The sequence below is a fragment of the Eucalyptus grandis genome, chromosome 7, assembly GCF_016545825.1.
Source record: "Eucalyptus grandis isolate ANBG69807.140 chromosome 7, ASM1654582v1, whole genome shotgun sequence".
Taxonomy (NCBI): Eukaryota; Viridiplantae; Streptophyta; class Magnoliopsida; order Myrtales; family Myrtaceae; genus Eucalyptus; species Eucalyptus grandis.
The window spans coordinates 59,903,061-60,042,683 of record NC_052618.1 but is presented as its reverse complement, the minus strand read 5'-3'; the positions used below and the strand labels follow the sequence as shown (position 1 = coordinate 60,042,683).

The window sequence follows — 139,623 nt, the reverse complement described above, 5'->3', positions numbered from 1 at the left end:
TCGGATTCGAAAGTTTTGGAATCTTATCTTTAGAAGTTTGAAAGTTAGTGTGTGCATTATAAAAGTGTTCATGATCATCAACACAATCCTATGCATTTTCTCCGTCTATCAATATTTCAACTCTAATAACTTGCATTTTACCCAAAAAAAAAAACACTCCAATAATTTGCATGTCCTTTTCTTTAGATTTAGTTGTTCTCGATCCTCAATTGTCGTCCGAATCATATCGAACATAAAAAAAGCCAAAGATCAACCTTGAGTGAAAGGTATTTCACTAATTGGGTTCGATCCTAATTTCTAGCGACACACAAAGTATTGACAACATTGAGACAGCTATGTATTTAACTAAAAAAAAATGACAATTGAAATGGGTATTCCTTGAAGCTGAGCAATAAAAGAAAATCAGGACTAAGAACCAAAATTCTTTAAAGGGTTGCTCGCGCTCCCACATGCAATGAGATAAAATTATTATGCGGGGCGGGGATACAAAAAAGGGTATAGTCGTCACGGCCAACAGCGACACCAGGGACGCACGAGTTTGGTGCTTCCGCGTCAATGCCTTTCAGGTTCTTTGACATTGACCCACGCCTCCTCACAATTCCCCTCAATTTCACCCCTCCCCTTAAAAAAAGGCTTTTCTAGCCACATTTTAATTTTAATTTTTTCAATTTCCTTGCAAGATTCCCATTCGGCCTTTATCCACCTCACCCGATTCCAGTGTACCCCTTTTGACCTTCTCATGTTAGAACGTGTAGCATTTAAAAAAGAAAAACCGTCAGTTTGATTATCATTTAACGTGGAGTATCTCCTATGCTTTAGAATATATATTGGCACTTCAAACTTTTTATCTCTATATAGCTTTTACAAATCTAACACATTTTCTTTTTGCATTCGAATACTTTATAATTCGAACTTTTATGGCAGAGTAAATACTTCTGTAGATATTCGATGGCAGATCGAAAATTTAGTTGGAAGATAGAGCCATAATTTTCTAGTAAATGAAGGAGGTATTTCGTGATACCTTTTAAAATAATTTGTAATTGGCGTAACAAATCAATGACAAAAGTGATTTCAAAATTAAGTGACTTTTGAATTGAGATATAGCAGTAAGTGAAGTGATTGATCGGTTATATCACATCAATCATGTGGATGCTAAACGGCTCATAAAATAACTCTTTCCTACCAATGCTAGTAACTACGTATGTATGTATGACAGTCCATCATATGTTTGAAATTGAAAATTATGCATAATCTCGGACACTAAAGGGATAATGAATCCACAACATCAACTAAAAAAACCAATGCGTAAGTTAAATTGCTAAACCCCATTGAGAAGGTGGTTATTTTGTAAACTCCGTTTGTTTCGTGAAAAATAAAAAATTTGAAAAACATTTTCGTAAAAATAATAATAGATTTTTTTTTTTTTATCGATCCTACTTTATTCCTACCCAGATTTTTGACCTGCAAATCTACTTCTGAAACTAAATCCTCATCATTCCAATCTCTTGAGAAGATGGGGATTTGAATCTCCCATTTTTTTCTTTTAAGATAACAATGAGCGATTATTTAAAAAAGAGAGGAAGAGATATCGTTTACAAAATCCCAGAAGAAGAAAACTATATAAACCCCATCCCCGCTATTTCAGCACTCTCTTCCTCCAACACAGTCCATCTCCCCGAACGCCACAATTGTGCCCCCCGTGATCATCTCTCTCTAGCTCTCTCATAGATCCCCCGTCTCGCTCCTCCGTGATCATCGTCGGCGCTGGCATCTGGAAAAAACGGTACGTACGAGATAATCCTTTTGCGCCAGTACTGTTGCGAGACTGGTACGCGGTTCACGACAACATAGAGACGTTGGTTGCCCCCCTCGCTCTTTTTTGAAGGCCCTTTCCATTCTCTTTCGTCTATGGTTCCTCCATAAGAACACTGAACGCCCAGCTTCGCAGAGCAGCTCTCTCCCCAGCCCACAGACAGCATAGTGTGGAATCTGGATCCTTTCATCGAGCACCATTTCTTTTGGATAGAAAGGTGTTCTGACTCTATTGGATTAAGGCGGCGGCGGCGTGCCGGTGCGCCTCGGTCCTTTGTTTTGCGTCTGTCGCGGACTCGACGCCTTCTCACGGCCTGGCGGAGAATCGGGTGGAGGACATCCTCATACTAGAGGCGACGTAGCGAATCGGAGGCAGGATCCGCAATGAGGCCTTCGGAGGCGTGTCGGTGGAGCTCGGCGCCGGCTGGATCGTCGGCGTCGGCGGCAAGGTGCCGAATCCCGTCTGGGAGCTCGCCGCCAAGTCGTCGCTCCGGACGTGCTTCTCCGATTACGGTAATGCTCGCTATAACATCAACGATCGCAGGTCCGATTCTCTCTCTCTCTCTCACTCTCTTCCTCCATTCTTTTCTTTTCTTCTTTCTTGAGTTTTTCGGTGGTCGCGACAAATTCACATTGGAGCCGGTGAGCGAATTACGAATTAACTAGAAGGACTCGTTGGAGATTTTGACCATTTTTGGCTTCGCGGTGTATTTTAGCGGCTCGCCGCTTGGCGCGTTGCTTGTCGTTTCGATTTTAAGCTTCGTCTTTGTGCGGCATTTGTGGCGTTCGGGCGTGAATCTGACGAGAGAGATGTAACGAGACACGGCGGATGACGAGTTCCGCAATTCTTTTATTCACCGTCCGCCAAGTAGTAGAGTTGAGTCTCGATGCTGACGGAGTTCGTTTGTTTGTTTCCAGTGGTAAGATATTCCCGAGTGGACTCGCCGCTGACTCGTACAAAAAGGCAGTGGACTCGGCCATTGAGAATCTCCGAAACCAGCAGGAAACGGATCGTGATGGCGACTTCTCCAGAGACACAGAACCTCCCTCGTAATGCCCCTCTCTTGCGCAATTTTCGTGCCTCCAGATTTTGTTCTTCGCCGCCGCGCGTGATTTGTTTTCTCTCTCTCTTTTTTTTTTTTTTTTTTTTTTTTTGGGTGCACGTTTAGGACGCCGAAGACGCCAATTGAACCTGCCATCGACTTCATTCTTCACGACTTCGAGATGCCGGGTTAGTCGCCTTAATGAGTCGAAAGTAGAAGAACGTGCTCTGTCATCTTTTTCTTCTCCTGTTCTTCTTCTGCTCTTCTTCTGCTTTTTTCTTTCATGTTATTTGGTTTCTTCCCCAGAGAAGCTAAAACCTCTATCTCACCGAGTCACTCGTCAGTCGGGATGAGGTCGTCGTTGGTGAAATTTTTGTCCCGTCTGCCCTTCTTTTGTTCCGGTCAATGTCTCACCTGCTTCCTGACACACCCAATCCTTTAGTTAATATGCCTTTCACACTATTCATTTTAACCAGAGGATTTATACACGCCGATGAGCTTTTCCCTCTCGTTTTCTTCCGGCGGAGGTCCAGCCTATATCGATTTTCCTTGATTAGTGGCGGATGAGAGGGGATATGAGGATTTGCCGTACAAAATGGCGCAAGATTTTCTCTTCACGTCAGGGGGCAAGATTTTGGACAGTCGTCTTCAACTCAATAAGGTAAATGAAATCTCTTTTATTCTTTTGTTTTATCTTGGTCGTTTATTTATATGAAGATGTGTACTTTTCTCGTTTTTCCTATCATCCAAGCATCAGACGGAAACAAAATGACGCAGGATAGTTTATGTGGTTTTAATAAAAAGGAGCAGAAAGTTGGCGGAACAATCCCGAGTTCTGTTTTGTATGGATGCACGGCTTTTCTCACTAGGCTGTTAGGGATTGATTGGCCCATACTCGGAGTTTGTCGATAACGACGTTTTCCTGAAATCCGTTTTACCCTCTTTTTTTCTTAATTGTTGCCACATTATATACATTTGGGATACTGTAGTCCCATTTCTACCTCATTTGGTGTGGGCCTTTTTTTTTCTTGCCTTTATAAAGCCATTTTGCTTTAGAATCACTGCAGCGAGATATTATTACTTGCACTAGAAAGAGCAAACCGAGTGCATGAATCTCACGTGAAATCTATATGATTCAACATATCATGTGCAATCATGTGCACTAGATCTTAATGTATTAAATGCAAATAATATTTTTTCCATTACTGTTACATCCAAGTAATTCTAGTATGAGAAGCAAAGCAACCTTTTTACATCCATACCATGTTATATCATTTTGAAAAAGAAGATTGTATGCCACTCATTAAGCAGCAGTTTTGGGCCAATTGGCCAATGTCTATTAGCATATACAGTGAACTTGATGACCTCATGTAGAATTAAATACACGGAGAGGTCAAATCTGCTCAAATAGAAGAACATGAACACATGATAGTGTTGTCATTTTCCCCATTTAATGCGGTGTTTCCTTGCCTATTCAAATTCAAATGCAAGAAGGATGAGAAAACGGAAATAGATCACTGCACATTCACTCGATCTCTTTGGTGCCAGGAGGCAGTTTGGCACCTAGTGACCTACCCATTACTAATTGATATCATGTCCTCGAACTTTTTCATTGTTTAGTTCTCAGGAGGGTTTGACCTTAAGAATGGAAATACCACTATTTTTTTATGTCACTTAGACATGATCTGCATATTTAGGTTGGAGTTTAGTTTTCATGGCTGGTGTGGTAATGTCTTTTCTTGGTTTCTACTGCCAAGTCCGCATTCTTAATCTAAGTTGCTGCTAGATCCCTCTCTTCTTTTTTTCATGATCATCCTTATCTATGTAAAATGTTTGTTGTAGGGTCATGGACATTGGGTTAACTTCCTTGCTCTGAGCACCGAATATGTCCTTCGGACTGGAGCTTTTGATCACACTGGAAGACAGTATTCATCTGCTGAAGAAATGAAGCAAGTGCATAACTGTTATTATGTCAAATCATCTTCATCATGAATCAATGAATTACGCATTTATCTCTCTCTGCTCATTTATTTGCTTATACAACCTAGTATGCATAGGTTATTTCTCTCTGCACATTATTTGCGTACAATTTGGTATGCATTAGTCAGTCCCTGTGTGTTTTTGGTCTCTGCATGTTCTCCCCCCTTGTGGTGATTTTCTCCCTTTGGGTCTATGCACATTTGTAGTTCTACTTTCTGTTAACTGTTAAGTGAACTTCTGTATTTTGTTGATAAACATAAAATGAAAGGCAATGCTCCTGAAAGATTGGTCTCTGGATCTGATGATTTTACCATATTTTTTAGGAACCTTCTGTCAACAAGCACCCAAAAATGCGAATGACTGTTGGCAATGCTCCTGAAAGATTGGTCTCTGGATCTGATGATTTTACCATATTTTTTAGGAACCTTCTGTCAACAAGCACCCAAAAATGCGAATGACTGGTCATCAACAGGTATGTGTGTTTCTCAGTGTGTGTGATAGAGAGAGAGAGAGAGAGAGAGAGAGAGAGAGAGGACTAGGGCATCCTACTTTCTGTTTTTCATTTATGTTTCTGCACAACATTGAGATGTAGTTCTTTCTCCATCTAAGGGCGAGATTTTCCCCTTCAGGTAAAATAGATGTCCTCTCCTCTGTGTATAATCTCCTGAAGTTGGGATTCAGCTGCATGTGCAGTTTGTGAGATCATCAACATACGATGTTCACTTCATCTAACGTTTAATTGGTTTTGAGTGCTATGGGTTTTGCCGCCACCATTTGAGCTAACTTCAAAGTTTTCCAAAAGGCTTAGACGATTGTCTAAGGCAATTGATGATGTCCCGTCCTGTACGCATAGCTATTTACTAGAATCACCGTGACTCGAGTTGAATCAGCTACTTGTGAGTGATCAAGGTTCTATTATGTCCAGAGGTCAGATGGTGGCTTCTCAGAGGAAGCATTGCAAAGGTTTTCCCTTTTCCGTGAGTGAAGTTATACAGATTTTCTTTGATGTGCAAACACAAAATTGACTTACAAGTGCCAAATTTTGAGGGTACATAAGATGTCAATACTTGTGAGTCTCCATGACTCAAACTGCCGTAGTACAGAATTTTCCTGAATTTTCTCTCCAGAATAAATATATTCAAGATTGGTTTCAGACATCTAAAGATGAGAGTCTATTGGTCCTTTGGGGCCACAACACTACTAGGTTGTTCCACAGAAGGCACCAACGCAACCCCTATTCACAACACATTTTTCTACGGTTCATTTCCTATCTATTAGGAAACAACGGAAATGGCTGAGGCTGCGGTTGGAGGAACATTTCTCTCTGCTTTCCTTCAGGTGTTGTTTGACGGAATGGCTTCCCAAGAGATTCTGCATTTTGTCCGGGGAGGAACAGTTGTTGATGGTTTGCCAATGAAGCTGAAGATAATCTGCTTTCTGTGAACGCAGTTCTTAAAAGACACAGAAGAAAAACAATTTGCTGTCGCGTTAGTGGAGTGGCTTCTTGAGCATGTTGTGTATGACGCAGAATACTTTTTTTTTTTTTTTTGTCAGAGTATGGAGAATAAATATTCTGTTTTTTGACATATAGTGAAAAGTTACTAGATATAATTACTTGATATAAATCTTCCACAAATAGATTGCATATGCAAATAATAAATATGGTGTGCATCACTTACAAAAAATATTTTTGTTTTGTTTTTGGTTCTCTAAACTTTTTTCTGATACAAATAGATTGCATATGCAAATAATAGATAATGGCAGCTATACATGCATAATTCACAAAACCATTCCATATCACTACCCTTTTGAATGCAATAAGAATAAAAAACAAAATACTTTATCTAAAAAGCCATACCCAAATATTTGAATATTTAGCTCATAGGGAGATAATATCCAGTGGGAGCATGTTTGAGAGAGAGAGAGAAACCGTAGGGTGCGTCTTTCTTGAGTTACTTTGTCCATAAGCAAACATTGACACATTAAATCCATCCAAAGTTGTTTGAACCAACGGTTGAACATCATTAAATATATCAGCTGCACATGCACCAGTCCTACTGTAAGATAACAAACCTCCACGCAAACCAACCATGTAACTAGTATATACCCAAAAAAAAAAATTCAAATGTTGCCTGTTATGTAACAAAATTAATCATTTTCTAGCTCACCCTGTCCAACATGAGGTCCATACACCCTGTCGAATTCATAATCTTTCTTAGGATTGGTACCGGTCTCATCACCAGTGTCGATGCGGATAGTAAGATCATCAGGGAATTCTACAACAGAGGGACCTTCATCTTCAAATAATGGTCTCGAATGACAGAATACATTTATGTTCCCTGTAATTAAAAGCATCTTCAAATCATTATAGGAAAGGAAAATACCCATAAATTTCTGACCAAAAAACTTCTACAGCCTCAAAAAGGGAGGACTGGAAATTGAAGAGAAGAGCTGTTGAAACAAATTATTATAGTAAGAAAAGAGAGCACACAAAGAACAGAGGAATTCACTATCTTGATCGATTTTTGTGCTTCCATTAGAGAGTAACCAATTGAACTATAGTCCCTCAGCAACTAACTCACAAATAGCCCAATTAACGTGTGTGCACCTCCTGCGCTCATAGCCAACCAAATGGCTTGAAGATGATCTGTCCTTCTCACTTAAACACTATTAGTATAACTTAGGTCGACCAATCCAGTGATTGGGCAATCAATGGTGAATTGATGATGTGAAAGGAGTTTAAATGGAAATTACATCACAAGTTACTGGACTCTTTTCTGAAAATCATATTTCTGGGAGTTCTTCCATTAGTTTAATCCAAGAGATTTAATTTCTATGTAACCATCAACCAAAGTATCATACTGATCCTAACAGAGGAGGAAGAAGATACACAGAGTAAAAAATCATTACCGTTCTTGATATCTAGTCTCCATTTACAAATTAATGAATCTCTGAGGCATAATCAGTCATGAACTAACAAACAGCTCAATTTTTCAGACTAATAATGATCATTAAAACGCATCACAAACTACCACCGTGAATGGCGCTGCTTGCTTCGGGCTTTCTCTTCCTCACAAAGGGGAGAAATTCGAATCCTCAGCATGCCGTAGGTGGACTTACCCGCTTCACGGGGTGGTGAGTTCCTCCATGGGTCCCAGGGTTTACCCGCCGGCTGTCGGTTTACGGGTTTCTGAGTCATCAAAAAAAAAAAAAATGCATCACAACTGGCAACTAGCAGTGCGATCTCAAGTTAATCTGCACTCCATCACTAAAACTCTATCATTCATATTCCAACTCAATCTTACTCGTTAAACTCAAGTTTTGTCCACCTACTACCTAGGTTGCACCGACACAGACACGCGACACGTGACATGACATACCACGCCAACACATTATTTTTCAAAAATAGAAAATTTCGACACGTTCCAACATGTTATATATAAAATAAATATTTTAATATACAAATGCATAAATAACTAAATAATAATAATAATAAGAGCCTAGAATTAATCTACATTTGTTAATATCATTCATTGTTTTAATTTGGCAAATTCAACTACATTTCATTGTAATAATTCATAAAATTTGGAGGAAAAAACAAGTAATCCACGTTCCACTATTAAATTTAAAATGTAACAATAAAAAAAAAAACAATCAACATTACATCATCAAATATAACAAAAAGTCATTCATCCACATTATCCACTTTTTATGAAAAAAAAAAAAAAGACTTCATATCCGCTTATCAAGTGAAAAATTTGCAACTTCAAGCACATCAACATCTTCAAACGAGTATTGGAAATTTGTTTTAGCTTTTATTATTATTTTTTATTATTTATCATATATTTATATTTAGAACCCAAAAGTCATGCGTCGAAGGCAGTTGATCACGTGTTGGAATGTATCGGACACGTGGCGGAGTGTCGGACACGACATGAAGGGTCTGGGAGAGTGCCTGTGCAACCTAGCCTACTGCACACACTGCAAAATTGCCATACAAGCAAGCTGTCTCTACCCATCCATCCGACAGGAACATCATCCCGAAAATGAATTGCAATTCAAACTAGAAATTTTCTGAATTATCAGCTCATGTATCCAAGTACTTCCGCTCCACGTGCTTCCTGTGGAAAGTGGGAGAACTCAATTAAGAAACCAAAGACTGACCTTTGGATGTCAACAACTCATTGAACAACTTCCTCTTCTCACGGACGAGCACAAAGCACAGAACCTGTCAAAAACCGAAATGAGAAAGTAAACGCGCGTCGAGGCACAACATACGCCGCACTGCCTCACCTAGTTTTCGCGTCTTGTTGGCGAGAACGTCGAGGTAGCGCGTGACTCGGTCGAGCTTCGCGTTGGAATACTCCTGCAGTTCTCTCGCCTCTTGTCTTAGCTCCAAGTAATCCTGCTTCGCAAGCTGCATCCGGAAATCTCTCTTCTCAGAGCTTGGCAACAGAGAAGGAATCGACCGAAGCAAGAAGCAAAAATTCGAAACAGGCAAATCCCCCAACTCAATCGGGAGCCAAAACAGAGCGCGAGACGACTGGAGCGTTTCAGAAAACCCGGACATTCTCCGCGAGCCGCTGGACAGCAGGAGCTGCGACGGCGACGCCGCCGAAGATCGAGTACCGCCGGACAAGGGGGCGCTCGGCCGGTGCTGGTCGTCAACGTCGAAGGAGGCGGAGGTCGACGACGACTTCCGCGGCTCGAAGCCGCTCACCTCCTACTTCCACCGTTTGCTCCTCTTTTTTCAAAATGGCGCTCTTTTTCTTTCCGGATTATGGGTCCCACGAAGATTTGCCACGCGGGAGCATGAACTGTACCCAATGTTTTCTCCAGTCACTTCTCTTCTCCTCTGCACTTTGTAGAGGAAAGAAGAAGTCAACAAAAGTCTCGTTGCTGCCGGAGCTCCGAACGCCCGCGAGCACCACCGCGACCCGCAAGCGTCACTCCGCCCCGCCTCTGTAGCTGCTGTCGCCGCGCCTCCGCAGCCGTGAGCACTGCTGCACCTGGACCCGCCACCACTGCTTCTACAGCCCGCGTCTGCCCGATCGTGCCTGCACCTCCTCCCGACGCCACGAGCACCTGCCACCGCGCCTCAACCTGTCGGCGCCCGGCGCCCGTCCCCTCCGCCCGGCGCCTGATGCTCCCGCCTCTGCTCACCCATCGCCGGCTTATGTCCCTTTCGCCCGAGCGCCAACGCCGCAAGCACCTGCCACCGTCTCTGCCCGCCATCACCGCTCCCCCTCGAGTGACGTCCGCACCACCGCTGCTGCCTTCCGCCCCTCGAGCACCGCAACAACCGCCGAAACAGCCCGCCCACCAGTCACCGTGCCTCCTTCGCTTCGACCTGCAACCTTGCTCGCTCAACTCATTTTCTGCTCACCATCCAGCGAGGACGTTGGATTTGCAAGCATCCAGATCCGCTGCACTCCGTCGTTTCACCCTCTCAAGCTCGAGGACGTTGCTGAGTTCCTTGCCCTAGTCGACCGTGTCGCTACTTCCTGGTCTTTCAACACCGGCACTGACAAGAGTCCGAATTGTTGCTTGCTGCACCACCGTGATCGAGAAGCCCAAAGCTGTTGCCATCCCGTTGCTGGTCCACCCGCCATGGCCTGGCCCGGCGCAAATCATCGTTCACGAATCCCACACACCGGTCCCGTTTAGAGAATAAAAATTCAAGGTATTTTTTTTAATCAAGTTCATTAGTATTGCTTAAATTGGAACATTGGATGTCGATGTTAATTATATGAATATTTTAGGCATTATCTGTGTTGACACCTAAATTTTCTTATTTTCATTCAGGATTTAATTGTGTACAGAATTAGGAATTAGTCATTTAAAAAAAAAAAAACAAAAACAAAAACAAAAAACAACAAAACAAACAAAAAAATAGAAAAAAAAAAGAGAAGAGAAAAAAAGAAACAACAACAACACAAAAAAAAACGCCTTGGGGTCGGGTCGAGCCAGATCTGGCTTTGGCCCGGCCCGTCGCCCGCCTCTCTTTCCCCGGAGTGGCCCACGCCATCTCCCTTTGGCCCAGCCCACATCTCCACTTGTCTTCTTCCTGGTGTCTTCGCGTGCGGAGCCTGCACCAAAAGAAAATGAAAAGCAGCAATGTCAGAAAAAAGAAGAAAGCGACAACAGAACAAAAGCCGAGAGAAGACCAGAGAAACACGGGGGAGAGAGGTGAGAGCTGGAGAGAGAGCTCGGGGAGAAAAAAAAAAGGAGGAAGAAAGAGAGGATCGGGAGGGAAGGAGAGAGAGGACCGAGAGAGGCCGAGCCGTCGCCTCGCCAGCAACCAGCGTCAACCTGCATCTGCTCCGCCTCATCTGCAGCCTGCAAATCCCGCGTCCACCGAGCCCCCCTTCGCCGAGCCTGCGCCTTCGACCCGGCGTCCTCTACTACCCGAGCCGCCGGCCGCCGCTGCTCGGCCCCTCGCAACACCAGCAACCCGCGAAGCCGACGCCGTTGCTGCCCGAACAAGCCAGATCTGGAGGGAGGAGGGCAGCGGCGGCGCTGCCGTCTGCCGTCGAAGCCGCTGCCCTCCGTCCGCGTTGCCGCTCCGCCACCGCTCATTTCCCCCGTGACAGCACCGCTGTCCCGACCTCACGCTCGAGAGCCCCGACGACGACAGATCTGAGCCGATTGTCGCTCCACCGTCGAGCAAGCCCCGCACCGGCCCGTGCCTCCGCGCTGCTGCTCCTGGCTGCGTCTTCACCAGTCACCGCCGTGCCTTGTCTCGTCTACTCACCCACGAACACCGCCCTGCCATCGTCGCCCTGCATGTCGCGGCCAAGCCTGAGTGCCTCCGAGCTTTGAAGCCGCGACGTCCCTGCTCCTTCGCCGCTGTAGCCCCTGCGACGCCGGCCTTCCTCGCTCGCTGCTCGCGGCCTCCGACGACAGCAGGTCCTGCTCCGGCGCCCAGCAAATTTGCTCCGAGGCTCCTGCAACTCGAAGCCCGCGACGCCCCTTCAGTTTCGCCTTCTGCTGCTGCCCGACGCCACAGGAGCCCGCACCGCCGGTCTGCTGCCCCGCCGGACGCCGCCGCCAACGCCAGCAGCCCGACCCCTTTCGCTGCGCGACCTGCTGCACCTGTCGCCGCCGCCCGCCGCGTCGCCGCCGTCGCCGTCAACACAGAGCCCTAAAGAGGAGGTACAAACCGGGTCAAAGAAATGGGTACGGTTTTAGGTGAATCGGGCCGGGTTTGGGTTGTTTTTGCTTGTGGGCTTATAGGCTTGGGCTGGTGTAATGTGGGCTTGTGGGTCCGGTCTGTTTTAAAAAGGGAGGAGGGAGACTTCTTGGGCTGGGCCCAAGCTTCGGGCCCACTTGGGCCTGTTGGACCGAACCCGGACCGGACCCGATCCGCGCCGACCGGGCCGAACCCGGGCCGGGTTGGACCGGCCCGGTCCCAAAAATTATTTTATTATTTAAAAAAAAACAATTTCGAAAATCTAAAAAAATATTTAAAAATATTAAAAATTTAAAAATTAAATTTTTAAAAATTAATTAAAAATTAATTAAAAATTAAAAATTTCGAAAATCCAAAAATGATGGGATTTTGTTAGGAATTGCTATATCTTGCTTTCTTAGTGTAATTAGACATTTATTTGCTAGCATATTGATTATGTCGTATGTTTAATTTGCATATCTAATTATGTTTAATTGCACGTGTTTAATTTTATTGCAATTAGGATCTTGGTAGCTATAATTGTTGCTTTAATGATTACGTATTCTCATGATCACCTCGCATGTTAGAGCATAGGTATAAAATTAATTCAAACCGCCCGATAAAAATCATTTATTTTAAAATGAACAAGATTAGGTACCGAAATGGCACTAATTAGTTAATTAGTGTAATCAAGTCCCCGACCCTAGATTATTTGGTTGCGTAGGAAGTGAGGTACACTCTCATGCCTCACTTGGTTTCTAGCCGACCCTAATAGGCTAGTGGCGACTCCTATTGTGCAAAATTTCTTAAAAATATCCCAACGTCACGCGAGGTATGGGCTTGGGAGAGTTCGCGCCTAATCATGGGCTTTAGGCCCGTCCTTTGGGCAATATCCATAAACCACGTTCCCTCCCCCGAGGGTAGGTCGTGACAATCTGTAGGGTATTGTTGCCCAGAAGTCATTATAATTATTAATCCGATTCGTAAGATGTCGGATTAATTTTTTAATTATATTGATTTTTTTGGCACTTTGATAGTATTTTAATTCTTAAATCATTATAATTATAAATTTGATCCGTAAGATTTTGGATCAAATTTGTAATTATTTTGAACTTTCTTATATGATGTTTAGGATTAGAATAATTGTTAATTTAATCCGTGAAACAACAAATTATCTTTCCAATTATTTTAACCATTTATCTTATGAATATCCTAAGTGGTTTAGATATAATTTTTATTTGGAATTTGCTTATCTTGGAAAATACCCAAAAAAAAAAAAAATCAAATTGTGTATCAAGTAGGGGTTTCATAAATTAAGATTGATTTCTTTTATTAGATTATATGTTAGGGTATATATAGGATTTCATGATAGCATTTTCTAGTTTTTTTTTTTTTTTGAGCAAGTGATAGCATTGTCTAGTTTGAATAGGATATATTTGGACAATTTTAGAATGGATTAGAATAGGATCTAAATAACATTTTCTTTCATAGATAGGATCCTAGATGATGTTTGCATATTTTAATAATCTTTTTTAAAAAAATATATATAGTTTTCTAAGATAGAATAGGGTTTAAGTTAAATTAATCCCTAAAATAGATTAGGAAATTATTCAATTTAGATAGTTTAATTAGGTTTTCTTATTACAAATTTTAATTTTAAAAAAATACAAAAATATTAAGTGCATGTCAAATAGTTTGCATGTTAGGTTCATTTAATTAGAAATTGCTTGTTAATAAAGTTAGGTCATGTAGTTTTTTTTTCTTTGAATAGGTCATGTAGTTAAAATGCACATTATATAGTAAAATTCCGATTTCAAGATCAAAGGAAAACCAATTAATAATTGCTTGCTTTGTGTGTTTAATTCTTTTGATGCAATTTTTGATTTTGATTTAGTGAGTGTTTAATAATGGTTGAGCATTCGTGTGATCACTCTATTGCATAATAGTAATTTAGGCTAAAACCAAATCAAATTGCTTGAAAAGATATTTTTGGAAATAAAAAGAATGATATCGAAAAAGCATTAGAGAAGTCTAGTGTAATCGAGTCTCCGTACCCAAAATCTCTAGTTCGTAAGAGTAAAATAATTCTTCAATTATTTTATTTAGGTGTGTAATCAGTTTATGGTAGATAAACTGATTAGTGACAACTCTTAATTAATAATTTTTTGCATGCTAAAATTTAAACCTAAGTCACGAATTAATATGGGCTTGGGAGAGTCAGAGCTAAGTTTAAAACTTAATAGTTCATTAGCCAAACCCTAAGTAGTGCACTCGAGATTAGGTCGCGACCCTTTGGAAACAAGATTTTTTTTCTTATTTCTTCATTTGAAACGGGCTCTTATTCTATTTCTGTATTCTTTCTAAATTCAAGGACTAACTACTAAATCACAAATAAAAAATAGGAAATAGATTCATAGGTTTGATGCCTTATAATAGAACTTAGGGTTAATAGATCACATAGATTCAACAAATGAGGTGGGTTCATTAACAATTCAAAGATGAAAAAATTGTAAAAAAGAAAGCATTTCTTCATCTTCAATATCTTGCATATTTTCGCCCTGGTAGATCTCTCTCATTTGATAAAAGTCTTGAACTTTGGATTACTAAAAGTTGAGTTTAATTAGTTTCCAGCATTGTCTATACCATCTCCAGCAATTATATTGCCGTTAACTAAACCATTTTTGGTTATTTTCAAATATGAGCTAAAGAAAATGTCTACAACTTGTAATCTATTATCTTATTTCTCTTAACCATTTCATTGATACATACTAATGTTATTGTAAATTTAGACAGTCTGCTACATCTTCGCCAAATGACAACAATTTATCTAATCCACAAGACACGGTGTAGAAGAGGAAAGTGACCTGCATCCGTCAAGAAGCAAGTGGAGCCTCCCAATGTTTGTCTTCTTCAAAGATGCAAGGTAAGATTTTTCAGTGACGGTGTATCTTCAACATTTCTTTATGCTTCTTGCTCCAGAAAAATGAATCTATACCCCTTGTAGAGTGAGGTCTGAAGCCAAGTGAAGGAAATAGTGAGGTTTGAAGCCAAGTGAAGGAAATTACCTCCAATTCCATATCATGATTTATTAGTGGCTCCAATTTGGAATCTTCCACTATTGCTATCTCCTTTATGATAGGAGGAGCTTGCTCAATAGCTAACTTTACTGCTTCCTTCCCAAGGATGCCTGTCACCGCACGACGACCACCGTCCATCGCGATCGCTTACCGTAGGATCGCGCCACACTCACGGCCAATGCCCCTATTGACACGAAGACCTGCAAAAAAGAAGAGGAGCAGAGCACGGGGACGAGGAAGGGGCGGGAGGATCGGGGAGCAGACCCATCGACGGGTTGGTTTGCCGCACGCACGCCGTTGGCTTTGAAAGGCTTGGAGTACAACGCAGAGAAAGGGGGGGGCGTCGGGGCGAAGGCGGCATCACGGAGGGAAAATAGGGAGAAACACGGAGAGGAACACCGAGAAGGACCGAGAGGGAGCGGGAGGCGAGAAGGAGGTTGGCCGTCGCGGAGGTCCGTTCTTCAGCCACCGCCCATCCCCGCTGCGCAGCCCTCGAATCCAGGTAGGCTTTTTCCGACCGTGTGTCCCTTGTTTTCGGAAGACGACGGGCCGGAGCATGCACCAACTAGTTCGCGCAAGTTTCGGCCCAAGCCGGTCCTCCTCAAAAGCCGATAGTTGTTCTAGATGCGTCGTTAGGGGTTTAGATTTGTGCTCGTGTCCGTATCAAGTCAAAAATCCCCTGTGTCAATAGTGTACACCAAGTGCTTGTGAAAATGTCCCGCAAAGGAGCAGAAGCCAGCTCACGTTTTAAATGGGGATCAATCCGTGTTTGCGTTCATAGCCATTGAATCATGTTTTCTCTTTGTATGCTTATTGCGTTTTGGCGTGGCTTTCGCAAAATAATTGTGTATCGTCGAGAGAGCGAGAGTTTCGTCGTTTCAATGTTTGGATTAATGGTCGTCGGAGTTCGTGGCCGACGGTGGTTTGTGCCGGTTGGAATGGACGACCGGTAGATGGTGGTGGTTCGGCGGTGGAACGCCGGTTGCTTCGGTCGGTGTTGCCGTTTGGACAAGCTGCAGTGAGGGACAAGATCTCGGTGAAAGAAGGGGCTTCGAGCATGTAGAGAACCCACGAAGAAGGAGGCCAGAAGAAGAAAAGAAAAGAATAAAAAGAAAAAAAACTATAGAAAGGTAAAAAATGACTTTGGGAAGGAGTCGTAGGAGGAAAAAGTGCAGTAGAAGAAGATGAAATAGGAAGAAGACAAAAAGTTTTTTTTAAAATATATTAAATTTTTGAAAAAAAAAATTAAAAACATGTCTTTTTATCCGATTGGGTCGGATCCGCGTTTGGGCCGGGTCAACGTTTGGACGAGCTGCAGTGAGGGACAAGATCTCGGTGAAAGAAGCGTGCAGAGAACCCGGTCGGAGTCGGATCGGGTTCATCTGTCCGAACCGCTCCCATTAATATTATAATATTAAAAATTTCAAAAAAATTCGAAAAATAATAAAAATTCAAAACCCTCCGAAAATTCAAAAATTCAGACAACATTAAGAAAATTCAAAAGAAAATTCAGAATATATTGAAAATTGACTTTTTTTAATAAAAATTTAAAAAATTAAAAAAATTAGAAAAATTAAAAAAATCGAAAATCCAAAAATGATGGGGTTTGGTTAGGAATTGCCATATTTTGTCTTCTTAGCGTAATTAGGTCTTTATTTGCTCGTATTTTGATTATATCGTATGTTTAATTTGCATATATAATTATGTTCAATTGCACATGTTTAATTTTACTACAATTAAGATCTTAGTAACCATGATTGTTACTTTAATGATCGCGCACCCGCATGATCACCTCACATATTAATTGATAGGTATAAAATCAATCCAAACCTGCCAAAAAAGTCATTTTATTAAAATGAACAAGATTAAGTACCAAAATGGCACTAATTAGTCAATTAATATAATCAAATCATTGACTCTAAATTTCTCTGGTTGCGTTTGACTCTAGATTCTCTAGTTGCGTAGGAAGTGAGCTACACTTTCATGCCTCACTTAGTTTCTGGCCGACCCTAATAAGTTAGTAGCGACTCTTTTTATGTAAAATTTCTAAAAAATATCCCAATGTCATGCGAGATTTTTTGGTACTTTTCTGCCTGTTTTGCTTCTACAAATTACAAATGAGAAACCTCTTACTCTTGACTCCACATGATAGACGGATAGAAAGTAATCGCTTTCATTGAAAAAGTTGTATGGTGCATTGAAATTTAGGAGTCATTCCATTTAAGCCGTGTTGACACCTAAATTTCGCATAAATTAATTAATTAAAAATAGCATTACAGGTTAGGAATTAGTCACAAAAAACAAAATAAATAAAAATTAATTAAAAAAACGCAAAAACGAAAACGGTCAGGTCGGGCTGGATCCGACATTGGCCTAACCCGCCCCTTTTCTTTTCTCTTCCGTCCCCTCCTCGCGCTGGGCCTGGCCCAGCCCTTTTTCCCTTTCAGCCCAACTCGCGAATGAGCATCTTCTCTCTCCGGTTGGTCTTCGCACAGGACCTGCAAAAGTCAAAAGACAGAGTAGCAGAAGGAGCAGCGATGGAGGAGCCAGGGAAGCGATGACACACGGCTGCAGCGTGGCAACGCCTGCGGTTGTCAAAACCCAAGAGAACCTGCTGCTATCTTAGCCGAAAATGCCGCTAACTTGCCCCAAGAACCGAAATAGCTGTAGGCGCATACACGGGCAAGGAAAAGAGGCTGATTAACGGCAATTTTGAGGCGAGAGGGGCATGGGGCATGGAAAAGCGGAAGGAGGAGAACGAAGCACGGTGAGAGGGAACCTAGAGGGAAAAACACAGAGGGAACCTAGAGAGAAAAACAGGAGAGAACCGAGAGGGAGAGCTCGAGAGAGGGGGAGTAACTGGGGGAAAAAAAGAGGAAAAACAGGAGGGCCACGGTTCTTCTTCTTGGTCAACTCCTCGCCTCCGAACGTCGGTGTCTCCTTTTGCCGGCCACCGCCGCTTCGCCCGCAACCCAACACCGCCAAAGAACCCGCGAACAACTGCGAGCCCTCTCACCGAGCCCCTGCCACGTCTCCGCCATTGACCGTCCCCCTACGCCGACCACCGCAGCTCATGCGACCAGCCCCAATTGTGACTCCAGACGCCACTCCTATTGCGACTTGCCTCGCCCGGCCTCACGCCAGAACGCTGCCCACCTTCCGCCGTGAGATCTGCAACGTCTGTCGTTGCTACTCTGGCCACCGCCGCTCCATGCCCGCTTTGCCGCCTCGCTCTCACCACCGTTCTTGCATCGTCGACCTTGCAACCCAACGCCTCCGCCCGCGACGCCGCCTCTGCTTTGGCCCTGTCGGTGACCTAGCGCCAACGCCACCGCCGCGCCTCGCTCCGTCTCTGCGCCTGTTCTACCGCCCAGTTCCCTCCGCCCGTCGGTGACCTTCCCGAAGCGCCAACGAACTCCACAAAAACAACACAAGGAGTCGAGGGCGTCGCCGAGCAAGAGACCAGAGAGTTGGAGAGAGCTCGAGGGAGTAGAGGGCGAGCCAAAGGGAGAGAGTCGAAGGACGCCCGTGCGTGTTCCCCTTCGTCCACCGCAGTGCTCCCCTTCAAACCATCATTCCTAGGTACGTCTGCCCTTTTTTTGTGGGGCGTCGGGTTGGAGCTCGTCTTGATCCTCCCAAAATTCCGAGTCAGCGTACCTTGTTAGCCCGGTTGAGGCACGAGCTTCAGTCTTGATCCTCCTAAAATTCCGTGTTGTTTGTGTTTGGCGTTATAGCCGAGACTTATTATTTTTGTTTAAACTCAAGTTAAATGCTGATAAACTTGTCCCTAAGCCGATTCAAAATAGTGTTTGTGTATCGTGTGATGATCTTGGCTTGAATCTAAGCCCCAATCGAGTCTATGCTTACCTCTCTAGTTAGTGCATCTTATATGTTCGATAATATGCCTTAATAAAAAACCGAAGAGCAGTGTATGTTTTAACGCAAGATTAACTTGTTTTTCCTCCCATGCCCAGTCCTGCTTGCTTTGCTCGTATTTGTGGTGTTTTGTAGTGTTCGAGAGAAATATTCATGTGTATTCATTAATGACGTTTTTCTTCGTGCTGAAAAATGGGTTTGTGGTTACCGGAATGGTGTCCAATAGTGGTTATCGTCGATCGAAACAAATGACCTTTGCCAAACGGTAGCTTGGCGACCTTCCAAAACACTGGTGAGGGTTCGTCGCGGTGTTGTTTTTAGTTCGGTGAGGATGGCACAAATTGAGGAAGAAGCGTCGGAAAGGATGAAGTTTAAAAAAAAAAAGAGAATAAAAGGGATAAAAAGCAAAACAAAAACAAAATATAAAAAGAAAAATTGCGGAAAAAGTGAAACACAAAAGCTGGCTTCGTGAAAGAGAAGCAGAAGCCGCATAGAAGAGATGTAGTAAAAAGACGAAATAGGGAAAAGACAAAAAAAATTGATTAAAATATTAATATTAATATAAAAACGAAAAAAAAAATTTATAAGAAATCGGTTTTTTGTTTTTTTTTTTTTTTAGTTTTAATCGAGTTTGTGTCAAGCCAACGAATCGATTGGGTTTACTAGTCCGGACCGTTTTTTGAATATAATATTATTAACTATTAAAAAATGCATTAAAAAGAACATTAAAAAATTCAAAAAATACCAAAAATTCGATTTTTTTAATAAAAAATTGAAAAATGTCAAGAAATTCAAATTTTCTTTCGAAAAGTTTTACAAAAGATTTTATGAGTTTTTTTCTCAAAAAAATGAAAATTTCTTAACTCTAGAATTGTGCTAAAAAATTGACTGAGCCTTTAAGCTTTACTTTAGGGTTTTAACCATCCTTAGGGACAATTGTCTTTGAGTGTACGATGTTGACACATAGAGTTTGGCTTCTCTTTAGTCTAGTTAGGATTAACATTTGATTTCCTATGCAATTATTTAACACTTTCCTTGGTTGTTGATTGTTATTTTAATGATTGCGCACCTAATCACCTCACATGTTAGTGAATAAGTGTAAAATCAATTCAAACTGTTTGACAAAAATATTTTCTTTTAAAATAAACAAGATTAGATACCAAAAGACACTAATTGTTCAATTAGTGTAATCAAGTCCCCAACTCTAGATTCTCTAATTGTATAAAAAGTGAGGTATATTATCATGCTTCACTTGGTTTCTAGCCGACCCAATAGGCTAGTGGCAACTCTTTTTTACGAAATTCCTAAAAATATCCTAATATTACACGGGGTATGAGTTTGAGAGAGCTCGTGCCTAATCATAGATCTTAAGCCCGTCCTAAACCTATTTCCTCTCCCGAGGTAGGTCACGACAAACCATCAGAAGGAATTAGTACTAGCAGTCTATCACTTCAGCTCTTAATTTACAGCAATAAGATGACCTGTCACATATATCATTTGGCATCGTATAAGCCATGCAAATTGGCTTTTGTATACAATGAAGTATTCAATTTTCTATTATATCTGGCATAATTGAATTTAAGAGGTGTAGATCAAGCAAGAGACCCCAAAATTTTACTACACATCGTGGAGGAAGTCACTCCCTAAGAAAGCGCCAAGGTCCTTTCCATTATATAAAACCACATCAAGCAAAGCAATTACTATTTCATAATATAGAAATGAAATAGTTCACCTAGAAAATTTCAAAAAAGCAAGAAACTATACCTTCAAATACCAGCTAAGGTCCGAAAACCCATATGTATAATCAAACGCCCCATATTTCAATAAAACCATCACTTTTATAGAGAATGAATATGGAACCAATGGTGACAATGAAGACTAAAATCTGCATACAGAAATTTGTTAGAGAAAATCAACATATTTGGAAGATGCAGAAATTTGTTAGAGAAAATCAACATATTTGGAAGTCATGAGAACAAGATAAAGGTTGGTAAGCAAAGAGTAAGGGGTTTGCCATGGAATATGCAGGCAAAATCCAATAATCCAAAAATGACACCTTCAGAGACAAAAGCCAATGAACTAATGGCTTGTGTAACTGCAACAAACTATTATGCATATAAAGATTATTTACTCAACTTTACAAGAAAACTCCCGTAAAAAAAAAAAAAAAAACTTTACAAGAAAACTCTTATTGAAAATATTTGTTGACAACTAAATTTCGCTATTTTATTTAGGATTTAATCGTGTACAAGATTAGGAATTAGTCGCAAAAAAAAAAAAAAAAAAAAAAAAAAAACGATCGAAAATGGTCGGGTCGGGCCGGATTCGGCTTTGGCCCGACCCACCCCCTTTCTTTTCTCCTCCTCCCCCGCGTTGGGCCGACCCAAGCATCCTTTCTCCTTCGGCCCAGCCCACGCTCGTTTTTCCTCCCTTCAGCCGGTCTTCGCTGCAAGACCTGCAAGGAAGAACAGAAAACAGATCACCAGCAGAGAGCAGGAGGAGCAGGGAGATCGGGATGGCAGCATGATTCGCGGGTCGGGAATGCCTGGCCGGCAATTGGCACAGCCATGGTCTTCGTGCGAGGTCGGGCAGAAGAAAAGGGGAGCAAAAAGGATAGAGAGAAACGGAGGGAGCAGCACAGCAAGACAGAGGGGGAGGGGAACCGAGAAAGGGAAGCTTGGTGGAGAGAGGGGAGTCGGAGAGGACTTGCCGCCTCTACTCTCCACCGCCGCTGCCGCCCGACCAACCGCGACCACCGCTGTCTCACCGGAGCCCAGATCTGGAGTAAAGGCGCCGCGTCAAGAAGCAATGCAGTAAAGGGCAAGTGGGAGAGTTCCAGAGAGAGAGGGGCAGGATTCGAGCAACCCACGAGCCGCCGCCCTCCTTCACGACGTCGTCCGAGCCACCGCCACTCGACCCCTCGACACACCAGCAACCAGCTGAGCCCCCTGCCTGCTGTCCTCCGTCCGAGTCGCCACCATATTCCCAGAAACCAGATCTGAAGCAGACGAGAAGAAGGAGGGGGAGAGCTCGAGCAGTGAGAGAAAGTGGGAGCAAGAAGAGGGAAAGAACAGAGCGAGAGAAGACTAGAAAGAGGGAGAAGGGAGAACTGAAGGAGAGGGAGAAGAAAAGAGCCTCCTCCTGTCGCCCTCTGGCCGCCTCTGCTCGCCCGATACCGCCGCCACCAACGACGCCTCCTCCAAGCCGTGGAGCCGCTGATCGCCTCCTCAGCCGAGCCAACGCCATTGTCGTCGTGCCCGAGCCACCGGTCGCCGCTCCCAGTCCCCTCGCCGGGGCAGTGACCAGCAGCAGCTCGAAGCCGTGACGCCACTGCAGCACCTGCAGCCGCAACGACCACCGCGCCAGCAACCGGAGCCCTCCTCCGCCGGACACCGCTGCTACAAGCCCGCCTTTCGCTGCGCCGGTAGCTGCCCCTTTCGTGCCTTGCTGCAGCCCCTGCGACGCCGTCCGAGCTGCTCCTCTTCCCGAAGCCGCGACGCCGCCGCTACCCTCTGCCGCTGACGCCGCTCCTTCGATCCCGTCGCGGCACCAGCACTACGCCGTTGCTGCCCGTGCCGCCACCACCCGCTGCGCCGCCGTCGTCGCCGCCACCGTTGCCCGGTGTCACCGTGTCAGTGCCGCCAAGAAGCCTTGGAGAAGGAGGCTCAAATCGGGTCAGAACCGGGTCAAACGAGACCTCCAAACCGGGTAGGGTTTGGGTCTTCGAAGTGGGTCAGGCTTGGGTCTGTCTTCGGGCCGGGCTTCAGATTCAGGTAAATTGGGCTGGGCTCGCGGGCTTAGGAAATAGGTGGGTCTTTTAATTTTCTTTGGACCTTGACTAAAGAATTTAAAAAAAAAAAGAATTTTGGGCCCACTCGGGTCCTTTGCCGCTGACTAGGCCGAAATCGGGTCCGGTCTACGACCGGACCCGACCCGCATCGAACGGGCTGAACCCGGGTCGAGTCAGACCGGACCCGACCCGGTCCGGCCCCGAATTTTATTTTTAGTTTATTTTATTATTTAAAAAGAAATTAAAAATATTAAAAAACAATTTCGAAAATCCAAAAAAAACATTAAATATTGAAAATAGTCTTAAAAAATTTAAAAATTTTAAAAATTTTAAAAATTTTAAAAATTCAAAAAAATTTAAAAAATTTAAAAAAATTTAAAAAATTAATTTTGTTAAAAATTAATTAAAAAATTAAAAAAATTAAAAAAATTTAAAAAAATTCTAAAATTAAAAAAATGTAGGATTTGGTTAGAAATTGTTATGTATTGCCTTTTTAGTGTAATTAGGCATTTATTTGCTCATTTATTAATTATATAGCATGTTTAATTTGCATATTTAATTATGTTTGTGAATGTTCAATTGCACGTGTTCAATTTTACTGCAATTAAGATTTTGATGGCTATGATCGTTACTTTGATGATTGCGCATCCGTATGATCACTTTACATGTTAGTGGATAAGTATAAAATCAATCCAAACTGTCTGCCAAAAATCATTTTGTTAAAATGAACAAGATTATGTAGAAAGGGCACTAATTGGTTAATTAGTGTAATCAAGTCTCGAATCTAAATTCTCTCGGTTGCGTAGGAAGTGAGGCACGCTCCCATGCCTCACTTGGTTTCTAACCGACTCCAATAGGCTAGTGGCGACTCCTTTTGTGCAAAATTCCTAAAAAATATCCCAATGTCACGCGGGGTATGGGCTTGGGAGAAGCCACGCCTAATCATGGGCCTTAAACCCGTTTTTTAGGCAATACCCCTAAACTTGTTCTCTCCCCCCAAGGGTAGGTCGCGACAATATTGAACTCCTAAGAGAACATATTGGAATGCCCACAAAAATAAGATGTTCAACATGGACATCTTTGGAGAGTAGTCAGTTCCAAATCTAGGAAAACACCAACAATCACAGCAAGTCCTAGGGCAAGCACAACTCCCATCTACATGATTTAATAGTAGTAAAATTAGAATACCTAACTAGCAACTAGAAAGCCTTAGCTACAACATTAAATGGGTGAAAAGCACAATGCCCCGCTAGTGATCTTGGACATATTTGATGTTGGCCAAATATCTAGAACCATATTGACATGGATGGCCGCACTACTATAGTTCAAACTCCTACATTTTCAAATCCAAGTGTGTGCGTATGCATGGCTATATGCAAAAGCAGGCATGCACCTGTGATCATGCGTCCTACACATGATAATCATGAGGAATGTCTTTTGCGTGAGTCTCACCAAATGAATAACTTTGGGAAATATTGGTTATTTCCCACTAAATATGATGCCGGTTTTATTTTATAAAGAATCTTGGAGTATTGCACTATTTGTCTAGTGGTGTATTTGGAGACAATGCAATAAAAATTAAATTAAATTAAATTAAACGGATGTTTCGTTCTACTATATTGAATATTTGTGCATTTATTTTGTTTTCATGTTTGAATACTGTTTATCATTTAGTTTATCAATCTAAGTAATTTTAATTGTTTCATTTTTTCTTTTATTGGCTCTCGAGAATCTCTAATTCACAATATTAGGGGTTTAAAAAGCCATTATTATTCATCAAAATAGGTACCTGTAATAATCTAAACGCAGCTGCAGTAGTCTTGTCATAATTTTCTTCGCAAATCCACTTATGAGGATTGCCTATTTGTAGAGAATGGAGATTTTAGTCAATGATCACTACCAACATTATAAAATTTTAAAAAACTTTTATCATGATCGATATAGGGCCAACGGTAGATGTTATAAGATAAATGATGATGATATGATCCAAAGCACATATGAGGAGGCTTTAGCACTATTTTTATATCAAACAAAAAACTTTCAATTGAACATTTATAAAAATCATGGCCAAGAGATACCATTTGAGTGTTATAATATTTATGATTACAATGGTTTCTTTATATTAAATTATTAAATGACTACTATCTGATAATTCAATGGATCATACTTCTCTTTTGCATTTAGCTAATGTCTAGGTGGTTTAGAGAAGTTTGTGGGAAATACTTTAAATACGCTATACTAGCACTGAAAAATAATTTAAACTAAGATTGGCACTTCTTAAATATTGTTCATTTTCTTTTGGTCTTAGATACCAAGCTGCACTATATACTTTATTTGAGATATTTCTAATATGCTCAGGTGGATGGTGACCATTTTAAAACAAGATTAGAAGTGGATATCAAACTAAAAAGTATAGAAGGGAGAAAACAAAAAAGAATTATAAACATGGAACTACATTTTTCCAATAAAGTGACCACACTTGGGGGAATTTCTATTCTTGTTTTTCTAGAAGATAATTTCCATGTACATTGCATTGCTTCACCTAAAGATCTAATGAATGTGTCACACATTGAAAATGCATTTGTTTTAAAAAGTATACAATGAAATAGTTTTACCTATCCAGCAACAGACAAACCATTAGCAGTGAATGATAATATTATCTAAATCATTAAGCATGCTTCATTTGCAGCCGTAAATGTTGAACCCAAGTGTGCAACCAGAATGGTAGCAAATGATGAATAAGTTGTGAGAGTTATCACCCTTGCTAACACGAGAAATTCTGTGAATAAACACAAGTATACATTTAGAATTGGCTATATTCTCAAATTTCATAAAATAGTATTTTGCAATATAAATACGAAAAACCATCAAATTTGTCATTGTGGCAGCTTTTTTGTATTATAATACTGGGGGAGCACATAACTATAATACCATGAGCAAATAAATTATCAATATTCATATTAGACAACGGTAGAAGCTAAAGGACAGCTCTAGTCCCTTTGTCTAAGGAAGAAGGAAGACAAAGTGTTAAAATATTCACTAACATTTCTTTAGAAATTGATGAACATCTATATCTTCAATGCTTTGAGGTAAAATATGAATTTTTTTTGTCAGCCTCCACAAGAGATTAAGAATTATTAACTAGCTAGTGAAATCAAGACAAATGATATTGTTCAATTGTCAATATTTTAAGACATTATGACATGTGTATGAATAAATGATTTTATTTAACTTCTTGAAACAAAATTACAAAATCAAAGAAATTTATGGATGTCACTATTTACTAAGAAGAGACATGCATAATTGTAGCACCTCTAATCTCCAATTTGTAAACAAAAATTAATATTGGATCCAATGCAATATTTGCAAGATTTCCTGCAACTGTTATTAACCGATCAGATAAACAATCAAACAACTACCAAGAAATAAGCATAGTGCTTAATTTAATTAACCACAAAGACCATTAATTTCACTGTGGTAATGAAGCATGAGTATAGCCTAAAAATGTAAAATGCAAGATAAGAAATTTCTAGACTCTCATAGTGTATTTTATTTCCTAGCTTAAAACATTTAATATCTTTTTATACTCTTGGCTTAATTAATTAGAAAATGAACTTGTAACAACTTTATCTAGGATAGGAACTACGCATTTTACCTAGACATATCATCCCACCATCCAATCAGTAAAATAGTCAATTAATTGACAAATAAATGCACAAATATGACATAACTTACTATAAGTGGAATGATAAACTTTTTTAACAAAAAATTTGAGCCATTCTAAGATTTGTAATAGTGCATTATGTAAAATATAATGATTGTTAGACTTTTTGTTGGCATGATTATCTTTAAAAACACTCTTCCTTCAACCTATACTTTTAATAATTGGAAACTCTAATGCTCCAAAAAACAACTCTAATTAATTACACTCAATTATTTTTTGTCTCTCTAGTTAATAGGTGATTTCTCATTATCTTATGCACTTTCATTGTAAACACATTTTTACCCTATGTTAAACATATCAAATTTGCTTCCACATTTTATGTAGTGAATATTACAAAGACATATGTTATATATGCTAGTAGAACCTATTTTCTAACATGCTAAACTTTTGAATACAATTTTTTTTTATCAAACCCTTTATCAAAGCATATGTGTAGATTGCAGGTTGTGACATTTCATTTATTGCAATTTTGTATATTTTCACTTTTAGTATTTATGCTTTTGTCATCTAATTGATTTAAATTTCACATATCAGACTCATTTACGCACAACATGAAGTATTAAGAAATGTATATATTATAAGCTTATTTTTCCATATTTTTAAGTTCTCAACAAAAAAAAATAGTATAAAGTAAATAATAATCACTCAAATGCAAATTTACCATTTTGTCACAATAGCTGGAAAAATAACTCATGAGAAAAAGTAAGAATATTATCTCTCATACCAACGACATAAAGAGGAGTTCTAGTATCCTTGAATCCTTGAAACACACCTTGTATAGCATTAGAAATGAGAATAGCAGGAGTCCCAATGGATCTCAATCGCAAGTAGCTCATAGCTAAGGTTTGTATGAAAGCTTATCCAAACAAGCAATAGCCGTAATTAATCAATGTAGTGTCAAGACAATCCAACATTTATATCTAGAAGAAAGACACTTACAGATCTTACGCCCATTATAGCAAAGAAGCTTTTAGCAGCAAATGATAGAGATAATGGTAGTAAAATGCCAAGGATTCCAATAACTACTAATGAAGTAGATGGGGAAGAGATATATTCTATTTCCTTATTTCATGTAGTTTCTGTAAAATCTAGTCATCCAAAAATACGATCATTAAATAACTGATATCTTGCCAAGTTTTTTTTATTAAAAAGTGAAATTAATAAGATGAGATTGGAATGTACCTTTTATTATAACGATTTCATCATCAAGTCTTGACTCTTCTATTTCTATCAAGATGAGACCAATGATAAATCACTTTCATCATCTGTTGACTCTTCCATTTCTATCTCATTAGTTGAGCATTTTATCATCTCTTACTAGGTTGGTAAAAATTATAAATTGTTGCATTTATTTGTTTTTTTCTTGGCTCTTCATCGCCGATTGTCGGGCGTGATTTCGGCGGTTTGTGAGTAAGAAGAAAAAACAAATAAATACAAAAATTTATAAATTTTTACCAACCTAATAAGAGATGAAAGCATCAAAACATGCTCAACTAATGAGATTGAAATGGAAGAGTCAACACATGATGATGAAAGTGATTTATCTCTGGAGATAGATAGCCAATCTCATCTTGTTAGCGACGATGAAATCACAGAAATAGAAGAGTCAAGGTTTGATGATAAAATCGTTACAACATAAGGTAGGTTCTCATCTTATTAGTTTCACAATTTAATCAAAAGACTTGGCAAAATATCAGTTCTTTAATGACCGTATTTTTGAATAACTAGATTTTACAGCAACTAGTAGTAAGGAAAGAGAATATATCTCTTCCCCATCTACTTCACTAGTAGTTGCCAAGATCCTTAGCGTTTTGCTACCATTATCTCTAGCATTTGCTGCTAAAAGCTTCTTTGCTTTTATGGGCGTAAGATCTATAAGTGTCTTCCTTTAAATATAAATGTTGGATTGCCTTAACACTACATTGACTAATTGCAGCTGTTGCTTGTTTGGATAGGCTCCCATACAAACTCAGCTAGGAGCTACTTGCGATTGAGATCCATGGACTCCTCTATTCTCCTTTCTAATGCGTGTTTCAAGGATTTAAATACTAAAACTCCTTTTTATGCCAGTGATATTAGAGATAATAATCTTACTCTTTCTCATAAGTTATTATTCTAACTGTTGTGACAAAATGGTAAATTTGCATTTGAGTGATTATTATTTACTCTAGACTATTTTTCTTATTGAGAACTTAATTATATGAAGAAATTGGCTCACAATATATACATAACACGGTTCTTAATACTTCATCTTGTGCATAAATAAGTCTGATATGTGAAATTTAAATCAATTAGATAACTAAAAGCAGGAATACCAAAAGTGGAGAATAGGCAAAATTGCAATAAATGATATGTCATAACCTATAATCTAAACATATGCTTTTATAAAGGATTTGACAAAAAATTATTCAAAGTTTAGCTTGTTAGAAAATAAGTCCACTAACATATATAGCATTTGTCTTGGTAATATTCACTACATAAAATGTGGAAGCAAATCTAATGTGTGTAACATAGGTAAAAATGTGTTTACAATTAAAGTGCCTAAGATAATGAGAAATCACCTATTAACCAGAGAGACAGAAAAAATAATTGAGTGTAAATTAATTAGAGTTGTTTTATTGGAGCATCAAAGTTTCCAATTATTAAAAATCTAGGTTGGAGGAATAGTGATTTTAAAGATAATCATGTCAACAAAAAGACTAACAGTCATTATATCTTACATAATGCACTATTACAAATCCTAGAATCGCTCAAATTTTTTGTTGAAAAATTTACCATTCAACTTATAGTGAGTCATGTCAAATTTGTGCATTTCTTTGTCAATTAATTGACTCTATTATACTAATTGAATGGTGGGATGATATGTTTGGGTAAAATATGTAATTCCTATCCCAAATAAAATTGTTACAAGTTCATTTTATAATTAACTTAAACCAAGAGTACAAAAAGATATTTAATGTTTTAAGTTAGGAAAGAAAATACAATATGAGGGTCTAGAGATTTCCTATTTTACATTTTAAGGTTATACCCATGCTTCATTACCGCAGTGAAGTTAATGGTCTTTGTGGCTAAGCAAATTAAGAATTATACTTATTTCTTGGTAGTTATTTGATTGTTTATCTGATCGGTTAATAACAGTTGTAGGAAATCTTAAAATATTGCATTGGATCCAATATTAATTTTTGTCTACAAATTAGGGTTAGAGATGCTATAGTTGCGCATGTCTCTTCTCAATGAGTAGTGTCATCCATTCTTAACTTTCTTTAATTTTGTATTTTTATTTCAAGAAGTCAAATAGAATCATTTATTCATACACATGTCATAATGTCTTAAAGTATTGATAAATACTAATATCATTTGTCTTGTGATTTCACCAGATACTTAATATTTCTTATTCTCTTGTGGAGGTTGACAAAAAATGTTTATTTTTTACCTCAAAGCATTAAAGATATAGATCTTCGTTAATTTTTAAAAAAAGGTTAGTAAATATTTTGTTACTTTGTCTTCCTTAGACAAAGTGACTAGAGCTGCCATTTAGGTTCTACCGTTACCTAATTTGAATACTTATAATGTATTTGCTCATGGTATTATAGTCATGTACTCCTCCCAGTATTACAATACAAAAAGCTATCACAAGGATAAATTTGATGGTCTTTTGTATTTATATTGCAAAATACTCTTTTTTGAAATTTGATAATATAATTAATTCTAAATGTATACTTGTGTTCATTCACAAACTTCTCGTGTTGGTAAGGGTGATAGCTCTCGTAATCTATTCATCATTTGTTATCATTCTGGTTGCACACTTGGGCTCAATATTTACGGCTACAAATGAAGCATGCTTAATGGTTTGGATAATATTATTATTTACTGTTAATGGTTTGGCTGTTACTAGATGGGTAAAACTACTTCCTTATCTACTTTTTAGAAACAAATACACTTTACATTCATTAGATCTTTAGATGAAATAATACAATGTACATTGCAATTATCTTCTAGAAAAACAAGAATAGGAATTCCCCCAAGTGTTAAGGTCACTTTCTTGGGAAAATGTAGTTCTATGTCTAGAATTCTTTTTTGTTTTCTCCCTTCTATATTTTTTAGTTTAATATATACTTATAATCTTGCTTTAAAATGGTCACCATCCACTTGAGCACATTAGAAAAATCTCAAATAAAGTATATAGTATAGCTTGGTATCTAAGACCAAAAAGAAATAAAGAATATTTAAGAGGTGTCAATCTTAGCTTGAATTATTTTTCAGTACTAGCATAGCGTATTTAAATGATTTCCCATTAGTTAAATACAAAAGAGAAGTATGACACATTGAATTAGCAAGTAATATTTACTTAATAACTTAATATAGAGAAACACTCAAATGGATACCTCTTGGCTATAATTTTTATAAATGTTCAATTGAAAGTTTTCTTGTTTGATGTAAAAATAATGCTAAAGCATCCTTATATGTGCTTTAGATCATATCATCATCCTTTATTTTGTAACAAGTACCGTTGGCCCTATATCGATAATGATAGAAGTTTTTTTTTTTTAAAGTTTATAATGTTGGTAGTGATCATTGATTAAGATCTCCATTTTCTACAAATGGGCAATCTCGCAAGTGGATTTGCGGAGAAAGATTATGACAAGGCAACTGTAGTTGCGTCTAGGTTATTACAAGTACATATTTTGATGAATAATAATGGCTTTTTGAACTCTTAATCTTGTGAATTGGAGATTCTCGAGAGCCAAGAAAAGAAAAAATGAAACAATTAAAATTGCTTAGACTGATAGATTGAATGATAAGTAGTATTCAAGCATGAAAACAAAATACGTCCATAAATATTCAATATAGTAGAAAAAGCATACGTTTAAATTTATTTTATTTTTGTTGCATTGTCTCCAAATACACCATCAGACAAACAGTGCAGTACTTCAAGATTCTCTATAAAGTAAAACCAACATCATATTTAGTAGAAAATAACCGGATGTTTCCTCAAGTTATTCATTTGGCGAGACTCACACAAAAGATATTCCTATTGATTACGTCCATAGAGATCACGTGTAGGACACATGATCACAAGTGCTTGCTTGCTTTTGCATGTGGCCATGCATATGCACACGCTTGGATCCGAAAATGTAGGAGTCTGAACTATAGTAGTGTGGCCACCCATGTCAATATGGTTATAGATATTGGCCAATGTCAAATATGTCATTCTATTTTTTTGTTTGCTTTTCGCGTTTAGTGGGCTATGGACACAAATGTCCAAGATAACTAGCGAAGCACTATGCTTTTCACCCATATAATATCATAGCTAAGGCTTTCCAATTGCTAGTTAGGTATTTTAATTTTACAACTATTAAATCATGCAGATGGAAGTTGTGCTTGGCTTGAGACTTGATGTGATTGTTGGTGTTTCCTAAGATTTGGAAGTGGACTATTCTCAAAAGATGTCCATGTTCAACATCTTATTTTTGTGGACATTCCAGTATGTTCTCTCGAGTAGTTCAATATTTTCCAATAAGAATTTTCTTGCATAATTTGAGTAAATCATCTTTATATACATAACAGTTTGTTGTAGCTACACAAACCTTCAGTTTCTTGGCTTTTGTCTTTGAATGTGTCATTTTTGGATCATTGAATTTTGCTTACTTTGTATATTCCATGGCAAGCCCCTTATTTTGTTCTCATGATTTCCAAATATATTGATTTTCTCTAACAAATTTCTATATGCAGGTTTTAGTCTCCATTGTTACCATTGGCTCATTATTCCTTCTTTATAAAAGTGATGGTTTGTCGGAATATGGGACGCTTTGATTATACATATGGGTCTTCGAACCTTAACTAGTATTTGGAGGTATAGTTTCTTGTGTATTTTGAAATTTTCTGGATAAACTCTTTCATTTCTATATTATGAAATAGTAATTGCTTTGCTTGATGTGGTTTTGCAAAATGGGAAGTAGGATTGGACTTTGGCGCTTTCGTAGGGAGTGACTTCCTCACAATGTGTAGTAAAATTTTGGGGTCTCTTGCTTGATCTACACCTCTTAAATTCAATTCTGCCAAATATAATAGAAAATCGAGTACTTCATTGTATACAAAAACCAATTGACATGGCTTATATGATGCCGAATGATATATGTGGTCATCTTATTGCTGTAAATTAAAAGTTGAAGTGGTAGACTGCTAGTACTCATTCTTTCTGACGGTTTAAATGGAATGGCTCCTAAATTTCAATGCACCATACAACTTTTTCAATGAAAGCGATTACTTTCTATCCGTCTATCATGTGGAGTCTATCCATCTATCATGTGGAGTCGAGAGTAAGAGGTTTCCCATTTTGTAATTTGTAGAAGCAGAACGGGCAGAAAAGTACCAGAAGACCCTTCTTAGCATTATTTACTCGAACATATGCACTTTGCCTTACTTTCACTGAGCAACTGCACAAGAAAGTAAAAAGTTTGAAACGGATGGTTCGGTGGAATTCATGCTTGAGTGTTTTCAGAATGGATGGTGTCTTTTGATCATTACCTTAACCTGCTCTTGAAGGTCTTTAATGTACTCAAATGCCATATCCAGCATATCTGCTGTGCTCGTTTGCTGCCAAGAAGAAACCATGAAAATTGTTAGTTCTCTCCAAGTACCAACTATTCTGAAGCCATCCAAATATACAGAACTGGTCTCAGCTACCTTGTCAAAGTTTGGGAAAAGATCTTGCAATTTTCTCATCCTTTCACTGATGCGCCCTCTTCTAACCTGAAGATCACAAAACCCAGTTAGATCTTGGAAGAGCAGAGATGAGCATTTGGTTTGGACAAAGATATTAGCAACCGGCCATGACTACTTTGAGATCTAGGTAGTCATAGCCAATCCTACAAGAAACTCATACTTCTGGCGACATGGCTACTTCAAGATTTCAAAGGAATTAACATAGTTCTAGGAAATTACTCTCTCAGCTATGCTTCTTGGGTGGGTGGCACAACCTCGTTTCGCACGAGCTTTACAAGAAACAGTATCTTGAAAATGCAAAATATTTCCCACAGCAGCCATTTCAGTGGAAGTCTTGGGCAAGCTCAAATGGTGTGTCAACCCATGCGTCCTGTTTTGGGTCATGTTATCCTGATCAAACGGACTATCAGCAACTCAGAAGCATAAACATTGAGCAATATCTGAAAAAAGCTGCACCTGATACCTGATTTTCCATAGTGTGTATGCTGGAAGACAAGTTTGCATCCTCCTCTCTCACCCTCTTTAGGCCATTGAATGTTGTATTTTTCCAAGATTTTCTCATACGGTCTAGTTTGTTCTCATTCTCCATTTCGGCAATCTGAGGCATATGCCTTGAGGTTGAAATTGATGTGGACCTCAAATCTGTTTGACCAACTGATTTGGATTTACTACAAAAAGAACCATCTCCTTTACGCATTTCAAGATTCTGAGCATCTCTCCTGGCGTCAAAGCCTATAAGCAATAGATTCTGATCAAACAAGAATAATTTGTAGACAGATAAAACTTACCGAAATCAGACAAGAATAACTTGTAGATGGACAAATCTTTCAGAAATCATGATTGATTGCAAATGACAGTACCAATTTCGACAACAATGTTTGAAGTGAAACCAGCTGGGGAGCTACTCTGCCTGACAAGATTGGAGCGTTTTCCGCTACCCAATTCTGCAGGGGCATTACTTTGCAAAACCATGGAATTGGCTTCATCGAAGAAGCTCCCAAATCCAATAGAATTTGCTAAAATTTCATGATCCAGATGGCGGTGCACTGGGGAAGTACCATCCATGGCCGGAGATACACTAGTCCTGAAGACAACTTCTGACTCCTGCTTTACAGATCTCCGGCCATCCTCTTGCATATCATTAGATTCAAAACCATCAATCGACATGAGTTTGACAATGGCAGCATCCATTTCAGGGCTCAAAGGATGGGGATAGCTGTAATCCTCACATCCGATGTCACAACCGTTGCCATTGACCAAACAGTCGAAGAAAGAGCTTGGAGAAGACCGATATCGCATTAAGGAGGAGTTCAGTTGCTGCAAATGCGGTGGGTTATGCATAACCGACTCCATGAATCCTGGATCCTTTTTCAACTCTCCCTCTAAACATTCCACTCTTGGACTGAACAGGAGACTCATCGTATTTATGAAGATGCCTGATGGTAGTCAAATATATACATATATCAGAAAGAACTTTCCGGTACGATTCCTATATTCTTAATTAGTAAAAAGACATTCACCGGATAGTACCTTAACAGCTCTGCCTAGCTGCGAGTAGTGATCGATCTATTGGAGAACTCCGGGTTTGCTTAAGACCAAACTTCGAGTTCTTTTTTCCTGCAGCAATGGAAGAGAAGTCAACCTTTCTTCAAAGTATGAAAATGAAAGAAATCGCATAACTCATGACGAACCCAAATCAAATGCACGCGCCTATAATCTTGCGACTCACAATTCAGTGCTCAAGTTGGCCGCTTTAGACAAATCTAGTGCTAGCAGCAGAAACGAGAAGCACAGAAGACAAGTCAGGAACCGTACCAGTAATGAAATAACTCGAGTATCTTTCTGGGTTCCTGCCTTCTGGTTCTGCTTCATCCAAGTGGCTTCAAAACAGGAGGAGTCCGAAAGAGTCTCAGATCAAATCCAATCTTAATACCAGAGGCTAATTTGAGATCAACCGTACAGCGAGTCCTTTCTGGGAAAATATCCAAATGGGTTTACTCTATGGAGTAGAGTGACGCACAGTCTCAGGCACAATGGCGAGAAGAAGAGCCGAGGGACACATATATAGATGGGAAGAAGCCACGGGAGAGCAGCCAATGAAATTTTTTCTCCATTCAGTGAGTTTTTGTTTTATTTTTATTCAATTTTATTATCCATTCTTATCCATGGTAGTGTGATGTTATCCACGACACGTCATAATACAGATTTGAGTAAAACTGCCCTAAGATTAAGACGAAACCGCACTAATATGGTTCCTCGGTTTCGCAGGCGGTTTCGCAGGTTTGACAATATAATAACCGATTAAGAAAGGGAAAGAAAGCCGAAAATAAGGACCATGGAACTTGAATGTGTTCAAAAGCAGATGGTACTTTTGATTTGCTTATGGGTCAAGCGACTCTAATCTCCAATGGAGAGGCGAGAGGCAATTCAAAGATGACGTGGTGAATGGGTGGGGGTGGTGTTGGTGGTTTTTGGTTTGGAGGAAGAGCCACAAGTTGCTCTCCATCAAAGTTGGAATCTCGATTACTTTTATTAAACAATCCCAGGTTAATTGAACTTGCCCCTTAATTAAGCCGTGTGTTATAATGCTTAATGACAGTCATTTTCAAACCCCGCGACAGATCGCGTCGTCGCTTTACTTCTGTCAACATCCACAAATAAAAAGCAACTAATCTTCTCTATTGTTCACGTCTTAAGTTCTCTGTAGATGTTGTTCCACCATTTTCTTATATCCTCATTGATTTGTGTCTCGCTCATGCTATAACTGGTGTGTCGAGTCGGGCGATTTCCATTTCTCTTAGCATGTGTGATAAAGAAGGCAAAATCTAGAGATGAAAAGCATAATTGATCGGGGCCCTCCACCGCGTCAATCCATATCGATAAGAGCAGAAAATTATTGATTTTTCTCTCATGAAAGAGCAAGATTATTGAAAAGAAAGTTATTAGCATGATACCGGCGAAGGAATGTAGACGCACAATACTTAATTTTCCTTGAAAATTATGTACCGTGATGATTATATTAGGGTGATGCGGTCTCATGGTATTGCCGAATTAATTATGTTTAACAAGATTCTATATATGTGTATATGTTATCTCATTCCATGCATGTAAACAGGAGTGATGGATTTGATTGGTAAAATCGCGTGTGCAAAGATTAAAGCAATATGTACTTTTTGGGTTTGAAGCATAAAAAGTAAAAGGGGATCTCTTCCTCAAGGTGGCTGCCCAACTGCCCTATCAGCCTCGTTTGCATTCCATTACTCAGTGGGTCAACGCGATGAACCGTTGACTCCGACACGTCCTCATCCCAGGGTCCATCTATTCTTGACTTCAACTCCAGTCTTTAGCAGATTTTTCTGACTTCCATTGCACTCACTCGCAGCCTTTGCATAGGAAGTTAGGAACTCCCCTTTGAGGCATTGTCTAAAAACTGTCCGGATATTTAAGATTCGAATACACAACTAACTTTGCGGATCCATCATGGGCCGTCATCACTCCAATTGGAAAATGTCAACTTTGGCGGTCTGCAAGTCTGAAGAATGAGGGCAAAAAGAATAGAAAAAGGGAGAAAACATAATAAAGGAAGCAACCTAGGCAATTCATGACTCCACCAAAATTGACTTCCCTACTTCTATTCCTAATAATGCCACGAAAGTTCACACATGGCATTGGCGCTTCTGTGTGTAATCAGTTTGTAAAAGCCCGTTCAATTGACTTGCTTGTCCAGCAATTATGGGTGCCCCGGCTTATCCTCTCTAATTTTTTTGTCAGCTTCCTGGACTTAACCGCAACTCAAAAGTCAACTCTTACGCCTCTGCCCTTTCCAAATCATCATCCTGTTGACCATCATGGCTAACATTTTTTCGTAGAGATTACGACCGCTGGCGTTGCAGCCATTAATTTGATATCCTCATCACACGGGTTGCACACAAAAAGAGAAAGAAAGAGATTTCCCCCAAACGCATCCTAATAAACAGACATATCGCAAAACCATGTTGAAATCACGATTTATTGAAATAAAGGTCGAGCTCCCAGTTTCGTATTCAATTCTAAATGATTACCAGAGTATTAATAGGAGCGCTATTAGGTTGCCTGGAGGTAAAGCTTGGCGTAGACCCACCATGCACGTACAAACATTACTCTGGTGGGTCTACGCCAAGCTTTACCTCCAGGCAACCTAACGGCGCTCCTATTAAAACTCGATTATCTTTTCTTAATCCAAATTGCACCATCGTTTTCAGACTTACCTCACAAGTCAGACTCAGATGCTCTCACGCTCAAAACCCCTTTCTGTAAACAGGGGTGCACCATGGAAAACAATACCGTCAATCGATAAACGGTATTTCATAAAGTTAAAAGGGCCGTGAGGGTTTCAGGAATGCGGCAACATCACTGTCATTTCAGCGGGCTAGCCTAGGGCAGAAGTCGACCCCTTCATGTAGTGAATTTGGAAGTTTGCTCAAATCAGCTTTAAGGAAATTCTATTCTCCCGTGGCCTTGAATACTAATCCTCTATATCTAAACATTTCTCCACATTAGTTGCAACTATCTGTACTAGAAAAATAACCTTGAACGTCTCCGTAACTTGACTTTCTCATGTAGATAGTAATTTCTAATACTCATGCAACCCATAAGTTTATATATGAAAATGTAACTATTCATACACCTATATTTACCAATATTCATACTTAATTAGTAATTCTTTTATATAAATACAGTAACTTTCAATGGATTAGTAGTTAGTATTTATAATTCCCTCAAGTTCATCTAAAATCACCCCGCTTACCCTTGGGCACAGACCGATGCAAGAATGACAAGTGCCATTTTGCATGCACGTAAAGACTAATTGACTCCCACTTCTTATTCTAGTCATTTCCAGTTCAGTGCCAATGCGATCATGTCGTGCAACAACGGAAAGGAGTACATATATTCTAAGGAAGCAGCGAAAACCCAGGGTCGTCCCAGACTGTCCACACCTTCGTTTCCCAGTTATAAACCACATTTAACCATGTGTCATTAGTCTGTCAGAAAACGAGAATGTCGATCTGACATGTTTCAACAAAATGGAACGGCAGTAACGTCGCTCAATCTTTCAAAAATATCAGAACTATTGGCCTTTCTGACGAGAGAAACGATTGCATTCCCTATATATAACATAGAGGAGGTTCTTCAACATCAAAACAATTTGTCCAGCCACATCACAAACACAGTAACAAATTCGCCATCTTCGTACAACTACGACAAAATTACTTTTCCATCCCTTTTCTGCAGCAGAGGGACACCTTCATCCCAAAGTTCTTCAATAGTATGCTTTTCGAGGATTGTTCTGTAAAAGAGAGAACAATGAGTGAAGTCAATTTCCACACGTAACAAATACTAGGCACTTGAATGTGACACTAAACAAACAACTGAAAAGGTTAAAAAGATAATCACCAAAGGGTTTGGCCTGTATCGATATCCAAGCATCATCCGCTTCTTGTACTGCTCATATATATCATCATCTGGCGTCACCTCTCCCGGTTGATGTGCACCAACCCCCAAGTTGTTCGTCTTCACATCACCTGCCATGATTGGGTTGGAAATCCCACTTCTGGAGCTCCCCAGACCCTCCCCTGTTTTACAAGCCATAGCTTACAATCAGAAAGAATTCTCCATATAGGGTATTAGATAGAACTAAGCAACCTATTGACCCCGTGATTCAGAAAGACATTCAGTAGACTCAAAACTATAGACATTCAAAATGTGAATTCAGAGCCAGAATTTACAACTGACCAACGAACTACTGAAACCACAATAAACAAAAAGCTGACTGTTTAGAAAAACCACAAAGCACACATCAGTAAAACCAAGTCTAAAGTAAGCTGTTGTTAGCTACGATGAGCATCCAACCGGACATACTGAATGGTTACAGAAAAATTCTAATGGCATTAAAAAGAACTACAGTCATGGTAAGAGACAGAGAGAGAAAGAACCTTCTTTCCATCCCATCTTAGACAGAAGTTTGTGGCCAACATTGTCAGCCTGAATTTTAGCCTTCTCAGCAGCCTCTCTAGTTGCTTTCTGTGCAGCTACATCATTACAGTTTGATAAGAACTTTTCAAGCTCTTCTAGAGGAATGTAATCACCCATGTGATGACCCCTTTTTGCAGGACCTATAATGGAAAACATGACATGAGCTGAAAATTAATAAAAACCATCAAGAATAGACACTTAAAAGAAAATTACCCAGAGTTAGAAAACATATTTTATAAGACACAATACCAACCTTGGAGCGAAGCAGGTGGAGGCATCTCATCTTTCGACTGTTTAGGTTTCTTCCTCCTTTCCTCTTGAGCAGCCTTTTTCATGTAAAATTCCATCATTGCTACAGGATCTGCATCTGCCACACACAAGCAAGGATCCAAGGATCCAATTATTATAAATGACTGTCTAGTTAAGCAAGTAAAAGTACAAACCTGCAAAAGCAATTACCATGGGATGGATGACTATAATACTATAAAGCTTGAAAAGAGGCAGAAAAACTTTCATCAATGCCAGGCTTACACTTCCTCAATGACAACATGAGAACAAGATAAACTATATTTTGCACAATTTCCACTTTCTATTTCGGCGGTAAGGAGAAAGCATAGTAATATCACAAAATGTAACCCGCTAGTGGTAACACCTCAAAGAATAAAACAAAGTTTCGTTTTCAGTCTTAATCGTAATTCTAAGAATAAGAAAAGAACATTTCCAAAGTGACACTATATATTTATATGCTCGAAAGGACCAACATCTTCCCAGTTAGAATAAAACTAAATATAACTACCACTTTTCCCAGCTGATGTTGAATCAACAAATGCTCCTGGGCTATCCACATCTTCATACAAAGCAGAGGTCGGAATGTGATAATTCGAGGCATGCTTAAGTGACCTTTCAGGAGCAGGAGCAGACCTAGATGCTGGAATGCTAGAACTACCTGTGCCAATAAGAAATTAAAGGAGCCACATAAGAAAACAACATAGACTTTCAAGGGGACCCCAGAATGCGGATGGAGAAATAAAGACCTCAACATCAACTATGAAGTATAAAGGCTCATTTGTTTGGAATTAAGGTTTAAGAAAAAAGCACTTTTGCTTTGCCGCCTTAAATTGAAATATTTTCTAAATTTAAAAAGATTATGAAAAAACTATATGTTAATCTCAGATTATGAGTACATACTCCAATTCTAGCACAGAAATCAAACATACACATGCACAATGTGTCACATGCACAATACGCAAAGCATCCAAGTTTTGATACTATACAAGGTATGCTATTTTGTGAAAAACGACCTATGGGAAGGAAAAAATCTTTTAGCCGTACACCGTAGAAACTATAGAGCCACAAGAAATTATGATTGAATGAAAGCCGTTACTTCCACAATGAAAGTGCTAAAAGGTTACAGATAGATAATTAGCATTACATTGACCTCATAAGCATGCATATGACCAATTGACTGCAGGCTCCTAGAGAAGATGTGTAATTTGAAACTATTTAATGTGAGTGTTGTCCATATATTGTGCAAACTTCTACTCTTGCCTTCACTTGGAAAACTCACTGCTCTCCTAGTTGAATACATGATTTGTTATTGCAGTGACCTCAGTTTGTTTAATAAACTAATAGATTGATCTCCATGTATAAGCAAACTTTAAGAACATATGAAGGTATTAATTTCTTCAAAATCGGTAATCACACCAAGAGTAACTACATTAGTCTACTGACCGACCAAATAGATATAGTTCAATCACCAACCACTTTGAGATTTTTGGGAGTCCCCAGACTGTTTAAGGGCTTTCTCCTCCTCAGAAAGCCTGTATTCATAATACCGGTAGTCTGCACAGGCCTCATCAAATAAAAACCTGTGTAACAGAAAGAACAACAGAACGATCTAAGTTAGTGACAGAGTAACAGGGCACCCATGCAAGTAAGATCAAAATGCCAGCATCAATCAGGAAAAGAAATATAAATGTGAGTTGAAAAAAGAAACAATCGTAAACTGGAAACCACAGGAGAAACATGGTGTTTGCATGTAGTTGCATAAAACATACTTGAAAGGCGTATCTCCAGGGTTCTTTTGACGAGTAACATGTTCAAGTTGCCTTCCATGTTTGGCCACAAAATTTGCTAGTCTATCAGCGACATTCTTTACTGTAGGATCACTTGGAGAAGGGGGTGCTGCATATCACTTATAAAACTGATTAAAAGCGAGAGCATGCACAAGGGAATGCAAAGTACTCTTGCAGCGGCTTGACACAAGTTCCATTGAACATCATTTGCCACCCAAGCTCATAGGTACTTAAGCAAAAAGCTGCATTCACGAGACAAGAAACATTCAAGAATGTTTTTTTTTCTTGTCAACAACCAGCTTAAGAGTAGAAATAAATTTTCTCAAAGACTGTACTTGAAAGAGGAAGTAAATCCCAACCATGCAATGATATCATCAATAAAATGATGCAGATAAAGTTAAAATCATTATAATGTGAGATATCTGTCTCAAACATCAGGCCCAGATGACTCCAGTAATCAACATTTCAAGGCACTAAATGTGAGCCATCTCCAGCATCTTTAACCTGGGAATTCTAAGTTTCTGTAATTTCTGAATTTTCAGATAAGTAAAGTAGATGCAAGAAACCGATAGAAGCATCAGCATAAAGGACAGTAAACCAATACTTTACCTGTGCGCGACACATTCATCTAGACATAAAATTATTGTGCAATCCAACAATTATATCTAGAAGGACTGTGGCCATAGGCTTGGAGTGGGGGAGGCTGCACGGGTGGCAATAAATTTAACTCCCTGTCCCTTGAATCAGATTAGGCTGATTTGTACAAAGCAAAACCACCCCAAAAAAAAAACCCACAAAGATAAATAAATAATCATGAAAACAAAAGGGACCCTAAGCAGGGCCAGCTCCACAAAAAGAGGCAATAGATGCAGCAGACAACCCATATGCTGACAAGTATCATTACCAATATCATGTTGTCTTGATGAATGCTTGGAGATATCTGATTGACCTAATCTCTGACGTTTCATTGGCGAACTACCCATATCGATCCTATAATCAGTTTCTTCTTCCTCCTCATCTCCGCCTAACTTAGCTGGACGTGCCACCAGCTTCGACTTCTGTTTCAAACTGAATGCAAGTTTTCCACCTGAAGCAGCCTGAAGTGGCTTGCTTGTATCATTAGTTTTATTGTAGACGTGAGTTTTACCACCAGCAGTGCTGGGGACCTTAGCTGCTGATACAACTTTAGCTGGTTTAGAGCTTTCCAGCGAAGCACCCGCTTCCTTCTTCCCTTCGTTCTCTTTCTCTTGTTGAAGCTGCTTGAACCTCAGCAGGAACGAACCGTCATTCACAAAAAGATTGGGATTGTCCATGGGCAAAATTCCAACTTGCCTAGATAAAGTCCCTGAGTAGAACAGATGCTTCTCAATAATCTAAACAGTACACCGAAATTAGCTCTTTCTACTTGCAATCACAATAGCGATGAAATCACGAACCGATTCCAATCAAAAGATACGCTAGAATTCAGAATCAGACGGGACTCCTTTTGCAGTACAAAATTCAGAACAAATAACCTAGCGGCAAGAATGCGGAAGTTCTTTAAGAAAAGCATATGCATCGGAGGCGTTGCCCTTGTTTCTTAATTCCATTCAAACCCATAAGTTTGATCCACAGGACCAATTCGAGAGGATACATAAATGACAGGGAAACTGCTACCGATTGAATCCAAAAGAAACCAAAAAACCAGCAATCGAGAAAAGACCCAGCACCCTTAGCAGCAGATGCAAACGAGCGAGATTATCCGCCAAGAAGCGTCGGGCATCACCTCAGGCTCCCGACGGCGACGGAATTGGAAGCTCGACGGTTGGGCTGGGTTGGGTTGGGTTGGGCGCTAGCTCAAATTCATTCGGTGGTCAAATCGCCGGAAAAGGCCGCGGGTCGAAGAAATCGGTATCTGATCTCAAATGGTGAAAAACGAAGGAGGGACGATGTCCGTGCAATTTGGATTTTATACTGGTGCCGTGTCGAAATATCTTTTTTTTTTTCTTTTCAGGACCCCAAAATTCTCCCATTTTTAGACTTGTGGCACGCGTGAATTTTAGCTTTCAGCGCTATCACTGGGCATTCCTTACAACGTCTGCCTCTGTGTACCATGGAGTTTCGCAGTTTGGCAAAAACACCCTGCTTCGCTATTACGTTTGCAAATACAACCCCCCTCCAATTAGTTATCACACGAGTTACTATCGAGAAATCCGAGATGACGTATAAAAAATGGCATTTCATACTCCATTTCTAGTTTAGCCATCATGTCGGCTCTCAGATGGCAAATCGAATTTCCCTTCCATAAAAAGTCTTCTCAAAAGCAAAGAAGAGGGTTTTCTCGATTCAATTTCAGCTATTTCCTCTTCATTCAAAAGGTGGAGGGCTGTCGAATGAAAACATTGATGAAGCCTTCAGGAAATTTACCCAGTTTATCTTTCGTCAGGTTCGTCCTTGCAATTGCAAATGAGGAAGAAGTCGATATCTAATATAGTTAAGGGATGAATATGCAAAGGAGTGGGAAAAGGAAAATGAAATGGGATGGTAAGATAGGGGTGTAAATAAGTCATCTCAAATCAATGCATACATTGCAAAATCCCTCTATGATAAAATGCATTTTTATTACAAATTACAAATTTTTTGGCTAATAGATAAAAGGATTAAATGGTATAATTCTTTTGTTTTGTTGGTAGATTTGAGGATTAGAAACATGACTATTGCTTTCCAATTAACTGTTTTTGCATTAATTGCTACTTCATTAATTTTAGGCTATATTTAGTCGTTCAGATTTTTAATCAAGATAGGATTGGATAGTATATGATATGAAATCCATAGAATTTTAATATATCATATCCACTGTTTGGTGATTACAATAATAAAATTGAATATATTCACACTATATTATATATATTATATGGTATAAACGACACATTAATAAAAATGAACTAAAATTTCTTTTACAAATAGAGATAGTAAAAATCTTTCGCGACACTCTAGCTTATTTTATTTTATTTTCCTCTATTTTATTAATTAATTTCTTTTTATTTTCCCCCTCCCATCATTCTTTAATAAAATTTTATTAAATAGTAGACTATACTAGTATAACCAAAATACTCAAATACCTAAAATATATATTTATATTTATATATTGAAATTATTTTATAAAAATAATTAAATTCGAATATATAAAAATAAAAATAATATGAAATTAAAATAAATAAATTGTTACTTTTTGTTATTTTGAATTTCTTATATTATGGTTCAAACATTATTTATATTGAGATATAATTTTAATTTTGTTAATTTAAAAAATTTATCATTCGAGAAAATAGCTATCTCTTGCGTCATTCTTACTTACTTTATTTTATTTGCTTTTTTATTTTATTTTCCTCTTTTTTTTTTTTTTTCCCTTCCCACACTTTCTAATAAAATTTTATTAAATAGTAAATAGTACTAGTATACGTAAAATACTAAAATACATAAAATATATAATAAATATAAATATATTTTAAATTTATATATTGAAAATATTTTATAAAATCTAATTAAATTCGAATATATAAATTAAAATAAGATTAAATTATCTTTTTTTAATTTCTTATAATAGAATTTAAATATTTTTATATTGAGATATAATTATAATTTTATTAATTTAAAAAATTTGTCATTCGAGAAAAATAATTTTTTTATTATGAATATTAGAAATTCTATCATCTTTAACCCATGTCTCTGATGAGATAATTTTATTTAATTTAATCTCCCTTATATTCTATTTTATCCCGTTTTGATCCAACACTAAATATAAGATATAATAAAAAATTTATCTCGAATTTTAGGAAAATCGTCAAACGTAGTCTTATTAATTAGTGTACCCGCTGTATTTGCTTCTCCCGTGGGGAGGAGCTTGGTGCTTCGCCCCTCATCCGCAGCAGCAGAGAAAGCAGAGGCGGAGGAGAAGGCCTTCCATCCATGAAAACCCTAAGCGGGATTACTCCTTTCCCCTTTCACTTCCGCCCCGGACCTCCTCTTCTTCGTCCTCCCGGCTTTCCTCTCCTCAACTTCAAGCGTTGCCCTCCTTTCCGTTCCTCTCCGAGCCTCTCTGTCTCTCCCCCTTCGTCTCTCCGTAAGCCCTTCCTTCTATATTCCGGTGTGTGACTTGCTTGTGTGGATTGATGCTAAAGTTTTGAGCTTTATCGCCGCGTATATATATATGTGTGTGTGGCTCCTGTTCAGTTGACCTTCTTCTTGTGCGGGTGCAGCTGCAAAGGAACATGGGGACAATGAAGGGGATTCGCTGCCGCTTGTGAACGGGAAGTCGCTCCAGGGTCCTTCGCCAAATAAGTTCCTTCAAGTCGTTTTAGTGTCTCCTCAGGTAGGATTATAAGACCGCCTGCGTTACATTTGCTTGCTCATTAAATGAATGGTGGAGGTTGCATTTCTTATGTGGCTGTTCGATTTTTTACCTGCATTGGTTGAGCTAGTTCAATTAAGGAGGATCATATTTGGGGTATAGACCGACAGATGGCATTATTGATTAGTAATTCAGACAGTAGCTAGTTTACTTTATATCTACTATCTTTCGTGGATTCAAGAAATCTTCAACACTGCAGAATGCTGAGAATTGTGTTATTTATCAAGTTGACACATTGAAGCCTTATTTTCTTGCATAACTGAGTTCCTCAGTTTCTCACTTTTGCCTTACGTTGTTCTCGGCAGATTCCTGGAAATACTGGTTGCATTGCAAGGACATGTGCTGCATCAGCCATCGGCTTGCATCTTGTTGGGGTGCTTAGTTTGTCCCAACCGCTTGAGCTTTTCTTTAGTGAACTTTGAAGGCATTCCTCAGTGAAACATATGTTGACGAGTCACTGATTATTTGTGATTGTCACATAACATCCAATTTCTTTTGATGCCTTTAGAGCTTAAACTAGTGTACCATGTTTTAGTAATATTACTACTGGAATTCTTAATACTATATCACTACTTGAATTCTATGTCTTACCAAAATAGTGATGTAACTGTCCAAACTCTGTGCGGTGTACTGTCAGGCCAAAGGCTATCTTGGATAAGTGCTGGCATTCAGTATATCTATCACTGCTATAAGCTACTTGAATTGACTGCAGTTTTGTTGACTTGCTGTGTGCATAGAGATGTTTGGTTATCTTAAAAACTAAGATCGATGGCAAGTTTGTTAACATGGGCTCTCTTTTGTATTTTTTTTTTCCTCTGTCCCTTCAGCCACTAGGTTTTCAGGTGGATGATACAAAACTCAAGCGTGCAGGATTGGATTACTGGCCGTATCCTCCTCAATGCAGTATATCTATTTTGTGTAATGTTTTTTTTCTGAAAATAGCGCAGATTTGAGGGCCTTTAGAGTAATTTCTTTCACTTTTTTTCATGTTCAAATTACAGTGGACACTCTTCAAGGATATCCTCTTTATATGTTACAGAATTCAGCAAAAATATGGAGCTTTGTGCAATCACGTGTTTTTTTGACCCTGCTTCATCCTTTGATTATCTATTTTGATCCTGTTGTACGGTTTTAATTGACGGTATATCTAGATATGTGGTTGTCAAAGTTCATAATTCGTGGGCTGAGTTTCAAGACTACTTCAGGAAGCAGGTATTTCCATTTCTAGTAGATGAATTAGAAAAAGAACCTCTAGTGTGTCCTTTATCCCATCTTCTTTCGCTTGCTATGTGTTGTAGGATGGTGAGAAAAGATTGCTGGCATTCACCAAACGAGGGACAGATATACATTCTGTGAGTTAACCATCCTTATGTAATTCGAATCTATGATTTTTGACCCTACCTTACAAGGAGATGTAACTTGAATCTGTGCATCTTTTCTAAACGATCACTTTCCCTCAGCTAGTACACACATATAAATTGAGGATTAGCCAGCAAGTTCATTGAACCGAAAATTGGTTTGGTGGATAAATCCACGTAGAATGGCTACAATGGTAGTCTTACAAGCTATATCTTTCGGTTTCCACAGTACTGTTAAAAGTTACCTTCCAATTTCATCAAACTATCTAATTCATGCTATGTCATTTTTGTACTAGATAAGATTGAACAATGTTTAGTATCACACTTCTTCGTAGATGTACCGGTTGTAACAGTGCTTCTCCCCGGCAGAAGTTTTGTTGGAATGTAAGATTGTTCACATCAGAGTGAACGAATAACATTTTTTTTTGGCCAAAAGGACAGACACGGGACAGAATTATTTGAACAATTTTTATAGCTAATCCGGTGTTGTTGCAAAGCAAATGCAAATAATTTTCTAGTAGAGAAGCCAGAGAAGCACATATACTCAATTTTATGGCTCTCCCCAATTGACCCAAGCAGACTCTGCCGTGTGCTTTTGGAGGATCTTGTGTTGCTCTGGTCTCTTTGTAGAACAAACTAACTAGTGCGGTGAAACAGAAAAGATTTAATATTTCAATCTATTCATGTTGCAGGATTTTTCCTACAGAAAGGGTGATTGGCTTGTGTTCGGCTCTGAAACTTCTGGACTGTCAAATGAAGTCCTGCATGATTGCAAGAGTGAGACATATGGTGGTGGCACCCTTCGGATACCAATGGTTGAAACTTATGTTAGATGTCTTAACCTTTCTGTGAGCGTGGGAATTGCTTTGTATGAGGCATGCAGACAGTTGAACTATGAGCAGCTACGATCATCATCAAGCACTGCTAACGACTATGAGCAAGCATTCATTACAGAAGATATTTTTGCCTGAAACATTGGCGTAGTGGCTGTTGAAATTTTTTTTTATTTTCAAGGAGATACATCAGAAGTGAGCCATTACAGAGTGCAGCTTGACTATGGCTTGTGCCAGGAAGACGTTCGTTGAATTGGATCAAAGAACATGCTATTTAAATGCATAGTAGATCCTGCTCTGACTTCATCCCAGCACTGTCTAAATTGCCAAAGCACTGTAGAAGAGAATACAATATTTCTGTCATGAATTGTTGGCTGTAGTTCTTGAAGAATGCTGGATGTTCTGCTGGATGTTCTGCTGATGGGGCCTTTACAGCTTCACAAAGCTGATCCAAGTTGCTGGTGAAATCTCCATTTAGTTGACTGGTTTGTGGTAATCAGTCTGAAAGGTTCGTAATCTTTGTTTATTAGCTTTTCTTGGATTAAGTAATAACTATTGAGAATGAGAGTTATTGGGCCGGTTAGTCCATAACCTTTTACTTATCGTCAATGGGAATGGAAAATATTTGTGACCTGATTGTATGCACGACTCTTCTGCACTTTTTGGAGCGAATGAATTTGGGGTAAAAGGACCTTCTTCTATGCTTGCAGATCAACATTGATCTACATACTGGGGCGGGATCACTATTTCTGAGGTTTTAGAAATTTGCTCCTCAGATTTCTCCTTGGCAAACGATCGTGTGATTTTGAATTCATGGCATAGGAATTAAGGAAGGTTTGGTGGCTGGGAGACCGAGTGGGTAGTTCACGAGGTTCAGTAATTCGTGCAAGCATGACCTCATCAGATCATAACTTGACTTCAAATTCCTTCTTAGAATGGAGGTATGGTGTTCTGGGACAAGCGTTGGCCATGACTGATGAGGTCCTCTACTTTGTTGGGGAGTAATATTGCATCATGCATTAGGAGATTGATTTACTTGGAATTGATATGTTTTCAGTCTGCAATCGTTGGCCGTTGAAGAATGAGAGGTGATGGTTTACTATTTATGAATTTCCCAGGGATGTGAAATAATCGTGGCCCGGTGCCGTTGGACATTGAATGCGGAATTTAAGTTAAGTCTGAGTTGGCTCGTTGAAGGTGCTTAAACCGAATTCCCGTGGCTCTGGCTTTGGCTTTCGTGGAAGCGAGGGAGATTCATTCGCATGTGAGGACCTTGAATTATGTTCCGGATCACGACAGCGCGATCCCATGTTCTCTTCCCTGTTCTTCCTTGTGTGTGTCGGAAGATAGGGCCCCCCCTCCCCTCTTCTGCTCCACCTGAGATCCCGCCGCGTGGCTCCCTCTCTTCCCTTGATCTCATCCTCGAGTTCCGTCTCCAAAATTCAATTATGGTAATCTCACATGATACACCCACATAATCCAATTGTGTAACAATAAAGATAACCCTTGGGAGTTTGACCATGTGTGGACACATTCAGTCGACCATCCCGCATTCTGCTTCACGGTTGCTGACTCGCAATACCTATTATAGCCAAAACCCATTGAACAATAAGAGTGCTTTCTTGGTCGAATACAATGGAGTCCAGTACCTCGACACTCAATAGACTCTCCTTATGAAAATGCAATCGATAATTTCCACCGCCAAACTCGATCATTTCAATAGGAGAAAGAAAATTAGTAGCTTGACATGACAGTATGTTTCTCGGGAAACACTACATATTTTTCCGGTGAAAAGCAAACCTAATAATGATCCATTGGCGAGAGGATTTGCTTTAAGAGAAATTGCCGTCCCATGATCATGTCGGAGAAAGTGCATTTTAAGGTGAGATGATGAACCAAACGTTGGGAGGCGCACAATGACATTAACGTATAAGGATGGATATAAAGTAAAAGGGACCAATGCACTCCCCTCACTCACATGGGACTTCGTGGATTTGTTGATATCACTCTGTTGTCTTTCTCTGTTTCTCCCATTTTGATCATCACATGGGGGCACTGGGCATTGACAATTGACAATTGGCAACCAAAAAGCAGCAAGCATCCCAGTGGGGTTCCCTCTCTATCATTATCCTTTTTTGGGATTAAATCCACACTCTTTCGACGTATCTTGGAAAATTGTGACGGCACTTTTTCCCGTAGTCTCTTAACTTTCCCGTGCATTGATGTTAACGTTACGAGTGTGTGTCGACATATTTCATCTCTCTTTTGAATTAGCGTCTACAACCCGACCCCCCCAAACCCCTTCTCTAGGAGAAAAGGTGAGGCTCGTGATCCTCATCGATCATATTCGTGTGGGCCCACCTACAGTAAGTAAATTAGGAACGCCGCACACACGAATTAAATTACGATAAGACTAACTTCGATATTATATTAGGAGGTCCAATTCTAAAACTTAAGTTAATAGTGTAAAGGGTGACCACATACATATAAAAGCCATATAAATGCTATGAATATATCAATCATTTAATGTCTAATTTGAAGAGTGGACAAGCTACGTGCAAAAAGATCACTCGCTAAAACGTGAAGCTCTGTGTGGAGCAAAGAGGGAGACCATCAATTGATATGTAGATAGTGATTCCCTACCAACTAGCGGCTCCACATGTAGGGAGCTAAGCTTTGGTTATGTGTACAACGGCTTTCGACTATGCGGGCGTTGTGTTTGCATTCTATAGGTAAGGAAATTAGCATTCTTGGAGTTCGATGCCTAAGCTCTCTAGATTAACGGTTTCACCAACTACACCTACATCTTTTCGAGGTTTCTGGTTGGGTTGTGCTAAGTTTTCTTAGTTCACCTAGTATCCAGGCTTTATCACACGTTCAGATCCTCCTCTCCTAAAGGCGAATCTATTTGAAACATGAAAAGGAGAAGGACGAAGGAAGTTGCAGGAATGTGGAAAGAAAAACATTATCGGACGACGACGTGTGGAAGAAAGAGAGCACATGATCTTATCTCGCCATGTCCGAATCTTTCAGCCAAAATTCGGTGACCGTTCTTCACGTGCCCTGCCCATTTCCCCATCCAACATAGATCCTTTTCTTATATCACAACCTTAGGATTCCCATTAAACAATAATATTACACACGTTAAGCTCGTCGACCTGCTCTTGACATGTCCTGAAACTCGGACGACCACACCCATGTAAAAAAAAAAAAAAAAACAGAGTATGGGATTAACAAGTCCTCAAGGGATTCCCGCACAGACAGTCGTTGTTGGCAAACGACGACGCTTCGAGGTGCTCGAACGGCTCGCCAATGGGGATGGGCCCGCACAGGTGGTTGTGACTCAGGTCCAAGTGGCCGATGTACTTGGCCGACGACAGCGATCCCGGTATCTTGCCTTTCAGATTGTTGTGCGACAAGTCCAGCGCCATGAAATACGAGTTCGACCCGAACACGTCCGGAATCTCCCCCTCGATCCAGTTCCGGCTGAGGTTCAGTATTCCCATGCCCGCGTCGCTCAACAGGCTCGCCGGCAACTTGCCCGACAGCCAGTTACTGTCCAGGGTCAGCGTCGACAGCACCCGCATTTTGCCCAGCTCCTCCGGGACCCAACCGTTGATATGGTTCATCGACAGGTCCAGGTCCGCCAGCCTGTACATGGTGGCTATCGAGCTCGGGATCGTCCCATTCAGCTGGTTCCGGCCCAGCAGCGCCCGGCTCAGCATCGTCAGCTTCCCGAAGTCCGCAGGGATCACGCCTGAGATCCTGTTGTTCCTGAGGTCCACGTGCATGAGGCTCGACATCTGGACGATCGACGCCGGGATCTCCCCGGAGATCTGGTTGTCCGCCAGGTTGAGGACCGTGACGCGGCGGAGGTCTCCGATCGCCGGGGGGATGCGGCCGGAGATCTTGTTGCCGACCAGGTCGACGACGCGGAGGGAGGAGAGGGAGGTGATGCAGGCGGGGATCTCGCCGGAGATGCCCTTCCAGTCGGCGAGGATGAGGTTGGTGAGGCGGTCGAGGCGGCAGATGGAGGGGTTGATGGTGCCGGTCATGTAGCCGGAGCGGCCGGCCTTCTCGAAGATGGGGTCCTCGGACTCGCCGCGGAGGTTGATGTCGGCGACGCGGGCGACGGTGGGGTCGCAGCTGATGCCGTACCAGTTGCTGCAGCAGTCGGTGCCGGTCCACGAGTTGAAGATGCCCAGGTAAGGCTCGCTCAGCGACGCTTTGAAGGCCAGGAGAGCTTCCCTGTCGGACGCCGGACAACCGCTCACCGCCCGAGCCAGCACCACCAGCAGCAATGCAGCACCGAACCACAGCCTCATCTCGCTCTATGCAGCCGTAAGTAGGAGCCGAGTGGAGTGTCGAAATGAGCAGAGAGTGGAAAGATGGCGGAGGTTGAAGATGGAGTGCGTCTCAGCTCTGAATTTAATGAGGTCCTTTGGACCAAAATGCCCCTGGCATAGTGTCGTATTTGCGCAGGATGCCATAGATTGGGCAGGCTACAATCGCACATGCAGGATGCAATAGATTGTCTCGCCTGTTTCTTCTCTCTTTTTTAAATTATTGTGGATGAGGATAATGGTCTTGCATGTGTGTTAAGTTGTTAACCTGAAGAACATTGGTCCACATTTCCATATTAATATCAAATTCTTGTTTTCCAAATTACTAGTTCCTTTTTTTTTCTCATTTCATTGGTTCCATTTAATTAAGAACAATACTTACTATTGATAGATGTGTCACGAGCATATTAAAGGAATTACAATTATATTGAGACTCGTTAGCATCTTCCATACTTCTATTGTGAGCATGAAAATGGTAATTAACCCAAATGACAATTATCAAAATACTTGCCGATAAGTAGATTGATGACAACATAAGCGGGTTCCCCGTGAATTGAAGATATTGACCATACTTCATCATAGAAAAATCAGCAGCACATAACACAACATGGGCTCCAGAAATCCCAACGATAATGAGAGCTCCATTATTTTCCCGAATCCAATGATTAAAGGCACGTTCATTTTGATGATACCGCCCTTTCTTTTTACCTTTTTCACTGAAATGACAAAAATTGACGCTGTCGGCTTTCCAGTGAGAGAAAGGGAGAGAGGGAAAGCAAGATGGGAATATCTGCTTTGGGAACATGGCTGCTTCAGTGCTTCCCCCAATCATCTTTGCTAATTTTCCGTTTGCATCATCCCAAATCAACGGCAATACCCGAGATGTTCTCTGCTTTACTATCTCGAATTGCGTGAATTATATCGGATCCTCAATTTTACCACTCGCATAAGCAAGAGCGCCTTAGCAGATAACAGTCATGTAGCTTAAACCTATGAACAAAGCAAAGCATATCTACATCTTTACCCCAATTCTGAATCTCGCACATTTATTGGCACTCGAATCCCCGTATGACTTTTCATGACATAAAAGAGAAATGTGATCAGAATAAAGATTGGTTCAATCATTTCAGAAATCGATGGAGACAAATTAAAAAGGCAAAACTAATGATGACCATTATTAAACAAGTAACTTTAGGAACTAGAAAAAGACGGAAAATTTCAAATGGTAAATAAGAGATTCAGAAACAACCCAATCTCAAGACGATTGCGTTCAATTCATCCTCTTCACGGTGATGGATAGCTGCAAATTTTGCGGCAGAAAACCCGATGGGCCAGTGTACGGGAATAGACTAAAAGCTCCAAACATTAAATACCAATCGCCAGAGTTTTCCCAGTTAGGCCTGACGTCCGTATTCAATGCAGGTCACCATCTCCAGAGCTCGAGATGGAAAACTTACGAGAGCTATGGCCTGAAGCTTCGTAAAGCCATCATTGGGAAATGCTCTCCTAAGAGAGTTTTTAGTCCCCACCTAAGGTAATCAGAGATGGGCACGTTCTAAAGTTGCAAGGAGCTCGCACCAGATTTACTGGCAAAAGGGTCGCGGAGTCGGTAGAGAATAAAGAGATGTTGGAGAAGAGGGTGCCAACAACAAAGCTTACATCCATCAGAGAAAAAGGGCCTATTTTCTCAGGTCAATAGGCAATATTCAAAATGGGCTGGAGGTTTTGCAGAAGCTATGTTGTCCAAGATACTAGATCGGGTCTTCGAGCGGAGGCCCTCCCATTTTCTAATGTTGGGTTCGGTCAAAGGTCAATCGTGAGTTGGACTTCCAGACCAGCCCAAAGACGACCCGGGGCAAACCCGGGACCATCCTTATACGAGGTATAGAACTTAGCAATGCGGGAGATCCGCAAGAAATGTAAAACCCCAACAACCAAGGCTGATACTTTCGGTGCAGGATCCGACATCTCCTATACATTTTGCAATTGGGATCAAAATGAACATCTCCGTGATTTCGTACACACTGCCGCACACTCTACAACGAAGATAAAGTTTCTGCTAGTCGAGTACGCGACTTATACCGATACTCACGGGTCGTGTATCATGTCTTTTTCAAGCAAATGCCGTTCATTCTCCAACTCCAGGAGGAGCATGTGTTTGCCTCCATAATATGGGGAAGTTAAGAAGGAAGCAGCCAGGCATAATAGCATTACTTAGGGTGCGTAAGATAATGACAGCGTCCGCACCAATGTACAAAAAACAGTTAAGATGCTCCCCTCTCCCATCGCATATTATTATCCTGCTTCCCTATTCATTTATTCTGATTTCTCAAGAATCAACTGAAGAAGAAAAGAACATGCGATCCCCCTACCAAGAACCGCCCTTATTTTGTAGGCACTCCCAACATGAATACTCCCCCATTATAATCGACTCGATTGTTTTCTACGTTGGATTATTGCTAATTTGTTCGGTAAGATAGAAGTTTTTTTCTCCTTTGCTAAAGTTCGAAAATAATGACCAATTGAATGGGGGGAGAGACGACAGTTTCCATTGATATGATCAAAAATTATTTGACTAACTCTCCAGTATCATTGCCTCCTAAGTGAGGTAGTCATTTGTAGTTATACCTATCAGCAACCGATACAACTATCGGGGGTGTGATGGCATAGGATAACAATGAAGGCAAAGAGCAAATGGTGTGCTATCTTAGTCAAATCTTGAATGATGCTAAAAGGTCGTACACCGCGGTGGAAAGATTAAGGTGTTGTTTGGTTCAGCATGTAGAAGGGGCTTTGGGACCTCTAGAGAGGTTTGGGCAAAAGCGAAGGTGCTTGGTTCAATTTTTTGAACACTTTGGGGAGATGCAATTGCATCTCCAAGGGGATTGAAAGGCCTTTGGGGAAATAAAGGGGTAGAAGTCTATTGGGAAGTTGCATTTTCGGAATACAACTTCCGATATTATTCATCATTGTTCATCTCTCCAGGTGGAAAAGCCGATCGGAGGCTGATGACCGTCGACCAAGGGTTACCCAATCCCAGCAACCATCGCTAGACCTCAAGCGAAGGTCGTCAGGGTCGCGCAACCCCACGCGACGATCGCCGGGGTCGCACGACTCCAAGCGACGGTCGCTTGAGGTCACACGACCCAGGTGGTTAGATCTGACCATCCCGTGTCGATTTGACGGTCCAATGGCCGGACTTCAAAAAAATAGATAATTTTTTTTTATTTTTTTATTTAATAAAAATCATTTACAAATATGTAAATTATTTTTGACGAAGTTGTATCTCAATGCAAATTTTATCAAACGATATTTGCATTTCGAAAAACCCCATTCACCCAAAGATATTTACATTTTGGCAAATGCATTCCTCAAAAGCCGAATCAAATGGCCGTAAGTTTATCTTTGTATTTTGCATGTACTAAGTGACGACATTAATTATTGCCAACTAACTCTGATGTATCGTGTAAAACAAATGTGATAAAACATACGAATTCCAGGCCAATCATTAGAGATCGAATAGTAAACAGGCTTTTGCTTGGTTTGAGATTTATTCAATCCACGTCCCCTTGAGGGCAGTCAAGAGACGAGCCATTGTCTATTTATTGACCTAGTCTTCATTTGTGCACACGAAAGAGCATTTGGATGAAAACTTCGCAGAGATAATGCCATGTGCTTCATATTTGATTTATTTTGATGTCAGAATATTATCAATTTCTCCTAAAGGATATAGAACGAAATTCATGTTCAAATTAGATTTCGGCAGTATATAACTTTTGGACTGTAAAGCAGAAATAAGTTCAACATGTGAGTTTTAACAAGGTATGGAACTTGGGGAGTTCTGGTAGAAATATAAAGGCCCACACCCAAGGCTCATATTTTCGGTGCAGGATCCGACATCCCATGATGTATTTTGCAATCGGGATCATACCGAACATCTAATGTGACATCGAATGTGTCGGCTCACGCCCTCAAATAAAGACAACAGTCTCTTCTAGTCTGGTATCGATTCGCATTAGTCGCGCGTTATGTTCTTTTGCGAAGCAAATGCCGTTCGTTCTCCAGCTGCAGGAGCACCATGCGTGGCCTTCATTATTCGGGGGGAATCAAGAAGAAAGCAGGCGGCATTAATTGGGGCGTTTAAGATAATGACAATTGACAGGGTCCTCATGATTTGGTTTCTGCGCCAATGCAGAAAACAATTAAAAGATGTTCCCTCTGTCATCGCATTTTATTATCATGCCTTCCCCATAAATAATTTTCTTTTCTTTTCTTAATTAGATTTCTCGGGAATCAACTGACAAAAACAAAAAGAATATGTAATTCCCTCCCACCAAACGCCACCATGAATATTCTCCTGTTTTAACCTAACCCAATTATTATTAATTTTTTTAATAGAGGTTCGCCGATGTGCTTAATGGGGGGACATGCCGCACCCAATCAAGCCCCGTGTGTTTCCCCCTTTGTTAAATATGTGTAGGTTATCCTTAAAGAGGGAGACAAAAGCTTCCCCATTACTATTTGGATTTCTAGTTAAATTTTTTGGGAAAATTCCCAGAGGCAATTCATCCCGTGTAAAAATTTATTCCCGATAAGAATACTATCACACGAATGAGCCTAATTAATTCGAACGGTCACTTATAGAACGCCCCATCAGTTAGCAAATTATGTCAAAATTTGATATCTCTGGCATTACTTGTTCCGGTAGTAAAAATCCCACGAGGAAAACGCCCACGATCCATCCAGCGTTCAAATAAAAAACTCACCGTTCCAACCCAGCTTTTTTCACGGGTGCCTGAAAGCTACGCATATCCAACTCCAAATGCCCAAAAAGGGTAAAAAAGAAGAAAATCCAAAGCAGGCGTTTCCTGTGCAACTTGCGACGCATCCTTTCCCTTCCCCGTCCCTCCTGCCCGACTCAGCTCCACGTAAGCTCGTTCCACCCGTCGGCTCGGGAGTGGGCGAGCGTCCCATCACAAAGCTTTTCAACTCGCTCAAGGGTCGCACCAACTCTCCCCGTCCCATAGATGGAGGGGCTTTTTTGGCAAATTCTAGCGTCGCTCCGCTTTCATTGTCTGACAACCTGTACGCCACACGCGCCCGCAGTGCGTCGTTCGTAGCCCCTCCTCTTGGACCGATCCCAGCCGTCGGATCCACGCACGATTTGGGCCTTAGAGATCATCACGTCCCCCCATCGCTCTCCTCTCATTATTCTAAAGCCGCTCACCCAATCACCCTACGCCATTTCTCCCCGCCCCCACGACCTACTTTTTCGCAGCTTTTTCGCTCGACTTTGTGCGCATCCACGTGGCGCCTCCTTACTGGGCCTCGCCTCTCGATATTTTCCATCCTCCCTTATTCTATCTCGCGAGAAGCGCCGTGCGAGCGGGGGCCGCATTCGTGAACTCCACTTGCCTGGACCCCACCGACTTTTTTCCCCCTTTGCCCCCACCACCGCCCCCCCGACCCTCAGCCTGCCAAAACCCAGGTCGCAAAAGGACAATTCGCCATTTACCGCGCCACGCGATACGATACGATACACGATATTATCAGGTTACATTCATCGGGACGCCATTTCCGTTGGCTCTTTTATTTTCTTTTTTCAGAAAATGCGCTGCCAACGACGACTGGCGATTGCGATTGACGGGGAAGAGCACGATGATTGAAGACTCCAACGGAGAGCATCGCAAACCACAATAATTCTATTTAAATTTTGTTTTCCCCAGGAGGATGAAAAATAAAAATAAAAAGAAAAGCTAAAAATCACGAGGAGGTAAAGAAAGAAGAAGAATTAAAAAAAAAGAAAAAAAGATAAACAAAGCGGAAAAAGGAAAAAGGGATAATCAGAGATTGATTGGTAAGAAGAACGAGAACAAAAGCGATTTTTGTTGATCTTCAAATTTCTTCAGATCTTCATATAGAATTCCCTCACGTCCCTTCTTCCTCTTCTCCAATCCAACGCGTCTTCATCACACCCTTCTTTCGAGAAAGCAAAGCGAGATCCGGTCTCGATCTCCTGAGAATTCGGTATCTACCTCCGGCTCCTCGGGCTCTTCCCTTTGGATTCGCTCCCCAGATCGTCAGACTCTGACGATCTTCGCGGCCTTGACCACCGGGTTTTCCCTCGCGATCGCCTCGCGGCCGGCCGCCTTGTAGTCGTAGCTGCAGTCGTGCCGATCGGAGTAACGGTGCTCGGCGCAGAAGAGTTCGCCGCACCGGCATCGGAATCCGGTGAGGCCGACCCTCTTCCGGCATCCGGAGCACCGATTCACCTCCCTCCTGGCGCTGTTTGACTCGGTCGAGGAAGGCGGCGAAGCGCCCGTGTCTCTCCTGATCATCCCCGTCGCGAGACCAGATCGGTCGGGCGACCTGGAAAAGGGGCCCGATCTGTGGATCCTCTCGGCGGAGAACTTGAGGACCGAGGGGCCGCCGGTGAGGCCGGCGGAGGAAGAGGTGGTGGGGGCGGAGGAGGAGGCGGTGGTGGAGGCGGTGGTGGAGGAGGAGGAGGAGGAGGAGGCGTTGAAACATTTCTGGCACATGTTGTTGGTGGCGGGGTTACCGGCGAAGCCACAGTTGTTGACGCAGAGGGTCAAGGCCTCGGGTACCTTGAACTCCGTCTCCTCCTTTTCCGTCCTCTGAGCCATCTCCGACCACGAGGTCGATTTCGAGAGCTAGAGAAAGAGAGAGAGATTGAACGAGGGAGGAGATAGGGGGGTATCGAGAGAGATCGAGAGAGAGGAGGGAAGAGGGGACCGGCACAGCGGGGTTGGGGGAGAGAAAGTAGGGGGGATATGAAGACGGGGAAGAGGTCGGTAATGGCGACGGAATATGGGCCTCATAGAGACGCGTTTCAAACATTGGTTGCTCCCATCCGGGATTTATCATAATGACCGGAATGCCCCGGACCACCCTCCCATTTACCCCCCTCGTTCTTGATTATTGATAATTATTGCTTCTTCTCCTTTGTCTTCTTCTTTGCGTGACGTCCCTCTCTTTTTCCTTTTTATTTATTTATTTAAAAATATTCATATTATTCATACGTATATAAAAAGTTGTGTCCGAATTCCGAAAGTGGACCCCCCACCCCACCTCCCCAGCATTGTAAATCGCCAAATCAAACTTGTTTTCTATCTTCTTTTTCTATTTATTTTTCTTTTTTTCCTCGTGAAAGAAATCGGACGACCGAAAAGACGTTGTCCGTCGGAGAGTACGTATGCTATGTATAGAGTGCATTGAAAAGGGGGGCGTGGTCAGGCCCCGGTCTCGATTAAATGAATCCCACCACCTTTTATGACTCCTCCTTTAGCTGGCCGTCTCATCTCCCCTCCCATTTAAAATCCCCTTCCACCCCTTTTTAAAATCCTCCGTCTTTATTATTCCACCTCTTTTCTTTACTCAATATCTCTCCACTTTTAATTATTAAGCTTCCCCAGCCTATGTTACTTACTTCATATTTATATTAATTGCATTTCGCTCGTTCTGTCTTCCCCTACTTTTGCTAAGTTAATCGTTTGTATAAGAGGATCACGCCTCCACTATCGAGGAATAATGACTATTCTCCTACTCTCTCTTTTTTTTTTTTTTTTGAGATATAGAAACACTTATTATTTAATCCGCTTAGTACGAGTAAAGTATCTAGCGATATCAATAAGGACTATGAACAGAAACTTGATTGCTAATATGCAATGTAAAAAAAATAAAAATTGGGAGTGAGAATTCTTTTCCTTGAACCCAAAATGAATATTTTATAATTTATATAATTGTTAGAAGGCGAGACGATTAGATTGCTCGTTATGAAAATAACGAGTGAAATTTTCGATTCTGAGTCAAAATCAATGCCTTGATATCATCACGTAATGAATATCGGTATACGTTAGAAAAAATATCATTCCACGATCATCATGTGCAAGAATTTAGTATGCATACGTAAGCAACTATGGTTGTCTTGGTCAATTTAGGGGAGATTATTATGCATTGTCGTACCCCCGCACGCCATAAGCCGAATATAATACGTGTGTAACATGTAATAATTGCAATTAAGAAACAGGAAATAGTAATGGTGGGGGGAGGGAGGGAAGCAAAACCACCAGTCTCCCGTATCCCCCCCCAACCTTTTCTTCTCAAATGGTTTTGGATCCCGTCAAAGCGGCATCGCAACGCCACCACGCCCACCCTCTCCTCTCTCGTTTTCACTGCTTCGTCCCCCCTCCCCACTTGCATTATCTTTTATTTTATAAAATTGAAAAAGGGGGGAGAGAGAGAGGGTGCCAATTTGGATGGGTCGTCGAAATTACAGAAATGGGCTTTGACAAAGTACGGAGGGTCAGTTTCGGAATTCCACAGGGGAATGGGGGGCCGCCCTCCATCCGAAAGTGTCTCCGGGCTCTCTCTCTCGCCCGCCACGCCCTACACGTGTGCGTCCACCGCGTCCTGCTGACCTTCTTTGACCCACCTCCTCCACGTCACTCTCAAACCGCCCCGCCCCCTCTTCCCGTCCTCGTTTTCTCTCTCTTTCTTTTCCTTAGCCCGTTAGAGAGAGAAAGAGAGAGAAAGTCGTGATTGAATTTCACCCTACATTTCGTCGATGTTACGTTGCCTCTTCCATCAAGCCTCCTTTCGCCCAGCTTTCTAACCATCGTCTTGTCGAAATTTCAAGGATCTTCCCTCTCTACAAGCATCTTCAACGAGTTTTCCTTAACATAAATCCATAGTGGAAAATTGCATCCGAATTATCCATATTTACGATGTATTATATAATTACATTATATCTCCCCGTCCCATATTAATAAGTTCATAACTTCCATTTAGGAATATTCAATTGCATTTAAATAATCACCGGCATCAAAGTCCATCGATATTATAGTTACGAACGTGCGCCCGAATTTTCAACTCGCCACCGTATGCTATTGACTTTTCAAAATTCACCATTCGCATGGATACGACACAAAACTGTGGAAACTTCTAAATCTTGACAGAAATTAAAGGCGACATCCAAAGTTGCTGCTTGTTTTTATGCGGAGATTTTAGCAGGGACGATGCGATCTTGGGAAGGTCATATTGACTTTTGGGCTAATATAGCACGAGAAGATGTCAACAAGGTTAGAAGGCACATCCCCAACACGGGGGCATTTTGCTTTCTTTTTTATTATTGCATTCTATGGAAGAACATGGGGTGGGAACACACGGACACGAGGAGAGAGAGAGAGGAGACCACGAAACGTATTAATATATTAAAAAAAAGAAAAGGAAGCTCTTATCCAACAAATCAACTTGGCCTCCCTTCCCTCCCCATCGTGTTGATACGGTTGATGTGCCTCTAGTGCAAGTAGTAGGCGATGAAGGACACGAGGGAGGCGCCCACCAAGGATCCGACCACGGGCAAGCTGGCAGCCGCCCCGTTGGTTGGGGAGGGTGCGGGGGCCTCCTCTTGGGCCATCACTGCGCTCACGGAGGCAGCGGCGAAGAGGACTGCGCAGGCGATCTTCTTCATTTCCATTGCAGCACGACCGGCGAAGAACCTCTCGGGCTGTTCTCTCGAAAAAGGGGGTCTCGAGATTGATCGCCGAATCACGCTTGGAATGCAGCCTGAGAGGAAAATATTGGGAGGGGGAGGGCGGTCTCTTATAGTATTTTTGGGAGGTGGGCGGGCGAGAGGTCTTGGGGGAGAACGTGACAGTTGTTGATTTCCACAATGTGTGGGTTGATCTGTGAATTGGGATGGCGAGGAGAGGTTTGTTCGTGGCGGTTGAACGGATCTCGCGTTTCATTTTGGTTGGAAAAAGATGCAGCTATATATGTTCGTTAGTGTTGGCAAAGGGGAGGCCGCGAATGCCAGGGTAAGAGACTTCCCTTTCTTTAGGGGGGAGAAGAGTCGTACACTTCAGCGGGACTCCAAAAAGCATGTATTCTACAGACCCATTATTTGATAATGGGGCTGGGCCTCGAAGACTCTTACTTTTAACATACGATCTATGGTTATAACGGAGGACTGGGCTCTTTGCTCCGACATACCCAAGCATTGCTTAGACGAGAGAGATAGAAGAGAAGACTCGGGGAGACCCAAAAGCCCAACTTTACTCCAAAGCAGAAGCAAAAGCACTTTGAAGCTAAGTAATAACGACCTCGGATTGAAGAAAGAGCACGCAGCACGCAGCACGCATTGTACCGTCCTGTATTTCTGTCGGTTCCTTAGTGGCGTCCAACTCTTCATCTCGACATGTTCTGTTCTTCAAAGCACAGAGCATATAATGCTGCTGCTCATGGGCCCCTCGCACTTGTCTCCCGCTATAAGTAGTACCCACAGCTCTCCCAGACTCTCCACACAATTCACAGCAGACGCTCGCATCCATTCCTTTCCCCTTTAGTTATAGCCATGGCTCCAGCGGCGACCGCATTCAATTTGGTTCTCTTGGCCACTTATGTTGTTGCGGTTGCTCTTCTTTCTGCGCCCGCAGCAACCCGCGTTTCAGCTCAAGGTTTAGAACCGGCGCCATCGCCTGCGCTGGACACTGGATCAGCTCTCTCCTTGGGTGTGTCCGGAGCTGCCATCCTATGCTCTTTCTTGTTGGCCATGCTCCATCTCTTCTTCGGCAACTGATATCAGATCCGGTGCATCCTATCATCTCTGTCGGATGCCTTCAGCCCGATCGAGGATGTGATTTATGTATATAATTATTATCTTCATTTGTCCTTCCTCTGCTTTTGCATTCCTGTACAGCAAAAATTGACACATTACACACACGGAATTACAGAGATCCATTCATATTGATACATGTACACTCCACATATATAGCTTCCCAATAATGAACATTTCCCAATGATGAACAAGGGAGCATCCACCTATTGCCGATAGCTATATGCTTTTTTTTCCTGCGTTCTTCGAATTCCCTTGGCGATCATTTGCAGACTACATAGATGTCCACATATCCATCCATTCATATAACGCTCACGCACATGCACAAAATTCGACATTCCTCACATGTAATCATTTTGCACATACTCTAGCAATTAAAATCTTTATGTACTTCTCCACTCCAAAGGATAAAACCTATATCCATGAATCTAAGCACATGCGAAACAGATTTATTATAATCATCTATCATGTGAACTCCACATAATCCTTGGATTTGGTACGTGTAAGAATTTCTCGTGAGGGAGGAACAGTTGTGGATAATGTATGTTGGGAATATGGCCATTACTATTTTATATGAACAAGAGTTAGCACAACCGTTCATGCATTGCTCTACAAGGGTCACAACCTATTGAATTGGTTCATCATCTACTTTTTTTTTACTAGCGTCTACTATTCTTGAAGTGGAAGAAGCCAATAATTCAAACTTCTAAAAAAATTGATTAGTGTAAGAGCGGTTAAGTTGTCTTTTATTTAGGAAAGAGAAATATCAAATAGTGATTTACAATTTAGAGCTATTTCCAATCAGACATTCGAATTCGATACTTATTATTATGATATGAGACGACCACCATTATAACAAAAATATAGAAAAAGTTATAAGATATTGGAGCTTGCCTAATGCGTTTATTTCTGCTTCTTCTTCTTTTTTTAGCTAAAAAAATTTTTCCTCTCATTTTTTCTGCCGAATTTCAAATTACTACTTAAGCTTAAAAAAAAATTGCAAAAGAACTCATAAACGAATTCACGTCAATATTCGTATAATTTATTTTAAAAAGTTCTAGGTACCCCGCATTTGAATTAAAAGTCAAAGTTACACTTTGGGGTTGAAAAGCCAAATTTGAAAGCCCTTTTCAAATATTGCTGCGTATGCATTTTCAAGCCTTTGTTCTGTGAGAAGCAGGAGGTGTAATTTAGAAATCTATTAATGCGTGGAATGCTCCTAGCGCTCCGATGAGATGGCAAGCTGCCATTGGTCTCAGATAATTACCCACCACATCCCAAAATGACGTCATAATTGGCGAGGAGAATTGGATAAGAGAAAAATCATCATCTTCCATTCCATTGCAGAGACGCCCGCATCCACCAATCCTTCTCCACAACCAGAAGACCACCACCAATCCATGGCAACTTCACTCTCACCATCTACCATCCTCTCCTCCACCGCCGCCGCCAAATCGGCCCAAGCCCCTCTCACCGTCGCCACCAAAATCCATATCTCAGCCCACCCCAACAAACACCCCTTCCCTGGCTCGGCCGCCGGCCTTGCGGCCACAGCCATTGCCGCGGCCGCCGTACTCGCCACCGCGCCACCGTCGCTAGCCGAATCACCACCACCAGCAACCTACCACGTCTACTACGGCACAGCAGCCAGCGCCGCCAACTACGGGGGCTACGGCGGCAATGCCAGCAAGAAGGACACGGCGGAGTACGTCTACGACGTGCCCGACGGTTGGAAAGAGCGGCTAGTCTCCAAAGTGGAGAAGGGCACCAATGGGACGGACAGCGAGTTTTACAACCCCAAGAAGCGGACGGAGAAGGAGTATTTGACTTTCCTTGCCGGTTTTAGGCAGTTGGCTCCCAAAGACGTCGTCTTGAACAATTTGGCTCTGTCCGACGTGGAGTTGCAGGACTTGATCGCCAGTGCTGACAACATATCATCGGAGGAGAAGAAGAATGAGAAGGGGCAGCTGTATTACGTGTACGAGATCGATGGGGTTGGTGCTCACAGCTTAATCTCTGTAACCTGTGCCAATAATAAGCTCTATGCCCACTTTGTGAATGCTCCCGCTCCCGAGTGGAATCGGGACCAAGGGACCTTGCGGCACATTCACGAGTCCTTCGAGACTGTCGGATCCTATTAGAACTTTCCGGAGAGAAATTTGTATTCTGGGTAATGATATTTGTAAGCTCTTTTGAGTTTTGACGATGTAATGTGTAACTCCATATACTTATATCAAAGTTTTGTAAACCAGTCGCACCGCAGGGGTTCTTCAAACCGGTCACATCGGATTTTGCAATGTCTACTCGTCCGCTTTACTTGGCACTCCAGCTTTGACAAGGCATTGCTACTTGAACAACATAAAGCAAAGCTAATGACTTTTCTACTGCTGCTAGTTGTTCAACTGTGATTGCTTCTAAGCAAGATAAGTTACAGGTACAGCAGTTGCTGACAGACGCCACTCTTCAAACTTGTCACCGAGCAGACCAAAGACAGAAGAGAAGCTCACGATACAGCCAGCATACTGCATAATATTCTTATACATTAAAAGATCCAGTATGAACTACCACATGTCAGCGTACAGGCCCATAATTTCTCCATATCTTTTCTGAGTCACACCATAGCTACGAATGCAGATCCGTCACTTGGGATGTTTGGAAAGGGGAAATGAAACTCTCTGTGGCGTACTCTGTGGCACATCTGTTTTCTGCTCCTGTGATGGATTGGCATCACTTCTTTCATCTTCTTCTGCTTCTTCCATTGCCTGAGCAGATTGCCTCCTCGGGATTGCAAGTTGGTAATTTGGGCTGATCAGCGTGTCCTGTTCTGGAGGAAGTGGAATTCCAGGACCTGATATTGTCTTTGGTAATGGAATCTTGTTCCTGCTTCTAGCCAATTCCAGTAACACCTGATAGACAGTAACATCAGCATCAGTTTTTGACCGCCTGGTACAGTAACATCAAACAAGTAAAACACGAACACCAGACGTATAACTGTGAGTTCACACACATAATCCCTCAATAATTAATGAATTAGACTAAATGAACATTCAACAGCAATCACAAATGTCCAGACTTCGCAAGGACTCAAGTGTGCAGCTTAAAAATTTTGATTTCATGGTCTTCACATGCCAAATGCCATGGAGAAAATGGATAGTTAAGACATGCCAAGACAAAGTTCTGACTGGGAATCAACTCTAGCTCAAGTTGAGTGGACTATACACTATAACCTAATATGGTTTCTGCTTACTGGTCAGAGTTCCATTCACAAATTCAGTCCATCAAGAAACTGCCACAGCTGATATGAACAGGACATCATGCACTGAAACAGAGGATCATCCATGGTCATATGGACATATGTTCAATGATAACAAATCTATATAATTAACAATACTTTACACACCTCTCGTGGAGGAGGCTGTGAAAAGGTGAAATTGACTTTTGACTGGACTGCAAGCTTAACATCATCACAATCAATTGCAGCCTTGCCAGCATGCTCAGAGTAGACCTGTGCATCTGTTGATACATCAACTACATATCGGTACCACAGCTCTAAGAATTGGTGGATAACGCAAGGTTCATACTTCTCGACACCCATTGATTTCAGCAGTGACTGCACGACCCTGGCATCTCTTGGCAAGTCGTTGTCTTTCTCCGCCATTGCCCCTAATGTCTATGATGACTGCATAAAAGGACACCACACAGACATCAGAAAGATGTAAAAAGCATATATGATCACTCTGCGTTCAAAAAGGCAGGATAAGAAAAATGAGTGGCGAGAAGTCAATTCCATCAGCTTAAAATGACATCATAGGAGGAATTAAGATTATTAAGTAATCCCTTGCTCTGTATTGATTAAGTAAATGTGAAAAGCAAAATGACTCAATTTCAAACAACAAAAAAAGGGAAAAAATGTCATGCATGATGAGCCTGGCTGAGAACCACACTAATACTAACATGAGTAATTCTTTGTTAGCAATGGAATTTTGCTGGAGAGTGTGAAGGAAATGTTACAATGAGCTATAATTGACATGCTTCGTACTTCTCTTAGATCATGCCTCCAGTGAATCGCACTTAAGGGAAAATGCGAAAGAAACTCACTTATAATCACAATGGGAGACGGAAACACTGGTATAACTTAAAGGTTTCATTGTAAAAAAGGAATCAAGTCTTCTTGGCCCTGCAAGTTGATCATCAACAACAGTAGCTCACACAGCATTTACCATCTAGTTTTTTCTCGTCAAAAGGGGAGCTATAGGAAATGCAAAAAAAGCATCCCATTGTGACATCTTTACGTCCACCCTAGAAGTCTCAGTCTGCATTAGCATAACCAGCTGAACATCAAATTAAGTAAATGCCAATTAAAAAGCCAACAAGAAATGCCAACTCTCCCAACATATCTCAAAAAAGTTTGCACAAGATGAATAAGGGAAATTGCCCCTTTATTTAATACTTCATAGGGAAAAACTCCAATTGGGGATTGGCAATCTCAATAGAATGCTTCCAGCAACTTAAAACAAGGACACAAAAAAACAAATGCACATTTGTATGACCCATTTTATGAAATCGAAGAATAGGGACTTCTCATTGCTCTCGGACGATATGCCATCTGAACTTAGATTAACGGTGAAAAAGGGAATGCTCTCTCTCAAAGGGAGGGTGCGACAGTGCTCTTCTCTGTTGACTAACTCTATCTCGTGCTTCACCGAATTTCAACACTATTGAGACAAAAATTGGAGATGAGCGACAATTGAGGGATTCATGTTCTCTCTTTCTTTAGAGCTGCATTTATTTCGCGGAAAATGTGATATTTCTTGGGAGAAAAAAAAAAAAGTCGTTTTCTAGGAAAGCAATATTTTTTGGTATTCGGCCGAAACTAAAAATGAGCTAGAAAATATTTTCCATTGTATGATAAGAAGAACTTTCTTTTATTTCCTTTGCTCATTCCATTGTTTTCCCTGTACACTTAAACACTCAAAACCAAAACTCAGCAAAACTCCATGCCAAAACTTAGCAATCATGATCGCAGTACACATATCATCTTGTATTCTGATACCAACCAAATACTTGTACATATTTAATGAATTGAACAACGGAGATGACATGGGCTAGAAGCATATATGTGCCCTTCATACTGAAAGGATGTACAAATATTTTACTCCGCGTCTCCAACCACCGTACAATTTCCATCATCAATTGCCAGCCATCACATATACACAAACCAAAGCTATGAGAGTTCAGAATATAAGAGTGGAAAGGGAATCAGAATAGAGAGAAATCATAGTAATATCCAAACAACAATTTGTGGACTCGATTCTGTTCAGGAAAATCTGCAAGCTATGAGACATGATTTTCCTATCGTACATTTAGTCAACAAACAGCATGAACCATCAAATTGATTCGAGCAATGACAAACTATAATAAGGCTACAACGAGCCAAGTTCTAATTGGATTATTATATCATAACTCTCAGATCAAGCATGAAAAGAAATATGGACGTCGAAAGATATAATAATCCAACCGTGCGAGGTCAAACAACGAATGAGTGCATTCTGTTGTCATTTAGGCATTTCATCGAACAGGTAGAGCGAATTATGGCCAACGAACTCATATGCAAAAATACAATAATGATTCACTTCTGATCATTACTTTCGAACAAACTCCCAAGCAGTAGAACATTTCATAGAAGAAATTGCATACCTGAGTTGAACCTCTAAGAATTTTGACACGAACACTTTCGAGAAGTGGAAATAGATTCGAACCACGGAAAACACCCGAACCAAATCACTGAGAAAAAACGGGGCAAAGCCTATGGTCACAAATTCTTAATCTTTAAGATAATTACGATGTCTCGTTCAAATATCCCGAGCTCAACCAACCAAAAACGGAATAAATTGACGAGTCCACACCACGAATTCTTAATAAAACAAAAACCCAAGAAACTAAAGGAATTCCAAGCGAAGGAATCGACTTACCAAAAAAAGAGACGATCAAGTGCAGCTTCGGTTGATTAATCCATAGGCGTGAATCCACCTAATCGGACGAATATAGTTTAACCTCGCTCAATGGAATGCACTCGACATTACAAATGGGGAGCGAGAGAAGGAAAAACTCCGGAGGAGCACGAACTCTGGGGAGGCGGGGAGATGAAAATCAAGCGGGCGGAGAGGAGGAGGAACAGGAACACGACCCAGGAGGCGGAGAGAAACGGAAGAGCAAAGGAGGCGCGAAGAAGGAAGGCGATGGAGCGGAGGAAGTGCGGGAGACGGAGGAGGAGGTCGTGACAGAGAGAAAGGGCATTTGGTAACATTTTTTTTTTTTTTTGAGAAATATATTTTTAATCTATATTCTTAAATAATTCCTAAATAAAAGAATGAGTTTGGTAATTACATAAAAAATTTATTTTTGAAATAGAAAAATAATTGAAATGCATTGTCTACGATCCATTTTTTTTTTTTTTTTTGTAACATAGAATTTCTTTTAATTTTTTAATCTTTTTCTTCTCTTTTTCTTCTTACTTCTTCTCTAACCGGCGACGGACAATCAACGGAAGGGGATGGCAAGGGGCGGCAACAGCAGGCAATGAGGAAGAAGAAGAAAAAAAAAAAAGGAATTAAATAACTTATTTGTAGAAATTTTTTCGGGGATAATAAATTATTTTTTTAACTTCTTTTTTATGTTTAAAATCTATCTCCTATCTACTTTTCTATTTTTAAGAATAAAAAAATTAATTAACATCACCAAATAGATTTCTATTTTTTTTAGAGAACAAAAAAATAGAAATTATGAGAAATAGAAATATTACCAAACGAAGTCTATTTATATTAAAAGTGTTCTTTTGTTGATTGAAAATATTTTGTTTTTGAGTGATTTATTTTTTGTACATCAAATTCTGAAAAAATCGCAAAATACATTTCTTTCTTTCGGAAAATACAAAATAATTTAAAAGGTCATAACTTTTACCCTTTTTGTTTTTAAAAAGACAAGCATATGAATGAGTCCTGTAAGTATACTCGCGGACAATTAATTTAGGAGATGTCATTGTGAAATTTATTTTTGTTAAATAATTTTCTTAAATGTTGGTGCTATCAAAGACATTATATGAGTGAAGAGAGGCTTCATATTTCACATGAAATGAGAAGATGGGGTACTAATGACAAAAGTATAAATGAATGGATCCAACTGCATATCAAATATGTTTTCAAAATGTCCATTCTTATTTTGAAATTTTCTTTTCCATGAACTAAACATTTTTTTTCTAATAAAATATAAAATTGTAAACCAAAAAGTAATTTTATTTTCACAAAATTGAAAAAGTTTTCATGAGTTAAAAGCCCGTTCTCTTCAAATTTTTTACTAAAAACAAGGTTGTGTGGGAGGATAATATAAGAGGCAAGCTTGTTGGGGGTATTTCCTAAGTATTTCAATAATTTCAAAGTATTGTCTTCCTAGTATTATATACATTCAGCAAATTGTCGTTAAAATATATTTTTTTTCTCCAAAATATGCTTATCAAGTGTCCCGATGATATTCAGTCCAAAAATTAATCGGGCGGATTATTTATATCAAAGCGAAAAAACTAAAGAAAACCTAAAAAAGATGGAGGAAGCGTGAGTGGACTTGCAGGGTCCAATCGACACCTCACCTTCGAGGCAACGAATCACGACTCATCCACATGCCATGTGGAACGCGGGATTGTATGTGTCGATTCTTACATCGTTGTTACCGTACAACCAAAAGCTAGCTATCATCAAGCATTCTTTTACAGTTTTTAGATTGCTAAGGTAGTTCGAGTTTGTACCACGTGCTCAGTCTAATTATAAGGTCTCAATGCCATTAAACTTACAAATTATCACTGCACGAAGCTTTTCGCCACATGAATATTGTAAAACCTTTTAACAAATGTCGGCACGGTAAAATGGCCTACATTTTCACAACATCCGTCTTACAATTTAAAAAAAAAAAAAGACAAATTTCTATAAAAAAAGGCATGCTATAGCTTTAGCTTGTAATGCGTCAAAGTATTGATACAACCGTATTGAATAAAATTGCTAATTTACGAGGATATGATATAAATCAGTATGTATCTACAAAAAGCTCAACAATATAAAAAAAGTTGCATAATACAACTTTTGATCAGGAATATGATGAAGCGTTGTATTTTTGCACAGAAAAAATTCATAATTTATGATAACACGAGATAAATTAGTATATATTTTTTCTAATTTTGTCGTTTAATATTAAAAGTTAATGTTTCATGTTTTCATTTTAAGTACAAGCGTCATATGCCTTGGTAATACGTCATTTTTAACGTATTAAGGCATATGATGATTGACCTTAAGTACCACGAGACATTATACATTTGGACAAGACTCGGAAAATATTAAAAAGCAAAGTATGGGGATCTTGGCCTTAAGTATGGCTCCATTATCGAACACTCAGTAAAATGTCCTATGATATTAAAAAAATTCATATAATTACTGACATTCGGTAAGACACATTATTATATGTTAGGGTAAGACTTTGTATAATATTAAATAGTGTCATGGTGATTTTGGCCTGAAATACAGGGGACCATTGTTCAGTCATACAAATTTTTTTTTCCCCTAAAAAGATCAAATTGGGACAAGACCTACAAGGCCGGTACAATCGCCCTCCTTCGGGGGGTGAGGGCGGGTGAACCCTGCTAAGATGGCCACAGATACCGCCCCTTTTGGTGGCGAGGGCCTACTCTGGCCATGCGATGCGATGGTTGCTCAATGCAATTTTTTAAAGCAACACAGTTGTGGTCTCTAAGGGCAGGAGCTAATGCCTGGCTCATATGCATAACTCGTAAATTTTGGCGCTAGCCTGAGGGGGGTTTTTGTTAGTTCAAATTTATCAAAAAGAGAAGGTTTCGTCGTAATTATGAATAATATTTAAATTCCACGAGATTGTTAATTTTAGTATTTATATAATATAAAAATATTTCAATGTCTAAAATAGAAAAAAAAATCAAATTATATATGCCTCTTAAGACTGGACTCGTGTAAATCGAAGTGTCGGTGGACACGTAATTTCTAATTAAATAAAAAATGCTGAAGTAGAAAACCACTGGCGAAAATCGAAGGAATATATCCATTTTCTCTTTTTTAGATCACGTCTGATGAAACTCTTTCCTCACGAGAAATACTTCACTACGGTATGGTAGCTAATCTTGTGAAAAGAATTGATGTTAAAACAAACAAAAGAGAAATTACGGCAGCTCAAATTCGAAAGGAATCTTAGTTTGAATGGTAAATAAGTCGATGAATGATGATTATTAAAATTGAATTACAAAACGAAAATCAAATCTAGAAAATATTTTGAGGCTCGGGTAGTGGCGGCGGCGTTCCCTCTCTCTCCTGCCCTCTCGACAAATAATTTTTTTGAATATGTTTCTAGTGTTATTCTGTTAATCAAAATTATTTTATGATTTATGACATATTTACTATTAATTTTTATAAGTTATTACACATCAACAGTCGCCGCGATGTAGTTAAAAAAGGTCAACGAGAAAAGCGGGTAAATTGCACGCCACCATGCCAGTTGAAGAATTCGACTGTATAATCTCTTGGAAAAAAAGAATAATGAGAACTTAATTTACGAAAGGCTTAGGTAAACGAAGGTCCCATTGCTTTATGGATGGATGGTGGAGAATTTCACGGCTCGGCGGGTGGGCCCCTCGCTCAGATGCTAAAAAAAAGATATTTTTTCCAATAATTTAGGAAAAAAAAAAAGAAAAAAGAAAAAGAAGAGGGAGAGGGAGAGCTCGGGAGAGAGGGCTTTGCATCTCGCGGTTCAAACGCAGACTCTCTGACTCGGGACTATAAAATAAAAAAGAAAGGGCGACTCCTCCTCCTCCTCCTCCTCCTCCACACAAATCGCCGCTGCCTTCGCCCCAATTTTCTGCGCTCTCCTCCCCCTCTCGGTCTTCTCTCCCTCCCACCATCTCGCGGCGAGCGAGAGAGAGAGAGAGAGAGAGAGAAGGAGAGACAGCGAGCGAGGTCCGACTTCCTCTCCCAGCCTCTCAATCGCTTCTCCAAGGTATTTGATTACTTTTAAACTCTCTCTCTCTGGCATCTCCGTCGCTTTCCATCTGAGATCCGTTTGCTTTTTTCGCATTTCCTTTCTCAGGTTAGATCTTCCCGTCTGTAAATCTCTCAGATCTGATTCTGCTCCGCCCCGTTGTTGCTGCTGTTGTCTGCTCCTCGTTCGTTAGATCGATCTGCTCCTTTTCCATTTCGTCTGGTTTACGGCCTTCGATAGATTATCCTCTATTACCGTTTCCAAGTTTACAGGAGTTATACTCTTTCAGGAGCTATATATATATATCAGATCTTGGTCTAGTCTCCATCTTTTTTCTCCATCGTTAAGTTTGCTAGATCTGTATTTTTGTAGCGGCGTGCCTTTCAGTTCCGTTTAGGACTCATCTAGTGTTGTTTGGCTCCGTTTGAATTTCGTTATATTCCGTTTCTCGCTTTAGTGGATTTTCATCGGTGTAATCTCACCATAGCTAGGATTTCTACACAGGTTATTCTCTGTTTCCATTGATCTCGCGACGAGGAATATCTTTTAGGTTCTCTCTTCGTTTGGGATTACAATTCCGGTTCTAGCTGGTTCAGCAAGATATCTTTCTCAAATTCGTGCGTGTGCGTGCGTGCGTGCGTAACTTTGCATTTGATTGATTAGGTCCTGTGGTCATAGCTCTGCCTCCTCTCACTTTGGAACCAAATTCCACCTTCTTTTCTCATTTTATCTGTTTCCGAAAGATCACCTAATCATGTAACCAGCACTGTGTATATATTACATTTTCAGTTGCGATTCTCTCGAGTTTGTTCCTGATGTTTTGATTGCTCATTGACTGAATACTTTCATTGTGGGACATTTGGTTCTTTTAGATTGATTATGCAGTGTCAGATTTTGTATTGAAAAGGGATTAATATCTTAAGTTAATTCCTTCTTATTGCAATAGCGATAAAAAGAACTTGTTGACAAGGAAAGGAAGGAAAGGAAGGAAAGGAAGGCCATATCATCACAAACTTGCGTGTGCTTGTGATCAGTGTGCAAATTTTCTTTGTTGCTGTCTAAATGACCGTCTCCGAGTCTATGCTGTCTGCACATTAAACATGTGGATTATATAAGTTTGTTCAGTATGGTATTCTGTATATGAAGTGCATTTTGTTATGGCAGGTCAAGTAAAGATGGTCGATCAAGGTCAACACCCAACTGTCATGCAGAAGGTAGCTGGCCAGCTCCTTCTCCGCGCTAGTCTTTCTCAAGACATGCGGGGCTGTGATGGGGCTTTCCAGCGGCCTGCTTTGTACCAAAGGCGTGCATATGGAAATTACACCAATGCTGCATTGAATTATCCAACAATGCCAGCATGTAGAGCCTCTGCTGACATGTCCATTGTTGCATCAACAGCATCTCCTGTATTCATTCATGCCCCAAAAGAGAAAGGATTTGCTAGCTTTGCTATCGACTTCCTCATGGGTGGAGTCTCTGCTGCCGTGTCGAAAACAGCTGCCGCTCCTATCGAGCGTGTGAAACTTTTAATTCAGAACCAGGACGAGATGATTAAGAGTGGTCGGCTGTCTGAACCATACAAGGGCATTGGCGATTGTTTTGGGAGGACAATAAAGGACGAGGGATTCGGTTCCTTGTGGAGGGGGAACACTGCTAATGTTATCCGTTATTTCCCCACTCAGGTGACTCATGCTTTATGCTTTTTCCTGGTTTTTGCAGCTTATTTATGTTTGTCTTTGGCATTTATCTTACTGTTATTTGAAATTTGGGCCAGGCCTTGAACTTTGCATTCAAGGATTACTTCAAGAGGCTGTTTAACTTCAAGAAAGACAAGGATGGCTACTGGAAGTGGTTTGGTGGTAACTTGGCATCAGGAGGTGCAGCTGGTGCTTCTTCCCTTCTGTTTGTGTACTCCCTGGACTATGCCCGTACGCGTCTGGCCAATGATGCAAAGGCTGCCAAGAAGGGTGGAGGGAGGCAGTTCAATGGTCTTGTTGATGTTTACAGAAAGACACTGGCTTCTGATGGTGTTGCTGGCCTTTACCGTGGTTTCAACATCTCTTGTGTTGGAATTATTGTGTACCGTGGACTCTACTTTGGAATGTACGATTCTTTGAAGCCAGTTCTCTTGACTGGAACTTTACAGGTAAGGATTTCTTGAGAGACATGCGATTTTCTGATTTCATGCCTCTGCTGATATAGTGAACTTAGGAACTCCTATTTTGCCATAATGAATTGCAGAATAGTTTTTGAGGAATAAAGTAGGAGATGATAATAATTGCTTTTTTGAGCTTTGCTATCAGGATTTGAAACTGAGAATAATTTATCACATGAGCTTTGCTGTTATTTCCCTCTTATGACATCTGTTGTTTAATCATTTCAGGATAGTTTCTTTGCTAGCTTTGCTCTTGGCTGGCTCATCACAAATGGTGCTGGGCTTGCATCCTATCCAATTGACACTGTTCGCAGAAGAATGATGATGACCTCTGGTGAAGCTGTCAAGTACAAGAGTTCCCTGGATGCTTTCTCCCAGATTCTGAAGAATGAGGGTGCCAAGTCTCTCTTCAAGGGTGCTGGTGCAAACATCCTCCGTGCTGTTGCTGGTGCTGGTGTGCTTGCAGGCTATGATAAGTTGCAGCTGATCGTATTTGGGAAGAAGTATGGATCTGGTGGTGCCTAAGCACAAACACAATCTCCAATGTGCTGTTTAGATATTGACGTTGATGAAAATGATCGAGCTCTTACTCTTTAGCCCGGCAATTTTTTTGGTGAAATAATTCAAATTTAGAGGGAGTTTCTCCCGAACAGTTGTTATTCTTGGCTGGAAATTTGACCCTATAGACCGTGATTTATTGAAGCAGTAGTCTGTCATTCTGCTGCTAGGAACTTATATCACATGATTTGGAGAATCTTTTTCATGAGGTGTTCTGTAGGTTTTATCCGAACCGGGTTTTAATCATGTGGGAAGAGTCACAGCATACTCTGTCATTTATTTTTTGAATTTATGATTGTGTTGGTGGTTGCATATGCGGATGCTCCATAATATGGAGGTGTAGAAAGTCTCTTTTTTTTTTTTTTTTTTTTTGTTAGTCCTACTCTATACTTACTCTATACACACCCTCAGACTTTTGTCCTGCCTCTTGCAGGGTGTGGGAGTCGAAACCCACTCCTGAAACTTACTCGTCCTCACCCCATCCCCCTTAGAAAGTGGGGATTTGAACCCCTCACCTCCCCCTTCCATGTTAGAAGGGTGGCCATTGGGGCGAATCCCAATGGTTAGAAAGTCTCCTTTAAACATGCTACCAAGTAATACCTTGTGTCCCACTGCTTGAGGTAGTACCGTATTGTTGCTGGTAGAACGTAAAGTTGGGTTGAAGTCACTCCGATCTCGGGGGTGAACAGAGGGGAGGGAGATGGTAAGGACAGCTGAAGCTTCTGTGGTTTCGAGATTCAGTGGATCTCAGTGGCGGAAGGATCTCTATTACCAAGAAAGGGCAGCTTCGCGAGATCCTCATTTCAAGTTAGCAACAGAGATGGAAAACAAAAAGGCACGCCCAATTGGATGGAAGAAGACAACATCTGGCGAAAGAAAATAATCGTCAGCACAAGGGTGAACAAATATAAAGAATCTTTTCGTCCCAAATAAAAACCCTAAGGCTAAAAACATAATTTTGATGCAATGCAAGTATATGCATAATCTGGCAGTTCCATTTTTATTTTATGATTTAAGGACAATTTTTAGAAAAATTGGGAACGAAAAATCTGTTACACTTTTCCCCCTTTCGATCGAAATAGCAATTGAAGATGCATATATTAATGTCAAGCGGATCCTTGTCCGTGAATGGAAGGAAGCTCGGTCACGGGTCAAACATGGGCGCTAAAGCTCCTTTTTTCTTTTTTCTTTCATTTGCCCGTGGAAGCTTCCGCTTTTACCGAAGAACAAACATCAAATTTGAGTTTGGAAAAACATCTTGTTCTTTGTTGGATCATTTTGTTCTCCGGCCATTTTGAATGAAAGGAAAGCCGTTGACCGGACGGTATTGAGGTGACATTGTTAATAAGAATTATAAGAAAAATGTAAAAGTGTTTCGCAATTGGTTATCAGTTGATGCACTTAATAATGTGCCGGAGGATTCCAACAATCAAAATCCCAGGCATTTTATCACGTTTTAATTTGGCTGGACAGTACCCTTAGCAAACTGTGCCTGGAATTGACGAGGATGGTCGTTGAGAATGCTGAAAAGGACGTCGGGAAATACAGGTGATATGTGGACATCAATCAAAGCCAGCAAAAGCGTGAATCGTACTGGAGGGAGGATGCCGTTGACCAGCCGTTCCCTACAAATTATGTGTCCTCGCTCCTCCTCTACAGCATCTTCTTACGTGCATTTCTTGCGAGGCTGTCCCTTCCACGCCGATTGATTGGCGCTCCCATTAATCTCGTAGAGCGAAAAAGAAGAAGAAGATATACGAAGTAGCAAAAGTGCCCAATAATCAGTTTGACAAAATTCATCTGCCATTTTTGCATTCATTGAAAATCATTACTGATCAAAATATTATCTCTTTAGATGAATACGGATCAATAGATGTATGTCTATTATCAATTCGATTCGATATCATCATATTAGCATGTTGATCCGTCTTATTCTTCGCTATAAGTTATCTTTTTGTTTGACTGGACGATCGAATTGGTTACATTAACTCTCATCGTACCATGTGGTCATACGATTTTATTGAAACGGAGGGATCCAATTATCGGCAAATAGAAAATGACGGGCCGAAATGAGAATTTTCATAAAGTAGGAGGACTGAAAGCACGAGATCACGAAAAAGGTCGCTCTTTTCAAAGTGCCTCTCTGGCGTCTGAAAGCGAAATATAAAAGGACGGCACGCCTCCTCAGAAATCGCCTCTTTCCTCCAGGTTTCCCTCGGTCTTCACCTCGCTCCTCGCACGCGCAGAGAGAGAGAGAGAGAGAGAGAGAGAGGCTCCGAAGTCCTTTCGCAGCCTCCAATCGACGACTTCTCTCCCCTTCCTTCCTCAGGTATCGCTCCCCATTATATCTCTCCTCTGCTTCCGCTTGCTTCCCTCCTTCTCTCGGATCCATTTCTTGCGTCGTAGGCTCGACTCGTCCCGGTAGATCTTTCTTGTCTTTCGATTCCTTTTCATCGTGTTTTTGCATCGTCCGCATCTCAGATCCGGTGGCAGTCTCGGCGCGATCGTTCTCCCGTTTTCATTTTCCGTGTTAGATCCGTTTGATTTTCTTTCATATTCTGGTCTGATATGCTGTAGCGGTGCGGTGGTCTTGATTTGTTCCTGGCTCTTGCTTCAGATCTGAGAGTGAGATTGTCTGATCGCTTTTTAGATCTCAGCACTTGCTTACTAGGCTTCCCACTTCATCGGTCCTGAGATTCGTTCTATACAGTTTTCTTCTGATTTGATTGAACTCGTGACGGACTCGGGTTTCACTTCGATTCGTTTTAGATTTTCCGCTCCCGTGCTGCTCTTGTGATGAGACGGTGGCTGTTTCTAGACGTTTTGTTAGATTGTGTCTTGACCAATGCTTTGCTGAGTGTGCTTCTCTTTTCGGATCTCGACAAATTGTTTCCCCATCGAATCAACGATCGGTATACCTGTAGTAACCCATTTTATTGCTTTTGCTCGTGGGGTACCTATCTGATTGCTGTCTAGGTCGCTTTACTGTAAATGAATGAATTTTAAGGCGATCCTTGCTTTGACGCACTATGGTTTTCCTCTTGACTTGCTTTTGTTTTGTAGTATTACTCGGTTCATATTGTGTTTTTTGATAAGATGCTGATTGCTCGCGTTTTACTTTATCCTCATCCCCTGTCAAAGGGTCTTGATGTCTGTGGGGAGGCGAACGTTTCGTGTTCGTGTTGCTTGTAGGACTGCTTTACACCTATCATTATCAAGCTTTGACTGGGATTGCGGCAATTCAATTCTTTGGGTTTTGATTTTTCTGAGTATTACTGTAGATGGTGCCACGCGTAACTTATATGAAGTTATTTTCATCATACCTCAGTATATGTGGCCCAGGTCCGCTGCAGCAACTGAGAAAAAATTCTCAGTTTGTTGCTTCACCAGAAATCGTACAACACTAGTATCCCCAATTGCTTAATGACTGTTAAATAATTATTTCTCAATTGGCTACCGTGGAAACTGAGTGCGTCATTGTTGCAGGTGAAGCAAAGATGGTTGATCAAGTTCAACACCCAACTGTCATGCAGAAGGTAGCTGGCCAGCTCCTTCTGCGCACTAGTCTTTCTCAAGACACGCGAGGTTGTGATGGGGCTTTCCAGAGGCCTGCTCTTTCCCAACGGCGTGCATATGGAAATTACACCAATGCTGCATTGAATTATTCAACAGTGCCAGCATGCAGAGCATCCTCTGACTTGTCCATGGTTGCATCGACAGCATCTCCTGTGTTTGTTCATGCCCCAGCAGAGAAAGGACTTGCTGGCTTTGCCATCGATTTCCTGATGGGTGGAGTCTCTGCCGCTGTATCCAAGACGGCAGCTGCTCCCATTGAGCGTGTGAAGCTTCTAATTCAGAACCAGGATGAGATGATTAAGACTGGTAGGCTGTCTGAACCATACAAGGGCATTGGTGATTGTTTTGGGAGGACAATAAAGGATGAGGGATTCGGTTCCTTGTGGAGGGGGAACACTGCTAATGTTATCCGTTATTTCCCCACTCAGGTGACTCATGCTTTATGCTTTTTCCTGGTTTTTGCAGCTTGTTTATGTAAGGCATTTATCTTACTGTTATTTGAAATTTGGGCCAGGCCTTGAACTTTGCATTCAAGGATTACTTCAAGAGGCTGTTTAACTTCAAGAAAGACAAGGATGGCTACTGGAAGTGGTTTGCTGGTAACTTGGCATCAGGAGGCGCGGCTGGTGCTTCTTCCCTTCTGTTTGTGTACTCCCTGGACTATGCCCGTACGCGTCTGGCCAATGATGCAAAGGCTGCCAAGAAGGGTGGAGAGAGGCAGTTCAATGGTCTTGTTGATGTTTACAGAAAGACACTGGCTTCTGATGGTATTGCTGGCCTTTACCGTGGTTTCAACATCTCTTGTGTTGGAATTATTGTGTACCGTGGACTCTACTTTGGAATGTACGATTCTTTGAAGCCAGTTCTCTTGACTGGAACTTTACAGGTAAGGATTTCTTGAGAGACATGCGATTTTCTGATTTCACGCCTCTGCTGATATAGTGAACTTAGGAACTCCTATTTTGCCATAATGAATTGCAGAATAGTTTTTGAGGAATAAAGTAGGAGATGATAATAATTGCTTTTTTGAGCTTTGCTATCAGGATTTGAAACTGAGATTAATTTATCACATGAGCTTTGCTGTTATTTCCCCCTTATGACATCTGTTGTTTAATCATTTCAGGATAGTTTCTTTGCTAGCTTTGCTCTTGGCTGGCTCATCACAAATGGTGCTGGGCTTGCATCCTATCCAATTGACACTGTTCGCAGAAGAATGATGATGACCTCTGGTGAAGCTGTCAAGTACAAGAGTTCCCTGGATGCTTTCTCCCAAATTCTGAAGAATGAGGGTGCCAGGTCTCTCTTCAAGGGTGCTGGTGCAAACATCCTCCGTGCCGTTGCTGGTGCTGGTGTGCTTGCAGGTTATGACAAGTTGCAGCTTATTGTATTCGGCAAGAAGTTTGGATCGGGAGGTGCCTAAGCAAGTGGGGTTGTGCCTTTTAGATTTAGACGGTGATGAAAATCTCGAGTTCTAATAATTTACTCCGGCAAATTTTTTTATGGAATAATTTTGAGTTAGAGGGAGACACTCCCAAACCAGTTGTTACTTTTTGGCTCGAATTTTTGGTCCCATCAAGATGTGATTTATTGGAGCGGCAAGAGTTCCTTTGCCGCTTGGAACGTCAATGACATGAAATGAGTTATTTTTCTTAAGGTACTCATCTAGTGTTTACTAGATTGAGGGCAAAGGTCTTTGTTGGATCCCTCTGTTTCATTTTAAATCTAGCTGTATGCTATCCTTGATTTGGTCATATTTTCCTGGATTGATGAAAGTAGTCGGGTACAGATTCCTATGTGCAGGCATTATTTTTGTGTTCTCACTTTTGCCCTCTTCAAATCCTTCTCATATCATCTATATAATATACCTGCTCTTGTCTTACATGTTTTTCTTCCTATCTAATTGGTAACATGTAGAACTGATAATTCCTGGCTTGGCCTTGAACAAGCGGTGTTCATTTCAGAGATCCAATAAGGGGAAAAAGGAAAGCAGGGGCTTTGTAGATGGTGGATTCAGTTGCTGAATGCCCCTGCATTTTTAGTGCTAAGTCGATTGTTATTGAAAAGGTATGAAGTTCACTGGATTTGGTTGTTGGTAATTAGCTTTTTTCAATCATTCAAGGGCCGCCTTGTGTGTGCTGACATACGGTGGGATCTGACTTGTGGAACTTTGAGCTGAGAACAAAATCTCCATGGATTAGGAAAAGAAAAATCACCTATAGGTTGATCCCTTACTTGAAAGCTTCTTTTTCGATTTTCCTTATGCTGAGTGGGATGATGTCAAGTGCTAAGTTTGCGTCTTTGACGTGCTAGTCGTTAGATGAAAATAAAAGTCCCACAGGACTGGAGGGTTCAAGGCGACTCTTTTGGCTTTCACCTGAATGATATATCAATCCAGATGACTGTAGACGCAGATGGATTTCATGGAGAAAAGCATGCTGCTAGATATCTAACATGAAGAGTAGAAGAGGGGGTGTAGAAAAGATGGCTCTTGACAAAGTTAGAATAGATAAATTAGGTGTCTTTTTATATATATTGATCGATTAATTAGGTAGTCTGATGCATACAATCTTATTGTAAAAAACTGTCACATGACCTGAATATTTTGATTTCATCACCGTTACCCATTAACAAAGATATAATGATGTTGCAAAGGAAGAATTGCCTATGGCAGCAGTGTGGCACAAACCCACATGTGAGTTTATGATTAGATTAGAATCTCACGCAGCACCTTGTCGAAGTTTGTGGATGATGACCCATTTGGATATGTTGCCTCGTGTGCTAGTCTCGTCCACTCTGATTCTTGCCTTCATTTGTTTCCCCTTCTCTCCTTCCATCAATTCCCTCACTAGCCTTTCCATTTCCTCTCTCTTGACATCACCTGATAACTCCAGACCAATCTCCCATCTGCTGCAAGCATTGGTGCAGTTTGTCCTCTGGTCCCCAAAAAATGGCCAGCAAATCATGGGGACTCCAGCAGACACGCTCTCTATGATAGAGTTCCATCCACTGTGCGTTAAGAACCCTCCGATTGACAAGTGGTTGAACCGCCTCCTGTGGGCACCAGCTGGCAAGTATACTCCTTCCTTCTGTTTCTTCGATGAATTATCGGGGTAGAACTGCTGAATCCCCATTCATAAGGTCAGGCCTAATTATCCGCAAGAATGGATGTTTGCTGTTGGCCACCCCATTGCAACCTCAATCAGCTCCTCTTGTCAAGATAGCTAGGCTGCCGAAATTAACATATAGAACTGAGTTAGGTTCCTTTGTGCCGAGCCATTGGAGACATTCAGTATCTTCTCTCCATAGATTGCAGTCAAATGATATTAGGGGACTCTCTTCCTTCTTTAGCTTATGAAGTAAGGAAAGCGGACCAATTGCAAGTACATGAGGATACATGGATGACGGTTCATTAAGCACGGCCGATTCAAGGGCATCAAAGGTATGGAAGATCATTGCTGAAGCTGTATTTGCTCGCTCAGCAGCGTCCATCGTAAAGTTGAACAAAATATCATCAGGATCCGTGGCTCTAAGGAAAGTGGGCAGTTCCCCCAGTTTGTTGTTCTTCATTCCTGGAATCCAGTCAAGTACTGTATCCAAATAGCCGTTTGATAAGTAACTAGTATCTGCATTTGCGCGCGACATTCTCAGTCTTACATGGATACAAAATACAAAAAGAGATCACTGCTTCATGATGAGGAAGTCTAGTTTAGATACATAAATCATGGGCTTAAGAAATACCCTGCTAACTTAGCACCGGGAAAGATACGAGCCAAAATTTGGGTGGGTGAGCCAAACAAAATTGAACTTGTTTGTACATGGTGGTGTGAGGAGTCGAATGTATGCTTTGCACATGATCCACTCACTTGTCTGCTCCTAAAACCACAGAGCTTACTTGTGCCTCGTACTTTTTACCTTTTAAAGGCGCCAGACCCTTTTCCTCAGCATTCTGTACTGTTTGGATCCCATGAAGGAGCAGTCTGGGATTGTCCACAAGTGTATTATAGGGATGCTGAATTCTTGAGCAGCTTCATTGGTGGCAAATGACATGAACCCATCAGAGAAAATGCAAGTGACTGGAGAAACATCTGAGGTTGATGCTGTGTAGTTCAGATTGAAGATGAGGTTGGAAAATGAAGCAGACATGTTTCTTCTGAGAGCATCAGTTAGAGCAAGGATGTCTTGGCTCGAGTCTGCATCAGTGAAAGGAAGGCCATCTAGGATCGTTTGGAACTGAAAGTCAGGGAAGCCATCGAGGGCTCCAGCACCTCTCAACTTGAGTAAGCATCAATGATTATACTGTGTTCACGAAGGATATGTAGAAACCTTCTGTATATGGAAGCTTCGCTAGCTTTAGCATTGCTCCTATGTGGCTTTGGAATGGAGCTGGGACACAAACAGCATGGGTTCTATTTCTCTTAGCTGTGGCTGATTGAGTGTCCATGTCTTTCTCTCTCTGTGGTGGCTCTAGTTCAAAGCAAAATCCAGGAAAGAAAAGCTGATATGGGTCGGTCTTTCTTTCCAATGTGGGGGAAGATATAGTGCCAATCAGGCAGAGACAAAAGTTTATTGTATTGATTTAGTTTCTTCTTGTAAGTTTCTATGCGTCTCTGCATGGAGTCTACTTGCTCTACTGCACCTTATAAATATTACTTGTGATTGGGATTAGTTTACAATCATGCTACTGTTTGAAGGTCAAGAAGAAAACTCCATCCGTATATGACAAGCATGAGTGTTGAATTAGTCTTTGCAAAACTAAGAAAGATTGACGCATGATTCCTTTTCATAGAACGGTAGATGAATTTTTCAGTCCTAATTATTGTCATAATGTGATGCCGGCTGTTGGAAACAAATGAACCTGTGCAATATGTTGAAAGGAGCAATCGCAATACTGAAGTTCATCTACGCTTGAGAGGCCAGTTTTGTCTTGTGATAGTTGTCCAGTGATGAATAATATACTTGCGGCTTTGGACTAGCCCGGCAGCAGCTTCCTAAAAGAGTTGATGTAAATGGGGGACTATGTACTCTGTCGAATAGGCTGAAGATCTAGGATGGGAGAAGTACATGCACAGAAATCCTGTCAAGAAAACAAGGAGCAAGTTTCCTGAGATCGCCGGACCTTTTTACCGTTCTGTTTTTTTCCTCGAGATGTTGCTGGATTGATTTTAAAGGTTATTGAGCGGTGAAAACACGTTGTAATGAAATTTTAGGGTGTCATTATTGCGATCTCCCTGATGAGAAGCTAATCTGTTTCTTGTATTTTCTCCTTAATATATTTATATTGGATTTAAAAAATAAAATAAAAAAAAGGACGCAACATAATATTATGATTGCACTTTTTAAAAGTATTAGAACTTAATTAGGCTGCCGTAACAAGTTTTGGGACTTCGAATACTCATATTCCTTGAAGTTACGACTAAGCATGAAGAGTAGAAGATGCGTGGACAAAAGACGTCTCTTCTTGTAGGGAACAAGTTTATAGGATAGATGAACTGGGTAGTCTAAACCTCTTGAAGCACACATGATTTAAAAACATCTCATCTCAGTTACTCATAAACGAAGTATCATGATGAAGTGAACTAAGAATTGCCTGTGGTAGCAGTGTTGCGCAAACGGACTTATGATTCTGCAGTTAAGTTAGAAGCTCATTCAACAGCTTGTCAAAGTTCATGGACGATGACCCATTTGGATTTGTTGCCTCCTGTGCTAGGCTCTTCCATTCCGTGATTCTTTTCTTCATTTGCTTTCCCTTGTCTCCATCCATCAATTCCCTCACTAGCCTTTCCACTTCCTCTCTTTTGACCGCACCTGATAACTCCAAACCAATCTCCCATTTATTGCATGCGTAAGTGCAGTTTGTCCTCTGGTCCCCAAAAGCTGGCCAACAGATAATTGGAACTCCTGCAGACACACTCTCGATTATAGAGTTCCATCCACAGTGCGTTAAGAACCCTCCAACTGAAAAGTGGTTAAGAACTGCCTCCTGCGGACACCAACATGCAAGCATACACCTTCCTTCGGTTTCTTCAATGAACTCCCGGGGAAGAATTGCTAAATCCCCACTTACAAGGTCGGGCCTAATTATCCACAATAATGGATGTTTGCTGTTGGCCAGTCCTGTTGCAAACTCGATAAGCTCTTCTCTTGTCAAGACAGCTATGCTGCCAAAATTAATGTAGAGGACTGAGTTCGGTTCCTTCGAGTCGAGCCATCGAAGACACTCTGTATCTTCTCTCCACAGACTGCAGTCTATAGATTTCAGGGGGCTCTCTTCCTTCACTAGTTTATCGAGAAGTAACGAGAGGGGCCCTATTGCATAAACGCGAGGATACATGGATGATAGAGCATTAAGCAATTCTGATTCAAGGGCATCAAAGGTATGGATGATCATTGCTGAGGCTGTATTTGCCCTCTCAGTGGCATCCATGGTAAAGTTGTATGCAATATCATCATGATCCGTGCTACGAAGGTAGGTTGGCAAGTCCCACAATTTAATGTCCTTCATTTCTGGAATCCAGTCAATTATCGTATCCAAATATCCGTTTGTTAAGTAGCTGGTATCTGCATCACGCGTGACATTCTCAATCTTACATGGATATCATATTATGAAAATAAAACCCTCTTCTTTTACACGAGGAAGTTTAGTTTTAGGTCGGTTGACCTTGGGCTCAAGAAATACCCGTAACCTAGGACCAGGTAAATGCAAGCCAAACCTTGGGTGGGTGGGTAGAGAGCTGTTTGTACGCGATATTTTTGGTGATAATATATAAGCCATTCGCATATACTACGCACATGTTCGCTGCTTAATCACTGAGTCTAATGCCAGGTTAAATTAAAACTATTTACCTCGTACCTTTTAATGGCGTCAGGCCCTTTTCCCTCAGTGTCCGATATTGTTTGAATCCCATGAAGGCGCAGGCAGGGATCGTCCACAAGCTTATGATAGGGATGCGGAACTCTTGAGCAGCGTCATTGGTGACAAATGACATGAATCCATCGGAGAAAATGCGTGTGACTGGAGGAAAATCTGAGCTTGATGCGGTGTGGTTGAGATTGGAGATGAGATCTGAAAATGGATCAGACATGTTGTTTCTGATAGCATCACATACGGCACGGAGGCCTTGGCTCGAGTCTGCGTCCGAGGGTGGAAGGCCGTCAGTGATGGTTAGGAACTGAAAGCCACGGCAGCCATCCAGTGCTCGATTGCCTCTCGACTTGAGTAAGCGTCGATGGTTGTACTCTGTATTCACGAAGGATATGTAGAAACCTTTTGTATGTAGAAGTTTTGCCAGTTTTAGCATTGCTCCTATATGGCTTTGGTACGGAGATGGGATACAAACTGCATGGCTTCTCTGATCTATGGCTGTTTGGGTGTCCATCTCTCTCTCCGCCCTTCCTCCTCCCCTTGCTTCTTCTGCAAGATCAAGCTCAAGAGCTTCCCCCTCCAGACAGCCCTCGTCCCCTACCTCCTGCTCGACGCCGCCCACCCCCCCCACGGCGTCACCGGCGGCGGCGGCGGCGCCACTTTCCACCTCAACAAGGTTGGTCTGCGGGGCCGAGTCAAGGCCTGCTGTTCCACAGCGGAGTGAAAGGGAAGATCAGAGGGAAGAAGAAGAAGAAGAAATAAAGGAAAAAAGAAGAGGGGAGAGAGAGAGGCGTCAGAAGGGGATTGGATTGGATTGGATTGGATTGGATGGACGGACGTTAGAGGTTCTGACGCAGTGGGGGCCGGGCAACACGTGTCTCCCGGCAAGTGGATTTATAATTTGACGCGTCAGAGGCAAAATTGGAGTTGGCAACATCGCTCCACTCTCCACTTGGTGGAGGTGGGGGGGAGTTCGAGACTACTACGCGTCTATCGATGTGACTCTTCCTTTAAAATAATAAACACTGTACATCATCGTGATTAGTTTATAGCCATTCCGACTGTTTTGACGCATCAAGACACAGACTTCCACGTAAGATGAGCGCGAGCGTTGAATTGGATTTTTCAAAACCCAGAAAGATTGACGGGTGGTAATCTTTCCGTAGAATGGTAGATGAGCATTTTGCGGAGGATTCTTTTTTTGGTCGAAACTGATTTAACGGGTGGCTCCTCTTCACAGTATAATAAATGAATTTGTTAGTTTGTCATTGCAGTTATACTGCTTTGTCCGCTTTCGGAAACAAATGAAACTGCCAAGAGCAATCAGCATACTGAAGTTTCTCGTCCGTTTAGAGATAATGTCGCATGTCGTCCCCAAGTTTTACTACCTGAGTTCCCTTTAGACACAACCTCTGTCTTGTAAGAAATGTCCAGTAATTGAGAATTAATTGTGGCTTTGGACTAGCTAAAACCAGCTTTCTAAAACGGTTGCTGTCAATGGGAATTGGCATTTTCTCTTGTGAAATCGGCCAAAGATACAGGATGGCAACAGTATATCCACAGAAAAAGCCGCTGTGTTGATTATCCGTCCATCAATTTGGATAGAACTAATGAAAGAATTTGAGTGCATAAATACGACAAGTTTAAGGACTTGATTATACTTTTTAAAAGATTTAGAACTTAATTTAACTTTTATGATATCATAGAGCAAGTATAGTGCAACATGCAATAGCAGTGTTGCTCCAAGGCTGTGCTTTTTTTTTTTTTTTTTTTTTTGCTGATGTGAATTTTTTATTTATTTTCTCTATCCTGCCTAACACTCGCGTAGCTAAAGTGACTTTGTTTTGATCAAAATATTATTTTTATACAAATTTCATTTAAGTTATATTTAAAATTAAACAAACTTAAAAAAACACAAAAAAGAGAGGAAAACATAGGCAGGGGCTTGTGACTCATCATTGCCACCCCACCATCTTTGAGAAGGGCTATCGATTGTGAGGAGATGGCCGAAAAGGTGTCGTCGAGCCTTGGCCAAGGGCCCTAGCCCTTGCCTGATCTAGGGGAGGGCATGCAGACTAACACTTGCACTTGGCAAGGCTTGCCGGCCCTTGGTTGGGGCCCAATGACCACTACCGACCATCCCCCACCATCGTCAGCCCTTCTTAGTGATGGTGGGACAATGGCGGCAAGGGTTTTTTTTTTTTTTTTTTTTTTAAGTTTGCTTATCTTACTGGAAGACTTTCTTTGACTACTGAATTGGTTCATTTTTGCGCAATAAAACACAAGAACTATGGAATGAAACTTTGGACAAGTTAACCAAAACACTTCCAAAGGATGTTTACAATAAGTTGAGGATTAGCTATGATGCATTGACTTTTGAGCAACAACAAATTTTTCTTGATATTGCATGCTTTTTCATTGGTGAGGAAAAGATAAACGCAATTCATATGTGGAGAGATTGTGACTTTTTCCCAATTGATAAAATTGTGGTCCTCAATAACATGTCCTTGATAAAGATTATAAATGACAAATAATTTTGGATGCATGATCAACTCAGAGATCTTGGAAGGGAAATTGTTCATCAAGAAACTATGATGAATCCTGAAGAGTGTAATAGGTTATGGAGAGAGTAGGAAGTCCTCGATGCAATATGGACAAAAGGTGGTACGCTTCATGAGAGAACTGATAAATTCTTTTTTTTCTTTTGGTCTTAATACTTTTCCTTGGCAAAATAAAATGTTGAATGCTTCCCTTTTCATGCTCTCATTTGCAGGGGAAGAACGTTCAAGGAATGAAACTAGAATTGTATCATGCTACAGTATCTATCAAAAGTGAAGATTGGAAGTTTTGAAAATCTTAGGTTCCTTAGACTTAGAGGAACGTTTGTTGGCAATTTAATGGATTGTTTTCCCAATTTAAGATGGATTCATTGGAGTGCTTCTGGTTTAGAGTGTAAGCTAACCAATGTACTTAAAGAATGTAGTTGTCCTTAAATTTTATTTCGTTGAGCCATCCAATGCTCGATTGCCTCTCGACTTGAGTAAGCGTCGATGATTGTACTCTGTAATCACGAAGGATATGTAGAAACCTTTTGTATATAGAGGTTTTGCTAGTTTTAGCATTGCTCCTATATGGCTTTGGTAGGAAATGGGATAGAAACTGCACGGCTTCTCTGACCTGTGGCTGTTTGGGTGTCCATCTCTCTCTCTCTTACTCTCGGAGTGGATGCCAGGCAGAGCCAAAGTTGAATTGAATTTTTCAAAACTGACAAAGGGCGCGTTTGGGAGTGGCTTTGCCAAGCCATTTTGGGCATCCAAAGCCCTTTAGGCTAAAAAATTCATGTTTTGGAATTTTTTTTGCAAAGATGATTGAAGCAAAGCAGGCCTTTCGAGGTTGAAAGCCCAAGGCAGGTATGAGGCTGCCTTGGGCATTCAACTTTCTCGGAATGCTGAGGGGGAATAGATAACAATTTTTTTTCCATAAATATCCTCACTAACATTTTGTTTTTCTGATTTTGCCCTTGTAATTGTTTAGATTCTTCTCCTTTGAGATTGGTAAGTGAGATTGCGAGGGGCCGACAACAGGCTGGACAGAGGTCAGCATGAGGCGGGTGTGGTCGCGGAAACCGTTGCCGGCCAGTGGCATGACCTCGGCAACCCCCGCAAGTTGCGTCGCCGCAACCTCTGGGTCGTAGCAAGGTTGTGTAACCTTTGGCGACTCAAATCTAGGTTGCTCGATCTTCGGCGAACTAGATTTAGGTCGCCGCGAGGTCATGTGCGATCTCCGACTATTGGGTCGCTTGAGTCACCGCGGCCCAGCAACTCAGCAGTGGTGAAGAAAGGGACTTGGAGAGGTCGAGGGAGTGGAGGGCGTTCCCGTGGGTGACGGCGATGATGGTGATGGAGGCGTCAATGACACGGGGGCAGAGGGAGAGGTCAAGGGCGGTGGCATTGGGGTAGCGGGCAAGGGCGGTGGGGAGGTGCTCGGCGCGAAGGAGGCCAAGGGACTTGCGGCGGTGGGACTTGACGGCATGGAAGGAGCGGCAGATTAGGGAGAAGGACTTGCGGTCTTTAGCGGCCGCCTGAGGTCTTGCAACCTGAGACGTCAGCCGCCGACGACAAATTTCGATTGTCAGTAGTCACCTACCCTTTGTCGGCCAACTATTTTTTTTTTTTTTTATTACAAAAAGTTCTTTGTAAATGTAAATTTTTCCAAAGGCTATTTTGCTCAAAGATACTTCACAATTTGACTTTTACATTACAATTTACCAAATGCAATTTGCATTTTAAAAAACTCCTTTAACTCAAAGTCCTTTGTATATTTCCCAAGACTTTTCCTAAAAGTCCAACCAAACATACCCAAAGACTGATGGGTGGTATCTTTTCGTAGAATGGTAGATGAGCATTTTGTGAAAGATTCTTTTTTTTGGTCGAAACTGATTTAACGGGTGGCTCCTTTTTCACAGAATAATAGATGAATTTCTTAGTTTGTCATTGCAGTTATACTGCTTTGTCTGCTTTCGGAAACAAATGAAACTGCGAAGAGCAATCAGCATACTGAAGTTTCGCGTCCGTTTAGAGATAATGTCGCATGTCATCCCCAAGTTTTACTACGTGAGTTCCCTTTAGAGACAACTTCTGTATTGTAAGAAATGTCCAGCAATTGAGAATTAATTGCGGCGTTGGACCAGCTAAAACCAGCTTTCTAAAACGGTTGCTGTCAATGGGAATTGGCATTTTCTCTTGTGAAATCGGCCAAAGATACAGGATGGCAACAGTATATCCACAGAAAAAGCCGCTGTGTTGATTATCCGTCCATCAATTTGGATAGAACTAATGAAAGAATTTGAGTGCATAAATACGACAAATTTAAAGACTTGATTGTGCTTTTTAAAAGATTTAAAACTTAATTGAACTTTTGTGATATCATAGGGCAAGTGTAATGTAACATGCAGTAGCAATGTTGTTCCAAGGCTGTGCTTTTCCTGAAGACCCTCCTGCATACCATAAAGAATTAGAAAGAGGATTCCGTCAATGACGACCGAATTTGGCTCCTAAACAAAAATTTCCGATAATTTATAATTTTGCATTGGTATTGTTTGTTGCATTGAAATAGTAGAGACATTTCTGCATCGAATGAAACATATTCCCCTTCGTATGTTTCATCTAAATTGGTCGTTGGTCGGACATGTGACTCAATTTTAAATATAGGCCCTAAAACTCATTTGAATTGTCAAAATTAATCCCATATAAGCCCTGGCCTCTACCGGGAATTTCCTCTTCCCCTTTGCTTGGCTGAATTGGAGTATGTGCAATACATGTAGGTTCTAAATTAGGAAAGTGAATGACGCAAGCCAAGGAATTAGCGAGGAAATTTTAGCCAACAAAATTAGAGAAGGTGAGAGAATTCAAGAAAATGTTCACTTCCATCTTTTTAAGATGATCACCGCTTACGATCCGATCAACCTAACATAATAACATATATATAATTTTATAGTAGAATAAAATTTCAGTATACTAAACGGTGCAAACTGTATGACTTGAAATGTAGCTTTTACAGTTGGCAATTGAAGCGACGGCCGCCTTTACTCTTGTGCACCAAGTTTGAGTATGAAGACATTTAGTTATATACTAAGCATTTAGACCAATTCCCTTAGACGTTGGTCTTCTCATAATGATGAACCTACATGCTTAAAGCTTATTTGTTAAAGATCTCTCCTTGTTTGTATAGTATATCTCTAGAGCAACTATGAAAATGGACCTCTCTATCTCAATGTGTGATCACAAAATAGAGGTGATAATCACTGGAGATGCGTGAGGAATACGAACTAAAGAATTGAATTCGCTCTATTTATGAGCTGTGTACATGATTCCTTTACTTCTTCACAATCCATTAAGCAAATCCTCGATTTCCTCCTTTAAAAGAGCTCCACTATTTCTATGCACGACTCCTCTTGCCAAACCTTCATTCATTTGTCTTTATGTACTTTCACATATTCTCAAAAAAGGGAGGTGAGATTCACAAGGTAACAACTAGCAATTCGCATATATGTTTTCATCACGTCGTGACATTATCATGGTTCAATAACATGTTCACTGAATGTGATGGATTGTTCAGATTATGTGTGCATGTTTACTTGGGTCATTCTCTTGGCTTTTGATCTTGAATGATTCCTCTTCGTCTTCGTGCAGGTCTATAGCCTTGATCTAAAATATAATTAGTAATGCTATCATGTTTTGATTAGATGTGATTTTATCCCTAAGCCTCTTACTTGTCACTCGGATTTGATTAAGACAGGTCACTGTGCATTGGATTTTATTGCAAATTCTTGTTAGACGGACATCTTAGTTGTTTGTTTGCATGATGATTGGCTTAGACGCAGACGTGCATCAGGTGCGGTTCTGTTGGCACTCTTTACTTTAAGGAATTCGTATTGGTAAATATACGTGATGGAGTCCAAGTTGCACACCAAATCTCGGTCAAAATTGGCGTGCGGAAAAGGACAAATTTGGCTTTCAAATTAGTAGTTATTTTCGGCATTCATAATCCATGACTAGTATACGTGTACACTGTGATCCATCCCGGTTGATTTCGAATAGCGTCATGTTTAGATCATGTTTAGAATGGTTTTCGCTTTGCTTTCAAATATTATGTCGCTTTAATTATCTTCCAGTTGGGTCTTCGCGGAATTTTAATAAAGGTCCCAAACTTAGGACGATGGTTCATCAGTGCGAGTTTCTAAATATTCAGGGCCAGGCGTGACGTTGGAAGTGTTAGAATAAGATTAAAAAATGAATAAATTAAATTAAGATTGCATTTGAGTTGCATCGTTAATTGGGTTCACATTTGCACCGTTAAGCATTTACCGATTCTGCACATTTTTCTGCATATTAAGATAGGATTCCATATTTGCATCAAGATAATTGCTACATTACAAAAAGTAGGATTTTCCATGAGTAAACGTTCTAGGCCATTTAGATTGCATAATTATTCAATTGCATTTTCATTTCAATTGGGTGTCATAAAAAGATATAAAAATTTATTGCATGTCAGTAATCCTAAACTGCATTCTTATAGAAAAGGTAACAAAAAATGTCTAGGAGTGCATTTAGGAAAATTTGCATTATATTTTAGATTTCATTAATCAGATTCTACATTGAAAATGTCTAGGACTGCATTTAGGAAAATTTGCATTATATTTAGATTGCATTAATTAGATTCTACATTGACTAGTTCATTTTTTGGAACTTAATTTACATAGTAGATATTCATAGCACTTCACATTCGCATATTCACTGAGCATTAGTTTATTTTGGAGATTTTACATGAAGTTTCTATGTATAGCTTGATGGGTCTTGCCCCAGGACTTAATAACTTCCACCGATATGGTTCGGATTCCTTATCATCTTGCATTATATATATAAATTGAAAACACATGATCATTTATACTAAAAGAGAAAATGTACCAAATTGAGAGATCGATATTTTCTAGCACAATGAAGTTCTTGGATCCACAAATCTTTGGTTCGCAAAAGTAAGATGAGCTCTGGCATTTTACTTGGTCTCCTAATCGGCCTATAATAGATTAGTTACGACTCATAAAGTAAAAATAAATTATATAAAGTAAATCTAACTTGAAAAACCAGAAATTTCTGCAATGGGTTCCCTTTTTCTAAGTTACCGTTAGTTGAAGCATACTCAGGGTCGATAGACCACGTAGGCCGAAAGAAGCCAATTGCATATGCTCTTAATGTATCGTCAGGCCATTGCATTCACATGAAATCCGAGAATGTTCACTCATCTATTATTAATTACCTGGTCGAACCTCGGACAATGCATGCAGGTCCAAGCTGTCACAAAAGGGGAGCGTCTCGTTTCTTGTCTTCTTAGCCAAGTAGAGAGATTGCTTGGGAAATGGTCATAAGCATGAGCCTTTCAGATTTTTCCAGGACAGTTGTGGACAAAGCAGAGCATTCTAAACAATTTTTGAGTAGCTTGAGAGTTTCCCACTCCACTTTTTCTCCGTGAATTCAGGACGTCTCGATCAGTGGAGCCGAGGATCCATGTAAAAGAGATATAGCACACCTCCTCCTTAAGGATTTGGGCTGACTCATTCGCTGGACGTTTTCAATCATTTTTCAATGATGTTGTAACTTGTTAGCATGGGCGACAGAGAAATTAGGTGAGAAAAGGATATCGCAGTGAAAGATGGGAATTATGGAAATGAAAAGAAAGGAGGAAGTGTACTTGATAAACCGATACGAACTTCTGCAGTACATGGCTAAAATTTCTCTTGCAGGAGATTATATCGACCTGTCAGAATCGGTGGATGCTGCTTAAAGGACCTGTCTCAAATCAATTTATATGGTCCTAATGGATGGAGATTAAACGGTAGATGAAGTGCTCTGTGATGATCTATAATGGCGAAATCAGACTGATGCAAAAGGATGAAAATCGAGAGGGATCCCTCAAGCCATATACATAAGAGAGAAGAGTCAGCAAGAAATGGACCTATTGGCAGAGAGGAACGAATGCAGTTTGAGATAGCTTAGGGTATGTTTCTTTCTGTAGTTCTTCAAATAATTTTCCAAAGAGCACTGACTACTATATGCATAAAATTTTTCTGCAGAAAATAGGATAATTCAAGAAATGGTCCATCCGGAAGAGTTTCCATTTCTGGAACATGCTGTCAACTTGATTTAGGGGAGCCAATCATGAGATCTGTAGAGCCTCTCTCCCTCTCTCTACTTTTGTAGATAAAAATGCACTTAATAATTGCTTCACTGTGCTTTGGAAGCATGTTAGGTCGTCATCTCAAGAAATACAATAATGATACAAAAACATGTCAAACATGAAACTTGGATTCAATAAGATAGGTAAGAGTAACCGAAAGCAATTTCACTCTCTCCTTTGTCCTTGAGAGAGAGAGAGAGAGAGAGAGAGAGAGAATGAATAAATGTGAAGTGGAAGCAAAAAACGGTAGTTTGCCTCACACACAGGCACAAAAGAGATGATTACCTTATGAGTGAAGAAAAATGAAGGCGGAAAAGGACAAGATTGAGTCAAAGACAAGAAGACCAAACTTCGCTTTCGAAATCATTATGCACCCAGAAACAAAAGGTCCCCCTCCAATCCGTTTTTCCCACTCTTCCCATCAATCATCCTCTCAATATTATACACCTATCTCACTTCCCCCATCAGCCAGTTAATCATGACTGTGATATCTTCTTATTCTCTCAGACGTGTTGTCTCTACTCTCTCTCTCTCTCTCTCTCTCTCTCTCGTGAATGCTGGTAATTAAACAATGATAAAAGCTAGCTAATAGTTTCATGAGAGAGCATAATATCCCATTTCTAAGCAAACCCCACAACCGTCGCCATCATCATCACCATTGCCACTCTTGGAAGCCTCTTCTCTCTCTCTCTCTCTCTCTCTCACATAACAAATAAAGGCCACCATGTATGCCTCCTATAGATATATAGAGCTTTCTCTCATCTCCATCAAGATAGTTAAAAAGAAAGAAAAGAACGATATAGCTGGAATCAACAATGAGGAAGCCAAGTGAGACAATGGGAATGGCAATGGGGATTAAAGAGAAAGCAAGCAGCAACCCTCATAATCACAAGCTGAGGAAAGGGTTGTGGTCACCAGAAGAAGATGAGAAGCTGATGAGGTACATGTTGACCAATGGGCAAGGGTGTTGGAGCGACATTGCTCGGAATGCCGGCTTACAGAGATGTGGCAAGAGTTGTCGTCTCCGATGGATTAATTACTTGAGGCCCGACCTCAAGCGTGGTGCCTTCTCTCCGCAAGAGGAAGAGCTCATTGTCCATTTGCACAACATTCTCGGCAACAGGTTCTCTCTCTCTCACAGAGAATAAACAAGTTGATGCATCTTAAAAATCAGTGACGGGAGCGGTATATCTTTCATGATGTTACTTGATTGACTTTTATTAATATTGGTGCAGATTTGTTTTTCTTGCTAAATAATTAGCATTATCTGAGCCAAAAGAATGTAGTTGCATTGCATGCCACCCTTTTTTTTCGTGTCACAATCTCAAATTAATGCTGAAATATTCTCATAGCCCTTTTCATTCCCGGGATTGGATTTTGGAGTAACCAACTTTGCTTAGGAACTAATATTTGAATGATGATCAGTTTCCAGCATTGTTAATACCATCTCCAGCAATTATATTGCTGTTAACTAAACCATCCTTGTTTTTTTTTATCATATATATGGCGAAGAAAATTTCTGCAACTTGTAATTTATTGCCTTATTTCTCTTGACTATTTCATTGATGCATACTCTTCATGTCACTGTAAATTCAGATGGTCCCAGATTGCAGCACGTCTTCCTGGAAGAACCGATAACGAAATAAAGAATTTTTGGAACTCTACTCTGAAGAAGAGATTAAAGATGAACTCTGCTACATCTTCGTCAAACGAGAGCGATTTATCCAATCCACAAGACATAGCTGCAGGGATTATGCCCAGTTTTCATGCACAATATGACGTCTTAGCTACATGCATGGACTCGTCTCCCGCACCATTCCCCCCGATGGACAATATATCTGCCCCAAACCATTTCGATCCATTCCCTACACTCAACAACCGCTGTGACACATGGGAAGGAGTCGGGTTTTCACCTTCCCCTCAGGCATTGCACCGGTCAGTATGGGAGATGATTCAAGTTATTTGAATTTGGAGCATGCAAAAGTGGGACTTTTAGGAAGCGAGTTTTCTGTTCCCCCACTAGCTAGTAGCACAACCACCACCGAGGAGAATAATTACAGATCCATAGGTTGCGGCATGGATGGGAAAGGGGAGAACAGCTTCTCCAATAACAATGATAGTTGCTTCAGCAATACTACTACTGCCAGTTTTAAAGCGGAGGACGACATGTCTGGGTTTGGGAATAATTTGCAAGCGGCTAACTTGAGAATCGGGGAATGGGACCTGGAGGGTCTGATGGATGATTTGCCCTCCTTCCCTTTTCTTGATTTCTAACTCCCATTTTCCATTTTTTTCCCACCCCGGAAGCTAAAACCGCCCCCCTCTCTCTCTATCTCTATCTCGACCTACCCATCAATTTTCCTTTTACAGAATAATGAAAGAACAACACACACATACTAGAGAAGTTTCTGTTTATACTGCATGTTTCATAAAATAAGTCTCTCAGCGGATGGAGATTCTGTACAATGATCTCTCGGATATTGGAGATAACAGCAACGGAAGCTTGAATTGCAACTGTGAGATAATGCAAGTTTACGTATCATTTGTTTCATGTACATCAGTTTCATATGAAGGTTTCTTAGTAGGGAAGGGCGTTGTTGAGAAATGTGAATATTACTCCAGATGTGTAGGAAGGCAGAATAAAAGTTAGTTTGGTGAAAAATTGTAGCAAGATTCGTGTAAAACAGCAAATAATGCCGACGTGGATTCGTGGAGATTGAGATTCATGAAAGCATCATCATGGAAACAAAGCTTTCAAACGAAGCATCTCTCTCTCTCTCTCTCTCCCTCCCCCCACTGACCCGAACAACAGACAGATGCTTGTAGGGCAATTCACAAATTTCAGCAATTATATATGGAGAAATTTGACGGTGCTTGAATATTTCATTTTTCTTAGAGAAAAAGATTGCGAAGAAAAAATATAGGGAGAAAAGTATGACATGTCAAGACCTAAACTTTATTTTATAGATCTGTGGTTTTAGTGATCTAACTCTGAAAGCCCGACATGTGGGGTCTCGGGAGGTTCATATAATAATGTGAAAGACGTGCTTATAATGCGGAACCGATTTACAATTTCCAATCGCACATATTCCTACCATTGATTTAAGATAATTTTTATTTTATTTTATTTTATTTAACATCACATACACCGACTTCACATACACAAACTCAATAATTATAACGGGGTCTGTCCATAAACATTGTTTACAACATCAACATAAACAATATAGTACCCAAACTCGAGCATAGCTTAATAAACATTCAATCCTCAAAAAGAGACTTCAACATGAAGTTCCATTGGATAACAATTATGATCTATCTAAAGTCTATTGACATGTAGGTGCCACCGTTCAAACTCGAGACAAAAGGGTCACCATGCACCCAAGTTGAGCCACACGGTACACACCGAATATAACACTTAGATAAAAGAGAAAATGATCCTAGCGAATCTCGTGCTCCAACTTTATCTCCGTCACTTTCAGACATCTTGGAAAAAATTGTTGCCATATTCTAAATGTCTCAAAAATATAAATATCGAATGAGCTAATGAACTCAGCAAGTGATATTCTCAAGTCTAGTATCCTATCATCTCAATTATCTGAACTAGTAAATAATAGCACTAATAGTCGATGCCCTTCATGTAAATGAATCAATCATAAATGTCACCTCCACACCAAAAGACATAGAAATAAAGAGTATGGATTGAACATTTAATAACACAAATCTAATGCATGCATATGGACCTGTAGCGGATACCATATAATAGCCCACCGATGTAGACAAATCGGGTTATATTCGTATTGTGTGTCGTCTATTGGCAAAAAAAATCATCTCCTAAAAGGAGGCATCACCTTGAGGAGCGGAACATATCTTGCACTAGCCACACCTCTATAAATGAATCATGGATCCGGATCGGATACTAGATGGGACTCTCTTGATTGGCTTGTTGCGCAAACCCAAACTTGGAGGGGCCTTCTTGAACGTAATGTCTATGTACTAGGACTTGTGTACAAATAAACAAAAAGTAAAAGGCAAGGAAGTTAAGAAGAAGGAGAGGATCAGAACAAGGGGATCAATTATTATTGTTTTTGGTATCGCTTTCGATTCTCTATAGTATCGGTTGACTAGACTTTACAGATATTATTGAATGGCGTGTAACCGTCACTATTTGCTTCGGGGTAAGGCATGGGTCGGTTCCTTCACCAGCTTTCATCTCAATTAATTTTTCTGCGCATGCTTGGTCAAGAACTGGGTTGATTTTAGACTTATTTTGTTTACGAAAAATGAATAATTTGACAAACATTTTCTAATAATAATTGCTTGAAATAATTAGTTATTGGAAAATGTGTTTAGAATCCATAAAAATTTATATCTATTTTTTTTTTTTTTTTTTTTTTTTTTTTTTTTTTTTTGTGAATGATGGAAATATTCTTCATTTATTTACTTTTGTAAACAATCCCCATAATTTTTTTTAGGTTTATTTTCCTCTCAATAAAAGCATCATTAATAAAATTTGGTGAATACATGTTCCGATTGGGGAAGATGAACGTTGACGTTGGAATTAGTGGATTCACGAGAAATCGTTTTCTTGTGACGTAACCGGATTAGAGGCCTCATTGGTGCTTTTGTTGAAGGGTGGGCACATTCTTCTATCACTAAATACTATAAAATCAAGAGAGACCCGTGGAGTACTTCTTTGACCTTCAATAGCAAGCCAATAATCGAATGCCACACAACCAAATCTGGCCGGGTCGCGTTACCCGGGTTAGATTTCATTATTATTATTATTATTTTTATTTTCAGATTTTCCTTATTTCTGTTTATTTTACTTTAAATATTACTTTAACATATAAAGGTAACTTAACGACTACGTCAGCAATTCCGCCCATTGTCTTGATTAGAGGATCAATTCCAACGAAAAACATCAAGTTTACGATTCAACGGCGAGAAAAAAAAAAGGTGGGGTGAACAATTCAAAAAAGTTTAGAGACCTCATTTACCATTATCCCTTAAATAGAAGCGTTGAAATCTGGACTACCAAAATTTGACATGTGGCATACATTAATGCCAAAAGTTTCAAAATATACGCTTAAGTGCTAACATAAAAAAAAAAAAAAAAGACATTATCGTTTTTGCCAAATCATTATTGAGTAGGTTTCCGCCGAGCCACGTAGACCACATATATTATTAAAAAAAAAGCCACATTGAATTTCTGGCCACTCTAGCTAGATTTGGCACTGAAGTGGCTCATTTTTTAAAAAAAAGTGACACATAAATGTATTTTTTTTTAGAACTTTTAGCATTAAAATGTCAACCGTGCTAAATTTTGGCACCCCTAGTGTGCTTTACCCTCCATAAATATATGCAACTTGTGTTTGATGCAAGACTACATCTATCTTTGAACCAAGTAATAGAGATAGCCTAAGTAGCATCGATACTGACAACGGCATGTGACACGACACGACATGATACGCTGACACATCGTTTATCAGAAAATAGAGAATTCCGACACATTGGAACCCGTTGTCTATTAAACATATATTTTTATATATACATAATAATTATTTCAATCAAATTATTTTGATTCAAATTCACAAATAAATAAATAAATAAATAAATAAGGTCTAGAATGAATTTATACTTAAAATATTAATCCGCCATTTATTAATATTATTAATTGTTTCAATTTGACAAATTCAACTCCATTATAATAATTCATAAAACTTGCAAGAAAAAAAATCACATTTTGGAAATGCGTGTCGATGTGTCAAAGAGAAGAGAATAAAACTTAAGGGGTGAATTGTATATCACGGGAAGTGGGAGTCAAAAGAAAAGAAAACTACGGTTTTCTTATTTCCTAATTTATTATTATTTTTAATTTTTTTTCCATACATATGTATATCTTTACCCCTCATTTATTGAAATTTTTTAAAATTTATCTCGTGTCGGAAATTGACATGTCAAAATTTCGACTCTAGTATTGAAAAAGTTGATCAGGTGTCGGATTTTCTGTTGATCGAATGTGTTAGAGAATGTCAGAGTGTTCTATGACAGAAAACTCTTGAAGAGTGTCGGTGCTTTTTAGGAGGTAAGGATAAAGGTGATATTGAAAATTTATTTTCTTACAAAATTGTTGATGGGGTTCATGAACTGCCACAAAAGTGTTTTATTGAGCCAAAACAATGATATAAGTTACCACCTTCTTTCTAAATTCCATACACCCGCATACATGACCACTCACCAGGACCTGCAAAAACTAATCCACGAAGCAAATCCTTAGCAGTGAAGTTAACACACGGCCAAAGGTCAACTAACTCCTGCATTACCACCCTCCCTGGATCCTACCTTGGCCGGTTCATCCTATATTATCGATTTCTATTATGATAATTATCATAAATGTCATTGTTCTTCCTAAGCAATAACAGTATATTTTTCATCATTATTGAGATTATATGTGTCAACACTCACATGCTGTGTTTGGCAGTTTGCTATATAGATGAAAATGTCCTTACACTTGTCACTCACTTTGACCATCCGCAGAAAATATGTCGAAGCTGCTTCTCGTCTTCCTCTTCCTCTTCTTGGTTGGCGACGGCCATGTCTCTTCCTCATCCTTCCTCCTTCGTTACCTCAAGAAATCATCATCATCTTCTTCTTCTTCTTCTTCTTCATCGCCTCTTGTGCACTCTCAACTCAGACTATCGCAGCCGAACTCAGAGTCAGAGCTCGTAGCCAATCCTTCATCGTTCGATCACTTGAAATCGCTGGCCCCATCTTGCGTCCTCTCGGTGGCCCTCCTCCCCCAACCCCTTCCAACCTCGGTCCTCTATTCTCCGCCGTCCGATTGCCCCTCTCCCTGGTCCCACGTCTCCCTCCACATCCGCGTCACCTCACCTCCGCAGCACCAGTCCAACCACTTGCTTAGCCTCTGGCTTGGTGGCGCCGAGCTGCTCCGTACCAGCACCGACGGAGCAGGGTGTTGGGAGGTCCAGAAGGACATCACCAGATACTCCTCGCTCCTTTCGCAGTCTAGCATCCATCTCATGCTTACATCCCTCCAGCGGCCCTCTAACATTGCGGTTTCGTGGGCCCACCTGGTCAACGTCACTCTGTTTTACTACAACCATGATTATAGCTCTGTAATCTCCGATAAGGTCACCCTCCCGGCAACCGTGTCGGGTGGAGATTTGAAGCGCAATTTGGTCTCTCTGCATTCTTTCGATGACCCAAGTCCATCAAACAGTGAAGATCAGGTGCGGGAAGCTCCATGGCGTTCGGATGATACACCGCCCGATCTGATCATACCGGTCAACGGGGATGGTGGATTCTGGTTCAGAATCGACAACGAGAGTACCGTCCAGTCAAAGGATGTTCAGCTACCCCGTAATGCTCGCCGAGCAGTACTTGAACTGTACGTGTCGTCTCATGGAAGCGACGAGCTTTGGTACTCTAACGTTCCTCGTGAGATCGAGCATCGAGCCTTTAGGGAAGTTTTTGTGACGATCGATGGCAAAATTGTTGGATCGGAATCACCAATCATAGTTTTGCCGTTCGGAGCATTTAGTTTTCCATCTTGCGACATCGAGTTGACACCTATTATGGGCTCCATGTTGGACGGCAAGCCACATCGTTTGGGGATTGGAGTTTCCCACGGCATTCCATACTGGCTTGCAAGCGCAAATCTTCATGTTTGGTTGGATCATCAATCATCGGCAGTTGAAGCGAAGTCCATACTGCATCACTACCCTGCTCTTCACTACGAACAGGTGTTGGAGAAAGCCCAAGGGTCATTGAAGGTGAAGGCGAAGAGGAAGATCAAGCTCTTGGGTTGGCTTAAAACCAGCAGAGGGAATTTCACTACTTACGTATCCCAAGAACTTGAGTTCGAGAGCTTCATAAGGTACGGAAAGAACGAAACTTGCAGCGGGAGTGGGATGGTGGAGCACGAGATTGAATCGGAGAGAGAGGTGCTCGTGAAATCGGAAACTGGTGAGGTAATTTCCAAAAAGACAGCAAAAAGAAAGTACCATGTCACTGTCAGCACTCAGATTCTGCCGGAATTTGATGATCTGAGTGTGCGTCGAACCACGCTGAACATGAGCGTGAAGGAGAAGCATGTTGAGAGAGATGGGTCGAGATATTATCACCTCACTCGAAATTCAGCTGAATTGAGGGAATTGAAAGAGAAGGACCAAGCAGCGACTGGAGGCTCTGTGAAGACAGAGCAAAGGCTGAGTTATAAGGATGAAAGGGGAGGTTGCTACTCCAGGACTGTCGTCGCGGTTGATGGGAAAGTCATCCAGGATGAAACGACCGACGGTTGTGCCACTGCTATGTGAATATATAAAAACCTCTTGGCCCTTTGTGCTCGTTTTTACGCTCTGTAATGTAAAGCAATATCTAAGTGTGTGCTTGAGATGTATAAGAGCTCGATCCACACATGCCGATATAGTCCAACCCGGGGTCCATTGGGTCTCCAACATCATTTGGAGCCCATGGGCACGCATAGTATGAGGTGCGATGGAGCTGTTTGTAATAGTCTGATGTGTGCCTTGTGTTGTATACATAAGCCTTGTGCCAATGTTGGCACTTGTTGCAAATTGAATGTGACAAAGTATGCGTGGTGTGATTTCCACTTAAGCATCAGCCTTTCGTATGCTGCACGTGTGCTCTCTGCAAGTCGTGAACGAAACTAAGCACCAGGAGGAAAAGAAGTACAACAAAAATAAAAACAAAAATTGGAGGCAAAAAAAGAAAAAAGAAAAAAAAAAAGCAAAGAAGATGTGGGCCTGAGAAAGTGGAACGCTCACCGGGAAAGCCCATGCACATAGCAGGCACACACGTTAACCAATCGGCCAAATCGGCCCTTACAATGAGGAAGCCAAGTGAGGCCATGGGAATGGCAATAGGGATTAAAGATCGGAGACTCGCAATCGTTGTCACAAACAAAGTCCCATACTCGAAGGTGGACCCAAAAGGGCACGGTTGGAGCTTTGTGTGCGCGCCTGAAACGTCAGGAAAAATCCTGCAAAAGGAACTGTAGACTTGCTGGGGAAAAATGGTGGGACAACACCACCAAAAACTTGCGAGAGGGCGACACCAATTGGATAGACACTAATGCGCCTGAGGGCCTGTGTCCGTCCAGAATGGTCACACAGGGCTGAGATCTCCTTCCTAAAAGAATAAGAAGTGGATGCAAAATAGAAGACGTCGCCTGAGAGATTCGAACTCTCGCGGGGAAACCCCATGTACTTAGCAGGCACACGCCTTAACCACTCGGCCAAAGCGACGCGTTGTGTTGGCTAACACATAAAAATCTAAATAACTATTTATACCTTTTGGTTGACTGGGCTTGACGCTTACTAGAGATTGTGCAATCTTCTTGGGCTTTTTAAAGAATCAGACTTTGGGTTCGTGTGGGACTATGTTTTCTTCCGAGGCTCTAACCACTATTTTAATTAGTAGTATTGCTAGTTATGATAATCACTTACGTGCGAAACTAATTAAATACAAATGTGGGCGATGTTTTTTATTATAACCAATCAATCAGTAGGATGATTGGTGGAGAATGTGGTCCATTCATCCCTATAGTCACCCGTGGATGGAAAACATGTAAGCGAAGTGCTCTAGACTGGCATCTTTGCTTCTTTTCTTTACTTATTAGTTTCCGTTCATCGAATGTCGATCCTGAACAAGGCATTTATGAAGGCCATGAATGTGAGTAGATAGCCCACTGGGATTCACCTCAGTGGCCACCCTTCCAACATGGAAGGGGGAGGTGAGGAGTTCAAATCCCCACCTTCTCAGGGGGATGGGGTGGGGACGCGTAAGTTTCAGGAGTGGGTTTCGACTCCCACGTCTTGCAAGAGGCAGGGCAAAAATCTAAGAGTGAATGTAGAGTAGGAATAGAGTAAGACTGATAAAAAAAAAAAAACTAGATGTCGAGAAGCGTAACTTGGACAATGAATTTGGTAGTTGATATACAACTTCTATGTGTGATCAAATTTTTCAAAAGAGATGTGTAAAATTGGTTACGATCTAGCCGATTCTTCCAAATACTCCTCCACGTCAGTGCTAGTTTTTAGCATGTCCTAGCGGTTTCCAGACATGAATACGATTGACCGAATGAATGTATCCTTCATTTGATTGACATAATCTGCCTCCATGCAGGGCATTCCAATGCACTAGAACATACCTTTGTAGAACAGGGTTCTTTGATATGACGCTTGCATCTCCAACAATTTTCTCAATAGTCAACCAAAAATAATGACTTCCATATAAAAATTGCATCGAGACGGTCGGGGTAATAAGATTCGTGGTATACTTTTTACTACTTTGAATGACGAATAGATGCATTTGGTAGAAATACATGGTCAACTTTATTTGTTTTCGTATCCAGGAACCGAACAAGGAAGAGTTAATTCAGAAGATCGAATACAATTTTGCAGGACGGTGAGATTCAGATGCCATTTAATTTTGGATCGTAGCTAGCTAAGAAGAATATATGCCATCATGTTGGAAGTTATATTTACGCAAATTAATTGCATCCCTTGCAGCGTTATATGGACTAATATATCATAGAATACGCATTGCATTCTAAGACCATGTATATAATTACTGTATTTATCTAATAATTGAAACTTCATTTTTATTCCGTAGAAATTAAAAAAAAAGATTCATTTATATGACTATGATATGATATATGCATATCTTTGGTATGTATATCACAAATTGATTGTTGTAAACAATCTAGAAATATGAGGTATATTCACCTAACGGCATACATTTGTATACATGTACATTCCATTTTTACTTTAAAAGGAGCATCCTTTTGCAAGTGCGGGGGAAAAGTGCCTGACCGGTCTTAAACATAGTATAATGATGCTAATTTAATCATAAATTTTTTAATTTTGTCAATTCAGTTTTAAAATTTTGCGCGAAATTTCAATGTAATTCAACGTAGTTCTCTAGTCAATTTTCGTTGGAAACTATTGATGTGATGGTGTGTAACGTAGAATGATAAGCGATGACTGGATTGTTAGGCAAAATTCTGAAAGTTGATGTGAATTTTTAAATTAGAAAAACGCAGCGAAACTCCGATAATTCCCCTCGACTGTGTGCACCCAGGTGTGCTTGTTTCTGGTGCAGTTCTTACCCGCCATGCCTCGTGACTTACAATGATAGTCAGCCCGCAAATTCAGGAATGCAAGACAAAAAGTGAGGAGCCTGTGAATTCCTAGGCACTGATGTTATTTGATGTCGGACTCGGACTTTCTTGAATTAGTTATATCTCCCAATTCCGCTGACCCGGTGGGTTACTTTGCTCTGTTTCTCGGTTTTCCTTTGGGTTGCTTCGACCCTCTTTGATTCACGATGAACTATTTGTCTTGGTTTATGGAATCCCAGGAAAAAAAGTACCATTTGAGCAGTTATCAGGCTGGAGGAAATTTTCTGCGACAAGGAAAGTTCGTACACGCATGGACAGAAGGTCCTTTTATCTTTTGCCCAAACGTAAGTTCGAGTTGAACTTGGACATTCTGCCGTGATGCATGGCTAGGGGAATACGTGAAATCTTACAACTTTCTTCTCTTCCTATTAATCAATATACAGAAAAAGGCTTATCTAGTCGTACCTTTAAGATATTCTGGAATGATACTCCCAAATGGGTTTTATTTCTCAAAAGAATACGAAGGTGATATTTAGATGCCATTCCATTTGTATTATAGCTCCTAGCTAAGGAGAATATTGTCACAAAGTCAGAAAGAAATCTTGGTGCGAGTGAATCTCATCTTTTGTAAGGTTTTATGGATCGATATATACGCATTATTGCCAACTTCAACTTGTTTTCAGGCGGTCCTTCTCTTCCCAATATATTTCATCTCGAGTAATGCTACTAGCATGGATATATAAAGTAATATGGCCACGGGATCTCTATCAGTGATATAATTACCTGAAGATTTAGTATTACTATGATAGAATCAAGAAAATCTTGCTATCGAGTTATATCAACTGTTTTATAAATAAGAAAAACTAGATATCCAACTAGGACCATGTATTTAGTTACAATATCTATTTTATAATTGAAATTCCATGCTGTCCAGTGAGAAATTAAAAAAAAAAGAATACTATATTCATTTCTATAAATATAATAAGATACATTCATATGTTTTGTACATATATTATTGATTGACGTAAAAAATTTAGAAATTTAAAGTATTTTCACCGGAGTATAGTAAGGCATACATTTCTATAAGTTTACAATCACTTTTGCTTTAAAGGAGCAATCCCTCCTGCATAAGTTTAGTGAACGTGCCGGAGAAAGAAAAATTACTGAAGATCGCATACACATATATAATAAAAGTACAAGAGAAACTAATTCATAAAAAGTGTCGTAAAGAAACTGAAAATAAACCCTGAATTGCCAGATAAATTCCACAAGGGTCACTAAAGAGTCATGTTTTAATAACGAAGAACTGAACTTTGATTTTAACCAGTAAATGCTTCATATTTCAGTATATCTGTAATTGATCCAATTTAGCCGATCCAAACGCGTTCACATTCTGGGAAATGCTAGAAGAATGCAGCGAAACTCCAAGGAGTTGATCGCGCGGATTACTTTTTGTCCGGGGTCCGTCAATTGATTGATGACCATCTGTCCGAATAGTCCTTTCCGTGTATACCCAGATACGCTTTTGTATCTGGTGCAGTTCTTAACTGGCACAGCGCGTGCCTTGTTCCCAGGAGCTGATGTTAATTGGTGTCTCGGGCTTGGACTTTTTATATATACGACCTCTGCTGACCCCGTCGCTCTCTATGATCGCAAGTCTCCACTTGGGTCATTCTCATTGTTGCAGCATGTTAGGTTATCGAACTTGTCCTGTTTCTCGGTTTTCCTTGGTTTGTTTTCACCTTCTTTGATTCACTATTAAACTATTTGTCATTGTTTATGGAATCCCAGGAACCATTTGAGTAGTTATCTTGTGGGGGAGGTAGAAAGATAGGGGAATGTTCTCTGATAAGGAAAGTTTTGTTCATGCGACTTTTCTCCAAGCGGAAGTTAGAGTTGGACTTGGATACTCTCCAGAGTTGTATAACTAGAGGAACGTTACACTGAGGGAGGTTGCATTTGACCATTTATGGATCTCGCCCTCCTGATATTGAGGCGTCTCTGTCTTTCTTGTATCAATGTTCCTGACATTCGTCGCTTCACCCGAAAAAGAACAAGTTTCGTCATGTTTAATGTCTGTCCGTGCATCGCTCGTTATCTACTGCTCTGGATCTGGCCAACCTCAATCTAACACACAAATGCTATGTATTTGCATGCATATGTATATCGAAGACTGAACAGATTAATTTGTCCATTCATATAGATTCATCTGTCCTATTTACTAGCCTATAAAGTGTTGCTATTCAGAATTGATATATAGAACTGGCTTTCCAAATGTAGACATAACAGCAGACATACCTGATAAATACTTTTCTTGCGCACCCTTCATATGACTAGCTTATAGTTTGAGTGTCTGCATGTTTGCATAGCACATCCGGCATGGTTCCCCAAAGAATAATGCTATCCATAGAAAACGTGGAAGACCTTTATGACTGAATGCGTTCTTCTTAAGATCATGCATATGCTGGATGTCAAGAGGAACCCTCCTTGTCTTTACTAGTGGAAATCTGCTGAACATCCGCTTCAAGGTGGAGCTGACGGAAAATATGCTGGATGGCAAGTAAGTGCAGTATTTTTTCTATGTCTGAAAGTTGCTGGTGAATTTCCGTCCGGTTCTGCGGCATTGACGCAAGAACCAATTTAGCTTGATTCAGCTTTAAACGGTGATGCCACTTCTACTTCAATTAGTAAGAGAAGTAAGTATTAACTAATTATTAACTTTTTGGTTTAATGGGCCTTTACACTTAGTTGGGTATACAATTTTCTTGGCCTTTTTTATTTTCAAAGATGTAGACTCCATTCGTTTTCGAAAAATTTGAAATTGCTAGAAAATGTATTTTAAAAAGTCATTTTCAGGAAAATGACAACATTTTCTAGGGTCATGGCAACACTTGAAATATTTGCTCGCTAAGACAATTTATAACAAACAATAGTGATAAAATTGGCTCGCCGAGATCTGGAGGAGCGATCGAGTTCACCAAGATTTGGGGAGGCTGAGCTTTGCTGAGATTTGGAGGGATTCAGGTGCTTGCGATGGAGGATCAAGCGAAGGCTGATTTTCATGACAGGTAAGCAGGAAGGAAAATGGGTGTCGTAGGAATGCTGGGGGTGACGGAGTTGAGAGGGGCGGTGGATTTGGGAGTCGATTCCGCGGCTGATGAGCTTGCGCTTTAGGTGGGTGTTCCTATAGTTCTTAAAGCGACGAATAGTAAAGGAACGGGGAAGAAGATGAACGGTAACCACAAAATTTTTTTTTTTTAAATAAAAAAAAAGAGAGAAAAAAAAGGAGAAAAGAAAGAAATATAAAAAAACAATTAGAAAATTGAGCTAAACGACATGGGTTCGATTTAGTTTGTTCACGTCAAATCACTGGCCATACCATGTAAGAAGACCGATATCATTTCGATTCAAATTAGTACGTCATATTTACCGGTCATGTCACGTATGATGGCCAGATAATCAGCCATAAGGATTACATTAAAATTTTGTGTAAAGATTCCAAACATGAAACAATCGAAAAGTTGAAGTTTACAATGAAATATGCACAACAAGTAGTTTAGCACCACAATAACATTTTTCCCCATTACAATGCTGCATTAGAACATGTATCTGTGCACTTTGAATGTTGGATTGTTGTACAGCACAGGGAATATTGGTATCCCGCTTGATTGTTCAACAATTTTTGCAGCCGTCAGCGTGAAAAGAGTGGAAGTAGAGAATGCATTTTCTAGTACGACCACTAAGAAAAAGGACAATTTATTGAATCCGCGTGAAAGTTCTCAACACACTACGTCAATGTGACAATTCAATTATATTAGCCAACTGACGTACATTAATGAGCAACAACCGATAACATCAAAATTACTATAAAATTAACCATCGATGGTGGTTATAATTTTTGTTGTACATTAATATGTTAGTCTGTTCGACTTATATGCATGCCGTGAACGAATGAAATTCTCTTCTCTTCCATATTAATCAAAGACTAAAAAGGCTCGTCCAACTGTTCCCTTAACATTTTCTCATATACATATACATGTACATAATATATAGCCATGGGAAGACAATATGGCCATGGGACCTCTGGTAGTTGCATTATACAGAGGACGACACTTATATACATTTATAAGTGTCGTCCTCTGCACATTCATTGAACTTACAATTCACCTAAGTATTAAACGACATACATTTATATACATTTACAATCCGATCTACTTTTAAAGCAGCTCCTTCTAATATAAGTTCAGTGAATGTGCAGGACACAAAATTTACTGGAGACCGTGTATCTACACATAAGTAAAAGTACAACTGGAGAATCTAAATTATAAAAAGTACCATAAAGAAACAGAAAATAAACCATGAATTACTAGATAAATTCCACAAGGGTCACTGAACTATGACGTTTTACTGAAGAATTGAATTTTGATGTTAATTATTACTATAGACGCATCATATTGCAGGATATATCGTAATTGATGCAATTTAGCTAGAACTCGATCGAATTATTTCAGGGGCAAATGCTGGTGCGCCATAGAAAGAGAGCCTAAGTTTTTGATGTTGTAATTGAAAGAGACATGAGAATTGGGGTAAGGGTTGTTGAGAAGATCTTGCACCAGCCAGAACTGACGGAGGGAGATGAACAATGCTCGTCCACTCCACCATTTCGATTCAATCTACCCTTGTTCAAAGTTTCTCGATGATTTCAGTCATGAAACGTGAGAACCCTTGCTCCTCAACGATCCCCCGGCCATCGTGGCTATGTGCATGAATTCAGAGAACATGTTCGTTCAGAAAATGGCGAATCTGTTTCTATTTTATGATGATCTTCGGGTTAGGGCAGGCCGGACGCCGAGTTTTGAATAGCGCTCGTAGTTCCAAGTGCATTCACGTTCCGGGAACGTCAAATGCAGCGAAATTCCGAAGGAAATGATTGCGTCGGAATATTTTTTTTTTCGCTGTCAATACATGGGTTGATTGATTCCCGACTATCTTTTTCATCCGTTTGTCCGCGTGTACGCAGATGTGATTGTATCCTGTGCGGTTCTACTATTAGTTAATATCTACGTCCTATTCGACCGAAAAAACCAAAAATATTATGTCCTCCGCTGACCCAGCCGCCGATCTGTACGATTGCTTATTTACTCGCGTCCTTGTCATTGTTGGGGGCATGATAGGGAGGTGACGGAACTGGTCCCGTTTCTCGGGGCTTCCTTGGTCCTTGGATTCACCATAAACTATTCGTCGTCTTTCTCTATTGGAAACCCACGAATAAAAGAATACCCATTTTGAGTTGAGTCGTCCGGAGGGGTGGGTGGGAGAGGCGGAAAGCTAAGCGAATATGCTCTTACAAGGAAAGGTCGTACAGGCGTGGACAGAATGTCGTTTTGACCTTTTTCTCCAAACGTGATCTCGACGGGGACCTGGACACTCTGCAGTTTTGCCTAACCGGGGGAGTATGATACTGAGGGAGGATTCCGTCTCCCCTTATGTTGAGGCGTGTATTATTTTTCTCTCTTTTTTTAATCATATCCACGTTCATAATATTTATCGCTTTATCCTAAAAAAAGTTCGATTTGTTATGTATAAGTCGTCAGCTTATGCTTTGAATCATGCCATACAATGAACGAGTTGATTTGTCCATTCTTTTGCTCCCCCATATGACTAATTTATGATTTGGATCTTTGCAAGTTCACGAATCGCATGTGGCATGAGTTCCCAAAAAATTGTGCTATCCACAGATAAAGTGGAAAATTATTTTGACCTATTTAAATGATTATGGGCTATGACAGGTCTACAAACAAATCGTGAAATAATATCTCCTTCACATTGTCAACTAAAAAAAAAAAAAAAAAAAAAATCTGAAAACTTTACGAGATTTAATTTTTACCACATTGAGGATTAGTTCAACAGAAGGCTCATCTAGATGTACCTTTATGATTTTCTCAAATAATATTTCCAAGAATGCGACATACATAGTTTCTTAAAATTTGACGGTGCGGTTTGGAGGTCATTTCATTTGTGTCGTGGCTGGCTAAGGAGAATAATGCAATCATGCGGACAGAATTATAATGTAAATTAATTGCGTCCCGTGTAGCTTTATATGAATCAAGGTATGTGAATACGACATGCATTTTTATACGTGTAGGATCCGATTTACTTTAGAAGGAGCATCCTTTCATAATTTCAATTATCCGTCGGAGATCGCGTATGTATACATATGTTAAAACTAAAAGAACCGCAGAGAATCTAATCCATAAAAAAGCATATCATACAGAAATTGAAAATAAACCATGGATTACCAGATAAATTCCACAAGGGTGACTAAACAGTCCTGTTTTCGTAATGGAGGAGGGAACTTCGACTTCGATTACTAAATGCATCATATTTCAGTATTTTCGTAATCGATGCAAATTAGCTGGAAGTCGGAGAAATTTCAGGGGCAAATGCTGGTCTGGGATGGCACGTTGTGTGAACTTTCGGTTGGGAAGCAATGTTGGAATGAAAAATCGTTCCTAAAGAACTTCGTAGTCGTATGCACTTGCCGGGCAATCAAACATGAGAGGATGTTTCTCGTTGATTTCAGTCATGAAGCGTGTCGGGACTATGTAAATGAGTTTGGAAAACTGGTTCGGGTTTTATTTTTATGAAGATCTTCTGGGTACGGCAGGGCAGACGTCCGAGGCAGAATTGCATATTCAGCGGATCCAAATGCATTGACATTTTGGGGGAAATGCTAGAATATTGCAGCCAAACGCCGAGAGAGGTTCGTCAATCGATTCATTCATGACCACTTTTTTTTATTCTGAAATGCGATGGTATCTGGTGCAGTTCTTACCTAGCGCACCTTTGCACACCGACAGCGCCCAAAAACCGAGTGGTCCTGGACCGCCGCGTAGGCCGTAGTCCACTTCGCTCGCTGATCGTCCTGTCTCTAAGTTAAGCCCCACTTTTCGTATTCTTTTCCCTCCTCCGTTACCTCCTTCTCCCTCTCCCCCTCTTTCACCCCCTCTCTTTCCTTCGGTTACTTCTTTTTGCTTCTGCAACGCGCCATAAAGCTGGTAATGCCTGCACTCCAGTATCAAGCTCCGCAAACAAGATGTGCACAGCAAGATAGACCGAAATTACAGGGAAAATTCATAAGCAAAATCCCCTGAGCTTTTACAGTTCATTAGGAATCAAAGTTAAGTCGAAATTAAAGCTGAATTAAATTCCTTTCCCAGTCCTCCGTTCCCTCTGCAGCAAATCTCGAGATCATTGAACCAATGGAACAGAGAGAGAGGGCATCGGAGGAGAGAAAAATTCCACTTGAACACGTGGCAACCAATCAATGGAGTGGCCTGTGGCCTATGCGGCAGTTCAGGACCACCCGATGTTTTCTTGGCCTCGTTATTTACGATGACCTTCGGCCGCTGGGAGATCTTTTCTGAATAGTAACGTTTCTTCATGCTTGGATAGAGGTCTTTTGAACTTTTCAACAAGCGTGAGTCGCTCCTTAAACCAGGGACTTGGACTCGAAACATTATGCGGTGTTGTATATCTAGGGAAATATGATACCGAGGGAGGTTGCATTGCTGTAACCATGTAAGGAATCACATCCCCCGAGGCGGTTAAATGTAATAATGTGGAATATTAAGTTGAGGAATTTGTGCGTATTTCACTATATCATAATAAAGGGTATCAACTTATTTACAGGATTTATAATAGACCATCAAAGATAACATATATCAATCAAGATTGTGTGATGAATATGCATAATCAAAGGAGCCATCACACGATCTTGAAAGATACACAAAATCTATAAAAATATTCTAATTATCTTTAATAAAGGGAAATATCCTAGAGAATTATACTAAGGGCATATTTGGTAACGATTATGTTCCCAGGAATAGATTCTAAGCATTTTAAACCGTTTGATAACTATCCAAAATTTCTGATTCTGGAATAAAATTGCGTTTGGTATTGATTCTGTTCCAAATTAATTTCTTTTAATTTTTAAACAATTTTTATAATTTTTTCCTTTTTTTTTTTTCTTTTCTTTTTTTTTTTCTCCTCTTCTTCTTCTTCTTCTTCTTCTTCTTCTTCTTCTTCGGGCCCGTTTGGATCGCCGATCGGCCAAATGAGGGCCGATGACCTTACTGGAGCGTCGCTGGCCCTCGTCGGCCGAGCCTCACTGATGGCCAGGTCAGCCTTGCCAGGGTTGGGCGAGGCCCACCTAGCCACCGGTGGGGCTGCGCGTCGTGAGGCTTGCCCAGCTGCACATCGCGAAGCTTGTCCAACCTCGCCGGTGGCCGGGCGAGCCTCGCCGGGGTTGGGTGAGCCTCGCCGGGCCGGGCGGGTCTCCCGGCCTCGGCGAGGCTCGGCCTTGCCAAATTTGGGGAGGTCGAGCCTTGCCGGTGGCTAGGCTTGCCTCTGGCGAGCTCGTTGGACCTCACCTTGGCCTGGCGAGCTCGTTGGACCGGTTGCCGGCAACTGGCGGTAGCGGCGGACGGTGGCGGACAACAACCACGCGATTGAAGAAGAAGAAAAGAGAAGAAAATAGTTGATTTTGATTCTTTTTTCTGATTCTGGAACAAGAATCACATTTTTTTTTTGTTATTCTTGATTCTACTCCCAATCTGTTTCCATAAACAAAATTTTTACCAAATGCGATTCTGTTCCCAAACTGATCCCGGGAACAAAAAATAAAAATTTGGCCATGTTTGGATTGTTACCAAACATGGCCTAATACTCAAGCTAATTGATAAAAGTGAAAGTTAGAAAATGCCTAGACTATAGACTTTAGAATTGGGTTGGTTTGAGTCAGTTCTTGGATATGAGCAAAGGTAAAATAGCAAGCGATTGATATGGCTAGCTTTGCTAACCAACATAGTAACTTGATAGACACGTCCAATGTGGTTGGGGTTGTAATAGCAAGCAGCCGATGCAACTAGCTTCGCTTTCAAAATAGTTACTAAATGACACGACCAATGCGGCCGATGTTGTAATGTCCAATTCGAGAATCGGATGGAAATAGCAAGCGGCTAATGTGGCTGACTTTGTTGATAAAATAGTAACTTGGCTTGCTTAGATAACAGGGCTTTGAAGATGACATTAGTTATCGGACGAGATGAACAATGTTAAAATCAATTGGATGATAATAAGACTTATTGAAAAAGAAATGACGAGAAGCAATATTAGTTCTAGAAATGCACTTGGGTGTGCACTCACACCCGGTGCATCTCAGGATTTGATACCAAGTTAAATGTAATTATATGGAATAGTAAATTGAGCAATTTGTACGTATTTTAATATATCATAATAAAGAGTACCAGTTAATTTATAGGTTTTATGAGAGATTGTCAAAATATGTGTAATGAAATGAGATTTCGCACAATCTTGAGAGATAGAGAAAATCAACAGATATATTCAATTGATCTCTAGAATGTCCTATTTCTTTCTCATATTAATATTCCCGACGTTTGTTGCTTCACCCAAAAAGGAACCAAGTGTTGTTGTGCTTTATTTTGCCCATGCATACTTGTTAGCTCATGCTCTGAATCTAGCTAAACTTAGTCTGACGCGCTCGCAACTCTATGCATATGTATAACAAACCATAAATATGTTTGCTTGTCCATTCATATATATATATATGTCCACCTGTCTTAAATACTTCTCTACGGAATGTTGCTATTTACAAATGATAAATAGACCGAAGCATTTCAATTAGAGACAAAACAATGCAGCCTTTATTCATAAATACGTGATAAATAATCTTCTTGAGCTAGTTAATTCGCTCATAATTTGGGTCTCAACATCTTCACATACTGGATACAGCGTTAGTCCCCACACAATTGACTTATTGATAGAGAAAGTGGGAAGTCCCTTTCGACTGAGGGAGGTTCCAACTGTCATCAAGCTGGGGGTTGTGTATATAATGACTCAGTTCTTGCATGTCTCCTCAGAGCCTCTTTATCATCTCTCGTTCTTGTGAGGTGTGGACTTCAGTACACCCCGCAAGAGTTTCCTTGCTACGGAGGTCCATCCTAAACTCCTTGATTTTTTTTTTTGTGCTCGCTTGCTTTCTTTCCTGTCGCTCAACAACTGGTCACCTACTTAGACGCCAGAATGTCTTATTTCTACCCCTTTCATTGTTTTCGTGGACTAACTTTTCTGAAGATTTTAGCGTTTTAATTGTTTCCTTCTCATCCAGATCTGGAGCTTGCTACACCCTGCAAATATCGAACACTAGAAACTGAGCACTTGATCACGGTGCATCAGGAGCAACATTGTACTGGGTGGCAGCAACCTGGTTAAATTATTACATTTAGAACTTTGGCAGATTAAAACTCAAGTTCATTTTCCTCAGAATATCATGGCCAGGCAATCTGATGTTCACGTTGCTGACAATATCATTGAGGACAGTGATCGAAATACCCCAGAGGCCATGCCTGAAGGCACTGATCAACATGATCCTGTGGTTATCATAAAGGAAAATGATGAGCATCCATTGAGAAGCAAGTGGAGCATTCCAATCTTTATCTTCTCCAGAGATTTAAGGTAAGGCTACTCTGGCTGCATCTTTGAACAGCTAAGACTAAGGCTAGCTATGATTTCTCATTTACACTCCCGAATAATGCTTAGTGCAAGACTTTAATTAGCGTTGGCAGGATATCATCTTTCACAATACTAATCATCAATCATCTCGGATATTCATTCATGTAATATGCTTACATGGTGCAAGTTAAATGAAGTCCAGGCAGAAATGAATTGGCTTGCCAACTAGCTCATTTCTATGATGTCAAGCGTTTCGCCCATTAGTGATGTCTGTCACGGGAGCTTAATGTTCAAGTCATGTTATGACACGAATAAGTTGGATGAAACGTACCTCAGCTGTCTTCTTTAAAGCTAAACAATGGTCTCAAATTGGATTGCAGGCGTGTATTCAAAAGGGATGAACTTGGTCGAGAGATATGGGAGATTGCTTTTCCTGCTGCCTTGGCTTTGGCAGCTGACCCAATCGCTTCCTTAATTGATACTGCATTCATCGGTCGTCTAGGTATGATGATCAAGTCTAAGCTTTTCCACGTGAAGTCTAGGCAGGTTGCTACTGTGATTTCTTGGACCGCACAATGAACTCTATAGCATGTCATGGTTTTTTTTTTTTAATCATATTCACAGTTATTATAAAACGCCAAGAGCATGAAAGTTTAAGCTGGTAGGAGATCCAGGTTTCTACTGTTCAAGATCTTGATTCTGGGTCTTTGTTCCTATGTTCAAACATCATTTGACTGATTAGTTGAGTTGTTAATAGGGTTTTGCAATTGGAGTATTTCTTATGACAACTTTAATTGTCACGTTCAATAACATGCAAAAGCTTTTGGTACAACAAGAGATTTCAGGGTTTTGTGTGGCTGAGCTCCCCTTGAGCCTGTCTTGCCTTCCGAATGAGGAGCATTTGGCGAATAGACTGCTGATTTTGTTGATTTATTTCCACTGGTACCCACCATTATTGGATGGGTTCAAAATAACAATAAACATGAGGACTTAGCTCATCTTATGACGACGATTTTAGAAACACAAGTTCCAATCTACGCATTACAATGACTATACTTGCCTCTAGGCTTCAAGAGGTATGATAACTAGATGAACGCTATGCTAACTTTGTCATGTGCAGGTCCAGTGGAGATTGCGGCTGTAGGAGTCTCTATTGCTATATTTAATCAAGCTTCAAAGGTTGCCATATTCCCACTGGTCAGTATAACAACTTCATTTGTTGCCGAAGAAGAAACTATTGGAAAAACATGTGCCAGCATAGAAGAAGATGAAAACCCTAGGACATGCTCAACTAAGAACATAGAAAAGAAAGAGTCAATGCCTGATGATGAAATGCTTGAGAATTTGGAAAGGGGTTCCACCAACAACCGTGAAGTGAAAGATTTAGTTCTAGAAGAAGGTACTTTATCTTTGAAAATGTATTGCCAGACTCATTTCACTAACTAAGCCAATCACCTTTCAAGCATCTATGTTTATATAGGACCTCAGGTAGAATAAAAATGAGATCCATATGTTAGACACTGAAGTGAGCTTGGCACCATGCCCTAAATCAAAAGCTGAAAGAGTCTATCCAAAATCTTTTTCCCCTTTTTTCTTTTAGATTTTTGAATTGAAGTAAAAGCTTACATCCCCCCTCCCCCCACAAGCAAGTACTCTACAACAAATATATATCTTGGTAATTTTAATCCATGGATGTTGTTCCTGAAAATGTTAGTACTATCACCTAGAGGGGGGGGTGAACATTGACAAATAAATGCGGAATAAAATAAGTTGTGAGCAAAATCTGAAAAAGGATTAAAATCTTATTAAACAAGCCACCGGACTTTTGGTAGATGTTCAAAATCTGTTACGCGATGGAATAGACTTTTGAAATATCTGTAAGTATGCACTGAATTAAATAAGAAGAGTTAAGGCAAAAAAATATTACTCATGAAATTTATAGTGGTTTGGCTTAGATCAAGCTTACGTTTACTTTTTCACACTAAAAGTCTTCTGGATGGATTCCACTATATGATCAATAATAAATTACAGCTTTGAGTGCAAACACTTAGTGATATATCACATTATCTCACTAAGTCACTATTTTGGTATTTCTCTCATGATCACAAACGTTTAAGCTCACAAAAAACAAGTGTATGATCAAAGTTTGCTCAGACTTTGGAATTTTAGATTCTACGCTTTGTCTCTTACTTGCTCTTCAGTCCTTGGTCTTCTTAAATACTCATTCACTTCCAAACTAGCCATTGGACAGTATCTAGAGGATTGTCTTCTAATCTACCCGTTGGACAGATCTGTATCAAGAAGATTTAATAGCCGTTGAGTGATAGAAGCATAATCCTAAGTTGATTATAATCGTCCACACAAACAAAATCTTGGTTTCTATAAGTAGAGCTTCTTCATTTAAAAAGTTCTTGTCTTTAAGATCCAATTGTCAATAAATTAGATTGTATCAATCAAATCCATCTTAATATAGCTACAAAATCATATCACTAGCCGTTATATGTCCGAGGCTTATGTTACATTTTATCAAGTTGTCTCATTATGTACGTGCTTTGTTATGAATTTTCATGTTCTTGACATGTCTCATTCTGGATTGTTGGTATGTAAAGTCTCTTGTTTTGTCTATATGTAAAGTTGTAAAGTTTAAGAGTATTCTGTCTAAAGTAAAATCTGAGTGTCTTCAGTCTGAAGTAGACTTTACAATTTGTACGTAAGTCTGAACATATTCTGCTTCTGAACATATCTAGCCCAAAGGTCTTAACACAGTCTAAATAAGTTCAGCTTCAACATAGAGTCTATCTTCTGGTTCTTTTAAGTATAGATTTTGACGATATTCTTTACACGTTCTATCATTTGCATAGTCTGTTACTTAGCTATTAAACACGTTAGTAGCTTTTGATTTGTTTTGTCATCTTCAAAACATCATAAGAAATTTTCCTAACAGTTTCCATCTCATGTTGTTAGTTTCATTAATTCACCGAAAAACTTGCTGAGATGTTAGGTTTCTAATGATTACACTTTTGGTGACCAGATTTTTCTGCAACTTCATGTAAGTGCGCTCCAATATTCAGTAGCAAACCAAAAAAAGCCAAGTTGAGCAAGGAAAGGTGACATATCCCTTCCGCATCTACCGCACTAATACTTGGCGCGATCCTTGGTCTCTTACAAGCATTGTTTCTGATATTTGGTGCTAAACCCCTCTTGGCTTTTATGGGTGTAAAATCTGTAAGTCTTTTGATTATGTCTTTTGTTGAACTTTTTTAACTGCTAAAATTCTTCTTACTTTTATACAAGCAAAGTTTTATCTGTTTATTACAATTGACATCCAAAAGGTGCACGATACCTTCCACAAGTTCCAGTTCTTAAGGTGGCTCCATGAGGGGAAGTCATACATTTATATTTGAACCTCGATACCAGGAAACCCCTTCCGGCCCTATGTACAGGCAACAAAACACACCAAGCTATAGTAATCTCAAACTCTCTTGTAGTGCTCGTCATAGTTTGTCTCCTCACATAGACATATAAGATGAAACATAAGTAGATTACACCAGCTAATCCTTTTCCTTTTCTACTATTAGATTAGTAGTAACAACATTATAGACACTTGGTCTCGCTATTTTCATTTTCCCCTTTCTACATGATCAATTGCATTTTGAGTGACATTCAGTCGGAGAATCTAGTGTTATACATTTGAGGTCACTAAATAAGCTAGTAATGACTTGCATTGCACTGACATGATTTTAACTTATAGCATCTGTTGCTTTTTTGGACAGGATTCTCCCATGATGACCCCTGCTAGAAAGTACTTGACGTTAAGATCATTGGGGGCTCCTGCTGTTCTTCTTTCTTTGGCAATGCAAGGCGTGTTTCGTGGCTTCAAGGATACAAAAACTCCTCTCTATGCCACTGGTATGGCGGATTAATATCCCATTCTTTCTCAAAACTTTTGTTTCCAATTATTGTGTCAAAATGGTAAATCTGCATTTAACTGTTTTCATTAATGTTAGACTACATTTTATATTATTAAAAACCTAAATTACGGAGAAATGGGCTCACAATGTATACAAAACATATTTTTCTTAGTATTTCACGTTGTGTGTAAATCAAGTCTTACACATGAAATTTACATCATCTAGATGACCGGAGGCATGATCACAAGAACAGGAGATAGGCAGAACTACAACAGACAGCAAGTTAGAATTTGAAATCTATTCTTTGATGCCGGGTTCGACAAACGTTTCTTCCTCAAAAGACCAGTTAGAAAACGGGTCTATAGTGTATATATAGCACGTATCTTAACAATTATCACTATAATTTTAAGTTTAATATCAAATGTGGAAACAAATTTGATATGTCCAACATAGACCTAAATATGTTTGTGATGAAAGTGCCTGAGGCAATGAGAAATCACCTATGGAAAAATGAGACGGAAGAAAACAATGATTGTACATCAATTAGAGCTATTCTATTGAATCTTCAAAGAATCAGATTTTTCAATTTGTTTAAAGTCTAAGCTGCAGGAGGAGGGCTTTTCTGGACAAAATTGCCAACCGATAGTCATCATATCATACATAATGCACTATTACGGAGTCCTAGAATCCTATAACTTGTTTGTGGTAAAGTTAACAATTCCACTCACAGTGAGTTATTTTATATTTGCCTATTTCTCTAACAGTTCATTGACTGGATTATAGTATGAATGCACTATTACGGAGTCCTAGAATCCTATAACTTGTTTATGGTAAAGTTAACAATTCCACTCGCAGTGAGTTATTTTATATTTGCCTATTTCTCTAATAGTTCATTGACTGGATTATAGTATGATATGTCTTGTTAAAACGTATAGTTCTCATCCCAAATGAAATTGTTGCAAGTTCATTTTCTAATTAACTTCAGTGGTGGGAATAAAAAAATATTAAGTGTTTTGAGTTAGGAAATAAAATACAATAGGAGGGTCTAGAGATATTCCATCTTGCATTTTACAAAGTTATCATTTTGTACGGTATACTGATGCTTCATGGTTACAGAGAAGTTAGTGGTTTTTGTGGCTTGGCAAACTGGAACTATGTTTATTTTCGGTAGTTAGTTGATTGTTAATTTGACCGGTATTAATAACAGTTGCAGGAGATCTCACAAATATTGTCTTAGATCCAATACTTATCTTTGCATGCCATTTGGGAGTCAGTGGTGCTGCAATTGCACATGTTCTTTCTCAGTAAGTGGTGTCATCCACCCCTAATTTTCATCAGTTCCTTACTTATGTCTCCAAAAGTTACATTATTTCGTATGTTCATATATGTGTCATAATGTCTTAAAAATTTGACAATGACTATATTCCCTATTTTTATAAATTATCTTGTGATTCTGCCAGGTACTTAATATCTCTTATTCTGCTATTGAGGCTGATGAAACAAGTTAATCTCTTACCTCCGAGTCGTAAAGATTTACAATTTCGCCGGTTCTTAAAGAATGGTCAGTAAATATTCCTACGTAAGCAAATGTGCATAGATACATGTATTAACTAACCAACTTTATCACTTTATCTTCCTTCTTCCTTCGACAAAGGGAGCAGAGTTGCCCTTCAGGTTCTACCTTTATCTAATATGAATACTGATAATTTATTTGCTCATAGTTTTATAGCCATGTGCTCCCCCAGTGTTACATTATTGAAAAGGCTGCCACAACAAGAAATTCAATTGTCATTTCTGTTTATATTGCTACATGTTCTTTTCTGAATTTTGAGAATATAACTAATTCTAGGAATGCTTGTGTTCATTCACAGGATTTCTTTTGTTGGCAAGGGTGATAGCTGCCACAATTTGTGTTACCCTTGCTGCCTCAATGGCTGCACGACTGGGTTCAATTCCTATGGCTGCATTTCAAGTATGCTTACAGGTTTGGATGACATCATCACTTCTGGCTGATGGTTTGGCTGTTGCTGGACAGGTAAAACTGCTTCCTTGAATACTTTCCTAGAAATGAGGAGTACTTCCTCAGTGTGTGATGCCCTCACAAGATCTCTAAGTGAAGCAAAACTACACGCATGAGGCAATTAGCTTCTTGAACAACAAGAATGAGATTTGTTAGGAGTGTTGTTTGCTTTCTTGAAAAACGGTAGTCCCACGTCTAGATTTCTTTTGGTTATCTCCCTTCTATACTTTTTAGTTTGGTATCCAGTTGAAAACTTGCTTTAAATGTTCATTATCCACTTGAGCATATTAGAAGATCTCAAATAGACAACATATTGGAGCTTGGTATCTAAGACCAAAAGGAGATGAGGAATACGTCAGAGATGCCAATCCTGGATTGAACTTGTGAACAAGAGTTATTTTTCAATGTTAGCATAACATAGTCTAAGGATTTGCCACCAGCTTCTTTAAACCGCCTAGTTATCAGCAAAATGCAAAAAGAAGTACGATCCATTGCATTAGCACGTAGTTATCATTTGAGATTTTTGATACCTTTGATTGGAAAGGGTCTTAACTTAGAGGAAACTACTTCATTCATAAATATTAGAACACTCGAACTTCTTGGCCATGATTTTCATGATGTTTGATTTTAGTAACTAAAGGATATGTTCCTTTGAAAGTTTTCTTCTTCGCTGTAAAGATTATGCTATAACCTCATCATATATGTCACTAACTATACCATCATCATTTATCTTACACCACCTGTCGTTAGGCCTATATCGATCATTATAGTTCTTTTTAATGTTATAATGTGCAACGTTGATAGTGATTATTGACTAAGTTGTCCCTTCTTTACAAATAGGCAATTTTAGCAAGTGCATTTGCAGAGAAAGATTATGACAAGGCAACTGCGGCTGGAGTTAGAGTATTGCAGGTATTTATCTTGATGAGTCATAATGACATTTTGAACCACCTGATATCGTAAATTGGGGATTCCTGAGAGTAAAGAGAAAAAAGGAAAGATCGAATTAGAAGTAGTATTCGAGCATGAATCGTGCACAAATATTCAACTTAGTACAAAGAAGCATCATACCCATTTAATATTCTTTTGTTGTATTATCTCTAAATACACCACATGAGACAAAGCGGTGCAGTACACTAAGATTCTTTTTAAGATAAAACCAACATCATATTTTAGGGAATGATGTTTCCCTTACGCCCATAGAGATCATATGCCGGGACACATGCTCACATATGGTGCGTGCGTGCTTTTGCATGTGACCACACACACATATGCACGCACTTGGATCCGAAAATGTACCGAGTATGAACTCTAGTGTGGCTGCCACCCCTATCAACATGGTTTCAGATATAGGCCAATGTCAAATATATTATCCTGTTTTTCTCTTGAAAATTTGCTCATCTTCAGACATAGTGGATAGTGGACATAAATGTTTAGATCATTAGCAAAGGGCCGTGCTTTTCACCCATGCAGTGTTGTAGCTAAAACTTGCCGATTGCTAGCTAGGCAATCTAATTTCAGAACTATTTCAATCATGCAGATGGGATTTGTTCAAGGCATGGGGCTTGCTGTGCTTGTTGGTGTTGGCCTAAGATTCGGATCTGGAGTATTCTCAAAAAATATCAATGTCCAGCATCTAATTTTTGTGGGCATTCCAGTATGTTCTCTCAACTAGCTCAATATCTAATGATACAAGTTTTCTTGGAGAAATTGAGTAAATCATCTTCATGTGTATAATAGTTTATTACAGCTACACAACCCATCAATTGTTTGGCTTTTGTCCTCGATGGCGTCAATTTTGGAGCATCGGATTTTGCCTACTCTGCATATTCCATGGCAAGCCCCTAAATCTTTGCTACCAAGACCTTCATTTATTTAGTTCTCATGAGTTCTAAATATGTTGATTGTTCTCTAATGAGTTTTTGTATGCAGGTTACAGTCTCCCTAATTAGCATTGCTTCATTATTCCTTCTCTCCAAGAGTAACGGTTATGTCGGAATATGGGTGGTTCTCACTATATATATGGCTCTTCGGGCTCTAGTTGGTCTTTGGAGGTATGCTTTCCTACTTTTTTTAAATCTTCCAGATGAAGTCTTTCATTTCTATCTCATGACAAGAATTTGCACTTTAATTAACCATTATGCCTTATATTTGTTACGGAGAAGTTTGATGAAGCACTAAGTTAAGCACCTTACTATTTAGAATCAATTTATCAATTGCAAGCAAAAAGTTAATTTCTAGTATTCATTAGGAGTAGTAATGAGTAGAAATGCCCTGTTTTGAATAATGTTCATGAGGATGTGATGGTACAATTTTGCTTTGATTGATGTGGTTTTGCAGAATGGGAAGTGGGACTGGACCTTGGCGCTTTCTCAAGAAATGACTTCTTCCATAATGTTTATGATTATGAACTTATCTTAAGGCTGTAATTGATCGCTCGGATTTCTAGCTAAGATAGAATTAAATATGATATGATATGAAATTCAGGGATTTTCCTATATCTTATCCATTGTTTTGCGACTTGAAGTAATGAAGTTGGATATATTCACGTCATATCTAGTACATTGTTTGATATAAACAGCATATCGATATAAATGAATCTAAAATTTTCGCAAACGGAGACTGTAAGAATCTTTTCCGACACTCTTGCTTATTTCATTTTCATTTGCTCATTTTTATTATGTTTTCCTCATTTTTATTTTCCTTTTCCCCTTCCATCATTCTCTACTAAAATTTTATTAAAATATAAAGTATAATAATATACCTAAAATATCTAATAAATATAAATACAATATATATTAATATATTAATATATTAAATTTATATTATAAGATAGAAATAAATCCAAATATATAAATAAACATAGGATTAAATTTTTTTATTTATATGTTATTTGGAATTTTTTATATTAGAATTCAAATATTATTTATATTCAAATATTATTATAATTTTATTAATTTTAGAAGTTCATTATTGGATAAAAAATAACTTCTATATTATGGATATTAGAAAACATATCCACCTTTATCACACCTCCCTTATTGGATAATTTTATCCGGGTTATATTCCTCTTATATCATACTTTATCCTTTCTTGAGTAAATGCCAAATACAATATATGATAAATTTTATCCTATTATGAATTTTATCATGACTATCATACATAGCCTAAAACTCTTCTTAACTAGTTCATACCATTTCTGCAACTCGTGTATATATATCAGCATAGAGGCCATACATCTCTTACGTTACACTACTTCCTTCTTACCTGGGGGTTCTCTTGGTTTACTTGCTTAATAATTGTGTATGCATAATGCGTCTTTGTTGTCCATGATGAAGCATGGGCTTTTTAGACCATTTAGAAGTTTTCACTGAACGTAGGTTGTTTTCCTAGTGCATGCGTTCTACTCATTGGCACGGTAAAAGTATACTAAAAGTGCCAAAAGTTGTGTACTACGCTCACTTCGGTGCCAAAAGTTTTTGTTAGATCACTTAAGTGCCAAATTAGAGAAAAAAAAAAAACATTCACTTTGGTGCCACTGGTGAGAGAACCCGGCCAAATTAGTTACATGGCTTTTATATTTTTAAAAAAAAAAAGTTGATGTGCCTTTTAAAATGACATCTCTTTAAGAAACGACGTCGTTTTGTCGTCATATGCGGACCGCCTCACAAAAACGATGCCATATAACTCATATGGGGACTACAATTAGGGTTCTTTGTCCAATCCTCGCCCAATGCCGACCATAGCTCGTTCGGCCATCGTTGCTCGCTTGCTGTCGCTCGCCCACTGTCGTAATTGCTCAACCAAGTGAGCAAGGAGAGGCTAAGGTTGTTGCTCGAGCAAGAAGCGGCGACAAGAATTAAAGGCGAGGGTGGAGGAGGAGGAGGAGGAAGAAGGGGGGTCGAAGGTGGAGAGAGTGAAGACGAGGAGGGTGAGGGAGACGAGGAGGACGTAGATGGAGATGGTGGATTGGGCTCTGCTCAAGGAGCAGTTGAAGTGGGTCCTTCTAAAGGGGGAAGGAGAAGGAGGAGGAGGACACGAACTTGGGCTTGTCAACAATGTCAGATGAATTGGAGGCAAAGTTGTTGTGCTGGTGCTGGTGCCGATGTCGCTACTAGTGCCACTATTGGTGCAGGTGCTGGTGTTGTTATTCGAGGAAGAAGATAAGGAGGAAGCCCATGCTCTCTTTCTCTCTCTCTCTCTCTCTCTCAATTTGGGGATTTAGGGTTCTTACTTGGGGGAAAGACGCTAAACGGCGTCGTTTTGTTTTTTGGATGTTGACTGTACTCTCCAGTGAGCCATTTCAGCTTCAAAAATTAATAAAAAAGTATCACGTTGGATTTCCGGTCAATTAGATCGGCGTTAGCACTAAAATGATCGTTTTTCAAATTTTTTGACACTTAAGTGATCCAACATAAACTTTTGGCAACAAAGTGAACGTCGTATACAACTTTTGGCACTTTTAATATACTTATCCCCCTTGGTGCTTTAGTAAAAATTGAAGATAGAAAAAGGCCGACGTACCTTGAACATGGATGCTCCCTATTCAAGTCCAGATAGTTTGACACCTCAAATCTGCTCAATTAAAAACTCACCAAGCCAAGAATCATGTTAGATATCGACAATGTAAAATTTAGACTTGTCACGACCTCAAATTTCCTCCTATAATGAGACTCATCCATGAGTTGAATCGAATAAATAGCACAACATCATTAAGTGCACACACATGATATAAAAGTGCAGAGACGTTTCTTCTTCACAGAAACTTGGAATCTCGATGCTTTATAAACTCTCTCTGATGGTGTGATCAATTCTCCTGCAAGTATTTTACTCCTAGTCAACTTCCTAGTCGCAAAAGATCAACTCATTTGTGCGTGTACCCAAATTCCAATATGCGGGAAAAGTGCCAAAAAAAGTCCTAAACCTTTTCTATTTGTGTCAATTTAGTCATAAATCTTTTTTTTTTGTACCAATTAAGTCATAAACCTTTTTACATTGTACCAATTTAGTAAGGGTAAGCATGGTCTGGGTTGAGCCGATCTGCCCCCTAACCCTAGGACCAACCCGCACAGTGTTGGTCCTTAATTTTTGGGACCGAGGAACGACCCTATTGAGCTTGGACCGAGGAATGGACCAACCCAATGGGTTCGGTCCCGTTCCAAGGTCAATCTGGGACCAATCGATTATTTTTTATTTTATTTTTTGTACTCCTTAAAAAAAGATTAAGAATTGAATTGATCTATTTGGTTCAGTCCAGTTTTAGGGTCAATTCAAGACCAACCAATAATTTTTTATTTCATTTTTTATACTTTTTAAAAAAGTGATTGAGGATCGAACTAACACAATGAGTTCGGTCCAGTTTTAGGGTCAACCTAGGACCAACAAATAATTTTTTATTTCATTTTTTATACTCCTTAAAAAGGCAACTGAGGACCATACCGACCCAATGGGTTCGATAATGAGCAAGGTCAGCTAAGAAAGGCAAGTAGTGAGGGTCAAGTGGGGTGAGCATCGAACAGAATAAGCATCAAATGTCGAGCGGGAAGCAACAAGCCAAGCGAGCATCAAACAACAAGCAGCACGAGTGACCCAAAGTGAGTGAGGTGAGTGTCAAGTGGTGAGCGGAGAAGTTGTTTCTTTTTATTTTGGCAAATTAAAAACTAAGATGACAAATAAGACAAAAGAGAACGAATACTATAGGATTATGCATTTTTGGACGCCGTGAGGACTCCTCACAAAAACATTTTCCTCTTTCATAAATTATGACTATTGACGCTGTAAAAAATATTAAAAATCTAAATTATTAAAGAACAATGTAAAATTACTTTAACTCCTCACTAAAGAACTATTTAATATTGTTGACGCCGTTTATTTTAATATTTTCTCTATATAAAAAAATTACAAGTAATATATTAGATATATAGTCAGGGTTTGTTGAACCGACCCGGAACTCTTAGGACTGAGGACCAACCCGCACAGTGCTGATCTAGAAATTCTAGGACCAAGGACCGACCAAATCTCCCTGGGTACCGAACCAGGACCGGCAAGGTTGAATCGATCTAGAGTCGGTCCATGGTTGACCCCTGGACCGATACTCACACCTACAATTCAATCATTTCCGGTCAATTTTGACCGGATTGTGTTGGATCGGACGCCGACGGCTAACATGGCATTATCGGTGCTGATGTAGACAATTTTTAATAGTATTTTAATATTTTTTTCTTTTTCTTTTTTTTTTTTCTTCTCTTCTTCTTCCTCCAGCCGATCGTCGAGGTCCGGCGACCGACCAAAGGTGACGGTCGACAAGGTCGACCTTGACCTCACCGGCCACCTTGCCAGTGGCCGCGAGTGTGGCCCTGCACTGGGCGGCGAGGCTCGACCTCGCCGGATCCGACAAGGGCGAGCCTCGCTCATGGCCGGCGAGGCTCAACCTCACCAGATCCAACAAGTGCAAGCCTTGCCCACCCGGCGCGAGGCCTCCCTCGAGGCCCGGGCAACGAGGCTCGCCCTCGCCGAATCTAGCGAGGGTCAACCTCGCCCATGGCCGGTAAAGGCGAGCGAACCTAAGGAGAGAAGGGAAAGGGTCAGATCTGGAGGACAGAGGACTAGATATCGAAGCCGAGGACCGTTGTGCCCCATCGGGACCATCGCTCCTCGCAGTCACCTCCACCCTCCCCCCCGCCGTCGCCACCTTCGCCTTCGTCCTCGCCAAACCCCAAGCCATGGGCGACGCCGAGCCTCGCCGCCAGGCCTTGAGGGAGGCCTCGCACTGAACGGGCGAGGCTCGCCACCTAGCGCGAGGCTGCCCTCATGGCCACTAGCGAGTTGGCTGGCGAGGTTGACCTTGACCGTCGCCTCTGGCTGGTCGTCGAGGTTCGGCGACCGGCTGGAGGAAGAAGAGGTGAAGAAAAAAAGAAAAAGAAAAAATCAAAAAATCAAAAAAATCAAAAATATTAAAATATTATTAAAAGTTGTCCACATCAGCGTCGATGAGGCCACGTCAACCGACCGGCGTCCAGTCAGCAAAATCCGGCCAAAATTGATCGGAAATAACTGAATTGGCACAACGTAAAAAAAATTTTGGACTTAATTGGCATCAAAAATAGGTTTATGACCAAATTGGCACAAAGGCAAAAGGTTTAGGACTTTTTTGGCACTTTTTCCTCTAATATGCTATAGCCAACTGCAACATGTTAACCTCGCAAGCAAAAGAAGCCTCGCTGCAATCCATACCGAAGTAATCGATGAAAAATACAAAGGAGTTTGCCTGATCATTTTGTGGTTCAATTTGATGTATCTGACGAATTACAGGAGTGCCATAAAGGCTGCTTAGTCGAATCTCTTATTTTTCAACGCTTGGACTTATAAAAGATGTCTCGTATACACAAGTACAAGCACAACCTGGGATCGCTTTCCCTCTTTCCTACTTATCCTCGGCCAACAAAACCATTTTAAGCCTTTCAAATTAAAACAAAAGGAGAGAAGAAAACAAAGCAGAAAGCCCTAAAGGGAAGGCAACTTCATGCATTGCGTGCATGCAAGTGTTATACGTTGCTAATCGGAAGTGGATTTATCGTGTTTGCCTCCTCCTTTGACCAAGCTCTTCACCATATGCCTCAATCCCCTCTTTTTACGATCCTTCTTCTCAGACATGCCTTCTATCATCTTCCTCTCGGCCTCCTACTGTTAAGAAAAGTTTGCAGAAGAACAAAAGCAAGGGAAAAGAGATACCAGGAAGAACAGAGGAAGCTAAGAACAGAGGAAGCAAGACATACACGAGTGTTAAAGAGAAAACATATGTAGAAGAAGAAGAAGAAGATGTACATGCTGCCGAGAAGAATGAGAAGAAAACTGGTTATGAAAAGTCTGCATAAAGCTGTTAGTCTTGATTTGTCTCGGCTAGTTAATCTAGAATAGTTCGGCACTTGGAAGTTAGTCAAAGTTTGCTTCAGTTAGTTACTTCTTCTTCAATTGATTTCATATCTGTAAAACAGAATTTCAGAGTTAGTCCTTGTATATAAAAGGCTAAGCTCTCATTTGTACGATATCAAGGAAAATAGAATAAAGAGGAAGTTCTTCATCTCAAGATCTCTCTACAGATTCTTCATTTTGTTTTCCTCTCTGCGCATAAACTTCTTCATGGTATCAGAGCTACCGCATCCTGAAGAAATCATATTGATGCTGAATAAATAGAGAAGATCTGCACCAGATCAAAGTTAGATTCAAAGCTTCTTTGATCTCTCGAAGATATCCGAAGTTGTCCAACAAAGTTCTGTAAGTCGGTATTCTTCATCCACATATAAATCAGCGAGATTCTCATTTGCATCTTACTGCAAATCAGTAGAGTTTGTGTCTGCAACTAGAGTTGATCTAAGATCAGGAAGAATAGAATGGCAGCAAGAAGTTTGAGATATCCATTTCCTATTCATGTAAATATCTCGAATTTCGTTACCATCAAATTAGCTGAGGACAATTTCCTCCTATGGCAAGCTCAATTCTATAGGTTCTTGAGAAGCCAAGATCTATTCGGTTTTGTGAATGGGGAAATTTCACCACCTGCAAAGACAATACAGGTTGAAGAAGGAGGTCAAGTTTCTGAGATCTCTAATCCTGATTATAATGATTGGATAAAAACCGATCAACTGGTATCCTCTTGGATTAGTGGTGCAGTATCAGAAAATATACTCAGCTTGATAATAGGGTTAAACACTGCTTATGAAGTTTGGCAAGTTCTGTTAAACCGGTTCACACAAAAATCAGTAGCTAAGGAGTTTGAGCTAAGAGGAAAATTGCAGGCTTGTCAGAAACGTGAACAAACATTATCAGCATATCTTAGGGAATACAAGTCAATAAGTGATCAATTGAATGCCATAGGGAAACCAGTGGATGAAATCACAAAGTTATTTGGAATTCTGGAAGGCTTGGGACCTGAGTACGAAAGTTTTAAAACCACAATCTACTGTTTGAAGCCCCAACCAGAATATGATGAAGTAATCTCACACTTAGAAAGATTCGAAGCCAGGTTACAGACTTATTCTTTAAATCAGTTCAGACCTAACCTAGCTTACTATGGACAAAGGAAAACTGAAGCCATACAAAACGAAGAGGCTGACAGAGAATATATACAATCAAATGTTATTCCTAGAGGATCAAGAATAAGTAATCGTGGAGGAAGAGGTTATGGAAGAGGAAGAACATATAATACCAGGTATAGAAACTTTGGTTATCCTGGAAGAAATATGAGTTACAGGAATAGTAACTCGAACTATGAACAAGAAAATCAGCGGTTCAAACAAATCGTACTCCTCCTCGGCTTAGGTTCTGCTCAAGGGTTTAGACCATACAATGTATCAGCACAAAGGTATTCTGATATCAGGTCATATCCTACACCAAATTCAAAGATACAATTAGAGAAACCAGCAGAACAAAAGCGACTTGAGTGTCAAATCTGTAAAAGGCTTGGTCATGATGCTTTACATTATTGGTATCGGTTTGATAACTCCTACCAAGCTGAGGATATACCAACAGCTCTAGCAGCACTACATATCGAAGAGACAACTGATCAAGAATGGTATCCAGACACTGGAGCAACAGCTCATATCACTTCCAATGCTGCTATACTTCACAGTCTTTCTAAAAATGACAATGCTGAAACAGTTATGATAGGCAATGGTCTATGTTTACCTGTCAAATATATTGGTAATGCAATATTAAATGCTGCAATTGCTGCCTTGCCTCTAAATGATGTGCTGATAGTTCCTGAGATTAAGAAAAATCTTTTATCAGTATCAAAATTCACTGATGATTACCCTTGTTCCTTTATTTTTGACAAAACTGGTGTGTATCTCAAGGACAGCACAACCAACACAACCATGAAGCTAGGAAGGAAGGTTAGAGGGTTATACAGAGTAGACCCTCATGCTGCGAAGCTTATTTCACACAAAGACAGAGGATTGTTGCAGAAAGTATCTCGGCATCAACGTCGGCTCACACAAATCGAGTATTTTGAAGCAATTGAAGGCTCAAAATTTGATTGATATAACAAAGAATCACACTCGTATGTAGGAGTTGCCAAATAGCTAAAAAGTACTGCTCTACCTTTTCCATTGTCGAATTTTACAGCCACAAAACCTCTACAACAGATCCACTGTGACATCTGGGGACCTTCTCCAGTTAAATCTTTCCAGAGTTTCAAGTACTATGTCATTTTTGTTGACAATTTCTCTCGGTTCAGTTGGATATACCCTTTAAAGTCGAAGTCGAGTTCTATAGTATTTTCCTCATGTTTCAAAAATTAGTAGAAAATCAGCATAACTGTAAGATCCAGACCTTTCAGTGTGATGGTGGAGGAGCGTTTATTAGCCAAAAATTCAGAACTCACTTACAGAATTGTGGCATTCAACAGCATATATCTTGTCCATATACACCGACGAATGGGGCACTGAAAGGAAGCATCGGCATATAGTCGAACTTGGTCTGGCTATGCTATACCATGCGAAAATTCCACTAAAATTTTGGGTAGATGCATTTGTAACTGCAAATTATATTGTTAACATTCTCCCTACTCAAAACTACAGATGCAGATCTCCCTTGACAAGTTATATCAGCATAATCCAAGATATGATCATCTCGGAACTTTTTTGTGCTTGCTATCCGTGTCTTCGACCATATGCACAGAATAAGCTTGATCCACGGTCTCTAACCTGTGTCTTTCTTGGATACAGTGATCACTATAAGGGATATCGATGCCTTCTCCCTACTACTGGTCATGTTTACATTAGTCGACATGTAGTATTTGATGAGAATTTTTTCCCATTCTCTCAAAAATTAGCAACAGTCTATCCATCCTATACACACTTATATAAACTGTGGATAGAAGAAGAGCAGTTCTTGGCTTCCTCGACTACAAATCACACCACTCCTTCAACTTCTCAGTATACAGATTGGGAAAAAGAAGCCATAATGAATCACACAAATGGAGGGATCTCACTGAATACACAGAACAAGCAGTTTCTATATCACCAGCTGAAACTACTGTGGAACGAGTATCCATCACTGCTCAAGATAGCCCTCAACAAATTGAAGTACCTAGTTCCATAACCGAGATATCGATGAATCAAATCAGAACAAAACACCTCAAATAATCGACTGACTTCTCAAGGTACATTACCTACTCACCCTATGAAGACTAGGTCTAAGTCGGTATTGTTAAGGTCAATCCTCGGTATGCATGTCTTGCTACATATGAAGTACCTCTGAGCCAAAAACAATTAAAACAGCATTAGCACATAAAGGCTGGTACAAAGCAATGACAGAAGAAATGGGTGCACTTCATCGAATCGAACTTGGGAATTAATCCCTCGAACTAATCAAATGAATATAATCGGCAAGTGGGTATTTAAAACGAAGCTCGCAGCTGATGGTAGTCTTGATAGACTCAAAGCTCGGCTAGTTGCTAAGGGATTTCATCAAGAAGAAGGCATTGACTTTACGAAACTTTTAGTCCAGTCATTAAGCATGCAACAATTCGCATAGTTCTATCGGTAGCCATGATGAAACACCTGGACAATTCATCAACTAGATGTCAAAAATGCATTCTTACATGGTACACCGAATGAGGTAGTCTACATGGAGCAGCCTCCCGGATTTCAAGATCCCAAGAAACCTCACCATGTATGCCTTCTCGAAGTCTCTATGGACTTCGACAAGCCCCTCGAGCTGGTTCGACAAGTTCAGCAACTTTCTGCTTGAATATGGGTTCTTTTGCAGCTCAACCGACCCATCCTTATTCATCTATCATACCGATTTAGACACCATTCTTTTACTTATATGTGGATGATATAGTACGACTGGAAGCTCCTCTCAGTCTCTTTCCAACCTTATTCATTCACTCAGTCTTCAGTTCCATATGAAAGATCTTGGACCATTACACTACTTTCTTGGCATTGAAGTTAAAAACACCTCTGATCATCTGTTTCTATGCCAGACTAAATATGCCAAGGATCTTCTTACTCGAGCTCATATGCTTGAGTGTAAACCAATCACCACTCCTGTGTCATTGAAGCCCACTGTTCTGATAAATGATTCTGATCTACTCTTCAATCCTTTCGAATATCGAAGCCTAGTAGGAGGCCTTCAGTATTTGACTTTAACAAGACCTGATGTTGCATATGCTACAAATCAACTATGTCAGAAATTACAAAAACCAACTATAGCAGACCTACATAGACTCAAGAGAGTTTTGAGATATGTAAAAGGAACTCTGAATCTTGGAGTCTTCATTCACTCTCGAAGCTCTCTTCACCTATATGGATTCTCAGATTCAGATTGGGCAGGATGTGTTGAGACAAGAAGATCAACAACAGGTTTTTGTACATACCTTGGCTCCAATCTCATATCTTGGGCTGCCAAGAAACAATCCACAGTTAGTCGATCCTCTACAGAAGCAGAGTATCGTGCACTTGCTTCCACATCTGCAGAACTTACCTGGATTAGCTTTGTTCTTCGTGATATAGGATGCTCATTGACTTCTCCAACACAGCTCTTCTGTGACAATAAATCCGCTATCTCTCTCACTATTAATCCTGTTCTTCATGCTCGCACCAAACATATTGAGATAGACTTTCATTTTGTCAGAGAAAAAGTCTCATCAGGGTCATTACAAGTCAAATACGTTCCCAGTAACTGTCAAATTGCTGATATATTTACTAAACCCCTCTCTCGTACTACACATTACCAGCTACGAATCAAATTAGGAATCGGGTGTTCACCCATTTCCAATTTGAGGGGGGCTGTTAAGAAAAGTTTGCAGAAGAACAAAAGCAAGGGAAAAGAGATACCAGGAAGAATAGAGGAAGCTAAGAACAGAGGAAGCAAGACATACACGAGTGTTAAAGAGAAAACATATGTAGAAGAAGAAGAAGAAGATGTACATGCTGCCGAGAAGAATGAGAAGAAAACTGGTTATGAAAAGTCTGCATAAAGCTGTTAGTCTTGATTTGTCTCGGCTAGTTAATCTAGAATAGTTCGGTACTGGAAGTTAGTCAAAGTTTGCTTCAGTTAGTTACTTCTTCTTCAACTGATTTCATATCTGTAAACAGAATTTCAGAGTTAGTCCTTGTATATAAAAGGCTAAGCTCTCATTTGTACGATATCAAGGAAAATAGAATAAAGAGGAAGTTCTTCATCTCAAGATCTCTCTACAGATTCTTCATTTTGTTTTCCTCTCTGCGCATAAACTTCTTCACCTACTACTCCACCTGCAAACATAGCGGACCAAACATTACGCAATTAAGTTACTACTTTATCGTCAATATTAGAAAAGTGCAGACTACTGAGCCAATCATTGACATACCTTGTGGAGACGGTCCTCTACATGATGGAGCCTCTCGACGACATTGCCTTTGGCTTCGGTCTCCACCATCACATGGTCAAGTGAACGATGGTACTTCTCTAGACTCATTGGAGAAAAGTCGACGGATGAAGCGTGCCCTTCACTGGTCAGAGTCCCGCTTGATGGGGTTGACGCACCAGATGCTCTTTGTGAATGATCTGCTACCCTCTCTAGTCTCCTCTCGTCGCTTTAATTAGAGTAGTCGCTGAGAGAGAAAGAAATACAAACACGATCACTATAATGTACTAAGTACTCGCCCTTCATTTGACATAGGAAATTTAAACCCATCAAACCTTGAAATGGATTCTCTCATGTAATGATTTGGCTTATTGAATCGAAGGGGGTAATATAAGTAATTTTCTAATGTATCGATGTCATATCTTTACTATGTGATGACAGCTAACTATTGTCCTCAGATTGGAAAAGTGCTGACGACAATGAATTTGGCCACTGAACACCAAACCAAGCCCACCGGAGAACCCAAAGGAAATATCGACAACCAATCATTTCATATTAATTTAGCTTATATTCAAGATACCAAGTTAGATGGATAACAAACCCCTTGTAGTGTAAACAGCGGCATAGCATACAAATATTGTATATGTCAACTACACATTGCGTTTCTTTATTCATGCTAAAGTGAATAACAAGCCACTACCACCTATATCTGGAGACAAATTAGCATAAAACTTTGAATTGTTCTAATGTAGTTCTAAACATTTGCATGGAATTTCAATATAATTATCTTGACGACACTCATTTGAAATTTGTGATATTGTGGTTTAGTTGTCACTTGCCATCTCACATACATGACCAATGATTTGACGCGAACAATTTTACTCTAAATGAGTGTTTTGCATAATTTTCTGGATTTTTTTTTTTCACATTCTAAAGTGGAGAGGCTACAACTACAACAAGAAGAACAACTCATAATTTGAGTCTTTGAAAATTTTGAAGAATTTGCTTGCTAAAGACAATTTATAACAGAAAATAATGATAAATTGGGCTCGCTGAGATTTGAAGGAGCAACCGAGCTTGCCAAGATTTGGAGAGGCTGAGCTTGCCAAAAGTTGTGTTGGCATGAGCTGTTAATTAGAGATAATATAGGAATCCAAGTCAATCTTTAGTATGAGATATCAATTAGAGATAATATAGGAATCAAAGTCAATCTACTTCCCATTTTGTCTCTCAAATTGATTAGGAGGATTGTTAGGATTGACTCTCTTCTTTGTAGATATATGCTCAAAAGTATCATAAAACAAACGATGTACAAAATACAAAAATATGAAAACTTTCTTCGGAAAGCTATATGCGTTTCTTCATGCTATAAGGGCAACTCGATCCTAAGACCTACTCTCACCATGGCTAAACGCATTAATTTAACTCTCCCACAATCAACCGATGAGGGCTCTTTGGCAATGACGATTCTTGAAGATCTAACAATGGTGATGAAGCAACTTCTGACCCAGCATCATGCACCGCCTTCCCAAGTTGAGGCACTATCTCCATGCTATCAAGTTGGATGGCAACAACTATGGCCTTTGGTCCCAAGTTGTCGAGATGTAAATCTTAGGCAAAGACAAGTTGGGATATATTAATGGCAATCTTCCCCAACCTCATCCGACTGGTCTTGGCTTTTGGAAGTGGAAAACCGATGATTCCATAGTGAAAGGATGGATAATCAACTCCATGGACCTGGCTTTGATTGGCGATTTTATCCAATTCCCAACTGCAAAAGTAGTTGGGATTCGATGGCAACCACATTTTTTTACGGCAATCATGTCTCCTAGGAGTATGATTTGAAGCACCGACTTACTCAACTGAAGCATGTAGGAGGCCCTATAGAAAAATACTACAATGATCCTCAAGGACTCTGGTGGGAGATTAATTTTCACTGTTCTAACCTCATGGTGTGTCCCAATGATATTGGGTGCTACAATACGACTGTCCAAGAAGATCGAGTCTACACATTCCTTAAGGGTCTTGATAATCGACTTAACAAGGTCGAGGTGGATGTCTTACAAATGCAACTGTTTCTTATGGTTGAACAAGCTTGCATTCGGGTTCGGCGGGAGGATATGCATCAAGCTGTGATGTTGACTAACATGGATGCTCCCACTACTGCTACAATGGTGTCGTGTGGGGGGAAGTTGGGCTCGTGGTTTTTTTAGAACGGCCCAAAACCAAACTCTACAAATGGCCTCCGTAGGTGTTACAACAAGAGGGGGTAAGTCCAGCGCAGGTTCGAAGCATGAGCCACAACCAGCATAGGGATGCACCCATTGTGAGAATCTTAAACATACCAAGGAGACTTGTTTAAGTTACATGGGTACCTCAATTGGTGGAAATATTTTCAAGCCAAGAAAAAGACTGAGTCTGCAACAAGTAGGGGTAAAGGACTGGTGTTGTTGGCAATTAGGGACTCACCTCTCTCCTTGATTCCATAGGTAGAGTCCACCAGTACTTTCGTCTCGGCTTTTGAAGGTAAATATTGTTGTGCTTTTGTCAATACTCATCAGGGTGAGGGTAGTGGGTAGATTGTTGATTCTAGTGCTACCGATCACATGACACCCAATCATGGTGACCTCAGGTGCCATACCACTCTGCGTCAACAAAGTATCTATAATGCAAATGGCCATAGCTATCTAGTGACCGAGGCTAGAAATTTTGTTCTCACACTTTCCCTCTCCTTATCGCACACTTTGCTTGTGCCATCTTTATCTAACCGATTGTTGTCTCTTGGGCATATTGCTGATGAATTAAATTGCAATGTTCTTATGCATCCCAATTTTTGTTTATTTCAGGATATCCTCACGAAGGATATTACTGGACGAGGTACTAAGAGGGAGGGGTTGTATTATGTGGATGATTTTAACACTAGTAGAGTGAATCACACCTGAAGTCAATCTACTAGTAAAGAAAAAGATATCTACCTATCGCATTGTCGATTAGGCCACCTATCTTTTGAATATTAAAAGCACTTATTTCTTGTGTTGTTCAGTAGTTTATGAGATATATATTCCAATGTGAAACATGCATCTCGGCAAAGAGTCATCATGTTTCTTTTCCATTGAATTTCAATAAAAGTGCAACACCTTTTTCATTAGTCCACTCTAATGTGGGGTGCTTCACGCACCACCCTTTCAAGAATGTGCTGGTTTGTGACTTTTGTAGATGATTGTACATGAATGACATAGTTGTATTTGATGAAGAATAAGGATGAGGTCTCTAAAATATTTTATGTGTTGCACCATGCAACACAATTTGGGGCGCAACTTCACGTCCTTCATACACCCAGACCCCCCAGCAAAACGACGTCACAAAAAAGAAGAATTGCTATATTCTTAAGGCAACGGGAGCTCTCTTGGTGGGTGATCATGTTCCCAATCATTTTTTGGATGCTGCCGTTGTTATTGCAGTCCACTTGATGAACCAGATGCTCTCCTGTGTGCTAAAATTTCAAACCCCATAGCAAGTTCTTTCATAACATGTTTCTCATCTCTTAGTCTTGACACTTCCTCTAAAGTAAGTGTGTAGCTTATGTTCATCTCCACAAGAACCAACGAACCAAGCTTGATCCTTTTGCCATACGGTATGTTTTTATTGGCTATGGAACTCGTCAGAAAAGCTATCATTGCTATGACCTGGTCACTAAGAAAACACATGTCACTATGGATGTGACATTTGTTGAGTCTGAGTTCTTCTACCTGGACACCAATGACCACTTTCGGGGGGAGATACATTGAGAAAGGGAAAATTGGTGGGAGGGTGGTGTTTTGGCAGGGTTGAAACTGGGTCTAACTCACAGCAGGCTCCAGCAGTGGTGTA

General features: G+C 40.2%; 14 protein-coding genes, 3 long non-coding RNA genes and 1 other non-coding gene across 22 annotated transcripts; 8 read left to right on the top strand and 10 right to left on the bottom strand.

Moving 5' to 3' along the window:
* The first annotated feature begins 2,734 nt into the window (after positions 1 to 2,734).
* On the top strand, positions 2,735 to 5,184 carry LOC120296410. The gene is made up of 4 exons (XR_005553363.1): positions 2,735 to 2,862; positions 2,982 to 3,043; positions 3,332 to 3,516; positions 4,698 to 5,184. It is a non-coding gene; the product is annotated as an uncharacterized LOC120296410 (long non-coding RNA).
* A 27,319-nt stretch (positions 5,185 to 32,503) lies between these two features.
* LOC104454673 (transcription factor bHLH130) lies at positions 32,504 to 35,220 on the bottom strand. The gene is made up of 8 exons (XM_010069588.2): positions 35,015 to 35,220; positions 34,730 to 34,816; positions 34,060 to 34,635; positions 33,663 to 33,931; positions 33,419 to 33,589; positions 33,161 to 33,226; positions 33,002 to 33,070; positions 32,504 to 32,910 (listed from the first exon to the last, which is right to left on the bottom strand). Exons 3-8 carry the CDS (start codon positions 34,616 to 34,618, stop codon positions 32,866 to 32,868), a joined length of 1,179 nt encoding a protein of 392 aa, XP_010067890.2. The 5' UTR covers positions 34,619 to 34,635; positions 34,730 to 34,816; positions 35,015 to 35,220; the 3' UTR covers positions 32,504 to 32,865.
* Positions 35,221 to 38,180: 2,960 nt separating this feature from the next.
* On the bottom strand, positions 38,181 to 43,211 carry LOC104454672 (SURP and G-patch domain-containing protein 1-like protein). 2 transcript variants are annotated; one of them, XM_010069585.3, is made up of 9 exons: positions 42,996 to 43,211; positions 42,191 to 42,631; positions 41,269 to 41,395; positions 40,973 to 41,079; positions 40,008 to 40,157; positions 39,465 to 39,578; positions 39,172 to 39,351; positions 38,633 to 38,811; positions 38,181 to 38,525 (listed from the first exon to the last, which is right to left on the bottom strand). In XM_010069585.3, the coding sequence occupies exons 2-9, from the start codon at positions 42,597 to 42,599 to the stop codon at positions 38,499 to 38,501; spliced, it is 1,293 nt and encodes a 430-aa protein (XP_010067887.2). In that variant the 5' UTR covers positions 42,600 to 42,631; positions 42,996 to 43,211; the 3' UTR covers positions 38,181 to 38,498. The 2 variants fall into 2 exon arrangements, with proteins under 2 accessions (XP_010067887.2, XP_010067888.2); XM_010069586.3 differs by having other exon boundaries at positions 43,052 to 43,209.
* Positions 43,212 to 45,150: 1,939 nt separating this feature from the next.
* Positions 45,151 to 48,555, top strand: LOC104454671 (putative tRNA (cytidine(34)-2'-O)-methyltransferase). Its single transcript, XM_010069584.3, has 7 exons — positions 45,151 to 45,412; positions 45,525 to 45,637; positions 45,982 to 46,050; positions 46,504 to 46,562; positions 46,828 to 46,888; positions 46,975 to 47,028; positions 47,727 to 48,555. Exons 1-7 carry the CDS (start codon positions 45,235 to 45,237, stop codon positions 48,003 to 48,005), a joined length of 813 nt encoding a protein of 270 aa, XP_010067886.2. The 5' UTR covers positions 45,151 to 45,234; the 3' UTR covers positions 48,006 to 48,555.
* A 2,382-nt stretch (positions 48,556 to 50,937) lies between these two features.
* On the bottom strand, positions 50,938 to 52,283 carry LOC104454669 (DNA damage-repair/toleration protein DRT100). Its single transcript, XM_010069582.3, has one exon. The coding sequence runs from the start codon at positions 52,190 to 52,192 to the stop codon at positions 51,098 to 51,100; it is 1,095 nt and encodes a 364-aa protein (XP_010067884.2). The 5' UTR covers positions 52,193 to 52,283; the 3' UTR covers positions 50,938 to 51,097.
* A 5,604-nt stretch (positions 52,284 to 57,887) lies between these two features.
* Positions 57,888 to 58,993, bottom strand: LOC104454668 (zinc finger A20 and AN1 domain-containing stress-associated protein 5). The gene has a single exon (XM_010069581.3). It carries the CDS (start codon positions 58,852 to 58,854, stop codon positions 58,291 to 58,293), a length of 564 nt encoding a protein of 187 aa, XP_010067883.2. The 5' UTR covers positions 58,855 to 58,993; the 3' UTR covers positions 57,888 to 58,290.
* Positions 58,994 to 64,173: 5,180 nt separating this feature from the next.
* LOC104454667 (thylakoid lumenal 19 kDa protein, chloroplastic) lies at positions 64,174 to 65,118 on the top strand. The gene has a single exon (XM_010069580.3). The coding sequence runs from the start codon at positions 64,244 to 64,246 to the stop codon at positions 64,982 to 64,984; it is 741 nt and encodes a 246-aa protein (XP_010067882.2). The 5' UTR covers positions 64,174 to 64,243; the 3' UTR covers positions 64,985 to 65,118.
* A 98-nt stretch (positions 65,119 to 65,216) lies between these two features.
* LOC104454665 (transcription initiation factor TFIID subunit 9) lies at positions 65,217 to 69,135 on the bottom strand. Of its 3 annotated transcripts, XM_010069577.3 has the most exons (5): positions 68,816 to 69,135; positions 68,541 to 68,627; positions 67,064 to 67,156; positions 66,244 to 66,522; positions 65,217 to 65,749 (listed from the first exon to the last, which is right to left on the bottom strand). In XM_010069577.3, the coding sequence occupies exons 4-5, from the start codon at positions 66,499 to 66,501 to the stop codon at positions 65,483 to 65,485; spliced, it is 525 nt and encodes a 174-aa protein (XP_010067879.2). In that variant the 5' UTR covers positions 66,502 to 66,522; positions 67,064 to 67,156; positions 68,541 to 68,627; positions 68,816 to 69,135; the 3' UTR covers positions 65,217 to 65,482. The 3 variants fall into 3 exon arrangements, with proteins under 3 accessions (XP_010067879.2, XP_010067878.2, XP_010067880.2); XM_010069576.3 differs by lacking the exon at positions 67,064 to 67,156; XM_010069578.3 differs by lacking the exons at positions 67,064 to 67,156; positions 68,541 to 68,627.
* Positions 69,136 to 72,701: 3,566 nt separating this feature from the next.
* LOC104454664 (ADP,ATP carrier protein 1, mitochondrial) lies at positions 72,702 to 75,875 on the top strand. The gene is made up of 4 exons (XM_010069574.3): positions 72,702 to 72,905; positions 74,052 to 74,569; positions 74,662 to 75,033; positions 75,271 to 75,875. The coding sequence occupies exons 2-4, from the start codon at positions 74,063 to 74,065 to the stop codon at positions 75,565 to 75,567; spliced, it is 1,176 nt and encodes a 391-aa protein (XP_010067876.2). The 5' UTR covers positions 72,702 to 72,905; positions 74,052 to 74,062; the 3' UTR covers positions 75,568 to 75,875.
* Positions 75,876 to 77,772: 1,897 nt separating this feature from the next.
* On the top strand, positions 77,773 to 80,982 carry LOC104454663 (ADP,ATP carrier protein 1, mitochondrial-like). 2 transcript variants are annotated; one of them, XM_039316895.1, is made up of 4 exons: positions 77,773 to 77,929; positions 79,087 to 79,604; positions 79,691 to 80,062; positions 80,300 to 80,982. In XM_039316895.1, exons 2-4 carry the CDS (start codon positions 79,098 to 79,100, stop codon positions 80,594 to 80,596), a joined length of 1,176 nt encoding a protein of 391 aa, XP_039172829.1. In that variant the 5' UTR covers positions 77,773 to 77,929; positions 79,087 to 79,097; the 3' UTR covers positions 80,597 to 80,982. The 2 variants fall into 2 exon arrangements, with proteins under 2 accessions (XP_039172829.1, XP_039172830.1); XM_039316896.1 differs by having other exon boundaries at positions 77,789 to 78,021.
* Positions 80,983 to 81,893: 911 nt separating this feature from the next.
* Positions 81,894 to 83,617, bottom strand: LOC104455978 (UDP-glycosyltransferase 85A2-like). Its single transcript, XM_039318002.1, has 4 exons — positions 83,500 to 83,617; positions 83,129 to 83,366; positions 82,561 to 82,825; positions 81,894 to 82,295 (listed from the first exon to the last, which is right to left on the bottom strand). Exons 1-4 carry the CDS (start codon positions 83,615 to 83,617, stop codon positions 81,894 to 81,896), a joined length of 1,023 nt encoding a protein of 340 aa, XP_039173936.1.
* A 924-nt stretch (positions 83,618 to 84,541) lies between these two features.
* Positions 84,542 to 86,826, bottom strand: LOC104454662 (7-deoxyloganetin glucosyltransferase). The gene is made up of 2 exons (XM_010069573.3): positions 86,027 to 86,826; positions 84,542 to 85,734 (listed from the first exon to the last, which is right to left on the bottom strand). The coding sequence occupies exons 1-2, from the start codon at positions 86,550 to 86,552 to the stop codon at positions 84,806 to 84,808; spliced, it is 1,455 nt and encodes a 484-aa protein (XP_010067875.2). The 5' UTR covers positions 86,553 to 86,826; the 3' UTR covers positions 84,542 to 84,805.
* An 8,688-nt stretch (positions 86,827 to 95,514) lies between these two features.
* Positions 95,515 to 97,537, top strand: LOC104454661 (transcription factor MYB46). Its single transcript, XM_010069571.3, is given in 3 exon segments — positions 95,515 to 95,894; positions 96,368 to 96,675; positions 96,678 to 97,537. Coding segments are annotated over 3 exon segments (984 nt in total). The 5' UTR covers positions 95,515 to 95,586; the 3' UTR covers positions 97,046 to 97,537.
* Positions 97,538 to 101,316: 3,779 nt separating this feature from the next.
* LOC104455977 (peptide-N4-(N-acetyl-beta-glucosaminyl)asparagine amidase A) lies at positions 101,317 to 103,110 on the top strand. Its single transcript, XM_010070668.2, has one exon. It carries the CDS (start codon positions 101,317 to 101,319, stop codon positions 103,108 to 103,110), a length of 1,794 nt encoding a protein of 597 aa, XP_010068970.2.
* An 869-nt stretch (positions 103,111 to 103,979) lies between these two features.
* Positions 103,980 to 104,061, bottom strand: TRNAS-GCU. The gene has a single exon. It is a non-coding gene; the product is annotated as a tRNA-Ser (tRNA).
* A 12,228-nt stretch (positions 104,062 to 116,289) lies between these two features.
* Positions 116,290 to 124,797, top strand: LOC104454660 (protein DETOXIFICATION 43). Its single transcript, XM_010069570.2, is given in 13 exon segments — positions 116,290 to 116,474; positions 116,852 to 116,973; positions 117,592 to 117,870; positions 119,503 to 119,696; positions 120,245 to 120,380; positions 121,590 to 121,686; positions 121,843 to 121,943; positions 122,254 to 122,417; positions 123,243 to 123,314; positions 123,943 to 124,059; positions 124,143 to 124,238; positions 124,335 to 124,456; positions 124,743 to 124,797. Coding segments are annotated over 13 exon segments (1,740 nt in total).
* Positions 124,798 to 131,721: 6,924 nt separating this feature from the next.
* Positions 131,722 to 132,201, bottom strand: LOC120295626. The gene is made up of 3 exons (XR_005552997.1): positions 132,087 to 132,201; positions 131,880 to 131,941; positions 131,722 to 131,786 (listed from the first exon to the last, which is right to left on the bottom strand). It is a non-coding gene; the product is annotated as an uncharacterized LOC120295626 (long non-coding RNA).
* A 2,056-nt stretch (positions 132,202 to 134,257) lies between these two features.
* On the bottom strand, positions 134,258 to 135,496 carry LOC120295274. Its single transcript, XR_005552628.1, has 3 exons — positions 134,889 to 135,496; positions 134,782 to 134,806; positions 134,258 to 134,706 (listed from the first exon to the last, which is right to left on the bottom strand). It is a non-coding gene; the product is annotated as an uncharacterized LOC120295274 (long non-coding RNA).
* Between the last annotated feature and the right edge of the window lie 4,127 nt (positions 135,497 to 139,623).

Excerpts from the sequence above, each read along its gene's own strand:
- LOC104454673 (XM_010069588.2), bottom strand. The coding sequence starts at position 34,618 with ATGAGTCTCCTGTTCAGTCCAAGAGTGGAATGTTTAGAGGGAGAGTTG. Across the intron at positions 33,932-34,059 it reads AAACATTGTTGTCGAAATTG|GCTTTGACGCCAGGAGAGAT; the intron begins GTACTGTCATTT and ends TATTGCTTATAG. Across the intron at positions 33,227-33,418 it reads CAAGAAGCATAGCTGAGAGA|GTTAGAAGAGGGCGCATCAG; the intron begins GTAATTTCCTAG and ends TGTGATCTTCAG.
- LOC104454672 (XM_010069585.3), bottom strand. The coding sequence starts at position 42,599 with ATGGACAATCCCAATCTTTTTGTGAATGACGGTTCGTTCCTGCTGAGG. Across the intron at positions 41,080-41,268 it reads CCTGGAGATACGCCTTTCAA|GTTTTTATTTGATGAGGCCT; the intron begins GTATGTTTTATG and ends TCTGTTACACAG. Across the intron at positions 39,352-39,464 it reads TCCACCTGCTTCGCTCCAAG|GTCCTGCAAAAAGGGGTCAT; the intron begins GTTGGTATTGTG and ends TTTCCATTATAG.
- LOC104454671 (XM_010069584.3), top strand. The coding sequence starts at position 45,235 with ATGAAAACCCTAAGCGGGATTACTCCTTTCCCCTTTCACTTCCGCCCC. Across the intron at positions 45,413-45,524 it reads GCCCTTCCTTCTATATTCCG|CTGCAAAGGAACATGGGGAC; the intron begins GTGTGTGACTTG and ends GTGCGGGTGCAG. Across the intron at positions 46,889-46,974 it reads AAGACTACTTCAGGAAGCAG|GATGGTGAGAAAAGATTGCT; the intron begins GTATTTCCATTT and ends TATGTGTTGTAG.
- LOC104454669 (XM_010069582.3), bottom strand. The coding sequence starts at position 52,192 with ATGAGGCTGTGGTTCGGTGCTGCATTGCTGCTGGTGGTGCTGGCTCGG.
- LOC104454668 (XM_010069581.3), bottom strand. The coding sequence starts at position 58,854 with ATGGCTCAGAGGACGGAAAAGGAGGAGACGGAGTTCAAGGTACCCGAG.
- LOC104454667 (XM_010069580.3), top strand. The coding sequence starts at position 64,244 with ATGGCAACTTCACTCTCACCATCTACCATCCTCTCCTCCACCGCCGCC.
- LOC104454665 (XM_010069577.3), bottom strand. The coding sequence starts at position 66,501 with ATGGCGGAGAAAGACAACGACTTGCCAAGAGATGCCAGGGTCGTGCAG. Across the intron at positions 65,750-66,243 it reads CACAGCCTCCTCCACGAGAG|GTGTTACTGGAATTGGCTAG; the intron begins GTGTGTAAAGTA and ends ACTGTCTATCAG.
- LOC104454664 (XM_010069574.3), top strand. The coding sequence starts at position 74,063 with ATGGTCGATCAAGGTCAACACCCAACTGTCATGCAGAAGGTAGCTGGC. Across the intron at positions 74,570-74,661 it reads TCCGTTATTTCCCCACTCAG|GCCTTGAACTTTGCATTCAA; the intron begins GTGACTCATGCT and ends AATTTGGGCCAG. Across the intron at positions 75,034-75,270 it reads TCTTGACTGGAACTTTACAG|GATAGTTTCTTTGCTAGCTT; the intron begins GTAAGGATTTCT and ends TAATCATTTCAG.
- LOC104454663 (XM_039316895.1), top strand. The coding sequence starts at position 79,098 with ATGGTTGATCAAGTTCAACACCCAACTGTCATGCAGAAGGTAGCTGGC. Across the intron at positions 79,605-79,690 it reads TCCGTTATTTCCCCACTCAG|GCCTTGAACTTTGCATTCAA; the intron begins GTGACTCATGCT and ends AATTTGGGCCAG. Across the intron at positions 80,063-80,299 it reads TCTTGACTGGAACTTTACAG|GATAGTTTCTTTGCTAGCTT; the intron begins GTAAGGATTTCT and ends TAATCATTTCAG.
- LOC104455978 (XM_039318002.1), bottom strand. The coding sequence starts at position 83,617 with ATGGACACTCAATCAGCCACAGCTAAGAGAAATAGAACCCATGCTGTT. Across the intron at positions 82,826-83,128 it reads TCCTTCATGGGATCCAAACA|ACTGAGAATGTCGCGCGCAA; the intron begins GTACAGAATGCT and ends TATCCATGTAAG. Across the intron at positions 82,296-82,560 it reads CGTCATCCATGTATCCTCAT|CAGTTCTACCCCGATAATTC; the intron begins GTACTTGCAATT and ends ATGGGGATTCAG.
- LOC104454662 (XM_010069573.3), bottom strand. The coding sequence starts at position 86,552 with ATGGACACCCAAACAGCCATAGATCAGAGAAGCCATGCAGTTTGTATC. Across the intron at positions 85,735-86,026 it reads GGGCCTGACGCCATTAAAAG|ATACCAGCTACTTAACAAAC; the intron begins GTACGAGGTAAA and ends CGCGTGATGCAG.
- LOC104455977 (XM_010070668.2), top strand. The coding sequence starts at position 101,317 with ATGTCGAAGCTGCTTCTCGTCTTCCTCTTCCTCTTCTTGGTTGGCGAC.